Here is a 144179-nt window from a genome sequence, read left to right as displayed (position 1 = left end):
GGCAGGCCTGGAGTCAAGCATCCGCAGAGCCGGGGGTCTCTGCATAGTGAAGAGGGAAGGAATGGGGCAGGGAGTTGGGAGATGGCTCAGGTCTGGCCTGCTCTGACTTGCTGTGTGACCTCAGGCAAGTCATGCCCCTCTCTGGGCTTCGGTCTGCCCCGCTAAGAAAGGAGGGTTTGGTGTAGCTGTTTCTTGAAGGCCCTTCCACCCCAACCCCTGCGCTTCCCTGCCCTTCCCTGCTCTGCCCCACCCCTGCCCTGGGCCCAGATGACCTTGACTCTGCCTTCCCTGCCAGCCCCCACCTCCAGTTTCCCACCTCCAGAAGGACTCACCCAGACCCCCACGCCAATGACGAAGACGAAGTAGACGACCAGCACCCCGACGTCGCAGGCATGCAGGCCGACTCCGGGCCCCCGGGCTGCGCTCGGAGCTGGAGCTGTCGCCATCCTGGCCCCGCTTCCTGCAGCTCCGGCTCATCCGTGAGCGGCTCACAGCGGGGCCGGACTTGGAGGTGCTCCTGGCTCCATTCCTTTCCTTTAATGATTAAACAGCCCCAAGTGCCATTAGCTGCTGAGGAAGCCCTGAGCCTCGCAGGCGGGGAAAGGCCTGGCCACCCTTCCCTCCGACTGCCACCTTCAGCTTCTGCAGGACTCTCTCCCTGGCCCTGCCCACCACACCCACGCAGGCACACACAGGCACACGCACACCCTCACCCATCCAGGGGGGTGGAGAGGGAGGAGGAGGAGGAGGAGGGAAGGAGCAGAGTGTGAAATCCCATAGCTGAGAAGAACTTCAGAAGGTGTTCAAACTCGTGCTTGTGTGGAGGGGAAACTGAGGCCCAGGGAGGGAAGGGTCACACGGAGAAGTAAAGGCAGAGCTGAGCCTTGATCTAGGTTTTTCTGAAGTCACTTCTATGCACTTTCCTCCACCCGAGGGAGGAGACCAGGGAGGAGGGAGCCTGCTGTCACCCCTGCAAAGCACCCACCCCTCCCCTGCTCCCGCCTCCAGCCCACTAGGTGCTATCTTCCCTTTTCTACATGGCGGCAGAAACTGAAGCGCAGGAAGTCCAATCCAAGACCCAGGCGGCCTGCTTTCCAGTCTGGGCTGAGGTCTCAGCGAGCTGCAGGGTGACCCTGGGCAGGTGGCTGAGTGACTCTGAGCTTGGTGTCCTTGGTCGGCATGGCCTGCTCCCTGCCTGCCCCTCAGTGCCAGTGCGTGACTTTCCCCTGTGACCCCGCTCCCAAGGAGAGGCCCACCTGACCCTCGGGGTTCTAATGCCCACATACCCCACCCCCGACCCCCTCCGTCCGCACAGATGCTGCAGGCAGAGTCCCCCCACAGCCACCTCACCCTGAGCCAGCAGGTTGGGCCCACAGCAGCCACGCCTATGGGTTAGCTCGCCAGCGTTTTAGCATCCAGAGCCCAGACGTGCCAGGAGGGAGCAGAAAGGCTTTGGCATTGTTAGAATACATATTGTAAAGCCTGTGCCCCCAGCCTTGGCCTTCGCCGTATCAACAAGCCCCAAGCCGGCACGCAGGGCTTGTCTGTGGTTGAGTTACCGTCAGCTCTGGCGTTTACCCTGAGCTCCTGCCCACAGCAAACTAGAGACAGCTCAGCGGCAGGAAGGAGGCTGCCGGAGGCGGGCCTGGCTGTGCAGGGACAGCAGTTGGCCAGATGATGCACAAAATGTCATTGCACCAGGTAACACAGAAAGAATGACGCGAAGGACAGGCCGGATGGGGCGAATGGACCTGTAAGTCAGGCTCCCGCCATTCTCAGCAAAGGGCGTCTTGAACCGCAGCTGAGGATGCAAATGCACTGGCCCAGAGTCACTGAGGAAACACGACAGTGTTTCCACCATGGCGTTGCTACTGAGGAGGCGCAGAGTAGGAAGTCTGGGCAGACGAGTTTCACGCAGCATAGTCTAACATTTCAGGCAGGTGCTGGCCTCATCTACCCAGGAGACCCTCTCAGAAAACGCCTGAGACAGGAGGGTGCGGTCATGTTGTCATTGTCACCCGAGGTGAGCACCTGCTCCATGAGGCCGAGCTACCAGCACATGTGCAGTGGGGCCCTGCCCCGCGGGAAGCCAGCTGGTCACACAGGACAGGCACCTTCGGCACAAAGCAGATCAACGTTCACCCACTCCCTTCCCCTCAGCCAAGGAGCTGAGAGGAGGAAGCAACAAAGTCCCTTTGAGGAGAGTGGGCAGGGGCATTTGAGCCAGACCGTAAAGACCGGTATAACAGAAGCATAACAGGTCGGCAAGACAGAAGTTTCTACCAAGGCACAGCACACATAAAAATCACAAAATGAGGGGCAGAGATGCTCAGGAAAAGCTGAGCGCTGGACAGGCAATTCTAGGTTCTGTAAGGAGATAAAAGGGTTTTGTAAACATTTTGTTGGATAAATCCTTGTTGTGTTTTTCCCAGTGAAAAAGGGAAAGTGTCTGAGGACTGGTTGCCCAAGTGAGCTTTGCCTGGAGGGGCTTTGGAGAGCTGGCGCGCGTCCCCCTCAGCTGGGGTCATCGGCTGCCTCTGCCTGGAGCACCGAGGCGCGGGAGGCTGGGGCGGACTCTCGGCTTCCACCGTGGGGCAGGTGGATGGCGCCAGTTGGTTTGGGCTGCACCCTGGGTTGGGTGAAGACTGTGTGGGTGTTTTGGGGGGGGGTCTATCAGATGTGGGCCACATGCATGGAAAAGACAGCCTGGGGATCTTCTTAGATCCTGTCCAGTGGGCTGTGGAGAGGGGGCTCAGGGGTCAGAACTGGCGGTGAACCCCGGGATTCATGGAGGCTGTGGAAGAATAGATCAGGGGTGTGGCACCAAGGTGGGTGGGCTGGGGAGACTCCCTTGGCTGAGGGGACCCCCAGAACACCCACAGGGAAGGGTCAGCCCGAGGCTTGTGACACCAGAATGCCAGAGGGGCAGCCTGGTCAGGTCGGAACATTCCTGCCTGACTTCTCCACCTTCCTTGGCCCCCACAGCTCCCGGGCATCAGCCCGAGAAGGTGAGAGAGACTCAACAGGCTGACCACGTCCCCTTCGCCCGAGGCCGGCAGGCCTTGCAGCCAGCCCGCCGGAGGGCCGGCACACAGGGCGAGGGAGACTTAGCTTTAAACAAGGATAGAAACGTTGAATGATACGGCACTGGGAGATATAATTTGGAATAATATCTGAGTTGAGACTGCGCACTGAGACTTAAAGGGACAGCAGAGATCGTTATGGCTTAATTGTAACTAGCACACTTGCAGAACCGCCTGGTTCCGTCCAGGCCTGGAGGAAGAGCGTGTACCTCCCAGAGCGAGCTGCTTGGGTCGGGGGCTGAGGAAGTTGCCTGTGGGCTCTTGTTGCCGGCATCTTCTCTTCCACACGCAGTTCACAGGACATGAAGAGTAGGAGCCTTACCTCTGTCTCTGAAGCCTGTGCCCCCCTTTAGGATTCAGGCTGACCCTGCACTGAAGATTCTGGAAACTGGAGTTCTGCTTGAAATCTGGGGGCCAGCTAATTCCACTGGCCTCATGGCCTTATCCTCTGCTATCCCCACCCAACATGCCAGACCCCGAGGACGGCGCCCCTCTCGCATCCCCCGTCCTCAGGGTGCGTTTGCCTGCTCTTCTCCAGCCTCCCCCTGCTCTGCTCGCCCCCTGCCAAGCACAGGGTCCCTGGTGACCAAGCACCTCTCTGCCATCGCTGACAGACCCCGTGGTTGTGGTAGGGACCAGGCTGCCCCAGGGGCACCTTCCTCGTTGGCATCCTGCTCACTCCGAGCTCTTCCCTCCCCCACGACCTGCACTGAGAGGGTCAGAGCCCTCCTTGCCACACATCCTGCTACATTGTAACCGTGGGGCTCCAGAAGGGCCGCCCTCCCCCTCCCACCCAGGACTTTGTCTGGGCTGTGTCCTGCACCCGCTCCTTCCTCCGCAGCCTTCTCTGACCCCCTAACATCCGCCACCCCAACCTGCCCCCATTAATCTCTCTAAAGGTACCTGTTGATTTGGGGTGTGTCTTCCTTAGACCTGAGCCTCTCAAGAGCAGGGACCTGAGTACCTCATTCACTTTCATGTCTCCAGAGACTGGAGCAAAATCAGTGCTTAAACAACAGAGAGTGTTCTTAACAGACTGTGTGGGAGTGAGAAGGGTGAGTGGTGGGCGTGGCGGGTGCGTACTGGGAGAGGGAACAGGGGGAACTTGGCAGAGGTGTGAGAGCAGGCAGGACGTGTTCAGGAAATGGCCATCCGGTGGGGCTGGAGCTGAGGGTTGGGAGGGAGAGGGTGGAGGGAGAGGGTGGGGGTGTGAGCAGAGGGCATGGGGAGACTGGCATTGAGGGGAATCCCTCCTGGGCCAGCATGGGGGGCGTGGTGGACTGAGGAAGCTGATGCAGTCAGTAGTTTAGGTGGAGGCAGGCATCTAGCTGAGAAGGTGGGAGGAGAGGGTCCTGGCCACTCTTACTGAACTAGCAGCATGCAGATGCTCGGAGCTGCCTCTGCCCTGGGGTCCCTGCCCTGACCCTGGTGCAGTGGCTGGTCTAGGACCAGCCATGCTGCGTTTCCCACTCCTTCGGGGCCCTCCCAGCTCCCAGTGCCTGCAAGTGCCTGTCCCCTCACAGAGCTGTAGTGAGAAGCAGCCTTGGGTTCGCTCCAATCCCAGAGGGGCTGAAATTGTAACCAGGGTGGGAAGCCCTTGACTAAGGGAAGGAAGCACTGAGACCTTGAACATGAGGGATGAGATGCTGGTGATGCAGAGTGGGCCTCAGCCCCACAGCCCACCAATCCTCACAGTGGGTCGGAGTTTTCCACTGGGGAAGTCCACCTCCCACCCCCAACCTCATGCTGTGCCTGGGCAATTGTCCGCCCCCTGTGGCCTTCTGGAAGAATCCTGGGCAGGTTCTGCTGTACCTCTGGCTACTTGCAAGTTCTTCCTGAAAAACCACTCTACCAACCTCCCATGGAGAAATTCCTCTTCCAGAACAATGAAGGGTGAGGACTAACACTTACCAGTATGTGCCCGACGTCAAGTATTGAATAGGTCACATCCCAAATACAACTGCAATTCTTATATCGACTATGAGTTGGCCTCATTATTCCAATTTTGCAGGTGAGGAAGCTGAGACTCACGGGTGATATCACGTAACTGTGGCTTCTTTGGATTTCCAGCTCAAGCCTGACTCGCTCCCAGAGCTGTGCTTCACCTCCTGTCCCTTTCTCATTAGTCCTATGTCCACTGGGGACAGCATGGAAGGAGTGTCCTACTGCTGGTAGGGTCGAAATCAGCTCTGTTTTGCCCCTTCCAGTGGGGCACCAAGCTGGCTGGACTGGGGACAGGAACCCCACGGGGGCCTGGGTTCAGGCAGCAGAGACCTTGTAAGCCCTGTCTCTTGCTACCCCAGCCCTTGGCCGTCACTCCTTCCCTGGCCACTGCTCTAGCTCTCAGTCTGCATGGCCTGGTGACTGTTCTTTCCCACCTGCCTATGTTCCTTTCTACTCAGAACACACGCAGTTCAACGTAACTGATCACAGCCCCTCCCTGAGCTCGCGCTGTGCCAGGCCCTTTGTCAGGGCTGCCCCACTGCACGACCCCGGGGGGCGCTCTTCTCCTGGCATTGTGGAAGGTGGTGGCTGTGCTCTGGCACTGGGGAGAGAGGTAAGAAGACCTGGTCCTGGAGGAGGAGCTCTGCTGGAGAGAAAACCACATAACCCCTGGGGGCCAGGAAAGGCACTCACTTCTTCATGGTGCCGCCCCTCCCCCGGCCTCTCCCCAGCCACCAAAGGGCCAAGGCTCAGGAGTTCCCCCGGGTTCAGATCACACAACGGGGAAGGAGGAGGCTCCATGTGGACAGGCTGCACGCTTAATTCCAAGAGGGAGTGATTATTATGTAGGAGAATAAGTCTGAGACAGATGGTGACAGAGACCCAAGGGTGGAGAAAAGAAAGGAAAGAAAAGCAAGAAGAGTTGCACACTCTCATTACTGAAAACTTATCCCTGCAAACCCAGATGTCTCCTATCTGCACTGCCCGGCCTGGACAAAACCTCCTGGGCCCAGTCTCAGCCCCGGGCTCCCAGCCAGCTACTCCCCAGGCTGGTGTGGCTCAGGCTTGGCCTCTGACAGCTGGAGTCCAGGCCAAACAGGAGCCCTGGCTCCTCCCCTGGGTGAGAGTGTGGGAGGCCCCGAACCCCCACCCCAGCTGCTGGGCCTTGGGTTCTGAGGGACAGTGCTTGTCCTCTGGCCTGTCCTTGTCCTGGTGGGGAGAAGAGAGCCTGTTCTGGGTGCAGCTTTCTCCAGGGCCCTGGAAGGGTCAGACAAAGACCACAACTCGGAGCTGGCTGCCCTGACAACCCTGTCACCTGGGTGAACAGGTGTGTCAAGGCAGGACAAGGGGTGAGACTGACACTAGAAACTTAGCCATTGTCTATGGTTTAGAGAAAGGGCTTGGCGCTGGGCCACAGCTCCTGCACAGGCGTGACTGGCACATGTGTGCACACACATGTTCATATGTATGACTAGTACTTGTGTTGGAAATGCTGGGGAGTCGTGATGGAGACACAGAATTCGAGTCTGATGAGCCCAGGCTCACGTAGGCTCCTCTGCTCGCCAGCACCTGAGAGTCCGGCAGCTGCTGTCTTTGCAGATGTCCCTTTTAGGGAGGACCAGAGCTGAATCCCGGAGGAACAGCTGGGCCCACGGCCGCAGCAACAGAGCAGATCAGTCTGGCTGAGGAACGCTCAGCCTTAGGGACAGGGGAAGAACGATGGGTTTGAAGTAAGACAGACACACGTTTGAATGACAACACTTCAGCTTACTGAAGTCTCTTGAGCTCACTGTCTCCAGACACCAGGGCTGAAAGTTGTGAATATTAACAGAGAGAAAATAAAAGCTCCTGCTCACTGCTGGGTTTATGGAAAGTGCTCTATTGGTGGTAACTGTCAAATGCAGGGAAAACACATGCAGCTATTTAAAGCGAGGTAGGAATTCAGAGAAGAGAGTGATTGAGATACGAATTCTCTTATAAGACTTTGCCTTGTAGAGCAGGGAATTCAGATTCTTATATAGGTGTCCCAGGACTTGGAAAGGTTGCCCTTTTCAGTACTTGCAGTTCAAGAGATGGCCTCCAGGGGGAGGACTAGGACAAGTTTTAGCATCCTGGTCCCACCACCCCTCGGCAGAGACCGAGAGGTGACTCTCCTGTCTTCACTTCCTCCCTGCCCTTTTCATGTTGTATTCTAGCTAAACTTCCACATACAATATCTGTAGATAAGTGAGGGACTCACTGGGCCTTATATTTTGAAGCAAAATGTCAAACATTCTCACACATTCCTGGCATGCAGGAGCCGGTGCATCAGAAAAATCTGATTCCATTTCTCTCAAACTTGAATTTTTTAAAAAGTTCTCTGTGTTCCTTTCCTAATAGCTCTCTGAAAATATGCAAATGCCTATAGTTTTCTGTGTCTCGCTGAAACTTTTGCAGCTTTCTCTGGAACACTGTGATTGTCTCAAATATGCTGAAAGTCCTTGAAATGCTATGGCTTTCTATAAATCTCTGAAATTCTGAATCTCTACATAGATGGCTTTTTCTGAATTTATCTACTTTGTGAAACCACGCATTCTTTCTGAATCTCAGAGACTTGCTCCATCTGTCTGCCACAGCTTGTTCTCCTTTCACTGATGGGCGCTGGGCCAAGACAGGTGCTGTTTGCAACAGAAGTTCCCTCCCCACTCACCAGCCTCAGGATTTCACCCAACGCCTTGCACCGGGTGCCCCTCCCTTTCAGGAGAAAGTGGAGGTCAGATTCCTTCCCACAGGGAAGTTTCAGCTTGAACTGGATCAAGAGAAGAGAGCCAGCCCCCTTGGAGCCAGTCAAACCCAGGTTTGAGTTTTCTTCTCCTCATCCTACCTTTTGTGTGACGTTGAGCAAATCACTTCTCCCCCTCCTCGTCTCTCTTTCCCAATATAGTGAAACTAGTGTGAGATTGGAGGTCAGAGGCTGGAGAGATTTGTGTGTGTGTTTCTTGAGCCTGCGGCCTAGAGAGAAAGTAATTCAGAGAGCCCATTGAATTTAAGAAATTGCCATTAAAATTGCCCATAATGTTGCCTCCTCTGCAGATTCTGTGGGGCTGTGGACCTGCAAGAACTAGTCTTACTCCCTCCCCCAGCTTTACTGAGGTATAATTAACCAATAAAATTGTAATACGTCTAAAGTGTACTTAACATAATGATTTCATATACCTATACATTGTGAAATGATTCCCACAATCACATAATTAGCACATCTATCAACTCACATAATTAACTACCTTTTTCAGAAGAATGTTTAATATTTACTTTCTTAGCAAATTGCAAGTGCACAACACAGTATTATTAACTGTAGCCACCATGCTGTGCACTAGACACTCAGAACTCATTTAATGTATACTGAAAGATTGGACCCTTTGACAAATCTCTTCCCCATTTCTCCGTCCTCTGAAAATGACCTTGCTACTCAGTGTTGCTTTTGTTGTTGTTGTTACACTTGGCATAATGCTCTTCAGTTTCATCCATGTTGTTGCAAGTGAAAGTAGCAGGATTTCGATCTTCTTTAAGGCTAAATTAGATGTGTGTGATTTTATATATGTACACATTATATATGTGATTGTATATGTATTCTTTATTTTTTTGCCATTTATGTTTAGATAGAGGGGAAGGGAGGGAGAAAGAGGGTGATAGAAATGTCAGTGAGTATTTGCTTCTCCCACACCCCCTACTGGGGACCTGGCCCACAACCCAGGCATGTGACCTGACTGGGAATTGAACCAGTGACCCGTTGGTTTGCAGGCCAGCACTCAATCCACTGAGCCACACCAGCCAGAACTATATATATATATATATATATATATATATATATATATATATATATATATTCTTTATCCATTAATCCATCAACAAACTGATTGTTACATGTCTTGACTCTTGTGTGAATAATACTGCAGTGAACCTGGGAGTGCAGGTATCTTTGCAATATTGAGTTTTGTTTTCTTCTGTTATGCACCCAAAGTATAATTGCTAGATCACACTGTGATTCTAGTTTTAGGTTTTTGAGAGTCTGTATACCCCTTTCCATCAGGGCTGTATCAAGTTATGTTCCCAGCAACAATGTATGAGTGTTTCTTTTCCTCCACACTCTTGCTGACCCTTCCTTTCTTTTGTCTTTTGATAATGACCATCCTAACAAATGTGAGGTGACATCTGACTGGTTTCAATTCTCATTCCCCCAATGATTAGTGACGTTGAGCATCTTTTTAGGTACCTGTTGGTCATTTGTACACATAAATGTCTTCTTCGGGAAAATGAGTACTGGGGTGTTTTGCCCATTTATCAAATTAGGTTATTTGTTTTTTGCTTTTGAGTTGTGCAGATTCCTTGTGTATTTTGGATATTAACCTCTTCTTTGATATACAGTTTGCAAATATTTATCCCCATTCCATAGGTTGCCTTTTCATTGTGCTGTTTCTTTGCTGGGCAGAAACTTCTTTGTTTGATGTAGTTTCACTTGTTTATTTTTGCCCTTGTTGCCTGTGGTTTTGGTGTCAGATTAAAAAAATAATAATTGCCAAGAAAAATTTCAAGGAGTTTTTCTTATGTTTTATGGTTTGAGGTCTTACCTTTAAGTCTAATCAATTTTCAGTTGATTTTTAGGTATGGTATAAGAAAGGGGTCCATTTCACACTTTTGCATGTGAATATCCAGTTTTTCCAACACCATTTGTTGAAGAGACTATCTTTTCCTCCATTTTTATTCTTGGCATCATTTTAATAATTGCTTTACCATATATGTGTGAGTTTATTTCCAGTCTTTCTATTTGGTCCCACTGATGTGTCTGTTTTTATGCCAATGTTATACTGCTTGGATTACTGTAGTTTTGTAATATAGTTTGAAACCAGTAAGTGAGATGCCTCCAAATTTGTTCTTCTTTCTCAAGATTGCTCTAATTATTTGGGATCTTTTGTGGTTTCACGTGACTTTTAGTTTTTTTTTCTATTTCTGTAAAAAATGACATTAAAATTTTGATAGCAATTGCATTAAAACTATAGCTCACTTTGGGTAGTATGGCCATTTGAATAATATTAATATTTCAAACCCATGAACAAGGTATAGCTTTCCATTTGTTTCTGTCTTTTTCAAGTTCTTTAATCAATGTTTATAGTTTTCAGTGTACAGAACTTTTATCTCCTTGGTGAAATTTATTCCTAAGTATTTTTTGTTACTGCTATAAGTGAGATTGTTTTCCTAATTTTTTGAATTATTTGTTTTTAGTGTATAGAAGTGCAACTAATTTATGTGTGTTGATTTTGTGTCTTGAGTGTTTAGTGAAGTTTAAAGTGTTTATTTTAAAGGCACATTCCATATATACCTTATTTGTTGAGATTTTTTTAATTGTGAAAAGATAGTGAGTTTTGCCAAGTGCTTTTCTGCATCATTGAAATAATTAAAAGATTTTTATCCTTTTATTTTATTAAAGTGGTATACCACAGTTATTGATTTATGTATTGGATCATAATTGCACTCTAGGGATAAACATCACTTGATCATGATGTGTAATTATTCTTATATGCTGTTGGATTTGGTGTGTTAGTATTTTGTTGAGGATTTTTGCATCTGTGTTCATGAAGGATAGTGGCCTGTCATTTTTAATTTTATTTAAAACATTTTTTTGTGGTGTCCTTGTTTGGCTTCAGGATCAGAGTATGCAGGTATCACAAAACTGGATTAGAAGTATCCCTTCAATTTTTGGAAGAGTTTGAGAAGTATTGGTATTAATTTTTAAGTATTTGGTAGAATTCACTAGTGAAGCTATTTGGTACTGGGCTTTGATATTACTGGAGGTCTTGATAACTGATTCAACCTCCAATTTATTATTGATATTTTTAGATTTTTTAATTTCTTCTTGATTCAGGCTTGGTATGTGTTTGTTTCATACAATCTTTTAAATATATTTTATTAATTATGCCATTACAGTTGTCCTATTCCCCCCCTTTATTCCCCTCCACCCTGACCAACCCTCCCCATCATTCCCCCCCTTTAGTTCATGAACACGTCTCAAGTTCTTTAGATTCTATATTTCCCATACTATTCTTGCCCTCCCCCCATCTATTTTCTACCTACAGTCTATGCTACTTATTTTCTGTACCTTCTCCCCCCTTCTCCTTCTCCCACTTCCCTGTTGCTAACCCTCCATGTGATCTTCATTTCTATGGTTCACTCCTGATCTAGCTGTCCTCTTAGTTTGCTTTTGTTTTAGGCGTGGTTGTTAATAACTGTGAGTTTGCTGTCCTTTCACTGTTCATCTTTTTTATCTTCTTTTTCTTAGGAAAGTCCCTTTAACATTTCATATAATAATGGCTTGGTGATGATGAACTTCTTGAACTCGACCTTATCTGAGAAGCTCTTTATCTGTCCTTCCATTCTAAATGAAAGCTTTGCTGGGTAGAGCAATCTTGGTTGTAGGTCTTTGGATTTCATGAGTTGGAATACTTCTTTCCAGCCCCTTCTTGCCTGTAAGATCTCTTTTGAGAAATCTGCTGACAGTCTGATGGGAACTCCTTTGTAGGTGACTGTCCCCTTATCTCTTGCTGCTTCTAGGATGCTCTCCTTCATTTTAATCTTGGCTAATGTAATTCTGATGTGCCTTGGTGTGTTCCTTCTTGGGGTCCAACTTCTTTGGGACTCTCTGAGCTTCCTGGATTTCCTGGAAGTCTATTTCCTTTGCCAGATTGGGGAAGTTCTCCTTTATTATTTGTTCAAATAAGTTTTCCACTCATGGCTGTTCCTCTTCCCCTTCTGGTACCCCTATAATTTGGATGTTGGAGTGTTTAAAGATGTCCTGGAGGTTCCTAAGCCTCTCCTCATTTTTTTTAATTCTTATTTCTTCATCCTTTTCTGTTTGGTCATTTTTTTCCTCCTTCTGGTCCACTCCCTTGGTTTGAGTCCCAGTTTCCTTTCCATTACTATTGGTTTCCTGTGCATTTCCCTTCATTTCAATTAGTTTAGCCTTCATATGTTCCTCTAAATTTGTGACTAAAATCAACCAGTTCTGTGAGCATCTGATCACCAGTGTTTTGAACTGTGGCTCTGATAGGTTGGCTATTTCTTGGTCGCTTAGAGTTATGGGCTCTGGAGCCATGTTTTGGTCTGTTGGTGCTTATTATGTATGAGGAGGAGAGCCTTAAGTGTTCACCAGAGAGGGGCCACCCAGGTTGCTGAGTTGTGACATTGTATGTGGGGGCAGGGTCAGAAGGGGACATAGCAGTCCCCTCTGCTGCTTCCCGCTGCTGGGGCATGCACAGTCTGTCTCACTGCTTGCTCTTTCGCTGGTTATCTGCATGCGAATGTGTGACCACAGTCAGCCTGCCACCTTGCACCCTCAGTGAGTCCGCCCGTTGCTACCCCACACCTGGGATCTGCCCATGGCTGCCTGTGCAGCTGTGTCAGGGGATCTTTCCTTCTTGCCTGTAAGGTCTTTTTTGAGAAATCAGCTGACAGTCTGATGGGAACTCCTTTGTAGGTGACTTTAAACGTTCCAACATCCAAATTATAGGGGTACCAGAAGGGGGAAAGCAACAGCCACCAGTGGAAAACTTATTTGAACAAATAATAAAGGAGAATTTCCCCAATCTGGTAAAGGCAATAGACTTCCAGGAAATCCAGGAAGCTCAGAGAATCCCAAAGAAGTTGGACCCAAGGAGGAACACACCAAGGCACATCAGAATTACATTAGCCAAGATTAAAATGAAGGAGAGCATCCTAGAAGCAGCAAGAGCTAAGGGGACTGTCGCCTACAAAGGAGTTCCCATCAGACTGTCAGTGAAAGGTTTTAAACCAGCCCTTTTCATTGTTCTTGTGCATCCAGGCTAACACTCCTTTGAAATGAGGAAGTCGTACTCCTCCAAGGGGATACTGACCCTCAAGGGAGCGCATACTCTTATTAACTATCCTGTAATTCAAGCCGCACCTTGCTTTCTCCAATCTTTATGTCCCCACCTTCATTTCTTTTTTCCTTTATTTTTTATTGTGTATGTTCTTTCCCCTCATTAATTTCAAATGCATAAGCAAAGCTGCAGAACTGTTCTTCTCTGGAGCATTTGTGATCTTGCTCCCCAGCATATGTCCTCAGTTTGGCTTAAATAACTAAAGTTAGAGAATATAAAAATTCTCTACCAGTTTGGATGTTTCTTATATTGACAGTGGGTCTCTTAGCTCAAAACAATTATATCTCACTGAGGAGGGACTCACAGGAGGATACAACACATCACGTGTGTTGTTATCTGAAGGTCTTCTAAAGAAGGTTGGGTTTGAGCTGGCAGAAAAAAGACGTGTTTTACTAGGAAAGGAGAGAAGATGGAGTCCGAGCAGAACGCTAGTGTGAGCCGTCCTCAGTAGGACATTCTAGAGGCATGTTCCACCATTGACCTTGTAACTAACCACAATCCAGATCTAAGAAAAGAGGATTGGCCCCTGACTAGAGGAAGTCTGGACTTGTGGGAGAACAGAGAGGTTCTGGTCCAAGGAAGAGCATCACCTCATACCACTGGTGTAGGAGAGAGGCTACAGTGTCCCCATGGGGTGGGGCTGTGGAGCCCAGGGAGGAGAGGCAGGAGGAAGGGCTGCTCCCTTCCAAGTGCATTAACAGATAGCAAATATACACCATGTACACTTAAACATCAAAGGAGACTCACAGCTTCTTGAGGATGCACCACGTGCTGGAGGGCAAATGTGAGGAACAATGATCAAAATGGGTGAGACTTGCTGCCCTGCTTATTTATGTCTTCAAGATGAGTTGCCTGATAGGTATCAGAGAATTTATTAATGAAACGATTAGGTAGTTCTTTGGCACCAGTTATGTGATGGAATGAGCAAAGACAGTTTTCAAAATTGAGGTTTCAAAAGGATATTTTCCAAAATCTCCAGGAAACACGATGGAGAAATGTGTTTGGTGGGCTTTAAGAGTTGATGCCACCATGACAACCTGGAGACAGGTCTCTAGAGAGGTGACCATTGAGCTCGGTTCTTGGCCATGTTATTAGCAAATGTAGTGCATGGTCCAAATAAAGACATTGGCTGAAGGGCTATCATATTTGGCAAAGAGAATGAATGTGTTATTCAGAGAATCAAAAGAAAAAGGTTATTACCTATTAGAATTGATTTGACTCTATTGAAATTACACAGGATGGGGAAAAGTAGGTTCACAGTTTTGAGTACATGAAACAGTTTATTCCTGTATTATCATTTATTAATTATTGGGTTATTCTCTATATGAACAACAGTAAATTTACTTTTGCCCCACCCTGTCTTTAATTACAAAAACTACAAAGTTTAGCATCTACTTTCTGGGAAACCAAACTGAAAAGGGAAGAAATGTCTGCTTGGGTAATGTCATCTCTTAGCCACTTGCTTTGGAGAATGTATGGGGAAGGAGCCACTGGTCTCACTGTCTTAGATCCTTCTCATCAGGTCATCTTTAGAACCAGATAGAGTAATTTTTATACTCTCTACTTCAGTAGGGAACCACAAAAACTAGTGAAGAGTAGAGCCCTGGATGTGAATGAACCCAGTGATACCCTCACTTTACTGATGGAAAAAGAGAGTGTTTCTTTAAAAAACTGGTTTAGAATTTTTAAGTTAAAAAAAAAAAACATTGAAAGAGCCCTGGATGGTGTGGCTCAGTGGTTTAAGTTCTGGCCTATGAGCTGAAAGGTTACTTGTTTGATTCCCAATCAGGGCATATGCCTGGGTTACAGGCCAGGTCCCCAGCTGGGAACGTGCAAGAGGCAACATATTAATGTATCTCTCACAAATTGATGTTTCACTCTCTCTCTCTCTCCCCCTTCACTTCTCACTAAAAATAAATAAAATCTTTAAAAAAACATTGAAAGAAATGGGGAGGGGGAGAAGATAGTTTCTGTGTGCTACTTTTCCCCCTAAATATATATTTTGCCATATTCGTACGTCTGGTTATTTGGCTAGGAATAATTCCCAGAAGTATAAAATTACTGGGCTATTAATTCAAGGGAAGACTATGAAAGCCAGGATTTATTGATCAGGCTTCAGCTCCTAGCGGTATGAAGAAAGAATAGGGTATCTCCCCAAAGTAGCACTGGCCATGTAACATTGGAAAACTGTAATGGTACAATTTTTTTCCTCCACCTCCCACTTCTAATCTATCTCCCCAGCTTAAAGCTGGAGAGAAGGTTTCAATTGTCACTCTGAGGATCTCACTCCCAAATCCTACACTGTACATAATACCTTTTCAGAGGTTTTCTGATAATGTTAATAAAGTTGACTAGTCCCTGTGTGGTCTATCCAACAGGGTCGTTTGGCCTCAGGGCTCCCTCCTCTCTGCTCCCTGCACTCCCCTCACTGTGGTCTTCCATCCCTTGCAGTGCTCAGGGCTCCCTTGCACTGCGTGGCCTGTGCACATGCTGCTGCCTTGTCCCATGTCCTCCTGCACCCCACCTCTCGCCTTGTGGTCTCATATACTTATGTTCCTCCCATGAGCTTCAGAGATCAAGGATTGGCCTGATTGTTATCATCTTAGCATCACCACTGTTGATGTAAGAAATGTCCAAACCTGCAGAGTTCTTAAAAACCAACATAAGAAAGATCAACAGTGCAAAGGAGACTTAGAGGAAGGACATATGCAGACATTTGGAGAAAAAAATATATACTTTAAAAATATTCAATTTTACTCATTAGTAAAATGGTAAAATATAATCACTGAGAGATTTGTTTTTTATCTGTGGTTTTTAGAAAAGATGAAAAGCTCTGATACCTGTAACACCTGTAGTATCTGAAATAGTACTACTACCTGACAACTCACATATACTGGTGGTGAAAATGTATGTTGGTAACTATTTCAGAAAAACATCTGCAATATTATAATAAAATAGCACATAACCTTGACAAGCCATTCTACTCAGGAATATTTCCTACCTATGCGCTCATAGGTTTTGTCAAAACACATGTGTAAGATGTTTGTGGCAGTGTTATTTTTATCAGCCAGAGACCAGATACCAACATGTGTGCACCAGTAAGATTTCTGACATTAACAGATAAGATTTAATAGAAACTTTTATTTTTTATGCTAGTTGTTGTCTTAACTTTTATTTTATTTGTCTTTAAATAAGCTATATTGATATACCTGCTTTGTACAGATCGCTTTACAAAGGCAAATTTTATTATGTTTCAAGCTCCCACCAGCCTTTTTTGTCCTTCCTTATCAGATGTTTTACTGCGATGTGGATCCACATCTTGGCTGTTTTGTTACTGTGTAAGTAATACCGAAACTGTGTCTCTTCAATATGAATATTGGTTTTCAAGGGCAAGTATTAGTTCTTCTTCATTTGCTTCTTCTCCCAGGAATTTAACAAAATCTAGGTACATGATAAAGAAGACTTGCTGATTAAAAAAAATTTTTCCCAACCATAAGCTGGATCTTACACTACACATCCATATTACATCACTAGGTATGAAACTTGAGGAACAATGGTCAAAGGAACTTGACCCTTTTGTTTTGTTCTCACTCTTTCTGCACACTTGATATTTCTGTGACTCATACAGAGAGGAGAGACAGTCATGCTTTACCTTGGTGTTATCATCTGAAGGAGAAGCAGGATAACAAAGTGCAAAGAGCGAATCTTGTAAATTCCATTACACCTATGATAACAAGGGAGGAGGATTCAGAAACCTGATAACAGGAGCAAGAAATTCCAGAAATCACACATTTGCACGTCTTTTTTCTGCAGTAACAAGCTCTCAACTAGTGGGGCCAAAAAATGTTGTAAGAGCCCCAGTTAAATTTGAATATCAAATAAAGAGTTATTCATATAAAAATGTCCACACCTATAGGGAATTTTCAGAAGAATTTATTTGTGCTAAACTGAAGAAATGCTAGGGCACAAGATCTCAAACACTCTAGAGAATAACAGCTTTGTAGCTTGTTTTGTGCCTCTGCAATTAAGGAGGAAACATAAGAAAGATTACATGAAGGTGGGAGAAAGAAAGGCAGAGATTGGGTTACAGGGTAGTTAACAAGTTGCTTTCCTTGACAAGGAAGAACCTCGGGACATTTTGGGGACCTTGAGAACTTGATGAATTTACCCAAATCTGTAGGCATTGCAGGCAAAGCCTTATGGCAACTGTATGGCTTGGTTTCCCCACCCTGAGAGGCTAATCAAAACTCAACCTAAAAATTCCTTGTAACAAGGCAGCAAAGCAGATTTAAGAAAGCTCATACAGTCAATTGCTAGTCCCATTGTATTTATGCATGTAATCATGTTGAATCGAAACTGGACTTAATACAATAAATAAATTGGTCTTGATTTGGCTCTTTGATAAGAGTAAGGATAATTTTAGGGGAAAATTATATTTCAATAGAATCTATAGTACACAATTATAGAAATTAGACTAGTTCAGTTAATTCTCTGTCTCAGTTCATTTTATTTTTAACCTGTGAACTTGAAAAGATCCTGAATTTTTCTAGTTTTCTTAAGCGTTTTGGCGAACTTCCATGGAAATGGAAGAAAAATCAATAGTGAGGAATTGTGACAATAGGGAATCGTAATAGTGAAGTATTGTAACCCACCCTACTTTTTTTTTTTTCTTTTTGGCTATTCAGAATCTTAGGAATTAGCTTCAAAAGATACAGACTCCAACCTTCAGGCATCCAGCTCTGGGAGATTTGCTGACCTTCGACCATGGAGCCAGGATGATATAAAGTCAGGATGGCTAAACCAGGATAACACACACTGGACCATCACTTGCCTTCTTAAAATGAACTATACTCATCTGCACGTAGAGAATTTTTCACCCCATTTCCTTGATCTTTTTGTCTCTTTCCCTTCTCCCTCCTTATAAAAATTTCTATCTGTTCTGAGATGTGGAGATGGACTTTGAGACAAGAGTCCTCCATCTTCTTGTTTTCTGGCACCTGAATATAAACTTTACATCAGAAACTACTTCTTGAGTATTGGCTTTTCAAGTGGCAAGCAGTTGGACCTGTGTTTGGTTACAGTGTGAAAGTTTTTGTGATGCAACTGGGGGAGGGAGGAAACTTTCCAGGCTTCCATGAGGAGGCGTCTGCTATGCTAATGGCAGTGCTGTTCCTGAGTGGCCACCCTGGGCTCCAGGAATTGTATCTTAATGAATGGCTGATAAATAGATAAATATACACTCCCATAAAACCCTAAGGTAGCTGGAACTTTTCATAAGTGGGATTCTCATCTATACCTGTTCCTCTTATATCTCATGTGATTTCCAGCCATGACATTTTCTCTATAAATCTTTTTTCAAACCAACTGTGATTTAAAACCTGATGAGTGGAGTCAGACAAACCTAAATGTTTTGAGTGTCCCCTCAGCTACTTACCAGCTGCTACTTCAAGCAACTATTTTAACCTCTTTAATTCTGTTTTTGCCTCTATAAAGTAGGTAATAATAGTTTCCATTTCACTGGGCTGATGTAAGATTTAGCAATGTTTCTAAAGCAGTGAATACCATTCTTCTCTCACTGGTTTAACACAACAGAGGTTTACTCTGACTTTACTGCAGTACAATGTGGTGATGGGAGTATAAATCTCTGTACCTTTCTGGGAGACAATGGGATGTAGAAAAAGTCTTAAATTACCAGTGCAGTAATTTCACACTTCTAGGAATTATTCTTAGCCAAATAACCAGAGATGCAGAAATGAGTTGACATGCATGAATATCCATTGTCACCTATTTACAACAATGGACCACTAGAAATGAGTTAAGTGATTAACAATAGTGGATGGCAGGGGCGGGGGGGGGGAGACAAAATGTTGGTGGAGGTTGTGAGGTCTGTGTTTTTTCCAGCTGCTGAGGTTTACTTCCTTGTTAAAGGAGCTTTTGTTATCACTAGAGTAATACCCCTGGCCTCTTTCTAACTCCTCATAATGCCTCCATGGTATAAGTTTTGGATCAAAAACTGAGTTCTGTCTGTAAGAGGGCAGATTAATCAGCCTAATGTGGAGTTCATTATTAGATTGTTCACTCAGTCACACACTGAAACTAGCTTTATTTTATACCAATGATTTACAATGATAACATTTTAACCTACAATCTGCCTTAATTTTTTATATTATTTCTCAATCAATTTAGAACTTAGGCAATAAAAAAATAAGTTATTCATTGGGCAGGGGTTTAGGAACATGAACTTTCTGTGAGCAGTCTGTGATTTACCAGTTGTCCTAGATGAACACAGAAGTGAAGTGACCTGATATATGCTACTGTAGAACAGCCTAATGAAGTTGTGAGTAAAACTGTCCCAAAAGATTGCTTGTTTCCTATCCTTGATGAAGATAGCCATAAATCTCTCTCTTGGGAGTCCAACAGCCCACAAAGGACATGTGCTCTCAGTTGCTCTTGGTCATGTCCCATGGAGGTATTTGTCTCTAGTGGTGAAAAATCTTCCAGTGACTATACAAATAGATCTACCCAGTTTTGGGATTTAGTATTTGAAAGTTCACTTGTCTGTAGATATTAGGTGCGTTTTCCAATATCATGTTATTTTTCCTTTAATGAAGGTAATTTTTGGTCCCCTCTGAGCCCCAACAAAGTATAAAAACCTTAAAATAAATTATAGGACACAAATATACTGAAAATCTGTAAATCCATTAAAATTATGTTTTTGAAGAGTAACATAAAAATGTTCACAATACATTTTGTGGAACATTAAAAAAGAGTATAATTTGGTATTTATCAATCATTTTAAATGTGTAGTCTCAGTACTGATAGTATCAGCACTACCTGGAAACTTCTTAGAAAAACAAATTATTGGAGTCTATCTTTATCTTCTGAATCAGAAACTCTGTGGGTGGAGCCCAAGTGGTTTGTGTTTTAACAAGTTCTGTAATGATTACCATGCACACTGAAGTTTGAGAAGCACTCATTTTTAACACACACACTACTGGATGGAGTTTTACCAAAATTATCATAATAATTTTTTTGGGGGGGAGGCTACGGTTGTGTGAGTTTGGGCATGTTCCAGCATAAGTTAGTGTTAAAATAAATAACCCCATTTTCAGGTGTTTTTGTGGCCTTCTTGGTTTATGTCCTATCAATAAATCTCATTAAGTGGATCCTCAGTTCTTAATGTCATTTGGTGAATTATCAGCCTTTATCAAATTTGGGCAAGATTACAAATATTTATATTAAAGAGAGTAGATAAATTTTTCCATTTAAGAATTTTTATTTTAAAAAAATTGCATATTCACAGATAAATTGCAAATACAGAGCCAAAGGAAATGAACATTTGCATATTAACAATGTATCCTACAACCTTGCTATATAACTGCTTATCCATTCCAGGAGTTTGTTTTGTTTTGTTTTTGTGATTCCTTGGGATTTTCTTTACTGAGAATTTTTCCCTATATGAACAGCCTGTCATGTTTTACTGCTGCTCCTGGCCAACGCTGAAAGACAAAACTCTCTGTAGGTTTTCCCCTAGTCAATATTTTCTTGCCTATGGCAATAGTCAAGGATACTTTAATGTGGTGTAGACAGCTAAACACCCCACAGAAAGGAAAATTAGTGAGAGGTGGAAATTCCCACTCTGGGCCAACTGATTACCAACTAGTTTATTTCCCCCTAAAAAACAGATAATCAATAGAATCATTTCTTTGTTTATAGTCGAGGTATAATTTAATACAGTGAAATAAATAGGTACTAAGTGTACAGTTTAATGAATGAAAAATGCATATGCCTGTATAACCTGTGCATGTACAGCACATTTTCATTATCCTAGAGCATTCGTTCTCTCTTATCCCTTGTCAACCAATGGTCATTGGTGCCAATTTGATGCTAACAGGACTCACAGACTTGAATTGAGGTGAAAAAGGAAATTTTGTTCAGTGCAAAATAGCTCAGTTGTGATACAAAACAACTGTGAAAACAGCATGTTTCACAAAAAAAACTTAGGGTCAAAGCCTAGCCAAACTTACACATAAAATTAACCATCACAGATAAGCACAGAATTGTTGCTAATCCTGCTTCATTATATCCATAATCAATATTAATTCCAGGATAAATTCATTTTTAAAAACAGTCCAATCATCTTAAGAGGTTTGTTTCTAAAGAAATTTTACTTTTTACCTTTAATATTATTTATCAAAATTGATAATATATTTATAATGTTTTATCAGATGTGTTCTGATAGAAATTATAATAATAAGTCAGTAAAGGAGAATTTTTAACCTTATGATCACAAATATAAAACTAATTTATAATTGTATAGCAGAAATTTATGATAGGGTTATCAATAAACATTCTCAAGCTTATTATATTCATACTGATATAAAATCTGAGGAAGCTTTACTTTAAAGCATCAATACTTACAAAAGTCTGGAAATTATACCTTTCGCAACTACTTTAACTTGCATAAAAGTCTAGATATTAATATAAATATGTAAGGGAATATAGACTTGCTCAAATCCTGGTACAGAATACATGAGGAAAATATTGAAGACCACCAGGATAAAGTCCCAAAGTCTCTCCTCAAGGGACTCAGCATGTTCCTGTTAAAGAAAAAATTGTTTGATGACATCTGTTAAAGATGGTAAAGCAGACTTTATTCAGCATCACTGTAATAGGCACATGGACCTCTACAATGAGATTTTACAGGGGGAGAGAGAGATTGGGTTCAACTCCACGTGCAGCAGAGGCAAGTGAGAATTTATTATCAAAGAGCAAGGTGGAAATCAGTGAATGAAAAATTACTAAAAGGAAACATCAGAAGTAAGGGGGTTTTTAGCTAAACCCACCTGACAGGATTCTTTGCTGAACACAGGTCAGGGTGATTAGACATCACGTGGGAATGGTGGGGGAAGGCATTGGTCAGATGTGGAGGGTGATCACATGTTGCAGGTGGGGGATTCTGGTTAAACTGATTTAGCAGGGTTCTTGCTGCAACTGGATTTTACAAGGAAGTGCACCGATGGGCATAGAAGAAAGTTCAAAACCCTGAATGAATTATGATCAAGCAAAGAATCTTTGTTAGTACCAATAGGCAACATTTCTGTCAATAACTTTGGAGAGCAAGCACTTGTAATTTAACTATTAACTCTTTTAAAAGAGCTGTATTGAGGTATAATTGGTACATAAAGAACTGCACATGTTTAATGTGTACAATTTAATGAGTTTGGGCAAATGCAGACAGCTGTAATACTATCACAGCAATCAAGGTGATAGACGTGGCCAACATTATCATAGCTTCCTTGTGCCCCTTTGTTTTTTTTTAGTGTGTGTGTTGTCATATGAACACTTAACATGAGGCCTACACTTTTAATACATTTTGAGGTGCACAATTCCACATTGTTTTTTAAATTATTTTATTATTGTTCAATTCCAGTTAACCCCCATCACTCCCTCTCCACCCCATCTATCCCCACCTCCCTCCCCTGCTTCCACCTGCCTTGATTTTGTCCACGTGTCCTTGATAGATTCCACTGTTAAGTATAGGCACTATGTTGTACAACAGATCTCTAGAATTTACTTATTTATCAAAATTTAAACACAATGAATAAGACCCATTTCTCCCAGCCCCTCCCAAGCAGCCCCTGTCAACCACTAGGTATTTTCTGCTTCTATCAGTTAAACTGTTTTGGACACCTCATATAGGTGGAATCATGCAGTATTTGTCCTTCCACGACTAACTTTGTTCACTTAGAATAATGTCCTCCATATTCATCCATGTTGTTGGAAGTGGAAGTATTTCCATATGGGTCATGGAGAAGTTGAAACCTTTGTACACTGTTCGTGGGAATGTCAAATGTTGCAACAACTATGAAAAATATAGTTATCTTTCAAAACATTAAAAATAGGACTACCTATGGTTCACCAGTTTTATTTCAAGGTCTATATCTAAAAGAATTGAAGTCAGGATCTGGAAGAGATATCTCTACTCCCATGTTCATTGCAGCATCATTCACAACAACCATGATTTGCAAACAACCCAAGTTTCCATCAACAGATAAATGAATAAAGACAATGTGGTATATACACATTCAATGAAATATTAGTAACTCTAGTTACATCATATGGGTGGTACATTGTGGAATCATCTTGTGTTGCCGTATTTTTCTATTCTTGGGAATTGTTTATGTTTATCCATTGTCCTAGGGAATCTTGTTTACTGAGAAAATACTTCAGTGTCATGCACACAGTGAAGTATTTTCTGTAATATGTAATTATCTCTATATCTCTATTCTAGAGATTGTGAAACGGACTCAAAGATTTTGATTTGCTCTCTATCTCATGGTGGGATTCCAAAACAGATCCTCAGACTCGAAGCTTTGTACTTTCTCTTGGTCTGTGTAGACCTTAGATTCTTTTCCATCTGCTTGTTGATACTGTTTGTTGTGAATGACACTTTCTATATTTTTGTGTTGATAGGTTTTGCAACTGTGGACTTAGAGCCTGTTTAATAGGATGTATTGTTTTCTCAGTTGCTGGATTGGTTCATTAAAATGAAGGGGGAATTTTTTTTCTCCTTGGTAAATGAATAGTCTGAGGTCTCAATTTCAAAGGAAACTCCTACACAAAAGTTACACATACTAAGTGGGGAAATGTTTGCTGAGAGGTGTACATATATTTTGCATGATTACTTACTGATTACTGATGAACAGAAAATGAAAAGCCATGTGTACCACATGGAAAATGTATGCAACTTATGGAGAACTGGGGGAGAAATGTTTGTGTGATTTTTGAAAAAGAGGAAGTTGGGGACTGTGAAAATAGCACAGATTTGATAGTCACACAAATCTCAGTTTTTTAAAAAAATTTACAGGTGTATAAGCTTTCTTGTTTAATAGCAGTTAAAAGAGGAAAATGTACAGGAGGAAAAACATGCTCTTGCCACACCAGAGGTTTTCCAACAACCATGAGGCCCATCGGCCTCAGTAGCTCCACTAGCGAGTGTTGTAAAAGTTCCTTTTAGAGCTAAAAATGGACTCTCCTAAATTTCCTCAGTAAATGTGCAGCTATTTCTGCAGGACAAAAAGGCCATTTCCAACACATTATGGAAAAGTAATTGTAATTTGGGCAAAAAAATAAAAAGAAGGAAAAAAAGAGGCAAATGCAGCAGCCGGGAACAGAGCCCTGGGAGGAGGGAAGCCAAGGCGGGGGGTTCCTGCAGCTGGCCCCAGGGCGTGTGCTCACGGCCTCATGAGGAAGGCCGTGGCCAGTCCCAGTCTTGGGGGTACAAATCTTGGACCTTAATTCTGAGTCTGCCGTTTACAGGCTTTGGGACCTTGAACACAATACCTGGCAACAGGAGATACTGAGTACTTGTTGTATATTACTGTTTTTATTTTTTTCAAAGACCTTGTGGGATGTTTACAAAATAACTATAACATGGACTCTTCTATAATCTGAGTGTCCAGTAGCTTCTCAATGATATTACAGTACTAATCACCTTAAATAATCTCTCTGACTAAAAATTTTCAATTTCATCATCTAATCCAATATCTACACTGTGGCAAGTGAAATCTATCTAGTAATTCGTGATGATTATAGTTAACATTTATTGACTCCATTTCTGATTCTTTGTTAATCCAGGAATAAAAAAAAACTTTACTAAATTCTCTGAAGAAAACAATGATGAAAAATAAATTGGCTGATCAAATGTCATACAAAGGGAAACTGTTAACAAAAATAAAAATAGACATAAAAACTTGGGAAACTTAAAAAAAATCAAGCCTTTTCCTATGCAAATTTTGGTCCAAAGAGAAAGTAAATCAAATAAAGTATTAAAAATACCAAGTACTAAAGGCTTTGGATATTAATAACATACCCGAATTTATAGGGTAATTGATAAATTGGAGACTAACGAGGATGAGAACAATGTGGAAACAAAAGGAAAGGGAGGGTCGATCACATTGATCTGAGCATAAACTTGTGCTGTGTTAGAACTTTCCATCATACAAATTTTATTTATCCAACTAGAATTTTGATTTTATTATTAAAAGCAAAGTAACCTTTTGTTAGGCTAATACTGAAATTGACATATTATTCCACACACTGAATTAATTTAGGCTAAACTGAGGTCTTAGTCTCCATTTTTGAATGGAGTCATTTGTTGTTGCTGAGTTTTTGGAGTCTGCTGTGTAACTCTGGATATGAATCTTTATCAGTAAATGATTTGCAAATACTTTTTTTCTATTATAAAAGTTGCCTTTTCACTCTGTCAATTTTGTCCTTTGACTCAGTTTAATTTTGATGTGGTCAAATATATCTGTTTTGCTTTTTTTGCCTGTTACTTTGGCATCATAACCAAGAGATCATTACGAAGTCTAATATCATGGAATTTCCTCCCCCCATGTTTTCTTCTAAGAGACTTGTAATTTTGTCTATTATATTTAAGCCTTTAATCTATTTTGTTAATATTTTGTATATGGGGTAGAACAAGAGTCCAACTTCATTCTTTTGCATGTGAATATCCAGTTTTCACAGCACTGATAGTTCAAAAGACTCTTTTCACCATTGAATGATCTCTACACTCTTTCCAAGATCATCTGACCATATATATGAGAGTTTGTTTCTGGGGTCTATTCTATTCCATTGGCCCAAATATCTAACTTTATGCCCATCTCACTTTGCTTTGTCACTATAGATTTGTAGTAAGTTTTGAAATCATAAAGTGTGATTCTGATACAGGGTGCAGCCAAGGTGGGGGAGGGAGGGGCAAAAGAAATTTGGAATGATGTCCAGAACTCAAGGTGTATAGGAGTAATTGGAGAGACATATAAGATGTCCTCACCCTTTCCCCCACAGGTGTGAGTTGGGGGAAGGGACACATGGAGCAGGAACACTCAGGGCTGTTTTGTACAGCCACAGCCTTGTGGCTAATCCAAGGCATGGTCATTTAATGTACCTATAGCCTTTGGCAGGTCACTTGGATATGTGAAATGGCTGAGGCCAGGCTTGGGGCAAGGGGGATGAAGTCACTTCCCCCCACGATGTAACTGGGGGGCAGGTCCCCCAAATTACAGCGCCTGCATGGGAGCTTAGAGAAGATTGGCTCTAGGACATGGGGCCATATCTGCCCAGACTCATGATGGCAGCCCAGTAAACTTGTAATAATACAGAAATACTGGCAGGTGTAACTGATCATGGGAGGAGTTGGAAATAGGGGTACAGAGGAAAATTGGCATGGGGATTTAAACCCAGACACAGCAGCCATTTGGAGAGAGCCATGCAGTTTTGGACAGAGTGAGGACCCCCTCTTGGCCAGGTGAAGGAGAGCCATATGACTTTGCCAGAATGGGGACCCCTGCAGCCAGGTGAAGAAGAAAGCCACATGCTTTTGGTGGAGTGAAGACCCCTGCAGCTTTGATAGAAGAGGCTCATGTGGCTTTGGGGCGCCACCTTTGGCTGCATGGCCTGGAAAGCAGGAGAGACTTTGCCTGGAAAATTGGGTACAAAGAACTCTTGCCAGTGTACTGTGAGAAGGTGCCACATGACTTTGGATTAATTGGAGATCCTGCCTGGATGGCGACACAGCTGATGGTACCAGTGGCCTGGAAAAATGGACGTGTGCTCTTTTCCTGATTTACGGTACCCAGAGTTAGGACAGGAGGAGAAGGGAGTGCTGTGTGCATAGGTAGATATCCTAAAGGACTTTGATATTTTAATGAAGATGTTAGGTCTGTATAGCATTAAACATTTCCTTTCCTTTTCACAAATCTCTGGCATTGAGAGATGTCTTTCCAATTGGCAATGGACGATCTGGCCCAGTCTGGATTGTATTTGTATACCATCCTCTGGAGTCTGGGCCCCGTTGTATCTGTCCTGTAACAGTTTTTTTTGCATCCCTGGGTGGGCCAAATATTGCCCCCTTGGACTCCTGTTTGGTAACAATTGTTCCTATTTTGTTCTTTTTTCAATAATATTTTGGCTATTTGAGGTACTTTGATATTCTATGTTAATTTTGGGATGGGTTTTCCTATTGTTGTAAAAAAAATCATTAGGATTTTGATGCAACTGCGTTGAATCTATAGATTGCCTTGGGTATTATTGACATTTTAACAATATTAAGTCTTTTAATCCATGCTCACAGGACATGTTTCCATTTAGTTATGTCTTTTTTGATTTCTTTTGGAATTTAAAAAAAATTTTTATCATTATACAAGTTTTTTACTTCTTTGATTAATTCCTGAGTGTTTTATTCTTTTCAATGCTATTGTAAATAGAATGTTTTTTAAAATTTTCTTTTCATATTATTCATAGTGTGTAGAAGTGAGACTGATTTTTGTGTGTTGATTTTATATCCTACTACTTTTCTAAATTCATTTATTAGTTTAGACAGTTTTTTTGTGGAATCTGTAGAGTTTTCTACATTTAAGATTATATAATCTGTGAACAGAGATAATTTTTCTTTTTTCAATATGAATTCCTTTTATTTCTTCTGATTAGGGTTTCCAATATTATGTTTAATAGAAGTGGAAAAAGTGGTCATCTTTACCTTATTCTTGATCATAGAGAAAAGACTTTTCATCTTTTACCACTGAATATAATGTTTACTGTGGATTTTTCAGATATAGCTTTTATTATGTTGAAGTAGTTTCTTTTCATTCCTAGTTCTTGAGTATTTTGTCATGCAAGGGTATTTTGTTCTATCAAATGATTTTTCTCCATCAATTAAGATGATCATGTGTTTTTTTCTCCTTTGATTTTGTTAATGTGGTGTATTATTACTTGGATCAATTATTTTTATCCAGTTTTGCAGTCCAGGATTAACTCCCACTTCACCATGATATGTACTCCTTTTAATATGCTATGAATTCTGTTTAATAGTATTTTGCAGAGGACTTTTGGTTTATATGAGAATAATGCCTTATAGTTTCTTTTCTTCTCTTGTCTTTGTCTGGTGCTGGCATTAGGACGATGTTGATCATTTTTTGCCCAGTTTATCATTTTCACTTTACACATGTGCTGTTGAATAGTCAGAAAATTTTCAGGGGTTTTATTTGAAGATGTCCGGAACAGTCTGCTTCCTTCTGAAGCTCAGCTTTACATCTTCCTGCCGCCTTAGCTTCCTTGAAATGTATTGTCTTCTCAATTCAGTCAGGCCTTTTTGGGTTTTGTTTGTCATCTCTATTCCTCTCCCCACAACAAAAAATTACCCCTAAAAACTGAAGCAATTCTAGGACTTTCCTCATTGATTTTCTTGTCTCTGTTTTCTAAAATTAAAAAAATGGTTTTTCACATATTTTTCTTGATTTGTCATTGTTTATTGATATTAGGTTCCATCTTTGTTACTTTATCATAGCTGGAATAAGAAGTCTCATGTAGTGTTTGGGTTTCTAATGCTAAGAAAAAAGCAGTTAAGGAAAATTGGTAGCTGCTCCATTATCTTCATAGTGGTAATTGTTGCTTATCATCAGAAAGAGGTAGAACTATGAGTACCGAATGAAGGAAGGAGAGAATATGTTTGTTTGTAGCATTTGGTTAATTTCAACTGGTCTGGATCAACTGAATACTTATCTTCAGAGTTATTTACCCTTGATAAATTATATAGGATTTATTACCTAAAGATATATGGTGCTGTAAAACCATGTATCTATGAGTTGTTACAGATAAGAAGTATCAGCCTGTCTTCACTGCTTATTAATGATTATTTTACCTAAGATTACCATCATGTTTTGGTGGAAACTGGGAGTAGGGAATTTTAGGGTTCAAACATGAAGTCTGGTCACCTAGCTGGAATAGATTTATATGAACAGTTCAACCTGAGACCCCTACGGTGGGAAGATTTGCGAGTTCCTGCTACTGGGGCACTTCACAAAACACTGGTGGTGGCTTGAGATCTCGGGACAATGCATATCCTGTGTGATGTGACCCAGTGCTGGGCAGACCAAAAAGCTTGCTCCTGAGAATTCCAAATCCTGCTTAATGCATAATCTTCTGCTGTTACTGTTCTATGCTGTGTAATAAAGCTGTTCTGTGAATATAAACCATTAAGTTTTATGAGTGATTTCTACAAAGACTTAAATATAGTTGTGTATAATTCGCATAGTTTGACACCCAGATGATCTATTGGGGCCTCATTTCTCAATTAAAAAAATAAACTTTATTAAAATATTATTTACATACAGTAAAATGTGGCCATTTAAGGTAGTTTGAAGCATTTTTAAAAATGTATAACATGTAGCCACTGCTGCATTTAGATGTAGAACTTTTCCGTAACTTGGTTCCAAAAGCTCCCTCTTGCCTCTGTGAAATTCCCCTTGTCAAACAAATATTAACAACAAATGGGAAAATGTAACATCTATGGCCTGAGAAGGTCATGGTGATAAAGGTCTTTCACACTTCAGGAATGAGATCTCAGCCATTACACCAGTCGAGCTACAGAAGCTCACAGAGCAAACTTTGGTGTTGCTTCATTACAGGTCAACAACCCCTCCTACTAAATGCTACTTCTTTCACTTGACCACTGGTGTTGATTCCAAGCATATAACCTATAAATTCCCTGAATACAATCTTAGAGTCAGTTTCCCATAACCTAATCTAAGACAGCACTTAACCATGTGGTTTACAGAAAGGGGAACCTCCTAATGTCTAACAAAATGTTACTATAATTGCTAATAAGCTGATACATTAAAGATTAGCTAAGTAGATTAGTCAATACCTATAGTTATAGATTAGAAGTCTCAATAGATCAATGGTGTGGGGGGGTTCTGCCCTCAGGGCCCCCCTCCCAGCCACTGCGGATGAGAATAAGTCTACCAAGACATGATCTGCTTGGGGAGGAAAGGTGGCCGATCTCTCAAAGGAGAATGGCCAAGAGCTTTTTCCTCAGTGGGCTTTTATTAGGTTCATTTTGCACAGGAATACAGGTAAAGCTCATTAATCATTGTCAGGCAGTAAGGATCAAACAATGGATAACACACAAAGAACTCTGAGGGCCTATTCTGAGTAAGGGTCTGTTAGCTAAAGGGCTACAAAACTTTGGGAAATGAACCCTGACCCTTATCATTTAATTGAGAGCATTCTTAGCAAAGCAGGTTTCATAGGAGTTTATGTATTCTTTCTCAGGCCTGATCACCAAGGGGACCCACCCTTTCCAGCACAGGGATGCATCACCCACTGTCATTGTTTCAGGCTTAAATCAGGCAGGGGAAGTAAGGCAGCCAAGAGATTAGGAGAATTCTCACAGACAGAATGAGGACTCAAGCTATGTCAAAGCCAAGGGGCGAGGGTCCATCACCCCCTTTTGCTATAGCCCTCCAAGTCCTTCCCTGGGGACTCCGTGTGATCATGCCTGTCTTAGATCACACTCCGTGTGATCATTCCCCCCTTGGGGAATCTTACCTGTCTTTGGCTAACTGATCAAGCATTGGGGGCCAGTTATGGATGAAATAAAAGGAGCAGAAGTGGTGATCCTGACAGGGAGATAAGCTTTGTCTTCTTAGTGGCTTACGGTCAGAAGGTCACTCACTCAGCCTTAGCCATGGCGGGTTATAGCTTCTGAAACCAGACAGGATATTTCCCAACACAATGATGTTCAATCAAAATCCCAGCAAGTCTTTTTAAAACTACAAATTGTTAGGTAATTCTAAAGCTTATCTGAAGAAAGAATAGAAACTTCTGGATACCTATTCAAATTTCCAATCTGTCCAAGAATGGATTAGTTCTGCTAAATTCCAGGGAAGGGAGGAATAATTGACAGAATTTGGTTAGCTTTCAGTACTCCTATTTTTAGGGTGATTATGTGTCTTTTTCTTATTACAAATATAGAGGACTGCCCTCTAAACAGCCTTTTGCTATTCCTGCAGGCAGTGAATTACAATGAAAAGGAATATGCACTGAACCTTCAAGTGTCACAGAGGTACTGAGGAAATCTAGATGGCCCTGGGGGCTTACTTCCAACCCTCCCTTTCAGTAGTTCAGCAGAGAGATAGCTCAGTAGGTTTGAGTTAGCATAACAAACAGTGTAAGACTAATCATTCCTTTGATACTGGAGCCGCTTTTGTTTTAGAGTCACGTAAATGTTTCTTACTTTTATTTCCTTAAAAGTAGAGCATTACAACAGCAAGGAGTTCCTCTCCATGAAACACTGGCCCTGAACCTGCAGTCCAACCATGTCTGGCCTAAGCACAGCTTTTCCTGGAATACAGAGAATCCAGAGGTCTGCCTATAGTCTTCTACTTATCAGCTTGTAAACTCTGTCCTCAGTAGGCCTTGTTTTACATCTGTACTTTGTGGTAGTAGTGGTCTGTCAAAGCCTCTTTTCAGAGTTGATCATTTCCAGCACAGACTACCTAAACTTGATCCAGGTTCCTCTTGGTTTTAAAATTCCAGTGTTTGATTAATTTGAAAGAGCTTGGAATATTACTTCCCAGGTTCTTGTTTTGTGCTCTTCTCTAAATTGAATGGAATATGGTTTTCAGGAGGAAAACAGCACTGGTGTGCAACATAGAAAAGAGTGTTCATTTGGGGCAGATGGGTAAGATGAAACTAAATTGTGTTTACGAAGGTAACATGAAGGACATATCACTGTTAACAAGAGCAAGAATTCCCCTTAGGTTTGTCCCAGCATTCTCGTGACTCCGGGGAAAGATCCAGGGAAAATGCATATAGAAAGACTCCTGCACTCAGATATCATCTCAGACTAAGGCGTGTCTTGTTGGGACATGTCTCAGGCAAACACAGCACAGAATCCTTTTGGGTGATGCAAGGTGTAGCTGCAAATGAATTTTATAATACATGAAACAGATACCCTGTTGTTTTTTCCATGAAGGGATTTTGATTTCAGATCAGCCAGAGAAAATGTTCCACTGGCAGGCGATAGATGGAAGCCGTGGTTAACAGAGTGCCTACTTTGACTGTAGTTCGCCTGTGACTGACTGTTGGTGGAAGAACACTGCTAAATCATCTTCAGACATGGAAACAACTTTCTGAGAAACTGGAAGGACATTTTCTCTGGATCCTGGAGCTCAAGTAAGTGACCAAATTGTGAATGAAGGTTAAGGACAAGGCTATCTCCTGCCTCCTAAAGCCTGGTGTTTGTGCTCCTTTTAGTTCTAATTTCGTAAGGCCTCTGCAGTCTTTTCATCACAGAAAAGTGATGTCTGCAATGTAGACAGTTAACAGGCAGTGAGGTGTTTCCAAAGAGAAGATCTGCTTTCAAATTTTAGTATTAGATTGCTAAAAATTAAAAATAGGGCCTATCTGCTCTGAGTCCCAGAATTGGTGCCCCTGCCCCAGTCTCTTTCATAAAGAACTCAAAGAAAGCTTAGTGATGCCAGTGTTTCAGACCTGGTGTAAATGGTACAGTTGTTAAATATCACTGCCTCCCAAAAGGTTATTATTAAGATTTTAATGTGTTTTAAAAGTAGACTTTACAAAAAACAGATTTGTTAATGTATAATATACGTGCAACAAACTGCGTATGTTTAAGGTGAATAGTTTATCTATGTATATACCTGCAAAATTATCACTAGTCAATATAATATATCCATCACTTCTAAAAGTGATGAAAAATTCAAGTACTTTTGTAATTGTTGCCTTCTCTCCATTTTTCCTTCCTTAAGCAACCACTGATCTACTTTTATAGAGATTATTTGCAATTTCTAGAATTTTATATTCATGAAATCACACAGTATTGACTTTTTTTTCTGTCTGACTTTGTTAACACAGCACAATCCTTTTGAGAGTCACACATGTGTAAAAATAGCTTATTCCTTTTTATTGTTTTATATATTATATCATATAGATGTAGCACACCTCGTTTGTCCATTCATCATAAGTAAAATTTTGAATTATTTCCAGTTGTTGACAAATAAAGCTATTATTAACACTTGGATACAAGTTGTAATACAGACATGTCCTTTTATTTCTTATAGTTGGTCTTTAAAAACGAATATTTGTCTTTCCCAGATTCAAGGTCTGAGTTGCTGATTCTGAGTAGGAGTGGTAAAGGACGGAGATACCAGAGCAACCATAAATCATCTAGAGATCACTACATCTCTTTGGAAGTTGTGATCTTTTTTCTGGGTGCTGTGCCAACCCACCTCCGCAAATGTGAGTAGTCTATTGGGCCAGTGTTTCTGAGTACCATTTGTTTTATCTGTCAGATATGGAAAATATTAAACTATAAAGCACCATAACTTGAGTTTTTTTCACATTGGCTTTATATAGACTGCATAGACCTTGCTCTTTTTTTTCAATAGTAGATAGATTTAGTTAGTCTAGGACCATAGGACTTTCTTCCTTCAGATCTTGACTCTTTCTTTAGCACGTGGCTATAATTTTAATAAAGTCCTACATCTCCCTTTAAGATATATATTGCCTGAACCACTTTTTGGTTGTTGGTTTTATGTGTTTTTGTTTTACTTATTGACCCTGTGAATCAACTCATGTTTGTGACTATGAATTAGAGTAGGTTTCACATAAAACATGGGATGTTCAGTTAATATTTCAGCAACTTTTCTTTTTTAATAAATAATGTATAAAATTATTAACAAGCTTTTCCAGTTCCACCACAATTTGGTCTTGTCTTTATTGTTCAAAGAAATGAATTAAAAAAAATACTTTCCTTACTTTACCATACACATTTATGCATTTGTGTGTTTGTACTTGCCATTTTTTCCCTCCCCCAATTCATTCACTTGAATATTTTTTCTGCTCCATTTATTATGCCTCCTGGAGAAAATGGTCACTTAGTAGGTTAGGTTACAAAGTGAGGAATAAAAAGTGAAGTGTGACTCAGTGGGAGAAAGGGACCGAAAAGACCTTTTCTGATCAAACACTTCGGGGAGACATGTCATTTTTTTGAACACTGAGAGGTTGTCCCCTTTCATGTTCTTGATTTAATTTTATGTATCTTGACAATCCCTACTAGTATCTCATTGTCTGTGACTTTCTTCTTGTCTTTTTCCAGGCATGATGAAGCCTAAGTACTCCTATTTTTCTGGGTATTATGTGGGCTTTCTTTTCCTACAAGTGATGACATCAACACCAGGTGAGAACATCTCCTTTTTTCTTACTGAGTCACAACTATGGAAAGAACCTAGGGCAGACTTCCAGTGTCTAGTTCAGCATGGAAAGAGCTTGGAAGTCATCATTGCCTCCTAACATCAAGTTAAAAAGCTAGAAAAGCCACCCCCAAATCAACAAGTCTTTTCAGGTTCAATGGGGGAGTGAGGTCATAGGACAAATTGCTGTCTCCCAAATGGGCAAGTTAGACAAATGGCAGAGTTAGAAACTCACAGCTATCAGAGCAGAACTCTCTGTGGAAGCCAGAAGCAGGGAAGGAAGATCTAAGCTGTGATCACTGAATTCCTGGGGGCTCATTGTGGACAAGTCTGAGTTAGACTCTAAGAAGGCCCATTTTAGTAGGAGAACTCACTTTTGTGAATTTTACCTCCAGGATTTTTACTAGGATCTCACTGTGAATATCCCCTAATGTTTTAGGCAGAGAGAGGTGAAGAGTAACCATTTTTTGAAGTACGATCTTCTTAACAAGGCCTATCTTCAAGACAGACTACTTTACCAGAGACTAAACTATTAGTGTTTCATCAGTCTGACCGACTTGGAGGTAGAGAAATATCCAACTTCAGCCCAGCTAAGGGTGAGGAGGAGACTGAGATGCACTTATGAAGTTCACAGCCGAGGACATAGGCTCAATAAAAGACTGAGGTCTAATCACAGGATTAAAGGATACTATCCTCCTCCTACACTTATTCCATCACTAAAAGCCTTTAACCAGAGTTCCTTTTACCCATTCTATCATGTTTGGCTTTCAACAAAAATTTGCAAGGCCTACTAAAAGGCAAAAAATACAGTTTAAAGGGACAGGGCAAACATCAAAACCAGACTTTGATATAGTAACATTTTGGGATTTAATATAATAATTATATTTACTATGCTAAAGGCTCTAATGGAAAAAGCTGGCAGCATGCAAGATCAGATGGGAAATGCAAGCAGAAAAATGTAAATTCTAAGAAAGAATTTAAAAAATTATAGAGATCAAAAACATTGTAACAGAAATGAAGAATGCCTTTCACGGACTTCATTCGTATTTAGTGGACTAGATACGAATGAAGAAAGAATATCTTGAGTTAGAAGATATATCAATGGAAACTTTCAAAACTGAAAAACAAATAGAAAAAAAGGGAGTTTTAAGAGGAAGAAAAAATCCAATACCTGTGAGACAATATAAAAAGTGTGCTATACATATAGTGGAAATAACAGAAGAGAAGAAAAAGAGAAAGGAACAGAAGGAATATTTGAAACGATAATGGCAAGGAATTTCCTTAAGTTAATGTCAGGCACCAAACCATACATCCAGGAAGCTTAGAGTACACTAAGCAGGATGAATACTAAAAACCGACCAACCAACCAACTAACAACAATAACAACAAAGTTACATTAAGGCACATCATATTAAAACTGCAGAAAATGAAAGAAAAAGTCTCGAAAGAAGCAAGGGTAGGGACCCAGCTCATTTTCAGAGCTTACAAGAAATGTTAAAAGAAGTTCCATATCTCTGCCCCTCCTACCAGTCTGAAGGGATGTGGTTTCTTCAATTCTGTAGTTATTAGACTTCCATTCATCTTGATTTCTGACAGTTCTGAGTGATGGTCGTTCTAGTTTAGTTGTAGTTTTGATGTGGTTGTGTGAGGAGGCAAGCCATGTTTAGTTATGCCTTCTTCTTGACTGGAAGTCCTAAAAATTCTTGGTTATTATAAGGTATTTGCATTACCCATAAAACAGTATAGCGTGGTTTTTCAAAATACCTATTGAGAAACAATTCTCCAGTTTTCCCTCTTTTCAGCCACAAAAAAATCTATCATTCTACCCCCTGCTGCTGTGAGTTTGACTATGTTAGGCACCTCATATAAGTGCAATTATGCAGTATTTGTCCTTCTGTAACTGGCTTACTTAATTTAATATCTTCCAGGTTCATTCATGTCATAGCACAGGAACCAATTTTATTTTTTAAGTCCAAATAACATCCCACTTTTGTGTCTGTCACACTTTTTCCTCTTGTAAGCTGAAACTGTATATTAAAAGTGGGTTTCTTGTAGATGACATATCATTGGTTTATTTTTAATCACTCTGACAATCTCTTTTAATCAGTACAGAGACCACTGATATTTAAAGTGATTATTAATATAACTAGATTACTATCTAACATATTTGTTACTGTTTTCTGTTTGTTACCCCTTTTCTTGGCTGTTATTCTTTTTTGACATATGTGCTTTTATTTTCTATCAAGTATAAATTTTATGTGTATTTCATTTCATGAAATACACATAAAATTACATTAACTATCTTAACTAATTTTGATTATACTGTTCGCTAATATTAAATACATAACATTTTTGCAATCACCACCATGATTTCCTCTTGCGTGGATTATCTTTTTCTATCTCTTCACTTTCAATTCATTTGAGTCTGTGGATCTAAGTAAATCTTTTGCAGATAGCGTATGGTTGTATGTTGCGTTTTTGGAAATAATGAATTACTTTTGTCATTTTGTTATTTTTTTTTTGTATGCCATTTAGCTTTATTGTCTCTCATTTTCTTCACTACCTTCTTTTTTTTAAAAAAAGACTTTATTTATTTATTTTTGGAGAGGGGGAAAGGAGGGAGAAAGAGAGGGAGAAAACTGTTAAGAGATACATCGATCAGTTGGCTCTTGTGCACCCCCATCTGGGGACATGGCCCACAACCCAGGCATGTGTCCTGACTGGGAATCAAACTGGCAACCTTTTGGTTTGCAGTCTGGCACTCAATCCACTGAGCCACACCACCCAGGGCAACCTTCTTTTTTTTATGTTTAGTTGATTGTTTGTATTGAAACATTTAAATTCCTTCCTTATTTCCTCTTCTACATATTCTTTAGGTATTTTCGGGGGGTTATCATGGGGATTGCATTTAAAATTTTAAAATATTGATACTCTAATATGAATATATAACAGCTTAACTTTAATAACATAAAAACTTTTTTCTTTAACTGCTTTGTACCTAATCCTTTACTTGACAATACAAAAGTATATCTTCATATATTGTGTACCCTAAGACATAAACTAATAATTCTCTTAATTATATTAGTCTTTTATATTATATAATATAAAATGTGGACTTACAAACCAAAGTTACAATAATGCTAGCTTTTATACTAATAACTTAAAAAAATATATTAGTCTCTTAAATGACATTGGAAACAAAAAGTGGAGCTTGAAATTATTGTTACACCCTGGCCAGGTAGCTCAGCTGGTTAGAGTATTGTCCTTACACACCAAGGTTGTGGGTTCAATTCCTTGTTACATCTCTCTCTTTAAAAAAATCAATCAATAAAAAGAAACCATTGTTATAATAATAATAGCTCATATACTTGCTCATGTATTTAGCTTCATTGGGTACTTCACTTCTTTAATTTCAGGTCACTGTCAACTCCCTCAAGCATTGTTTTCATTGTTGTAGGGCAGACCCAATGTCGACAAACTCCCTCACATTTTTCTGGCAATAACTTAACTTATTCAATTCTGGACACTTTGCTGGACATGTGATTCTTGACTAACAGTGTTTTGTTTTGTTTTCCTTTCAGTATTTTGTATATATATTTTCCACTGCCTTCTGGTTTCCAAAGGTCTGGCGAGAAATCTGCTTATACGTCCTCATATGTGATGAGTTGCTTCTTCTTTGCAGCTCTCCAGATTCTTTGTCTTTTGAAAGTCTGATTTGAAAGGGTCTGCTTGTGATTGTCTTTGAGTTCTTCTTAGTTAGATTTTGTTGAACTTCATGGATATTTAGAGTCATGTCTTTTATTACATTTGGGGAGTTTTCAGCCATTATTGTACCAAATGTTCTTTCTGTCTCATTCTCTCTCTCTCCTCCTTTTGGGACTCCCACAATAAATATCTTGTTCTAGTCAATGATGTCCCACAAATCCATTAAGTTTTGTTCACTCTTTTTAATCTTTTTTCTTCCTGTTCCCCAGACTTAATAATTTCCATCATCCGGCTTTTGAGTACACTGATTCTTTTTTTTTTTTTCTGTTTAAATCTGCCTTTGAATCCCACCAGTGAATTTTTCATTTCAGTTTTGTTTTTTTTAGCTCCAGAATTCCTTTTTGTTTTCTTTTCAGGTTTTTAGGTCATTATTTATATTTCTGTTTTGTTCATACATTTTTTTCTTGACTTTATCATCTCTTCCTATGTTTTTCTTTTTAGCATCTTAAGATACTTCTTTTAAAGTCTTTAATTATAGATCTGCCTGCCATCAGGTTTTTTTTTTTCCTCAGAACAGTTTGTGTTTGATTTTATTGTTCTTGGAATGTGCCATATTTTCCTGTTTCTTTGTATATTTTGTGAATTGTTTAAATGGAAACTGGACATTGAAATTTAATGTGTTAACTCAAAACTTCACTCCTCTCTTTTTTCAGGTTTTGTTGGCTTTTTGTTATTGTTTTGTTTATCATTTTTATCTTGTTTTATTTTATTGTTGTAGGCTGTCTGTGTGCCAAGGATCACTATGAGGTGTTAACTTCAGGTCTCCTCAAGCTTTTATACGCCTGTCCCTTTTCTTGGACATGTGTGGTCACTTTCCAATTTCCCCCATATATGCATTTGCTTTTGAATATTCTAATCTTTAATGTCTTGTTCCCAAAATGGGAAAAAAGAAAAATGAATTGTTACCAAACAGCGAGTGGGGAACTGCTGCTGGCTGCTACCCTCTAGGCAAAATTCCAGAGGCAAAAGTTTGGTGAAAAAGGAAAGGAGTCTTTATTCAAAAGCTACACAATTTTGGAATAACATCTTTTGAGGGTAAAATCTTTAACTCTTTAGTTACAGCTTTAATCACTTAAACCTTTGAATTAAGGCTAAACTTTTTAACTCCCGAGTTCCCCTACCATTCCTCCTGTTAGTTTCTAATTATCTTATGTCTATAGAATTAGTTTATAAAAGCTAAAACAACATAAGATAACAAAAGCTACATGATTTTAGAAGAATGAGTCTTTTGCCTCAAAGCCCATCCCTTCTAGAGCACCCAAAGAAGAATAACCCTGCCACCCTCTGCTAGGCCAGCCTGATCCCAGGCTGAGCCTGTAGTTTCTCCTCCCACCCAAAATCTATCCAAATACAATCCTTTGGGAAATGCAGGCAACTACAGCATGATCATCCAGGCATCCTAAAGGAAGAGAGCCCAAGAGCCAGTCTCTACCCTCCTTTTATTTTAAATCTTCTGGTCCATGATACCACACACTCTGGAAATGTACAGCTTCTCAGTCAGCCTAGTCCTAGACTTTTACCATTGCAGCCTCCTCCTGTGGCCCCTCCCTAATCCTTCCCAGTGTTCTGATCAGAACTCTCTGTATCAGAAGGAGTGAATGAAAGGATGCTGGCCCTTTAAATTCCCTGGGTGTCACTTCAGTTAGAGAGGATAGGCTTGAAAAAAGAGAATGTACATCTCAATGGCCACTTGCCTCTTTGTCTTCCAATCTCTGTGGTTGGAAGCATCAATCAGTGATCACAGCACAGATGCCCAGTATTTGAATGACAGTTTTTTGTTTTATTTTCCTTTTTTGCCTACTCTGGCTCCCATGGTCTATGTGAGAGCTGCTCCAGGGAGAGTGCCCAGCTGCCTGCCATGAGGCTGAGGGTGGGCAATGGATAGATGCTACTGTGATAGAAACTGAAATTGACCAAAATTAATGCAATTTACCATCCAACGTTTCCCCTGGAAGTTGAAGACCTCCCATAGACCCCAAAGTTCTAAAACAGTTACCTCAGGCAGAGTCTGCCAGTGCAATCATTGTCTAAGTAGGGAGTCATGTTCCTGATGCTTTCTGTGCTGCCATCTCCCCAGAACCCAAGTGAGTATGTTTTAAAGAGAATAGTGTAGTAACATTGGTCTTTTCAATAAATAAAATGTTGATTTACACAGAAGGGAACATTTAAAATGGCCAGGTTAGATGGGAAGAATACAGTATGTCCTTGAATATATAGCAAGAGAGATGCTGTTGGCCTCAAACTTATCCTAGTTTTTTATCTTTCCCTACAGAAAAGTGGACAGTGATCACTTCCACGGGACACTTGGTGGCTACAGTAGGAGGACAGGCTGAGCTTAGCTGCCAGTTGTCCCCACCACAAAGTGCAGAACACATGGAGGTGTCTTGGTTCAAGGGTAATCATTCCAAGCTTGTTCACCTATACAGAGATGGCCATGAAGTGAATGAGAACACTGCCCCAGAATATATGGATCGCATAGAGTTTGTGAAAGAGGACATTGGGGATGGCAAAGTGACTCTCCGACTTCATAATATCAGCGTTTCTGATAATGGACCATATCAGTGTTCATTCAAGGACAGGGAATTCAGGGGTGTGGCTGGCATGAACCTGAGTGTCACAGGTAGGTAGGTGTATGGTGGAACATTGCATAACAATGGTCTCATGGCCCCATGAGCTGAAATATGTAGAAAATATATTATTTTTTCTTTTTATTTCTTGTCTTTTTTACTTTTACACAGTACTTCAAGTGTTTAAAATAGCGAGAAAACACCCTATATCTACTGCAAAAATGTACTATGCAGTAAATAAACAGAGCTGAGTGACCAAATATAGTCTAATTTGTAGCTTGGATGTGGATTTGAGGATTACCCCTTCTTATATTGCAGAATACAAGATTAATGAGACCCTTTTACTTTCAACTTTCTTTTTTTTAATAATAGTTTACTTTTATTATATTTTTCCAGTACCATTTATCCCTCTCATACCTTCTTCCCCCTCCACCCAACTGTCTCTGCCCCCAGAATTACTACACTGGTCATTGTCCATGTACACAAGTCCTTGTTCTTTTAAGCTTGATCCCTCCAATCCCAAACCCACCCCCACAGCTGTCAGCCTGTTCTCTATCTATGACTCAATCTCAATACGATAACCATCTTGATTTCTGTCTCATTTACCCAGCATTAGGCTTGGAGACACAGATCTATATTCAGGTTGTTAGCACTGGTGGACTTATGGTGGAGTGTAACTCAGGAGGCTGGTTCCCAGAGCCCCAGATGGAGTGGAGAGACAACAAGGGAGAGGTAGTTCCACATTTATCAAAATCCTATTCACGGGATGAAGCCGGATTATTCTACATGAAGATGATTGTTTTCCTCAGAAACAAATCACAGGGCAGTCTGCTTTGCTACATTCGAAACCCTCTGTCAGATGAAGGGAAGCAAATAAGTATCTTCTTGGCTGGTGAGTGTTTGGCAGGGTTTGGTTGTCAATAAAGCAAGATATAGAGAAAATAAATGAGATAATTCATATTTAAAAGCCTTGTACATTATCAAGCAGTATTTGAATGTGACTTTTTAAAATTGTTATGGGTTTTTGTACACAGATATTGTCAGGTGCTGAGAGGAGGACTTTCGAGGAAAAAATTAGAAGGGTAATAACAACCCATAACTGAAATACACATTGTAGCTTTAAAGGGAAGTTCATTATCTCATTAGACCCTCACAATATCATCAATGCAAGAATGTCCAAACCTGTAGAGAATTTTCAAGCCAAACTGATGCATGCCCAGAAGCAAGATTCCAAATGCTCACAAGAATGACAGCCTTGCAGTTTTTTTAAAAATACACTTTGAATTAAGGAGGAAACATGAGGAAATTACATGGAGGTGGGAGAAAGCCAGTAAGGGAGGGAATATTAGGTTACATGATATGTAACAAGATTGTGATCCACTGAGACTGGTTATGCCTCCCAGGAGTCTGAAAAAGAGTACTCTGGCATTTCAAAGGTCTGTTAATCTAGGGGCACCAGAACAATGGATATGGCTTGATTAAGGTGAAAATATACCTTTTGCTAAAGAAGTTATAAGCCTAAGGTATGATTACCTACCATGACCTGCCCAGTTAGGACTTTATGATCCAATCACCCTGTGAGGTTACTTTTGGCCACTGATTTATTACAGAGCCCCATTTTCATTCGCAGTATTCATGTGCCAGCTTAACAAGCTTTTAGCTCAGTGACTTAAAGGATGTCATTTACTTTCCTAACTATAGTTTTCTCATCTTAGAAAGAAGTATAATCATACTTCATGGATTTTTGTGACATGTTGTAATACAAATGTATTAGTAGAGGCAAAAATCTTTGCTTACCATTATCTAATATTCTGTACTAACACTAACTCGAAAACTTCCTGAAAATTCAGTAAGAAAAGATTATTGTGGCCATTTATAGGTAAATAGATGTTGAGAGAAGCCAGTCAAATCAACATCAAGTAAAATGTGGAACTAAAGCACAGGTTTCTGATTACTGGTTGATACATCACCTTCAGAAGCAGGGTGGCTGGACATCAAAGGCCAAAGAGGAAAAGGCTATGTCTTATGTGTGACAAAGGTACCCTCAGCTAACACCTATGCAGAGAAGTCTGGGCTGATTGTGGGAAGACAGTGGTGGGCCCTCACATGTCACTTCAGGGAGTCTCCTTCTAGTCAGAAGGCACAGCATTTTATCTTACATATCTTTTTCTAATCTTCTTAAAGGATTATAAAATGGACTGGAAAAAAAAAAGTGTTACCCTGACTAGATAGGAGTCCATAACAATGATCTGGGAAATAGATATGGCAGAAAAGGTGGTAACAGTAAGATTCTAAGAATATTTTAAATGCAGTGCTGATGGGACTTAGTGATGAATCAAATGCACGATGAGAGAACGAAAGGGGTGAAATACAATTCTAAAGTTCAGGGCTTGAGTCATGAAAGATAGGTTTTCACCTACTGAGATGGAGAAGTTTGTGAGATGAGCATATCTTGGAGACAAGACCATGCCTGTAAGACATAAAATGAAAATGTTAACTAGGAGGTAGATATGCATTAAAATTCTGTGGAAGAGATGAGGCTTGAGATATAATGTGAATGTCTTCAACCACAAAAAGAATTAGAACAGAAAAAAATAAAAAAAACAAATCCTAGAACTGAATTTTGGAGCATACCTTTTAGATGACCTTTAGGCAAATAAGAGAAACCTGCAAAGTATTTGAGAAAATAAGGAAAGAGGGAGGGGAAGAAAACAAACAGCACAGGCAAATAGCAATATTTGGAAGTATTTGTTTTGAACTCATCCTCTGGTCAATGAGAAAAATAATTTCCATTTTAACCTCTTTTTAATCTTCCTAATGTTTCTTACTATTTCACTAAAGACAGTTGTTTTCTATGTAAATTAATAAGAATTGTATATGATAGGTGAATTCAAATACTAGTTTCAGATAGAATTCAAACTGGAATAGGATTTAAAATAAGCATAATATTTGAAAAAAGAGCCCTATCTGTTGCAATTAAATGAATAATAAGCAAAGTCGAATTACATAATAATTAATAAATTTTGAAGAAAAGACTTTCATGAACTGTGTGAGCAATGTTGTTATCACTTTTTACATTCTGTGTACTAAGTAAAGATCTCACACCTTTATGTCATTTACAAGTATTAAACCAGTTAAAATTTAAACCAGACAAACATGAAATCTGCACAAACATTGCATGGTAAACTTTGCTTTTCCTGAAAAAATGTTATTGCTATCATTAAAAAGTACCAAATATATGGTACAGGCAAATATGCAACCAAAACACAAATATATATTTTCTTAATTATGCACTAGAACAAAAATAATAATAAAAGGCAAAAACACCCAATGAAAATCTTGGAAAAAAATAGCATGTGTTTAACATTAGCCATAAAATGCATAGAGTCACAAGCCAGATACAGAATCTACTTGCAAACAATACGTATTCTGTCTGAAAGGCCTCAGAAAAACATACATGTTTATGGAGGAATACTGTGTTTTGAGTGGGAATATTTATGTCTATACAGACAAACACAACCCAGAATCAATATAATCACTTCATTATAGTCAGTTTTTAAATTATGAATTTTATATTAAATTTCATGTTATATGGGTTTTATATTAAATCTCACATAAGATTATATAAAATTTATAATTTAATTATAAATTAAAATTTATAATTTTAATCTTATAATTAAAATTATAAATATATGAGTTTTGTTTTTCAATTATAATTAACATACAATATATTAGTTTCAGGTGAAAAACATAGTGATTGGAGATTTATATAACTTACAAAGTGATCACCCTGATAAATACAGTACCAATGTTGTACCGTACACAGTTATAATATTATTGACTGTATTTCCTATGCTGTGCTTTATATCTCCATGTATTATATTCAGTTTTTGTAATCTGATAAAATAAATTCTACCTCCTTATTTACTTAACCTTTTCTCTACCACTTACAGATATTCATTCTTCCATACTAACTTCAATATTACCTTACCCAACTTCATTTTAAAAAAAAGATCTCCAAAGAATTTCTATCTGAAATGTCTTTAAATGAAGAAAGTGATTTTGAACAATGAACAGTTAAATAATTTGTGGTCATTTATGACCACAGACTCTTGTTTACTGTCACAGGAAAAGACCATTGTACCAATAATAAAAAATAAGGAGGGTAGAATGAGATCCAGGTCATAAGGAAACAGTGTATACCAAACTGTAATGCATGAATTTTAATGCATTATTAAAAAGATGAAACAGTTCCTATGTAATGTTGCAATAATTAACAATACCGCAGGAAGAAAAAGACTCCTGCATATAGCTATACAAAAATAAATTTCAGAGGGGTTAGAAGTTAAATGCTGCAACTGAAATAACACTTTTGGAGGAAAATACCGTATTAGAGAGAACTTAAAAATGCAAACCATAAAAGAAAAGAAAGATCTATTTGTCTTCATTATACCTTAAGAGCTCCCTGGAGACAATTCTGAGGCTGTCTTAGGGCCACTGAGCTGCTCAGCTCCCAGCGTGAGTTATGGCATCCAGGGTTCTGCTTGATTGTTTCCTTTATAATCAGGAAACCTTTGCACAGGAATATGAGAAGAGACAAAGGAGAGACTTCATTCCATTGTAGCCTCAGTCTAAACTCCATCCCCAAAACACTCAATCCCAGGCTCTGTACTTGCCAGTAAAATAGTTCCACTGATCTTTAGCCCTGACTCAAATACAAAAGTAATAAAAATAAAAATAAAGAAAATGCAGGATCTGAAAGGTAATGTTCCTTATTAGCAGTAAAATCCCTAATTCAATAGTGGTGCATGTCATGGATTTATTGAACTTCTGATTGTTCTGCTCTTTCTTTCAGATGCCCTATTTTATCCAGTCTACATCTTGCTGATAGCTTTAATTTCAATTTTCTGTGTGATACTACTTTTTATTGGTGTGCTCCTACTCTGTCAACATTTCAGAAAAACAGGTAACTGCCGCAACAAGGGTGTAATCACTTAGGGCACCGCTTTCAGTGTGATGCTCAAGTCACATGGGGTGCTTAAGCAAAGCTGTCCGACATTTGTGAGAACGTTCCAAGCCTTGCATAGAATGGCTTAGGACTTGTTTCTCACCTTAGACCTGTTAGACTTCACACCTGTCATTTATGAGCTTCTCGGGACAAGGATTGTTTGAGGACTGAGGTCAGTATGTCTCCTGAGCTGCTCAGGCTCCCAGTTACTTCTGTGCCCACAAAGGAGTGTTTTCTCTCTTAGACAAGAGTGTATTCAACTGAAATGAAGTAGAGCCAACCTCTGCTTCAGTCAAAATAACTTAGTGAGGGCCAAATCCTGAGTTTTTTCTAGGATACTCTTCATTCGATAGCAGTCTTTCCTCCTACATGGATTGCCATTAATTTTTGAGATAGTACCTCCATTCAAGGACTTGAACAAAACTAACATGAAAAAGAAATAGGTCTCCAAACTAATAAATTCTTTCTAAGGATTTCTTAGGAATCCTTATGTTTCTTTGGGTTTTATGGCTAAACTAAATGACTATCACTTTTCTTTATGAATATATCGCTAAATACTATAGTGGATATTGTGGCCCATCAGCTACAAGAACATTAAGAACAATTTTTGCCCCAAAATATTACCAAGCAAAATAGCTCATATACTGCTGAGTAAATTGTGAGATATGGGATGTGAGTTTGGAGACTGAGTAGACGATTTAATGGACATGAGTCAAAGGAGAAGATACAATCCATTGTGCTCATTTTTCTACCAGATCCTTAAAACCTGCTACCATGTTTATTCAGTGTCTACCTTACGCTAGGCATTGTGATAGTCATTTTACAGAATTTACCTAAATTAACCCTAATAGGCAGTGCTATTACCATTAGCATTTTATAGATGAGATATGGTGGCTCACATAGCTTGCAAGTGGCAGAGCCGAGGTAGGAACACCTAGGATGTGCTTGGCTCCAGCTCTCAGGCTCCGATCACTGTGCTTCCTTCCAGGGTTTAGTGTCAGGTTTCTGCCTGCACAGCCTAGTGGCTGAGGAAGTTATCAACTCACGTGGCAGCCTGTTGCATAGTTATTGTGGGAATTTTCTTCATTTTGAAAATCTAATCTGCTGATACATGATATCTTCCAGTTAGCTTTCTCCCACTTCCCCACAAAAGTCTTTTAATGAACCGAGGTCATAACTTTACTACAATTGAGTTTCTTTAGAAAGTACCTGATTGTACCATACTTTCCTCTGGAAGGTGATATAAGCCAAAGAATAAATGGATACATATTTTAGTAATATATGGAAAAACATTTAATCATCTCTGTTTAGCTTGTAGAAATCAGCCCCTTGACAGTGGGATTCAAGCTGAAAGGTGTAAGTACATTCAGAGTCCATGAACAGGACAGTTTTTTTCTTTCAGCCAACTCAGTGTCGCCACAGTGACATCCGGTCAGTCTCACAACCCTCAGAAGCCCCACACATCTGATGACGTCTCCTAGGGCCTCTCCCCAGGCCCCCAGACAGATTAATGTTGTGCTAGGTCGGGTGCTGAGAACTAAGAAAGGAAACTGCTCTTAGCCCTGTTAGAGCTACAAATCCAGTCCTCCTAGGTCCTGACGTCACCCACAAAGTAAAAGCGCATCCTGAGCCTTATCTAGGTCAAGTGCATGCAGGACAATGACTATGTTTTTTCTGATAATGCTCCTTATGTCAGTTATGCCTCCGCGTGCCTGCAGCCCTCATTTTTTAATTCTAACTCTCTCTGTGTTCTAGAGTTCCAGTGTGACCTCATTCATTTGTTGAACACAAGTTATGCTCAATTACTGTGTTTTGGATGCTCTTGTATAATGCCCATTATGTATGTGCTATTTCGGAGAGGAGGTAAGTCAGCTCAGTAGTGGGGACTCTCTCTTTTCCTGAGAATCTGGGTTGTTTATCCAAAGCTGTGTGACTCTTTCATCATTGCCAAGAACAGTGGTTCGGGTGACGTTACAGAGGACCAAATTCCAACACTAGATTGTTGTGGGCGTCAAGGACTGAAGGTCCTATAACTGCTGCCCGTGTTCTCAACTGTGCTTTAGGACATAGCGCCTCCTGTTGCAAGGAGGGAAAACCATTCTGGCTCCAGAAAATATGCTTGGGGGCAACCACTCATTCGTTTTACTGGGGCCCCTGACGGTGCACATTCATGACTCTGGTCTCCGCTTCTTGTCTACTTGGGGCGGAGTGCCTACATTGAGTACACGATGCTAGACATCAATGTTTTTCCATCTGACAGTGATATTCATACATACCTCTTCAGCTTGCATGCAATTTCAGAAAGATTATGGAACATGGAAATCCTTCCTTGGACCTATTGCCTATGAAATGAGGCTATCACTTAGAGATAAAGTTGGTAGATTAATGTAATTAAATCATTCAAAAATGTAATTTTGACACTTGACAATTCTTTTTTTAAGCTGATATGTGTTTATATTTCTAACTTATTAACAACAAAAGTTTCCTCCATAAAAATTGATTTTCTAAGAGATATAAAATATTTAAAATAACAATTGCTTAAATCAGATTGTATTTAATTGTTATAATTCTTAATTGTCTAGAGGATTCTAAGGAAATGAATATACAGGATACTTACCATCAAACAAGGGGAAAATACCCTCTGTTTTATCTGAGGCATTGCTTTCGAATCACGGAGGAGAAGTATAGAGAGTTGGGTGGTCACCAGCAGGGCTCTCTCTGTGCCTCAGTTCCCATCCGCATCCTCATGCACAGTGGGCCTTGAACAGCAACTTACATGGGCCTTTTTTTCAATTCTTTCCACTGAAAATTGTGAAACCCTGCCTTCAAACTTACCAAATTGATGGATAAAAAGACCAATTTTTCAGTACTAAAGGAAAATTGGTGATAGTGTAAACAAATCAAGTACCTGGGTAAAATGTGGGGAAAAAACAGTAAATACAAGTCGCATTTCCCCAGGACGTCTTAATTTCAACTGTCAGTTGTCACTCCTGAAGAGAGCAGGACACAAGCCAACTCAACCACTGTAAGAGATGTCTGAGGCAAATTACATTATTCCTGATTGTAAAGGGATTTGCATGTTTAATGACCACATAGCTGTGATCAGCATTTTTAAAAATAAATATCTAGAAATTGAGCTGGACCATGTGTTATGTGTATGTTTAATTTTATAACGAACAGCTCAAGTGTCTGTATCATTTTACATATCACCAGCAATGGATAAGAGAACATTTATTCCCTCATGTATTCAATATTTGGTTCCTGTAGTCTCTCTAACTTTAGATCAATGTTTGTAGTGGTATTTCATCTTGGTTTTCATTTGCTTTTTCTAAGCATTTCATATAAATGGAATCAAATGATATTTATTTTTTGACTGATTTCTTTCATTTAGCATATTATTTTAAAAGTTTATTCATGTTTTAGTATGTATCAGTTCTTCATTCTTTTTTATTTCTGAATAATAGTCTATTATGTGAATACAGAACATTTTATTTATCCATTCTCCAATTAATGTAACTTGAGTTGTTTTCAGTTTTAGCTACTATTAATAATTCTGTTATAAACATTGAGTAAAAAGAATGTGGATATCATTCTATCTATTTAGATCTTATATAATTACTTTCAACAATGTTTCATGCTTTACAGTGTACAGCTCTATTTTGTCATTTTATCCCTAGGAATTCTATCTTTTTTTTTCATTCTTAAATACAGAGTTCTTTTTAATTATAGTTGACATACAATATTATATCAGTTTTAGGTGTACAAAATAGTGATTTGACATTTATATACCTTGGGAAGTGATCACCATGAGTCGTCTAGTAACCATTGATCCCTCAAGTTATTAATTAGATATTACTGACTGCATTCCCTATGTTGTACATTACATCTCAGTGACTTATTTATGTTATGAGTTCGTCCTCTCAGTCTCCTTCACCTTTTTGCCCATCTCCCCCATCATTCAACCCTCTGGCAACTATAAGTTTGTACTGTGTGTCTATGAGTCTGTTTGTTTTGTTGTGTTTGTTCATTAGTTTAATTATTTAGATTCCACATATAAGTGAAATACTTTGTCTTTACATCCTCTTCTCGTCTGTGTATAAAATAAACTGCTTCCCTCTTATAAGGGTACTAGTGATTGCAGTGGGCTCAGCCAGACTATTCAGAATCATCTCCCTGTCTAAGATCCTTAACTTAGTAACACCTACAAATACTCTTTTACCACACAAAGTACCATGCATTAGGTGTGGAGTATCTTTCAAGTCCATTATTCATCCTTTAGCCCATGACTCACAGAGAATTATCCTCAGGACTTGAGACCTAATGGAGTTTGCCCGAATTTTGAAATTGCTTGGGAGTAGAAAGTACTTTTTTCTTTTCATTTTCTCTGCCTTTTACTGGGAATGTCTACAACTGTTTTCTTATGCTTATTGCACCATGATATTTTAAGGCAGGTAATTTTTTTTTTTAGTTTCACAGTTCGTGATGAAAAGGAATTTTACACCAGGATAGATTATACTCAAAGCCTCACTCATGTGCCTCCAAATTGATTTAGTTCATTGGACAATATCAATTCCTTGCAGTTGTGGGACTTAAGTCCCATGTCCTTGCTGATTGTCAGCAGGGGGCCAGGAGGCTGCCTGGATCTCGTCATGCTCTGCCAGCAGCAACAGGTCAAGTCCCTGTCAGCATCTGAAATCTCTTCTTCTGCCTCATATTTCTGACTGCAGCCAGAGAAAGTCTCTGCTTTTCTGAGCTCACATGATTAATTTTCCTCACCTAAATATTCCTGAATAATGTCTTTATTTTAAGCTTCATAGCCTAATTTTATCTGCAAAGTCTTTTTTTCATATAATGTAACATATTTACAGGCCCAGGGATTGGAGAATAGGTCTTTTGGGGGGATGCCCATCCCGCCTATGACAGTCTGTTTTCTCCCCAAGTATTCACAGCTCTCCCAAAGTCAAGGTCCACTCTTCTCATTCACATGGCATCTTGTTATAACATCAACTCAAAATTAATAAGATAACAAAAGAATGTTAAAGGGTCTATTTTATATAGTTGTGATGGTTGATTGAATTAGTACATTTTTAGTACTCAAATGATAACTGCTAAAGAACAATACCATATGATCTCACTAATAAGTGGAATCTAATCAACAGAACAAACAAGCAAGCAAAATATAACCAGAGACATTAAAATCTTAAGACCAAACTGGCAGTAACCAGAGGGAAGGGGGAAGAGGGTAAAGAAGGGAAAGAGAGAACGGTTTTCAGAAACATGTATGAAGGACACATGGACAAAACCAAGGTGGGTGGGATCAGGGGTGGGAGGTGGGGATGGCTGGGATGGGGGGAGGGGGAGAAAATAGAGACAAGTGTACTTGAACAACAACAACAACAAAAAGAATAAGTTATCAGATCAAATAAGTTATATTAAATATTGGTTCCAGAATATTCTCTTCTCTTAGTTCTCACTTTAACTAATTTTCTAATTGGTATACCTTTCTCAGTGTCTCTTTCAGATCCTTTGTTTTTTTTATACAATGACTGGATATGGGATATTTCAAGCATAGGCGTTGTGCTGATGGTTTTTTATGGTGCACTTATTTCTTATTTGTACCTGTCAATAAAAGGTAAGTGGTCAGGGTTAGTCATAGCTCTAACCTATCATTTTTCCAGCACATATTTTTGTTCTATGTCTTGTAAGGCCCCACTTTCTGCCAGCTTAGTAGCCCAAGGTTCATCCTCTTTTCAGAGGAAAAACAACATAAGCCCCCAAATCTCTTTTGTCAAGTTACACATTTATATACTAAGGTAAAGTTGTCTCATCTCAAGTGCACAAAGAGTGACATCTTCTGTCCTGATCTCCAGACTTCTGCTCTGTACTTCAGCTACTAACACACAGAATCATAGCTGTTCTCCCGGGTTTACCCCTGTCCTCCTGCAGCATGCAGGCAGTTCTTATGTTGACATCTGGGTCCCTAGCACCCTAAAAAGATGTGGTGTAGGTCTCTCCAAGCTGGTGTTGGGACATTGCTGTACACATAGATTAAATTATCCACTGCTTGTGTTATTCTATCCACTTAAAATCACAAAGACTTTATTCAATTTTGACATTTTTAATTCTGCTCACTCTGCTTCCTTGAATGAATTTCACCATTTCTCTGCTTTTGTTCAACCAGGAATCTCAAGTAATAGGTAGGAAGCTAAAAATTCTTGATTTTTTATGCTAAAATTTTGAGATGTATGAGGGCCAACAAGTCTTCAGATATATAATTTTCCCACAAATCTTACTGTAAGTGAATTTAAATTCACAAAACCACGAGTAATTTTCATTGCTTTCTTGCTATAACTTAAATGAACAGAGTATTAAATGAACAGTGAATATCTATGTGTGTCACTAGATGTTAGAAGAAACAAAAACAATATATACGAGATTCTAATGGGTAAGTATGTTTTGAGCCCACAATTTTACCTATTCTAAATACTTTCTTATAAGTAAGAGCAAGTAATAGTTAAGAACATAAAAAATTCACCATTACTGTAAACTATATGAAAACTATCTAAGAAAAAATTCAAATGGAATGAGAATATGTTAAAAATTAGATGAATATATAAGAAATATAATTAATATATAAGAAATAAGTAAAACAATTTAATCAATAAAATATTAATTTAAAAATAAATACAGTATTGTAATAGTTGCCAATATAATTATTTAAATAATGTAACAATATATTAATAACCTAGTCACTGAACACCAATGACAGCTAATATTACAGACAAAAGAAAGGAATAACCTCAAATTCTAGTAAACCTCTACTTTAACCTCTAATTTGTAGGACATATCAAAAAAATAATACTTCGAAAAAATCGGCAGATACGGGAGCAGCAAAATGTAGAAATGGAAACACTACACAAGAAATGATCCACCCTGACCAGTGTGGCTCAGTTGGTTGAATGTCATCCTGCAGAGCAAAAGGTTGCCAGTTTGATTCTTCATCAAGACACATGCCTGGGTTGCAGGTGTGATCCCAGGTTGGGGCACATGAGGAAGCAACAATCAATACTTTTCTCATAAATCAATGTTTCTCTCCCTTTATTTCTCCCTCTTTTCCCCTCTCTCTAAAATTTAATAAATAAAATCTTTTCTTTTAAAGAGAAATGATCCAGGTTCTTCAATAAATGTTGCTGGAAAAATAGAATTAAAAAAACAGGTTAGCTCTATAGTTTCTTCAGTCAAAGGCTTATCAACCAATTGCAACTTGTACATTTGTTTGGATGTCTATTTAAACCAATACACTATTGAATATTGAACAAAAGTGACAAATTTTAGCCAAACTCACTGAGAAAAATATTGATAGCCCAAACAAATAAAATTAAAAATTAAAGAGGAAATTACAACCAACATCACAGAAAGACAAAGAATTATTAAATAATACTATGAGCAATTATTTGCCAACAAGTTGAACAACCTAGAAGAAATGGATACATTTCTGGAAGCATACAACTTTCTAAGACTGAACTATGACAAATTAGAAAATCTAAACAGACTGATTGCTAGCAATGAAATTGACGCAGTAATCAAAAGACTCCCAGTAACTATGAATAAATTTTACCATGGAGGTAAAATATGTGTACTCAGAAAAGTACAGGGCATTGAAGAAAGAAATTCAGGAAGGTACAAATAAGTGGAAGCATATGGTGTGTTGATAGGTTGGAAGAATTAACATCATTAAAATGTCTGTACTACTCAAAGTGATATATAGATTCAATGCAATTCTTATTAAAATATCAATGGCATATTTCACAGACCTAGAACAAATATGTATATGGAACCAAAAATGTATATGGAACCAAAATACCTTAATAGCCTCAGCAATTTCTTGAGAAAGAAGAACAAAGTTGGAGGTCTCACAACACCTGATATCAAATGATACTACTAGGCCACTGTCACCAAAACAGCCTGGTACTGGCATAAGAACAGACGCATAGGCCAATGGAAGAGAACAGAGGGTCCAGAAATCAACCCACACCTTTATTGTCAATTAGTCTTTGACAAATGAGGCAAAATCATACAATGGAGAAAAGATAGTCTCTTTAATAAATGATATTGGGGAGATTGGACCAGTGCATGCAAATAAATGAAACTACACCATACTTACACCATTCACAAAAATAAACTCAAAATGGATAAAAGACTTAGATAGATGTAAGTTGTGAATCAATAAAAATCCTAGAACAAAACACAGGCAGTAAAATCTCGGACATCCCTGGGAGCAATATCTTTACTGATGTCTCCTAAGGCAAAGGAAATAAAGAAAAAATATAAAGAAATGAGACTACAACAAATAAAAAGCTTCTGCACAGAAAAAGGAACCATCAACAAAATAAAAATGGAACCCACTGTATGGGAGAACATATCTGCCAATGATACATCTGTAAGAGGTTAATTTCCAAAATATATAAAGAACTTATACAACTCAACACCAGAAAAACAAACCATCCAATTTTAAAACATTAGCAAAGTACCTGAGTAGATGCTTCTCCAAAGAGGGCATACCAATGGCCAATAGATATATTAAACAAATGTTCAGGGTCACTAATTGCCAGAGTGTACAAGTTAAAACCACAATAGATATCACCTTATACCTGTCAGAATGGCCATCATCAATAAATCAACAAACAATAAGTGCTGGCCAGGATGTGGAGAAAAGGGAACCCTAGTGCACCACTGGTATGAATGCAGACTGAGCACCCACTGTGGAAACCAGTATGGAGTTTCCTGAAAAAACATTAAAAATGGAGTTACTTTTGACTGAGAGATTCCACTTCTTGGAAAATACCCTAAGAATCTCAAAACACCAAGAAAGAATATATGTGCCCCTGAAAATATTCATACAAGCATTATTTATAATAGCCAAGATCTAGAAGAAACAGACCAAATGCCCATCAGTAAATGAGTGGATCAAAAAGCTGTGGTATATTTATGCAAGGGAATACTATACAGCTGTAAAAAAGGAACTCTTACCCATTGTAGCAGCATGATGGTCCTGGAGATTATTGTGCTAAACAAAACAAGTCAGAGAAAGACACATACTATATGATCTTACTTACATGTGGAATCGAATGAAAAAAAAACTGATGAACAAAATAAAACAGACTGACAGATCTCAGAGGGAAGGGATACAGGGGCACTGGAAGAAATTGGCCAAAGAATATATATGTATAACCCATGGACATGGGTAACAATGTGGTGAAGGCCAGAAGGGGATCAGGGGCAAAGGAGGGGAAAATGTGGGACATCTGTAACAGTGCCAACAATTTTTTAAGAAGAAAAGAAAAATAGAGAAAACAAGAACACTAACAATAGTGTGATGATTGCCACGGGTGGGGGGTGCAGACAGCTATAGAGGGGATAAATGGTGAGGGGCAGAGACTTGATTTGGGGTGGTAAACACATACTGTAGTGTACAAATTGTGCACCTGAATTCTGTATAGTTTTGTTTACCAGTATCACCATTATAATTTCAATAAAAAGGAAAAAAGAAAAAGAAATCAGTGACCAAAGGAAAATTGGAAAACTAAAAAAATATGTGGAAATTAAACAACACATTCTTGAACAACCAAGGTGCCAAAGCTAAATATAAGTTAAAAAGTTTCTTGAAACAAGTGAAAATAAAAACACAACATACAAAAATGTGTAAGACACAGCAAAATCTGTATTAAGGAGAAAGTTTATAGGGATAAATGCCTACATTAAGAAAGATTTCAAATAAACAACTTACCTCATAGAACTAGAATAAATACAAACAGAGCTTAAAGTTAGCTGAAGGAAGGAAAGATAAAGTTTAGAGGAGAAGTAAATAAAATAGGGAATAGAAAAATAGAAAAACTAAAATCTGGTTTTAAGAAAGACTAACAATATTGTCAAAACTTTAGGTAGGCTGAGAAAGAGGGAAGACTCACATAAATAAAATTAAAAATGAAACAGGAGATACTACACCTGATGCCACAGACCTGTAAAGTATCCTAAGAGAATATAAGAACATTTGCTTTGCAAAAAATGAATAACCTGGAAGAAATGGATGCCTTTCTGAAAATATATAATATACCAAATCTAAATTATGCAAGATGTTAATAATCGAGGAAACTAGGGTAGGGTTTGAAGGGGCATTCGTCTATCTATGCTTTCCTATTTGTAGGTTCCTAAGTAATGGTGGAACAAGAATAAGGAAGGGAAGCATTAACCAATCAGAACACAGAGAAAAGAGTTAAGTAAAAATGAATAAATATCAGAAATGTATATGACCTATGGCCTAACATGCATATAATTGGAATTCTGAAAGCAGAGGAAACAGAATGGGACAAAATTATTTTTAACTCAGGAAAATACTTATACTTACAGATTTCAGAATCTCATAAACACCTAGCAGCAGAAATATGAAGGAAATCACACCTAGGAACATTATATCAAAATATTAAATACAAAGGGAACAATGAAAATAGACAAAGTGGAAAAAACACATTTCAAATGGATACACTGAATGACTACTGATTTGTCCTCAGAAATGAAGGATACCAGAAGACAAAGGAGCAAAATTTTTAGAGTGTTAAGGAAAACCTGTCAACCAATAATTGTATTTTTTCAGATAATTTTGGCTTTTGTTTAATTATTATCCAGTGATGTTTACTGTTTTTCTTTTTTGGCACAGTTATATCAAATTTAACACATGTATAAACTGTGTAACCGCCACCACAGGCAGAATATCGAGAAGTCCCATCAGTCCCCAAAACACCTTTATGCTGTCTCCTCACATGCCCCCTAAGTCCTAGCAACACTGTCTTGTTTTTGAGAGAGCACCTAATGGGATCATGTAGTATGTAGCCTTTGGAGAAAAGCTTCTTTCATTCAATATAAAGCTTTGATGTTCACCCATATTGTTGTGTACTGACGCGTGCACTGGCTCACAGTGCCTGCAGCGTCATGGATGAGACATGAGACAAATTCGCATGAACTACTGAGTCCCGTGGAGGCAAAGGGAGAGCATGGCTACTCTCTTAAGTGAGGAGAGGCTGAGAATGGACTGGCCACTCTCTCAAGGGGAGAGCGCACTGACCTTTGCCTAGACAGGCTTTTATTGGTTTTTCTGCACAGGAGTTTAGGTATAACTTATTAATCATTGTCAGGCAGTAAACAGTAGATAGCATACAAAGAACTATTAGGGCTTCTTCTGAATCAGGGTCTATTAGCTAAAGGGCTACAAGACTTTGGGAAAACAAACTCATTTTCTGTCTGGGCCTTTATCATTTAACTAAAAACATTCTTAGCAAAGCAGGCTTCATAGGATTGTTAAGAATTCTTTCTTATGCCAGATCACCCTGGATTCTTCTCTAGCTGGCAAGGGGCTGCTGCACCACATCCCCCATCAGAGGTTTTCATGCTGAAGTGTATTAGAGTCAGGAAGCACTTCTCCCAGAGGACATGGGGACTGGGCTATGTCAGAATAGCTGGGGGTGGGGGGGTAAGGGTCCGTCACTCCCTCTTTGTTACAGCCCCCCTAGTACTTCCATAATGGCCTCCCAGGTGATCATGTCTGGCTTAGGTTGCCCCTCCTCTGAGGAGTCTTACCCATCATCGACTATCGACCATGCACTGGGGACAGGGAAGTCAGTAGAGGCAGTGTTTGCTACCAGAGACAAGCTTTGTCTCTTTGTGACTTACATTCCAGAGGTTGCTCACTCATCCTTAGCCATGGAAGGCAGTTACAATTCCTGAAACCAGGTAGAGCAGTTCCCAACAGTGTACCAATAGTGCATTCCTTTTTATTGCTGAGTAGTTTTCCATTGCAAGAACCACATTTGTTTATTCATTCTCCCGCTGAAAGACATAGGAAAGGGTATCTCATTTCTACCATTTTGATTGATTGATTCCAGCATCATTGAGTATACTTGACAAGTAAAAATGGTATATATTTAAAATGTATAATGTGATGTCTTGATATGTGCATACATTGTGAAATGATTACCAAAATCAAGCTGATTGACATATCCATCACCTCACATAGTTACATTTGTGTGTGTGAAAATTTCAAGTGTACAGCACAGTATTATTAACTATACTCAACATGCTGTACATTGGGCCTCCAGAATGTGTTCATCCTGCACATCTGAACCTTTGTACCATTTGACAAGACCTGTTTCCCCTGCACTGTCAGCCCCCAGCAATGCCCCTTCCACTCCTCACTATGATGGGCTTGACTGTTTTAGATTTCACCTACTCATGAGATTGTACAGTATTTGTCTTTCTGTGTCTGGCTTAACTCAGTGCAATGTCCTCCAGGTATACCCACGTTACAAACTGTAGGATTTTGCTTGTAAGATTGTATAAATTGCTTGCTACAACTTGGAAAAGTGTTTGACAATATCTGTTCAAAGTGAACATATGTATAGCATATGAGCCAGTACTCCATGTCTAGGTATCTACTTAGTGTTTGTGTCCAGAAGACATGTACAAAAACATTCATAGCAGCATTATTTATGTATATAAAGAAATACATGTTATATATACTAGATATCTGAACACTTTTATTCCACAAGGGAGGAGGAGCTGGGCATAGCCAGCATCTGAACACTTTCATTCCATAAGAGAACAGTAACTGGGTGTAACCTCTGCCTCTCCCCAAAACAGGTGACTGCCCTCCCCTGTCTGATCACAGAATGGCTTTCTCCAGTCTCCTACCCTGCCTCTCTAGTCTTTCTCACGAATAACCACTGTGAAGAGCCAGCAGGTGGGTGCAAACTCCTTTTGTGTCTGCATCTCCGAGGGGCGTGTACTCTCACAGCAGCCCACACTCGGCCTTTGTCTGCTCTTTAGAAGTTTAGCTCCAATCTTCATACCGGTTTCAGCATTGGGTCATTGGTGTCTTCTCTTCTTCCTATGCTCTGCCCAGGTAAGTCCATTCTTGCATTTCTTCTGTTCTTGGAAGTTGCAGGCTACCTTTTTCCTTGCAAACTCAGGAGGGTTTAAGAAAGAGAAGTTATAATTTTATTGATGATTTAGTTTTTCTTTGTTGTTAGGCTTGGAGCAACACTGTACCTTTATGGATCCTAAGCAGAAGCCAGAAATCTTTAACATTATATTTGGATGAAAGGAAATTATACATTTTAATGAGGTTTTATTCATCATTCTTTTTCCTCTCTGGCTATTGCCTATGTGACAAATCTAATAAATAATTGAAGATCATACATACCCTCCTACGTTGCTGAGAGCAGAATTCTCCCTCCATCATGTTGAAACTCTGACTCTAAACAGAGAGTGAAAGCAAGTGTTCTCATTATCTTAGGCAACACTTAGATAACAACACATGAAGTCACTTCTCCTTTGCAGGACGCAGCTTGTTCTCCCAGAACAGTATAGTCCCACGCTCAGAGCAAGAGGATAAAGTTAGTCCCTGAACAGCAGAGCTAATAGGATTGGGAAGATTCCTACTACTCCCAGAAAACTTCATTACTCCGCCTCCCAAATGCTTCCTGTCAGAAACTGTGAAAAATTGTAAGGGCATGTCAGAAATATCCATTAGCTATAGAGGCATAGTTTCAACCTGGCTTGCCCAAGGCAGTCACCTGGGGGAACTTGACAAGTTACCAATGGCATCTACAAAAACAGAACTTGTAGAGAAATAGAATGGAATGGCAGTACCAGTGGCTGAGAGTTGGGGAACTGGGGAGGTGTTGTCGAAGGATACAAACTTACAAACTTGCAATGGTAGATAAGTAAGTTCTGAAGATCTAGTGCACAGCATAGCTGTCATGGTCAAGAACACTTTGGTGGAAACTCCAAAGTTTCTAAGAGACTGTATCTTAATTATTCTCACCACACACAAAAAAAGAAATAACAATTGTAAACAGATGAAGGTGTTAGCTAATGCTTTAATGGTAGCCATTTTGCAATATTTAAATGTATCAAATCAACATATTGTATGTTTTAAATGTATACAATGTTATATGTTAATTATATGTCAAATTTTATAAAAGAACATCACTATAATGAGGGATGCAGAGTTAAGATGAAAAAAGGTGAAAACAATAAAATCTGTAAACTAGTTAACTGTTTAAAAATGTATATTCATGAATGGAATATTACTCACCCATGAAAAGGAGTGAAGTACTGATACCTGCTGCATCATGGATGAACCCTGAAAACATTTTTGCTATGTAAGAGAAGCCAGTCATGAAAGCCACATATCATGTGATCCCATTTATATGAAGTGTCTAGAACAGGAAGATCAGCAGTGATTGAGTAGGTCAGTGATTGCCAGGGAATGGAATGAGGGGGAAATTAAAAGCATGGGTTTCTTTTTGGGGTGATGATTCTACAGCATTATGAGTATACTAAAATACATTGACTCATATACTTATAAATAGTAAATTTTCTGTTGTGTGACTTTATTCTCAATTAAAGGTAGATATGCAAAACCATAAATAAATAAATAAATAAATAAAGCAAGCAAGCCAATGGCATTCCCTCCTCCAAAGCAGTTCTAAAATATTCTCAGTTGATTCAAATGTGTCATCTGGGAGAGTTCAATATGTTAGATGTGCAAGGTAGGTGTTTTGGTGAGGCAAAGGAATTCCTGCCCTTTACCAAAGAGGGGAGCAAAGATAAGCCATGAGCTCTAGACTCCAACAACAAAGTGCCTCTTGAACTCAACTTCCTTAGGACTCCAAAAGTACTTTAAAATCAATCTGTTCCAGACCAGACTTATGCACAACCACCACATTTTGCCCTAATGTATTGCTCCCCTTCCCTTAAGCCATACTTCAAACAATATTCTCTCCACTCACCTAGTCAGTTAAATGCTGAATTCCCGGAGACATCCTGAAAGTCTTCATTTTCCTCAACGTCCTCATTCAATCAACTCTACCTTCCCATTCTATGTCCTAAACAGATCTCAAATCTTCTCAATTATGCATTGTCTGCTCTACAAGTACTTTAACTTCTCATTGTATTTGTCCCTGATTATTGATTTACATATGTATAATGTATGTTTTATTTAATGTATATCTGTATGCCCCATATAGCCCATATGCTTGTGTATGCATCAACATAGTCATGTGTGTTTGTATAGACACATATATGCAAATATCATCACAGATACATGCATTGTACATATATACACCATTACAGTAAGTATGTATATGCACAAAATACATAAATATGTATAATTCTATATAAATATATGCATATAATTGTGCACACATGTATATGCCTGTATATGTAGCTATATATGTAATACTCGTGTATGTATATTATCTATATTATATGAGAATTAAGTATGTACATGTGTGTATATATACTTAAGTATATATTACCTGATACTTCCTGAAATCCAAATCACAATTTTACCTTTGTTTCTCTGTATAGCTCATCCACATCATTCTCTGATCATATATCCCATTCTGTCAACAGTAAACTACTTGAAGTTTTCTGAATTGAACATTTTCTCTTGCAAATGCCTTTCAAGCCATCGCTCCTTCAGCGTGGAAAATCGGTTTTGTTCCTCCTGCTTCTCTTCTTAAATGGGCTAATTGTTCATTTTATTTTGAGACTCCTCTCAGCCATGATCACCTCGCAGCCTTCCTTGAATGCCTGATCTGAATTTAGTGCCTTTTATTTGTGCTTCCGCAGCTCCCTTCCTTTCCTTTCCAAGTGCAGTACAGCATTCAAAATAAATTTCTTTACCACAGTGCTCTTACTCAAAACAAGTTACTTATAATACATACATAGATCAGGTTGTGTGTCGCTTCCTTTGAGAACAAGGCACGTCAGTACTTGTGATGGGAGCTCCGCCGAGCCAGGTGCAGTCCCTGGAGCGGAACAGAGACTCCCACCCATGGCCTGGAGCAGCCAGTCTCCTTGGAATCCCCCCTGGTATCCCAGGATCAAGCTGGCAGAATCAGGTGTCCAGAGGTGGAGGACGGCAGTCAGAAGGAGCTTTGTTAAATAGTCTACCTGGTTCTGGCGCTGTCAGAACTTCAGGTGACTCACCTGGGATTCATATTCTAGGGACAACAGTGAGCTGCCTCGGGATCACTGGTAAGTGGGAAAAAAAAGATTTAGGACCAGTTCTCGCTTCATAAATGGTCATCACTTCTTCCACCCTCCTCTTCCTGTGCCTTCTGGGAGACCTTTTGTCCCTTCATTTCCAGGGACTTAGATCTGTTTACAGAGCAGTGACATGGTGTGAACAGAGAGGTCTCAGTCACCTGTAAGGAAAACCTTTTCTCAACGTTTCTTTATGGGTCATAAGCTCACTCTGCACTATTGTGGCACAGCGAACGTTGGGCTCAGTTTCTGGAGTTGCCTCGGTGAGGCAGGGGGAAGATGTTGTGCTTATACACGCTATTCTCCAGTCTCCTGGTAGTGCAGCCAGTCACAACGGCACGGTTTTCTTTGCAACCTGAGTCCTGTTCTTTGTTGTAGTTGGCTGAGGGTAACCAAAATAGATGCGGAGAAATGTCTCATTGTGGTATATTTATGAAGAGGTTTAAAATATTAGATATCTACACAATTATTGGCTATCAAAATATAACACGAATAAACTTCACAAACAATATTTTAACTCACTCTTAATAGGCTAGGAGAGTATATCAAAAGCACTTCAATTTTCCTTAAACTAAAAACAAAATTGGCAGAAAAAGGGTGAATTAGATATTACTGTTTCTATAAAAGGAAAATTGCTATGATAATACTGGTTTAAAGACAAGCATCTCTTTTTTTGAAGTTCATTCCTGAAGTTTAATTTTTATTTTTGAATTAAGTTAGCATATCAGATGAAATAATATGTTGAACTAGTTAAGATGATTGTTTTTCCTTTTGGTAAATCTTTTTATTATTGTTGACACTGTTACAGATGTCTTTCATTTCCCTCCTTTTCCTGCCTCCACCCAGCACCCTCCACCTCTGGCCTTAACCATATTATTGTCTGTATCCATGAATATATGCATATATGTTCTTTGGCTAATCTCTTCCGGTCCCTCCACACCCCTTCCCACTGAAATCTGTCAGTCTGTACCATGTTTCTATGCCTCTGGTTTTATTTTGTTCATCAGTTTATTCTGTTCATTAGATTCCACATATAAGTGAGATCACATGGTATGTGTCTTTCTCTGACTGGCTTATTTAGCTTAGCATGATATTCTCCAAGTCTATTCATTCTGTCACAAAGGGTAAGAGTTCTTTCTTTCTGCTGGGTAGTATTTCATTGTACCACATCTTTTTTTTTGTCCATTTATCTACTGATGGACACCTGGGCTGTTTCCAGATCTTGGCTATTGTAAATAATGCTGCTATGCCCATAGGGATGCCTATCTTCTTTTTGATATATATATATATATATATATATATATATGCATTTATATATCTTCTTTTGTGATAAGACTTACTTGGCTGTCAGATTGAATGTGATTTGTATTGACTTTTGTAGTTCCTTGCTGGAATATTTGTTTTTTGTTTAAATATTTAATTTTTTAAATATTTTGTTACAACATACATAACAAACTTTGTTATTTTAACCACATTAAGTATACATTCAGTGGCATTACAATCATACGGATGAGCAGCCAACTCCATCACCCATTTTCAGAACTGTTCCATCTTCCAAAACTGAAACTCTGTACCCAAGAAACACCAAGACTGCATTTTTCAGACATGTTTTAAAACTATTATGTATGTACACTGTATGAAATATGTACCTGACCAGGATTTTTATTTGAGAGAAATTAAAATTTGTGCCAAATTTCAAAGGACATTTCCTATTGCAAATTCACTCTTCTTAATCCCTGTTTCTCACGTCAGTATTAGCTTTCATCTCAATTTCCTTACAAATTCCCTTTGGAGAAGTACAGAGGATGGATGTGGATGGGCTAAAGGAGCTCCCCAATACAGTCCACCACTTTCATCTCTTAGCAAGAGCTGCAGCCACAACCTAGTCTTGTCCTTCAGCTCAGTGAGAAGTTCGCACCAGAGAGGAGCCCAGTCCTACGAGCTCCCATATAATGATACTGTTTTGGCCAGATTTCCTGCCTGGGACCCAGACCATCGCAGTTAATATTAGTCTTATAAAGTATCTGGGTTAATGGGCAAAAGTCATGGTCAATAAACATAAAACACTGCTGTTCAGACACAGGTGGTCATAAAAGGCCAAACGAGACCATTGTGACTGCCTCTCTGCACTGCTCATTCTGCATTCACCCTCCATTCAATCAGTACCTCAGCTACATGTGGTTCTTAACCTGACAGAGTCCTTCAGATTTTTGTTTCTATGGATCTTTGAGTTGTTTCAGTTTTCTATTTACCAGGACACCTCCCTGGCCCCTGTGTTCATCTCTCCAGCCCTCCAGTGGTCCACTTTCCTGATCTTTTCATTTATTTTTTTAAAGATTGTGCTGTCCTGTGAACCAAAGTGTCACTGGTTTGATTCCCAGTCAGGGCACATGCCTGGGTTGTGGGCCAGGACCCCAGTAGGGGGCACATGAAAGGCAACTATACATTGATGTTTCTCAGGCTGGCATTCAATTCACTGAGCCACACCAACCAGGGTTCACTTTCCTAATCTTGGTTCTGTGGTATAAGAAGCCCCAAAGCAGCCAAGGGATAGTCTTAGCTTCCAAGTCTGAGGAGCATTAAATAAAGAGATTATTTACAAACATACAAGCATGATGTAGAGAAACCTTTATGACTAGTGCAGTACCCTGGAACTGAAATAGAGGGGTTAGGGTACACCTAGGACTGAAGGAACAGAGGCAGAAAGCAGTAATTAAACCCTGAGGGCAACGAGAGCTGCACAGTAAGGCTGTGTGCATGTGTGTGCATATGTGTGTGTGTGTAAATGATGATTTTTAGTCAGGCACTCAGCTCACCACAGCAACCCAGAAAGAAAGAGAGCTGAGAGCACAAACAGTCCAGCCTCACTATTTCATTTCTGGAATCTCCTGCTTGTTATTAATTCTTACTAAACCCGCCCAGCACCCAGAACCCAGAGGGAAGGGAGTCTATTGTTCTAATCTTTACAGGTCAGCTCTCTGGAAAACAGAGCTGGGAGGAGCAGAATGCAGATCGGATCCCCAAGAGCCAACAGGAGATGTCCAGAGCAGCCAGTGTGTGTTCAACACAGTGCAGAATTCCATGACATACTTTGGGATGAGAAGATACACTTCCAATATGCAAACACTGAAAGACCTAATGGTGAAGTCATGTGTACATGACCTAAAAATTGTAATGCAGTATGATGTATGAAAAACTCAATATAGTAAATTAAAACAATTGCACAGAAAGCTAAAATTTGACCTCTTAAACGCTCAATTGATTTTTTTCCCACTTCCCGTCAGGGTGAATGACACCATTTATCCACACGATCACACATTCTGAAAAACCAGGAGGCATGAAAATACATTTCTCTCATTCCTTACATTTAGACTCATTGAGTCCTAGCAGCTGCACAATTGTTGTATCTCTTACTTTCTGATCTTTCATTCCTCACCCAACTTACCCACGTGGGCTGACATACTTGTTGCAGCTTGTCATGTGGCACTCCTCCTCTGGCTTCTCCCTATTCTCAGGAATCGCATTTCAAACATGTAATTCTGAATACACTGTCGCAAGTTTAAAATCTTCCTTAATAGCCAGAGGTGACATTTCGTTTGTTGTGGTCCACTTTTTAATCTGAATATTTAACTATTTTAACCTGATGGAATATGTACCTTTATTATCTGTGTCTTCCAGATAGTGAACTGAGGCACAGGTCAGTTCCATCAGTAACCTGGGGTCACAGGACCAGTGAGCAGCAGAGCCAGGACAAGTCTAGTTCCACATTCCCACTTTCATCACTCTAAAATACCAAACGTGCGTGTTACTAGAAGTGCTAAAAAAACACATATTATATGTTCCTTACATACTTTATGGTGCTTATGCTTTCATACTTATCAGGCAGAATTCTGACTACCTTAGATACTGTAATTCCATTAATTTTAATAATAAATACATTGAGCAAGAAATTATTGTCCCCTATTGACAGGTAAAAAAAAAAAAAACCCAAAAAACAGATCAGGGAGAGTTTTAGTGACTAGCCTAAGCTCATATAACTAAATAGTAAGGCCAATATTTAAACTGAGAACCTTGGTTGAACCACCATGCATACTGCCTCCAGCTTCTTAGGAGTTCCCTGGCCTGGAGAACAGAGTCTGAATTCATTCCCAAGGCACATAAACCCCATCACAATCAGCTCTCTGCCTTCCTCTTGAATCTTACTGCACATATATTTTCCTCAATCCCTTTGTTCAGTAGTGCTTCCCTGTGCTGAATCTGATGAGTATCCTCATTGCCTTTATACTTTAGGAAAAAGTCACCTCATTTCTTAAAATGTAGACACCACCTCACTAGTCAAGCCTTCATGGGTCTTCTTGCTGCCTTGTGGCTGCAGACTGAATTGCTCTCTCCAGGGTCCTAAGAGCTGCCACATGCATAGCATGGTATTTGCGTATTATTGTAACCATTCACCTGTTTGTCACTTCCTCATAACCTTAGCACTTTCCAAATCTTTTTATTTTGGGGGAGGGTGGGAGGAGGGATAGGAAAGGATGATGGCAACATTTGTGTGCTGAGTCAAAAGCCAACCATTATAGAAATGACAAAAAGCCTTCTTTGCCTTTGACCATGAAAGGCAATTTCATTCTTTCCTAGCTTTTCCTAGACATAGGGGTCAACCAATTCGTCTCTTATTATGATTTCTCCTGAAGCAGAAAATTCAGAGGGATTGTGCCCACTAAAGAAAGAAACTCAAATTTCCTTCTAAATGGTCATTAGGTTCATCCCTCCAGAAAAGTGAGGCTGTAACTCTGTCTTTAAACTCTTCTAACTCAATATAACTAACTGTGGCATATGTTTGAACTACTGAGGCTTGCAGGGTTGGGACCTATGTCCTAAATCTTCTGTCACTTTCCCTGGGGCAACAGCTCATCTGATGGAGTTTATACACCAGAAGACAATGAACATTTAGCCTGGAGGAAGCAATCTGTCAGTGGGAATGAAGCCGATGGCTAGACCCAGTCATGATCGTGGGTATTCTTTTTTTGTTGTTGTTTTTGTTTTTTTGTTTTTAATAAATTAATTTATTTTTTTTAATTGATTATGCTGTTACAGTTGTTCTATTCCCCCCTTCATTCCCCTCCACTCTGCCCCCCCAACCCCACCATTACCCCCCTTTAGTTTATGTCCATGTGTCTCAAGTCCTTTAGGTTCTATATTTCCCATACTATTCTTGCCCACCCATCTATTTTCTATCTACTGTCTATGCTACTTGTTTTCTGTACCTTCTCCCCCCGTCTCCTCCTCCTACTCCCCTGTTGCTAACCCTCCTTGAGATCTTCATTTCTATGTTTCCACTCCTGATCTAGCTGTCCTTTTAGTTTGCTTTTCGTTTTAGGTGTGGTTGTTAATAACTGTGAGTTTGTTGTCCTTTCACTGTTCATGTTTCTTTAACTTCTTTTTCTTAGATAAGTCCCTTTAACATTTCATATAATAAGGGCTTGGTGATGATGAACTCCTTGAATTTGGTCTTATCTGAGAAGCACCTTATCTGTCCTTCCATTCTAAATGAAAGTTTTGCTGGGTAGAGCAATCTTGGTTGTAGGTCTTTAGATTTCATGACTTGGAATATTTCTTTCCAGCCCCTTCTTGCCTGTAAGGTCTCTTTTGAGAAATCTGCTGACAGCCTGATGGGGACTCCTTTGTAGGTGATTGTCCCCTTACCTCTTGCTGCTTCCAGGATTCTTTCCTTCATTTTAATTTTGGCTAATGTAATTATGATATGCCTTGGTGTGTTTCTTCTTGAGTCCAACTTTTTTGGTACTCTCTGGGCTTCTTGGATTTCTTGGAAGTCTATTTCCTTTCCGGATTGGGGGAAATTTTCTTTTATTATTTGTTCAAATAGTTTTTCCACTGGTGGTTGTGTCTTTCCCCCCTTCTGGTACCCCTATAATTCGGATATTGGAGCGTTTATAGATGTCCTGGAGGTTCCTAAGCTTCTCCTCATTTTTCTGAATTCTTATTTCTTCATTCCTTTCTGTTTGATGATTTTTTTCTTCTTCCTTCGCGCTCCATTGATTTGAGTCCCAGTTTTTTTTTCATCTCTATGGTTTTCTTTTCCTGTGGAATTCCATTCATTTCCCTTAATTTAGCCTTCATATGTTTCTCTAATTTGTGGCTATAGTCCACCAGATCTATGAGGAAGCTGATGACCAGTGTTTTAAACTGTGCGTCTGAGAGATTTGCTATTTCTTCACTTAGATTTATCTCTGGGGCTTTGAGGTCTCCCTGCGACATTTTTGGTCTGTTCTGGCCCTTTAAGTGGGAGGAGCGGCGCCTTGGATTCCCAGGTTGCTGGGTTGTGACACTGTATGTGGGGGCGTGGTCAGAGCGGGGAAATGGCGGCGCCTCTCGCTGCTGCCACCGCCGCCGGTCCAAGCGCTCACTCCCTCACCCGCGTGCAACCAGGCAACCGCAGTCAACTCACTGCCACCGCCTCCCCACTGACTCCTCCGTAGTCGCTCACCCGGTGGGCCGGTCAGTCGCTCACTAGGTCCAATCCTGGGTTTGGAACCCGTGCGACTGGATTCGCGCGTCTGGATTCCGCGCCTGGGTCGATCGAGCCCTCCTTTGTATCTCCTCACCCGACGCTGGTTTCGCCCCTTACCGGTCGGGCCGAAGAATTTGTTGTTAGCGGACTTCCGAAAAGTTCAGTTTTCCGTGTTCTGGTTGTGTTTTCTGATGCTAATATTTAGTTGTCCCTAAACTTGGTTGTGTGAGGAGGCAGACACATCCACCTTAAACCTCCATCTTGGCGGAAGTCCTCTGCGATCGTGGGTATTCTTAAGGGTGGGTTGCCAGATCTAGCAAATTAAAGTTACAGGCTGCCAAATATCACATGGGAAATATGTGTACCAAAAAATTATATACACTGTGCAGACAAATAAAAGGGAGGTTCTATAGAAAGTAACCTCATAAGGTGATCTGATCATAAATTCTTAACTGGGTGGGTCATGGTGGGTAGTCACACTCCAGGCATATAACTTTTTAGTAAAAGGTTTATCTTTGCTCCAAGGAAGCTCTGTTCATTGTTTCTGTACATTTAGGTTAACACACTTGAAATATTCTGCAAACATCAAGAAAGCTGATATTCTCATTGGCTATCCTATAATCCATTCCACGCCTTGCTTTTGCCCACCTTCATGTAATCTTCCTCATATGTCCTCCTTAACTTCAAAGGCACAAGAGAAGCTGCAAAACTGTTATTCTGCAGAACATTTAAAATCTTGATCCCTGGCATATGTCATGAGTTTGGCTCAAATATACTCATAAGAATTCTCTACAGGTTTGGACATTTTTATATGAATAACTGTTTATTTGATATTCAAATTTAACTGGGATTCTTACAGTATTTTTTGGCAAAACCAGTTGATAGCTCATTCCTGCAGAAAAAAAAGATGCAGAAATATGTGGTTTCTGGAACTTTTTGCTCCTGTTATTGCTGTTTCTGAACCCTCCTCACTTGTTACCACAGGTGTAATGGGATCTGCAGGACTCCCTCTCCCCAGACACTTTGTTATCCTGCTCCTCCTTCAGATGACAGCACCAAGCTCAGGTATGACTGTCTCTCCTCTCTGTATGAACCAAGGTAACATCCAAGTGCAGACAGTGTGAGAACCACACAAGAGGGTCAAGCTCTTTCAACTATTGTTCTTCAGGTTTCATAGCTAGTAATGTAATGAGGATGTGTGGTGTGGGATCCAGCTATGATTGGGGAAAATTATTTCTACTCAGCAAGTCTTCTTTATCATGAACGTCGATTTGTGTTAAATTCCTGGGAGAAGAAACTAATGAAGAAGAACTAATACTTGCCATTGAGAACCTAATATTTGTATTGAGGAGACGAGACATAAGTTATGTGTCACTTAAACAGTGAGTAAATGGTTCAAGATATGAATCCACATTGGAATTCATGTGACTGATCAGTACAGTCAGTCATCTGATGAGCAGGGTGGAGTAGGCTGCTGGGAGCTTGACAGGTGATAAAATTTGCATGTGTAAAGGGATCTGTGTAAAGCAGGAATAAATAGAACATAGTTGCAGACAAATAAAAGAAAAGCCTGAGATAATAAATGGCATGAAAGCTAGAATTTTCTAGCAAAAGTAACTTGTTAAATGGCAGGACCTTATTGCTGCACATATTTTTTGTACCTGTCTCTGGTTGAGAAAAGTAACATAGCCACAAACATCTTGCACATGTATTTTGAGCAAACCTGTGAGCACATAGGCAGAAAATATCCCTATGAGTAGAACTGTTGGTCAAGGTTATGCGCTATTTTATTACATTGCAAACGTTATTCTGAACTAGTTACTAACATACATTTCCACCACCAGCATAGGTGAGTTTGTCAGGGGGCAGTACTATTTCAGATACTACAGGAATTACAGGTATCAGAGCTCTTTGTCTTTTCCAAAGTTACAGATGATAAATGAATCTCATAGTGATTATATTTTACCATTTTATTAATGAGTGAAAATTAATATCTTTCAAGAATGTATTTCTTTTTTTCAGAACTGCCCGCATATGTCTCTTTTGCACTGTTGATTTTGCTTTTGTTGGTTTTTAAAGATTTTTCAATATTAGGAATTAGTCTTTGATCTGTTGTTTTTGTTCCACCCAAAAAAACCAGAATAATTTTTTGGGGGGCAGGCCCCTTGTAGTACAGTCTTCCCCCACTAGATGAGTGTTCCAGAAACCCATCTGTACCAGATAGTGATGTTGTGAGAAGCTGTGTTCAGCTTCAGTGAATTTTTTTTAAAACTCTTTCAATGCATTTGCCCATTTCATGATGGGTGAGTTATGAGCACACCTGCCCACACTGTGCTGAGTGTTCAGTTTTTGTCCCAAATGGGCATGACCCCTGTGCCCCATCCTCCCTGTTCACCTGATCTTGCCCAAGATACTTTTTTTTGTTGTTGTTTTTCTGTGTGAGAAAGTCCTTAAAGGGAAGTATTTCACTGATGTGGAAGAAGTGAAACAAAAAACAGCAGAAGCATTACAAGGCATCAAAATTGACAAGTTCAAAACTGTTTTGAGCAGTGGGAAAAAGTCATGATAGGTTTATTACATCAAATGGAGAGTACTTTGAAGGTGATTGAAGTTTAAACATGTAAGAATAAATATTCAATTTTTAATCAATAAATTCCATGTTTTTTTGGTTTCCCCTCATACCAAACTAGTTTATAACTCAATTTATTGACTTGCTAATTATATTTTGGATATGCAGAATTTTGTTTCATTTTTAAACTCTTTACTTTACTTTATAGATTTAATATTCACCACCACCACCCCAAGTCCTCCTTTCTCTCCTCACTGACTTTTAAAATTTTACTAGACTTTATTTTCTAGAGCAGTTTTAGATTTATGGAAAAATTGTGCCGAAAGTACATTGTTTCCCTATAACCCTATTCTCTTTCCTCAGCCCCCAAATTTTCCCTCTTATTAACTTTTTACATTAGTGTGGTGCATTCATTGTAATTAATGAACCAAAGTTGATAGATTATTATTAATAAAGTCCAAGTTTACATTAGGGTTCACCTTTGTGTTTTACAGCTCTTTTGTTTTTAACAAATTGTCATATAAATGAACCCAAATGGCCTTTGGATATTGGCCCCATGCTGCTTACACCTTTACAGCAGTCTGAGATCCATCATTCTTAAACTCTGCCAGAACAAAATTCAAATATTTACACACCCAGTTGTTTTAAATATATCTCACATAAACATACTTTTAGCAACTTAATGACTCTGCTTTGTATATCCTATGAAGCTGCATCCAACATGCGCTAGCCATAGATAAGCAAAGCCCTGTAACTACTGGGTTGACCAAAGAGTCCATTTAATCTGTAAAATAAAAGACACGTTTTTCATTTTCAGCAATAACTTTATTGATTTAGATATTTTGGGTATGTTGGCCCTCTCCTGCTATTGGCTTCTAGTGGGTAGAAGCAAGGGGTGCTGCTAAACACCTTCCAATGCATAAGACAGCCCCACAGCAAAGAATTACTTGGCCACAATGTCAGTAGTACCAAGAAACTTCGCAAAGCACTTTTGACACATTCAATCAGTCACAGCACCTTCTCCATACACTGCACAAATACTTTTTTGCATTTCAGTTGCATTTTTACCTTTCTTGAAATAATAAAGCACAATACCATGAAAATGTTGCATATCTTCTTCCATCTTCAATATTAAAATGGCTGCATAAAATTCATCGATTTTGTTAAGATTTTTATAAATGATCACTTATATGATAGCTGTCACAATACGATCTAATAAAATGGTTTCCAACGAAGTTGAAGAGAACTAAGAGTTACTAGAGCCATCTTACAGAAAAAACTAAAGGAACTTTTCCGCCAGCCAATATGAAGGCCCCGAGCCACTCTGTTTCCTCAGAGCTCCCCACTCCCCACTGTGCTATGGATGATGCTACCTAGACACAGAGCCCCTCTCAGCTCACTTCTCCTCCGGCAGTTCCCTTATCCTACTCCATCTGCTCTGGTCTGGTGTTCCCAGTCCACTAGAGGTTCTCTGGCTGGGAGGACTGCCTGCACTTGTACAGCCCTGCGGGATTGCTCAAATTCAAGTTCACTATGTGCTACTGCCACCCTGTGGTTGTGTTTTTTTCTTTTATCAGCCCTGAAATTATCCAATTTACCACCTACATGCATGTTACATATCCACCATTATAGTATCATACAGAATTATTTACTATATTAAATGCCTTATGCTTCACCTACTCATCTCTTCCTCCTCCTGAAGCCCTGACAGACACTCCTGTCTTTACTGCCTGCATATTTTTGCTTTCTCCAGAATGTCATGTAGTTGGAATTGTATGTGGCTTTCTACTGTAGAAAACAAAAAGCTAACAAACTCATTTGGAAGAGATATACAATGACTTTGTAAACTTTTACCCTCCTTTGAGTCCTAAGATTAAAAAATTTTCCCCCAACTGTGGGGAATAACATAGTCTGGATGGTGCAGAAGTCTCCCCTGCACAGTCTATTAGAGTGAGGTATTGTCCTTGGAGAGATACACAGAAAATCTCTTTTTAATAAAAAAAAAACATACCTACTGGGCAATCTTTGTGTTCAAAAGAGTGAAAAAGGGTAATCTGTCAAGTGTCGAGGTCAGTGAAGATTTCTGCAGTCTAAGCAGGAATGGTTGCTGGTTGGCCCGAGGGTAAGAGAAAGAGCAAGAGTAATGACCACAAATATTTTCTGGAGAAGACTTCACTTGCCTCTGCTGGTTGGTCAGCCTACAGTATTTGATTAACCACTTAGTATACAGTCCTTTGATACGGACTGGTGGAACACCCCTTTTAACTGGTCTTTCTTTTTCTATTTTCTTGAAACTTTCATCTTAAGCTTAAGGAGAATTAAATTGGGGTCTCTGACAAGATACTAAAACAGTAAGGTGGTCCTACAGGTGGTATTTGTAGGGGGTGTTTAAAACCCATTGTTACTGAGAATGGTAGAAATGCAAATTGTCCTTACGAGTCAAGTTACAAAATTAATGTGGAATTATGAGGAACAGAAATGTGTAATGTGTATGTATATGCATATTTGTACAATATGTGAATGTGGTAGAATGGCCTCCAACACCTCACTGAAACATGTGGAATGCCATTTATGTGTGTGCGTGTGGTTACATACATGTATACAGTGATTCGAATACAAAGTATGACCTGGCTCATATTCTCACTGGTTGTCATCTGCCTTCCCAGAACAGTTTACAGTGACTGGCTCACAGGGGCGAATCTTGGCTCCACTGGGTGGAGTAGTTGAGCTCAGCTGTCAGCTGTCCCCACCACAAAGTGCAGAACACATGGAGATACGCTGGTTCCGGGACCGCTACACTCAACCTGTTCACCTGTACAAGAATGGTAAAGACCTGTATGGAGAAACTATCTCCAGGTATGTGGAGCGGACAGAGCTCCTGAAAGGAGCTATCCAAGAAGGTAAAGTGACCCTCAGGATCTTCAATGTCAGTGTTGATGACGATGGGCAGTACCACTGCTTCTTCAGGAATGGTGATTTCTATGAAGAAGCCATCAAAGAAGTGAAGGTTACAGGTGAGGGTGGAACCTTTTGAGGCTTCTATGCATCTGTGATTCTCAAAGCATCTGAGGCTGGATATTAGGAAAATTCTCAGTGTTTCTGCCTGTTTTTATATTACATGGTTAGCAAGTTCAAATCCATGCATTTCTTCTTAGAACTGAGGAGAGTGTAGAATTAAGAATGCAAATTGTGTCTGCACATATTGCATTTATCAGCCAGGACTGTTTTCCCATGTCTACATGCACTGTTAGATCTGTAAAGTATCAATAGAACCCTTACAGGATTTGGTACTATCCTTCTAATTATTCCTGACAACACTTTAGTGAAATCTGTCTTGGTAAACTTTCTATATCTTTACAACAGTATACCTAATAATAATTTTATTCCCATTTCTCCCTGACTCAACTCATTGACTAGTTTCAGACTGATTTTCTTAAATCTATTTCAAAAAGCCTTCATCTACTATCTTTAGTGTTCTCTAAAATATATATGCCATATATGTATTGTATGCAAAAATATTGTATTTAAATCAGCCACCTCACCCATGAAGTATTCTGAAAGACAAAGAAACAGTGGTGAGATGGAGGACTTGAAGTGAATTGAAAGGTTTCACAAATGTGAGGGCACTAGTGTAAGACATTAGGCACACTCAGACTTAAGGTTTTCATTGGCTAATATGACACTCAGTTCTATTGCTTACAGATGAGCTACCCAATATGACAGCCATTAGCCACAATGTGGCTATTTAAATTTATATTTAAATTAGGTAAGATTAAAAATCAATTCTCTGTCTCATTGACCAAATCTCAGGTGCTTAACAGTCTTGTGTAGCAAATAGCTATTTGTGGGGGTAGCTTTGCTCACAAAGTCCCCCTGTCTGCCACAGATGAACGTGAAACTACCAAGACGTGATCTGCTTGGGGAGGAAAGGTGGCCAATCTCTCAGAGGAGAAAGGCCAAGAGCCTTTTCCTCAATAAGCTTTTATTGGGTTTGTTTTGCACAAGAATACAGTTAAGGATCAAACAATAGATAGCATTCAAAGAACTATGAGGTCTTATTCTCAGTCAGGGTCAGGTAGCTAATGAGCCATAAAACTTTGAGGAACAAACTTCTTGCTTAGACCCTTATCATTTAAATGAGAGCATTCTAAACAAAGCAGGTTTCACAGGATTTTACATATTCTTTCTTAGGCCTGATCACCTGGATCCCGCTCTAGCCAGCAAAGGGCTGAACTGCCTTCTCCATCATAGGTTTTTAAGCTTAAGTGGATTACAGTCAGAAAGTGCTTCTCCCAGATGGAAATGGGGACTCAGGCTATGTCAGAATAGCCGGGGGGGGGGGGTGAGGGTCCATCACTCCCTCTTTATTGCAGCCCCCCAAGTCCTTCCACCATGGCCTCCCAAGTGATCATATCTGACTTAGGTTGCCCCCCTCTGAGGGGGTCCTACCTGTCATACACTAAGTGAGCGAGCACTGGGGGCAGGGGACAAGCTTTGTCTCCTTAGTGGCTCACATTCCAGAGGTCACTCACTAGGCCTTAGTCATGGGGAGCAGCTACAACTCCTGAAACCAGGCGGAGCGGTTCCCAACAGCTACTGGATCAAACAGCACATATATCGAGTATTCCCATCATTGCAGAAACTTTTATCGGGCAGAGCTACTGTTGCGTTACACTTTAAATCTTTATTATTCTTTTTTTGCCCACACATTTAGTCAAGTTCTTATGTCCCAGACAATGTCCTGAAATTTCTAAAACACTAGTTTATTTTCTCTAAACTAATATGTCCTGCTTTATTTTTATAACAGTAGTATATCACATATTTTTGAATTAATAAATGGAACTGACAGGCAGTTTCTCCCCTGAGTTTTTATTTGTACATCAGACCCATCAGTCTGACTCATCCCATTCCCCCTGTGATTAGTTTATAGGGACAACCAGAGCCCCAAAATGCTTGGCTATCAGTATGTCTACAGGAACTGGGATCAGAGTACGGATGGGGAGCTTTTCTTTCTCTGTTCTGTTTTCCCTTCTCTTCACCTAAAAATACTGTTTTCCCCCTTTTCTTTCCAACTAGCTACAAGCTTAGAAGTACAGATTCGTGTGCATCCTCCTAATATCAAAGGTCTTCTAGTGGAGTGTAATTCAAGAGGCTGGTTCCCACGGCCTCAAATGGAATGGAGAGACAGCAAAGGAGGGGTCATTCCAACTACATCCGAGTCCCATTCACAGGATGTGGACAAATTGTTCAACATGAAGATGGCCCTTCTCCTTACACAGAGGTCTCGGGAGAATATCACTTGCTACCTTCGAAACCCTGTAACTGGTCAAGAGGAAAGAACAAGCATTGTCCTGTCAGGTGAGATCTGTGTGTTTTTCAAAAATGACCATTGTTGTAAAGTTTATAAACTAAGAGAAAAAGTAATACACTTTCTTCACTTGGTTTCTGGAATATTACATTTCTTGGCTTTATCTACCATCTCTCATTTTCTCTCTTATTTTCTCCTGGTCCTTTACCTTCTATCTCTGCCTGTTTGATATAGGAGTTGCCCAAGGCTTCATTTTTTAGCATTTTCTCTTGTACCTTAGTCTCATGTCATGGCTTTTTGTGCCATCTATATGACAGTAGCTCTCCAGTGGTATCTCCTACTCAGACCTCTCTCCCATGTGTTAGAGAGGGAGGTAGATAAGGGGCAATGAAAATAATACATGTAAGAGTTATTATTTATTAACATTCATTGATAAACTAAATCAGCCTCCTAATGTGGAAGTCTAATAAATACTTCAGATCACATACTCAAACACTATACTCCTAGTCACCTTCTGACTTGTGTAATTTATTGCCTTTCCAATCATGCTTCATATTCTCAGTCTCAAAGAATAAAATCCTTGAAGTCATTCTTGACTTCCATGTTTTTCTTATATTCCATATCATATCTGTCAAAAATATAATACTAGTTCTACCTTTAAAATAAGTCCAGAGTCTCACCACTTCTCCCCACTTAATTTCTGCCATCCAAGTCCAAGATACCATCACCCATGGTCTGGATATTGGCAATAAAATCTGAAAAGTTCTCTTGATTTCTACTCATGTCCACTATGCTGTATTCTCAACATACAGATAGGAGAACCCACTTAAAACATGAGGCACAAAACATCACCTTTTGTTCAAAACCCTCGGATGATTCCCCATTTTATTCAGAGTAAAATGCCCCACAATGCCCTGCATTGTCTGTGCTGCCATTTTCTATCTAACCTCGTCCAAAAATATTCTCCTTTTCCACTCTAGTCTAGTCATGTCGACCTCCTTGCTGTCTCGCAGCCATGCCAGACTAGCTCCTGATTTGGGGGGTCTTTGCTGTAGCTGCTCCCTCTCCCCAGAGCACTGTAATTCCACTGAATCTCCTATCTCCAAGTCCATGCTCAACTCTCCCCTTTTTCATAAGGACAAGTTTGACGAGCCAATTTAAAAAATGCAACCTGCCTTACTATCTGGGGTTCCTTATCTTCTTACCCTGCTTTATTTTTGTAACCTGGTATTGTATTCTTTAATTTACCCTGTAACTTATTTATTATTTTTATTGTCCCTCATCTACCTCCCTCTCTAACACATGAAGATGGACATCTTTGTTGCTTTTATATACTTGATAAACTCCAACTGCCTCAGATATTGTGTGGCCTGTAGTAGGTAAGCAATATATGTTGCTTACCTATCTGGAACAAAACAAAATGAGTGCCTTATAAACCACCAAGTAAATATATATGTGTCAGTATTTGTGTATATCCATGAAATTAATGTTGGAGCCAGGTGTTGAAAGAAATCTTCTAATTCAAGAATATTATAATAGGAAAAAGTTCCCTTATAGGCTTCACAATTTACTACTTTTAGATTATTGTTGTGTTTATTACTCATTTGATTTTCCAGAAAACAGCTCGAGCTCCATAGTATGGGTATATCAGGAACAGAAAGATGCTTCTATAAGACAAGCAGTTACATGGGATAAAGAAAGACTGAACTACTTGCCCTCTGCTCCCAGAGTTCGTAGCAGGATGTATATGTAGAAAACAAAGAAAAGAAAATGAATAAAATCTTTGTTTAGTTATTCACAACTTCAGTAAATAACAAGAGGCCTATTTTCTGAGTTAATACATTCCTAACGTAGGATTTAACTTTTTAAAAACACGTATTAAAATAAATGTAATTAACACAAACTTTAGGGATCAAGTTAAAGTTCCGGGAGATAGAGACATCTGAGGGAGATCTTGTTTTCCATTCTCTGAACATCACAAAACATAAATAAGATTCAAAACTTATGATTAAAAAAAGGTCATAATTGAAATTGGGTCTCACTTAAACTCTGCCCCTGTCTGCCTTGTGAGCATCATGACAAAGCTCTTTCTCAGCTCACCAGGTTGCAGTGTAGGGAAGCTCATTCGGATAGAAGGGCGGCTCCAAAGTCATGGGGTCCTGAATCCCATAAATTGCACCAGCTTCACCCAGCTTCCTGTCCACCAAACATACCTAAAACTATGAGTGGCAGAATTTGTAATTAGCTCTCTAGTTACTAATTACTCTCAGGTTTGCTTCCTTGTACATAATGGGGTGTTGTAGGTAGACTAGAGAGTTTTCCCTGGGAAGAAAGAATTGATTACCAAACAGAACAACAAGGGCGCATGCCTAGTATGTGCAAGCCAGAGGGCCAAAGATATTTGTGCATGCAATAGAAAAGAAGAAAAGTTTATATAAACATATGTCTCTAAATGTATTCAGAAGCATAATGCCAGACCCAGTGAATATACTGGAGAATTCAGGGCTGCACTTATAATGATTTCTTAGACAAAAGGAATGAGGACTGAGTTAGGTCTGAGACTCTGTGGGGAAAAACTAGCCTCTTCAATTCCCCTTTAGTCAGGGAGAACATGAGAGAGAATGGATGGGAAGAAATGGGGTTGGTATCCAGGGGAGCATTCCTCCACTCACCTTTGCTCACACCTGGCTCAACCCCACTCCAGACCCTGTCTCACTTTTCAACTAGCCAGTTATAACTGTCTTCCCAAACTGGCTTAGGGCTGATATCCCTGGGCCATGGGGTCTTGAATAAAAACATGCTTTGGATAAATTATCATTCCTAGTTTGATGGGTCCAAAGGCTCCATGTTTCCTAAGTGGTAAGATTTGTGGCTCTGTGTTTCAGATCATTTGTTTCCATGGAACACTATTTGGATAACGATTCTGAGCATGATTCTGGTTCTGCTGCTGATTTTTGTCATGGTGCCTTGTGTTGATCTACATCGCAAGTTACAAAGTAAGTAAGTTTGAAGGGTGGAGGATACAAAAGGGGGTGGGAGAGTTAAAGCTGTAAGCAATTTAGTTAACATCCATCACTAGTTATATATATATTTTTGGTGAACAGAACTTCTAAGTTCTACTCTCTTACCAACTTTCAAGTGTGTAATACAGTATTATTAACTATAATTGCTATGCTAATTGCTATGCTGTATATTATATTCCCATGATGTTTATTTTCTAACTGAAATGGAAGTTGCTATCTTTTGACTCATTTCACCCATATTGCCCATCCCCAAATGCCCTGTCTCTGGCAATGAACACTCTATTCTCTGTATCTGTAAGCTTATTTCTTTAAACTATTGTGTTTTTTTTAGATTCCACATGTAAGTGACATCATACAGTATTTGTCTTTTTCTTCATGACTTCACTTAGCATAGTGCTTGTGTTGATGCAGTTGGCAAGATCCTTTTTTATTGTGTGTGTGTATGTGTGTGTGTGTGTTTATCTCACGTTTTCTTTATCCATTCATTCATTGATGGGCATTTAGGTTGTTTGGGGGCATTTATATCTTGGTTATCGTAAATAATCCTGCAGTGAACATGGGGATGCATATACTTTTAAGTTAGTGGTTTTGTTTTCTTTAGATATATCCAAAGTGCTACTTAACAACAGGGATACATTCTGAGCAATGCATCGTAGGCAATTTCATCACTGTGCACTTACACAAACTAGATGGTATAACCTTCTACACGCCTTGGCTATAAGGTATAGCTTATTGCTCTGTGGGGAAGAGAAAAATAATTTCCCCTTTACATTTCTGGGTTCTTATCTGAGACATCGTCACTGTAACAACAATAACAACAACAACAACAAAAAAAAACAGTTTAACAGGAGAAAAACAAACCAAAGGTAAATATCTTGTATTTTTCTGATATACACGAGTGAGACCCAGGAAAACTAAGTAACTCAACGAAATGGCTGAAGCCAGCACCTTAGACACCATCTTCAGCTGAAGACTAAGAAGATACTGTAATTGAGGGAGTCAATTATGTAGGATTACCAGAATAGCACAGCAAACAAGTGTAAAGTGGTCATGCATTTTAAGTCATTTTCTTCTGCATTGATAAGGGTTTGTAGAGGTAAGGCCATACCCCCCTTCTTGGTAAAACTAGGAAGACACCCTTACAAAGGTACATGCATTTTACAAAGGCTGACTTCTACTTGGTTTGCAGAGCTTCTCCCATAGCTGCTTGGTAAAGTTAATAAAACTAAAACAAGTCTTGTGCCACATAGACATATTTTGGGGGTGACAAAGTCCAGTCCCCTATAGCTCCTAGGCTAAAAATCTGCACAGCATGTCACTCTCCTGAGTACTGTTGGCAACCGTAACATGATGGCATGTGTCCATGTGAAGCATTGCACCACCACATTGTGATGGCTAAGACATTATTACCAGGAGGTAAAAGTTTTTCGGCTCCATTATAATCTCATGGGACCACAACCATACATGTGGTCTGTTGTTGACGTAAATGTCCATGGCACAGGCCTGTACCCAGAAGTTGAATTGCTGGACCATATGGCATTCCTAGTTTTCATATTGAGGAAGCTCCATACCGTTTTCAATAGTGGCTGTACCAGTTTACATTCCCACCAACAGTACACAAGCCATCCCTTTTCTCCACATTCTGGCCAATACTTTTTATTTCTTGTTTTAATAATAACCATTCTAACAGGTATGAGGTGATAACTCATTGTGATTTTGATTGTCATCTCCCTGTTGATCAGTGATGCTGAGCATATTTTCATGTACCCTTTGACTATTTGTATATCTTCTTTGGAAAAAATGTTTATTCAGATTCTCTGTCTGTTTTTTAAATTGAATTTTTATATTGACTTGTATAAATTCTTTATATACTTTTGATAGAAAAACCCCTTATTAGATACATGATTGTAACTGCTACAGATTCTCGGGCTTCGTATGGATATACCTGCCCCACACTCATACCCTTTGTGGCAGAATTCTTTAGCTTGTGTATCTTTTCTTGATTTTACAATACATAATGCTGGCTGCTCTCAGTCTCTTTTGTTTCCCTCAGTGAGAAACGAAACAGTTCTCCTTGTCCCCCACACCCTGGCCTGCTTTCTGCTTATGATCCTCATCTATCAGTGCTTGCTCTCACTGCTACCTAGCAGGAAGTGGGAGCCAGCCACAAAGTGAGGGAGGTATGGATTTGGCAGGTGGTGTGCTGGGTGTGCCAACAGGCCAATTTGGAAGATCCTTGGGTTAAATTTATTCCATACCCCACAGGAAGGCTTCTTCATGGAATTCAGAATGCAGTCAGCAAGAACCATATCCCATTAATGCCCTCCTTAAATCTTATATGTACTTTCTTGATCTGTTCCCTCCCCTGACTCATGGAGCTTCCAGTTGAATACGCTGGATACTCTGAGAGATGAATGAGTCTTTTGGAAGACTCCTGCACAGCCAGGGGAAGCCAGGCTCTCCCATCACCCACTGGCTCTCCCATCACCCAAAGGAGAAATCACAGCCATCTCATTTAGCCCCAAACTGTTCCTACTTGGGGAGGAATCAAGCTGATCCTCTTATGCACACCAATGCATCCACACTCTCCTCTCTCTCTCTCTATTGTTTTTTCTTTTCTTCCTCCTCTGAAGTGCAGGAACCTCTCCTTGAGAAATAAGAACTTGCACAGGATTCTCTTTTAGATAGTAGATAATTGCTTAAGTCAATGTTTTCATGTGTTTTAGATCAGCAGAAAGGAGCCAGGTGCACTTCACAGTCTTCCATATGTTCCAGAGTCTGCACCAGAGACTATCAGCCTGTTACCCGATGCACAGGTGGGCAAGACTCCTCCTAGGCTCTTCGGTATAGGGCCCAGTGCCCCACAACTCCCACAGAAACACAGCTGTTTGTAGATGGGTGACAAATTTTGTTGTTGATGGGGGGAAAATGAGGGACCTCTTATGCCACCATAATGCTCATGACCTTTGTATGCCATAGTTTAACCACTAAGTAAAACTGTGCTTATATTTCTTCAGCAAAAAAAAAAAAGGCACTACCTGTGGCAGTAAACCCCAACACCACAGAATATTTTCATGGAAAAACTAGGTAGCCACATGACAATATAATGACATGTGTTAAACAAGATTTTAAATAATATGTTATCTGATGACCCTTTGATACATGAGATTCTTAGGCAGTAAGAGGTCTCCAAAGCTATCTTTCTGGGCTCTTTTAAAACTCAACAAAATGATAATGACCAGTACAAACCCTTGTCTTATGCTCTCTAATAAGACACATTGATTGATGGGCTAGATGGAGGGAAAAAAAAATAAGATGAGTTACCTTTCTCCGGGTCTATTTAGCCTTGGCCAGAAACCTGTCTCATTCGAGAAACAGCTCTGCTTGCTGTCCTGGTCACCACCAGCTTTCAACCTAACACTTTAGAACCTTTAGGTCCTTTGGCTAACTCCTTTAGACTACACCTTAGTCCTATTCTTGTTTTTTTTTTTTATTCCTATTCTAAATTAATATAGAGGGATAGCATTATAATATAGCTCTTGCATGCTTGGTACATTTTCTCCCAATCCAAATCATCTGCAAGCCAATAACCAATGATTATTATATCTCTCTTCAGATTGCTGCAGCAAAATGAGAAGTCCTTTGACAACTGGCGCAGGAATAATACTATCTTCGATATGTGTAATCAGCTTGCTTATTTTGTATTTGCATCTCAGAAGCAGAGGTATGTGGGATCAAAAATGTCAACACTTCCTGAAAATATTTCCTTTCCCAATGTCCAATCCCCAGTAAAACATTTAGCCAAAGAAAAGTGATATTTGTTTAAATTACAGGACAAAAAAAATGGGACTCATGTCATAGGGTTTAGATTTCAGCCTCCTGAATATTTTGGGTTTCATGATATGAACTGCTAATGCTTCTGCCCCCTAGGAAAGGAAAATAATCGTTTAAGTTTTAATAGCTCCAGTCATCACTTCACCTAGTAAAATGTTCCAACTCTTTTCATACTTTTAGCTTAGAGGAGGTAATAATTCAGTATATCTTAAATTTTGGGGGTGTCACAGATTTCTGTTAGAGATGGAAGCAAAGCAAAGGACCTTCTTCTCTATATAATTCATATGTCCACACATATTTTGCTCAATTTCATAGTGTGCATGGACACCTGAAATTGATCCTTCTCCTCTTGGCTTTCTTTGAGAGTGAAATGATAATGATAATTGTGTAAGTGTTGGAATAATTGAAACTAACACATTTGAAATGTGCCCTCAGCTTTATCTTTGAGGTCCCCATGGAAATTATATATATAAGGTAATGAGCAGTCAGGTAAGGTAATTCTTTATTGTAAGCTGGAGGTACGGCTACAGTAAAAAAAAAAAAATTACAATATAGAAGTCAGAAAGTAGGACTGGGTTATTCAGAGGATTTTATTTACTAGTTTTCTCTTGTGAAATGAAGACACAAATGACCTTAAGTCAAACCTAGCCAAAATTGCTTTTTATATTACTCTAAGAAAGGGCATACCCAAGTCTGACATATTAATTGAGTTAGCAGATTCAGTGCGATATTCCTCAGTGTCAGAGGAAATAAGCAAGATGCTATAACAATAAGTAACATATATTATGTACTTATTAGGTGCTCTATGGATTTTATTTAGATTAATATACCATTGACCCTTAAACAACATGGGTTAACTGCGTGGAGCTACTTATATGAAAATATTTTTCAATAAATAATATTGAAAAGTTATTTGGAAATTTGTGACAACTTGCAAAACATGCAGATGAAACTTGTAGCCTGGAATATTGACAAAAAAATAAGAGAGTTATGTGTGTCATGAATGCATAAAATATGCATATGTATTTTCCTATGATTTCCTTAATAACATTTTCTTTTCTCTACCTTATTTTGTTGTAAGAATACAGTATATAATACATCTAACATACAAAGTATGTGCTAAGTTTTTATGTGATCAGTAAGTCTTCTAGTAAAACAGCATAGGCTGTTAATAGTTAACTTTGGGTGAGTCAAAAGTTGCACTCAGATTTTCGACGAGTCATTGGATTCACATCCCTAACCCCCAAGCTGTACAAGAGTTAACTGTCCTTACTCTCCAGTGACATAGATTTTATTGGTGATGAAATCTGGTGCACAAAGAAGTGAGATGGCTTATTTACAAAGCCAGCTGATGGTGGAGCCAGGACCCCAGCTCCGGCACTTAGATCACTTGGCCCCATGTGTCAACAACTGAACTGTTTCTCTATGAAAAGAAATTAAAAGGAAATAAAAAGAAAGAGATTTAGTCATAGCTATTTTATGAAAGGTAATAGATCACTGCAGGGAAATGTAGCCTGGGCACTTAGAGATTTATGGGGCTTCCAGGAGATAACCAAAAGCCCCAAGACAGGGTTTAGGTCACAGACATTGTCATAACTGACTTGAAATCTGTAAGATGATAACTTTATTTTTGCTTTTGCTACCCTGAGAACTTAAAACTTAGTCACCACCTCTACTTAACATCGCTGACAATTCCTGATAATAGGAAGATAACCCTGGCCCATCCACTAATCTCTTCTCTGCTTGTTACTGAGCCTGCTTCTCTTTACTTAAAATAAACTTTCTCTTGGGGGATATTGCTTCCTTTATAAACATCTTATTTAGCAACCTTCCTCCCTACCCAGGCAATGTTCTATTCGCTCCGCCTTTTCTGGACTAATTTTTCTTCCTGGTGCTTACCAATTAAAAAATCACCTATCAATTCATTGAACAAATATGAATTACCAGAAAGTTCCACAATCACTGAGTACTTTAATTCTGTAATCTTCTTATTATAATCTCTCTATCTTGAAGATGCAGATACAGAAGAACATAAAATTTGATTAACTTATATCAATTGATCTAGCAAGCAATAAGACTGATTATTCCTGGGATTCGAATCATGAGTCTCTTCTTCTCAATATTTTACAGTGAATCAGATTGCTTTCCTAAATGCAGTTAATTGTTTCTTCTAAAAAGAGATAGCCAGCATTGGCATCTCCAGCAGACACATTCTGCTGTGCCTGTTCTCTGTGGAGTTTATGCACAGAGAGACTTTCAAGAGATAGACACCATTGATTTCCAAGAATCAGTGCCAGATGAGAGCCAGACTTCCTTGGTTATACTATTAACTGTGTGAACTTGGGGAAGTTATTTAGTCTCTGAACTACAGTTTCCTCATCTGTGAAATATTGATAAAATATACATACTTTATAATGTTATTTTAGGTTAAATTTGTCAATATATCAAAATCATTCAGCCTGGCTTTGCACATGGTACAAGCAATATTATTGTTTGCTGTTAGTATCATTATCATTATTATTAGCATCAGTCAGGAATTCTGTCCTGAATCCCTTTCTGGTGACCTCATATGGTAGGAAAACTGGACTACATGTGTTTGCCATCCTCCTCCTCCCTTCCCTCCTGAGCTCATGCCATGTCTTTCTTCACTTGTTTCCCTCTGTGACCTTAACTTGCCTTCTAAGCATAAAATAGCTCTAGTCATGGGAGGAAGAGAAGAAATAAAAAACTCAGCTTAGACAAAATATAACCAGCGACATTGAAATAAAGAGCAAACAGACAGTGACCAGAGGGGAGGAGGTAGGGATAATGGGGAAAAGGGGGAATGGTCACCAAGAAACATAAATAAAGAACACATGGACAAAGCCAAAGGAGGGGTAGGCTTGAGGGTGGGAGGTAGGATGGGTGGGGTGCAGGGGAGTGGTGGGGAAAAATGGAGACAACTGTACTTGAATAATAATAATAAAAGAAACATAATCACAAAGTGAAAAAAACTCAGCTTAGCTTAAACACACACATACTCCTCTGAGTTAATATTCTAGCATCTTTGGACTATTTTATTTCCAAGTTTTGTCTTTGATTTGTTTTAAATTATTTTCTATGCCTTATGAGAAGAAGCTTGAAGTTCTTGTAAATGTTAATGCTTGGAAAATAGATACATGTGACTGGGAGGAAGACTTGATGACTCTTCACTCTAATTCCTTTTGCACACCTATCCAGAGCAATTTTGTTTATTTAAAAATTTACTCTATTAATATTGTAAAAGGAATCTCTGACCTCATCAAGGGAAAATTATTTATCTCAAATTATAGGGGGAAAGTAGATATTAATTAGTTGAATGCTTTACCCCCTCATTTGTACAGTCTAAGACCATCTGGAATATTTTGGATCCTCTCCATGATATGAGACTTGAGGCCAGCGATCATACTGCCTTATAAGTCTTCTCTTCTCTAATAACACTATCGTCAGATATTTCAATTGCTGTTTCAGTGACACGGATTTGGGACACCCTGACCGCACTTCCCCATCCTCACCATCTTGGTTGTCTTTCTCTACAAGATAGAAATGTCAGACTTCTGGCCAAGATGGAGGTGTAGATAGACACACTGTGCCTCCTCAAACAACCAAAATAAGGATAACAATTTAGAAACAAAATAACAACTAAAATTGAGAGAAAATTGAACTGTATGGAAGTCCGACAACCAAGAAGCTAAAATAGACACGTTCACCCAGATCGGTAGGCAGGGTGAACTCGAGCGCCCAAGCAGAGGGGGTTGTGGCACAGGAAGCGGTGACACTGGGCACGCAAGGCACCCCAAGTGCACAGGACAGCACTAGGCAGACCGTTGGTGCCCAGGAGGTGGCTGGCAGACCCTGGGTGTGGGGTGGCAATGGGCAGACCCAGCAAGGCAGTGATTGAGAAGTGGGGCACTGTGCACAAGGTGGCTGGCTGACCAGCCAGTGGTCCCACATTTGCACGCAGATAACTGGGGAGCAAGACAGATAGAGCAAACCAGGGTCCTAGCACCAGGAAATAAAGCCTCAAAACACTGATTGAAAATACCTGTGGGGGTTGAGGTGCAGAGAGAGACTCCCAGCCTCACAGGAGAGTTTGTTGGAGAGACCCACAGAGTCCTAGAACACACACAAGCACACCCACATGGGAATCCGCAACAGAAAGGCTCAGTTTGCTTGGGGGAAATGGTGGAAGGGACTGAGGTGCAACAGAGAGTGGAGCAAAGCACCATTGTTCCCTCTGGGACCCCACCCTCACATACAGTGTCACAACCCAACGACTTGGGTTGCCCCACTCTTGTTAACACCTAAGGTTCTGCCCCTCAGGCTTAACAGGTGTGAAAAGACCAAAATATTATGGCTCAAGCAGAAGAACAGCTCAAAGCCCCAGAGCCAACACTTCTAAGCGACAAAAAGATAGCCAACCTATGAGATGCGCAGTTCAAAACACTGGTGATCAGGATGCTCACAGAACTGGTTGATTTTAGTCACAAATTAGAGGAACAAATGAAGGCTACACTAAGTGAAATGAAGCAAAATGCACAGGGAACCAATAGTGATGGGAAGAAAATTGGGGCTCAAATCAATGGAGTGAACCAGAAGGAAGAAAGAAACATTCAACCAGAACAGAATGAAGAAACAAGAATTCGGAAAAATGAGCAGAGGCTTAGGAACCTCCAGGACATCTTTAAACACTCCAACACCTGAATTATAGGGGTACTAGAAGGGGAAGAGGAACAGCAACAAGTGGAAAACTTATTTGAATGAATAATAAAGGAGAACTTCCCCAATCTGGCAAAGAAAATAGACTTCCAAGAAGTCCAGGAAGCTCAGAGAGTCCCAAAGAAGTTGGATCCAAGGAGGAACGCACCAAAGCACATCATAATTATATTAGCCAAGATGAAAATGAAGGAGAGAATCCTAGAAGCAGCAAGAAATAAGGAGACAGTCACCTACAAAGGACTTCCCATCAGACTATCAGCTGATTTCTCAAAAGAGACCTTCCAGGCAAGAAGGGGCTGGAAAGAAGTATTCCGAGTCATGAAAGATAAGGACCTACATCCAAGATTGCTCTATCTAGCAAAGTTTCATTTAGAATGGAAGGACAGAGAAAGTGCTTCTCAGATAAGGTCAAGTTGAAGGAGTTCATCATCACCAAGCCCTTATTATATGAAATGTTAAAAGGACTTATCTAAGAAAAAGAAGATAAAACATGTATAGTAAAATGACAGCAAACTCACAATTATTAACAACTACACCTAAAATTAAAAACAAATTAAGAAAACAATCAGAACAGAAACAGAACCACAGAAATGGAGATCACATGGAGGGTTAGCAACAGGGGAGTGGGAGGAAGAGAAAGGTGGAGAAGGTACAGAGAATAAGTAGCATAGACGGTAGGTAGAAAATGGACAAGGGGAGGGCAAGAATAGTATGGGAAATGTAAAAGCTAAAGAACTTAAGACACATGGACATGAACTAAAGGGGGGAATGTGTGTGGGAAAGGGTGTGCAGGGTGGAGGGGAATGAAGGGGGGGAAATGGGACAACTGTAATAGCATAATCAATAAAATATATTTTTAAAAAAAGACATGTCAGAGGAGGAAGAAATTTTACTGTACCCTTCTAGGCTCTTTCAGCTGGTCTAACAAATCAACATGAGACAGATCAATGAAAGAAAATAACCAAATATAACACATGTGCATACAAGAAACCCACACACATGAGAGAGTCAGAGACTTCACATACATGAGAAGTTTAGAGACAGAATGGTAAAATGAGGTGTTTGTGACATGCTGAGCTAAGGAATAAGTTCATATGCCTGGGGCTTCAGAGAGAAGAAGGGCAATTCACAGAACAATAAGAAGAGCAAATGGTAAGGAACTAGACATTTGCCCTGCCCTATAGACAGGCCCTAAATCGTTATCTCTGATAATAACTCTTACAATGGGTAAGGCCTTACTTAAATTGCTTAAAGGAGAGGTAAAAATTTTTCTTGTGCTCCCACGGTCTTGATTGCCTTCAGCTCAAAGTAATCCACGTGCCAAAGCAGCACATCTTGGGGAGGCCTGTTCTGAACCCATTCAGTATGAATCAATGAACAATCTCTGTCAGTGAGGCAAACTACAGTTGATATAGGAAAGTAGGTACAGCTGCCCAGTAATAAAACAGATATCCTAACCATTGGCAATGGTGCTCCCATCACAAGATATATTAACCAATATTATGAGATGGGGATGTTTTCTACTTCATAATCACCTAAAAAAGACTATTTGAAGACTTCTGCTCCAGATAAAAGGGTGACTTTTGAAATTTTTAAGATCTCCTCCATCTCAGAGATTCTGCTCATTTTAGACTATTCTTGAAGGCCTACAACAACAAATTGAAACAACAGAGACATGAGTCTGTCTCTACTGCAAATACTGGCCAAACAGAAAGCAAGTGCCATGCTGCTCAAGTGGAAGAATGTGTATCTGCCTCTACACAGCCCTTCAGCAGACTCAGCCCTAACATACTCATCCCCATGATCATCTTCATAGCCCAACCCACTTCTTCCCTACCCTCCTATCAGCCCAGAAAGATAGAGGAATAAGAATTTGAAAAGTAAATCTCTTATAAATCTGTGACCCTCTTAATTCTTGCACCTCTTTCAGTTCCTGCTTCAGATCCACATTTCCAATTGGATACCATCTTGTTGGAGGACTTGACTATGGTCCTGTGTGTTCTAACTGTCTTCATCACCATGTTCATTTCCTTTATTTACTTTAGATTCAGAGGTAAGTGGAAGGGGAAGGGTGGTAACTCAGAAGGTATCAATCATCTGACGGATCTCCAGGTGTTCCAAGAGGTGACCTTTCTGGCCTTGTGGCTTAATAGCAAGGAAAAAGAAAAAACCTATGCCATATATAAGCGTTTCCTGATTGGAGACTTCTTGAGGCTCTTGGGGTTTCTACAAGTGCCAGTGTTACTGCCTCAGATTCCAATGGCAGTCTCAGTTCACTGAGACAACTCTTCAGTTCACTCAAGTGTACTTGGAAGGCCCAGGTTTTTTATCCACAAGCATTCACTAAAGCTTTCTGTATTCTGAACTCTTTGAAAGGCTTGTTTTCTTCTATTTTGATCTCAGAGGCAGAATTGAAAACTTAATATTATAGTTTCTCTCAGAAACTCTGTGTCCACAGATGCAAGACCAGAAACACTTCTAAACCTATATTCACAGGAGGACACATAAATCTGAAGTGCCCCTTAATTGTGCTAATATAATCTTTTTATGAAAATGGAAATAAATGCAGACTTATTCATCCAGGAAGAAAAAAAGTGAAATTCTTGATACCTGTGCTCCCCCAGTACTCTACAATCCTAAAAAGTTACATTTAAAAAGGTAGACAAAGTAATGTAAATATATACTCTTGATTACTAGCAGATTTCCCCCTCCCATATACAATGCAAAACCATGGTGAGTTATTATATACAATATAGAGTGTCGATAGTAAAAAAAAATTAGCTACCTGCAAGCTTCCAAATGAGGCTTGAAAACCACAGCATTATATTATGTTGTCTAAGTACCTCATGCTAAGCAATTGTACCACCAGAAAACTTCCTCTATAGGCCTTCCTGATTCTTGTCTAAGTTAAGGTCTGTGTCATAAATTTCAACATGAGAAATTATATTTACTTAAGAAAAATAAAGGCCCTAACCTAGAACCACCAAGAATGGGTATTTAAAAAAAAAATCTTTGCATCCATTGACTCTTGGTTTTCCTTATACTACCCATGGAAAGCTGCTACATGTTAAGGTGATCAGTTGGGACAAGACAAACTGATTGTTCACAGCCTAGCCTTTCTCAACTGTTGCGATAAAAGCCAAAAAGGAAGGTAGCGCTGGCTTCTCACAGTTCCATTTGCCCCATAGAATAGCACTGTGCCCAGGTCATGTGACATGCAAACTGGTGGAAACACCGTCTCATTACAAAGGAGCACTGAAATAGAAGGCTGTGCAGTTTTATGGCCTGAGGGATGGGTGGGACAAGTGAGAGAAAAAAGGCAGAGAAGGACTAGGAGGGGAAAAGTACTGAGTCAGAGTGAAGAAGGGTATTTTACTCAAGATAACTGCCACCTCCCTGCCCCCCACCTCCGCCCGCCAAAAAAGAGTCTCAGCAGAGGTGACCAGAAAGCATCTCAGTTGAGGCCCCCAACGAGAATGTCTCCAAAAGGAGGTTCTGGGCTATGGTTGTAGGTATGCAATCAGTATGGCCACATGGGGGTGGAGGACTCTGTCCTTGACAGTGACTCCCTCCAGAAACTTGAAGAGCACCAATCAGCTATGCACCAAGCTTGATTCAGAGAGGACCACTTTCCCACATGAGCTACTAGGCAAAGCCATAGCAATTTCTCATAGTCAGAAAAGGGATTGCACACAGGATTTTACCCTGGAGTCAGAGTCCTCATTAGCTCTGCAATGCTGAGAATCTGCCTTTCAGTTGAGATTAAACCAATGCAAGGGATGAGTGTGTGCTTCCTATGCAAAGCACTCACACACTCCTATGAGATGCCTCTCATTTCTAGTTTCTGACACCAAGAACAACCACCCAATCATTATCCCTATGTCCATAGGCAAAGATTACTGATGGGGGAAGTAGTGAGAAGCCTGGCCAATTTATTTGATTCAAGTCACATTTATCTGCTGACTCAGTGGGATTAAAAGCAGGGTTAGAGTCAAGAAGTTTTCACTGTCTTTCACAATAGAGGTGACCAGAGTTGCCCAAAACAGGCTCTGTTTTGAGGTTCACGGGGCCATTTCTTTCTTTCTTTTTTTAGATTTTATCTATTTAGACAGAGGGGAAGGGGGGGAGAGAAACATCAATATGTGGTTGCCTCTTGCACACCCCCTACTGGGGACCTGGCCTGAAACTCAGGCATGTGCTCTAGACCTAGAATTGAACTGGCAACCCTTTGATTCACAGGCCAGTGCTCAATCTGCTGAGCCACACCAGCCAGGGCTGCAAAGCCTTTTCTTGATGCTGCTCTTCAGATCCCATTGAGACCAATAAAAAATGTGCTTTAGCCACTCAATAATTTTACCAAATATCTTTTTTATTTTCCCCAGAATTTGATGGAAAAAAAATTCAAAAATTCAATACATTAATTGATTTAAACTAAAGATCATACAGTGCAGTAAACTGGAAAGACCCAATTTATTCCATTTACTATCATATGTTCACATTGCTAATTTTATAGACTTTTATAGCAGCAACCTCATGACAACATAGCCAAATAGAAGCTCAAACTTGAAATAGAAATGCTCCAAATTAGTGGCAAGATTTTTTTAATAAAAAATAATCAACCACTTCTCACAATGAAGTCAATTTTATTTTACAAAAACACAAAATGTCCCCAAATATATTTTCACATTTTTTAATGTTTAATTCTACCAAGTTGGGGTTGGGGTTTTATGATTATTTCCATTGCTTTTCTAGTAGCTGTTTTCTTTGTTCATTTATTGAATGAGTTCAGTATTTTTCATACATTGAAAGTCGATTATTCCAATTCCATGTCTCTTATGTTTCACAAATTTCCAAGTTCCAAGAGGTTAAGAGGATGCATAAGAGTATTTAAAAAAATGTAAAAAGCAAATCCACAGACCCACTGCAAGTTCCGATGTGTCTTGTGACATATACATCAGTTTTATTGTGCACAAGCCTTTTCCAAGCAAATACTAATTTATTGTTATCTGATTTATGAGAGAAAGGGAAAGACAGACAGATAGATATAGATTAGATATAGATATAGATACAGATATAGAAAGAGAGTTCTTGATTAAAGTTTCACCAAGGTATCATTTACTTCAGTTGTGTATTTACTTCAATACACAAATTATATCAGACTCTTTTCTAGAATGCCTTTATTCCTTGCAGGCTTCCACCCTGAAAAAACATCTCTCTCATTGATTTTAGCTAGAGAATTCAAATTCATGACTTCTAAATAACACTTACTTCTCATGGGTTTTCCAAAGATGCCTTTGGCATCTCAAAGATTAATATGTTCTTAAACACACTTTCATTTGAAGTACTTGTCTTTATTAAGATGTGGATTTAGAATGCCTTACAATTTTATTTACAATGTAAATGTTATTTCCTTGGCAGGTTTCCTACAAAGTTAAGGGATTAAAAAAGCATCAAACAACTTATCTGGAACTATGGGAAGAGAAGATAGTGGAACAAAAGGCTAAAAACTCAGAAGCAAATAACTGTGGCCCTACAATATTATGTATGACCAAGTAATTCTAGGTGGAGGGCAAATAAAATACATTTCTATATTCAAATTTGCATTTAATTTGTAGCTTTTGTACAAAGTGTGTTAATGCAAAAAAAGAATAAAAGAAAAAGAGTAAAAAGAAAGAAGAAAGAAAGACCATGAAAATGTAATCAGAAGATATCAAACTAAGGGAATAATTGGAATAAAACAATTCATCTACATGGCAAAATGGAAGTAACTTTCTGAAGGTAGAAATAAGTCTACCTCAGTAGTTAAATGTCATATCAAACATTAATTAAACAATTAAAAGAAAGCTACTCTCCAGGCTATAATATTTACAAGAGACTTAACCAAAGCATAATGACAGAGAGAAGTGGAAAATAAAAGGATGCAAAGACCAGAACTATGCAACTTCTACTAAAAAAACATGTGAAAATGATGCGGACTCTGGCTAGTGGTGTCTGAGGAGTTGTGGATGTGATGAACAAATTCACACGAACTGCAGAAGTCCTGTGGAGAAAAGGGATAACGAGGCCACTCTCTGAGTGAGAGAGCATGCTGACCCTTGCCTGGACAGGCTTTTGCTTTCTGGGAGCATTATATCAAAAAAGGTCATCATTCATTATTGTCAGGCGTTAATGATTAAACAATAGATAACATTAGAAGAGCTAGGAGGGCTTATTCTGAGTCAGGGTCAGTTAGCTAAAGGGCCATAAAACTTTGGGAATGAAAGTCATTTTATGCTTGGACCCTGGTCAGAAAGTTAAGAGCATTCTTAGCAAAGCAGTTTTTCACAGGATTTTGTACATTCTTTCTTAGGCCTGATTGCCTGGGGGAACTGCCCATTCCTACATGGGGCTGCATTCACCCACAGCATTGTTTCAGGCTTAAGTGAGGCAGGGGAAGTAAGGCAATCAAGAGATTAGGAGACTTTTTGCAGACAGAATGAGGACTCAGGCAATGTCAAAGCTGGGCGGTGAGGGTCCATCACCCCTTTTTTCTATAGCCCCCCAAGTCCTTCCACGAGGGCCCCTTTGCAACTGTGCCTGTCTTACATCATCCCTCCCTCGAGGAATCTTACCTATCATTGGCTAACCAGTCATCCTCCCAGGGCCAAGCCGGGTAAAATAAAAGGGGGCAGAGGCGGTGCCCCTGCCAGGAAGATAAGCTTTGTCTCCTTAGTTGCCAAGCTTCTTAGTTGCCTAAGGATCTTAGTTGCCAAGATCCTTACTCAGCTTTAGCCACAAGGGGGTTACAGCTTCTGAAACCAGGCAGGGTGGTTCCTGATATGGAAAGAAATATTAATATTGGGAAATATATAGTTAAAGAGAAATTAGTAAGAATAAATAGGTCACTCATAAAGATAAGACATTATACCAAAACTTTGTAAATATAATAGCATTATACATATATGCTAACTGTTGAGGACCACTTTGTGTGGTTTCAGAGACTGTAACCCCGTGCAAGTCAGGCCTTGAAAGAGGCCAGTAAGTCTCAACCAGAGCACCAGGAATGCAGGTGGCAGGCATGACCCAATACTAACACCAAGGGTTCCCATGGGAAATCAGGCCTAAAGAATACATTGTATCTTTTGAAGCTTGCTTTGCTTTGCTATAGCCCTGTTGGTGTAAACCAGATATTTAAGTTTAAAGCATAAGGAGTGAACTCCTTGTTTCATGAGATACGCCATAACAACCATCTGCTGTCAGCATGACTAACAGACTCTGACCTGAGGCAGATCTGTGTGTTTCTTCAATTGTTATCTATTGATGAAACATCAATATCTATCTATATCTGTTTTCTATAACTATAGCCTTTGGACATTGATTAACATATATGCTGTATACCCCTGCACAGACTGATCCCAATAAAAGCTATTTCAATGAAGGGCAAGGGGCATTCTCCACTAGAGGAAGTCACCACCCCTTTCCCACTGGAACAACAGATTGTGTCCTGGATGATGCATCCTCATCCAAGGCATCGGGAGGAACTCCGTGGGATGTTCCTACAACTAACAATGTACTCTTAAATCTATAAAGGAAATACGTAAAGAAATGCAAGTAAAAATATACGATTCTATAAATATTAAGATTCTAATGTGCCTCTGGGCTTGAGGAATCGGCAGATCAAATAATAGTACTTGCTTCATAGATTCCTAATGATGATAACCTGATTTAATATTTGTGTAGCACTTTTCTCAGGACCTGGCACTAAAGACACTTTATTTATAAAATGAAGTAAAATAAAACAATATGTGAAAAGACTTTTAAAAATCACCATTCAGGGTAATCAAATCAAATACAATGAGACTTCATCTCATCACTATCAGCCTAACATTTAAAAGCATCATGTTGTGATGATTATTTGTGGAAATGGGCTATCATACATTTCTGCTTTAAAAACAATTAGTAAAAACAACTGGGAGAAAAAAATAGTCAATGATTAATAAAAATTAGTATAGCATAAAAACAAATTTTTACATTCCCATGTGTTTGTTTTTTGAATGAAATTATAAAAAGAAAGAGAAAGAGAAAACATTTATTTTTTCAAGGTGGCAATAAAATTCAGCAAATAAATACATTTTCTTTCAATAACTTGAGTATATATTAAGCAGTTGCCATTGTCCAATCAGGCTGCTATAATAAAATACCATAGACTGGGTGGCTTATAAACAACAGAAATTTGTTTCCCCCAGTTCCAGAGGATGGGAAGTTCAAGATTAAGCCTCCAACAGGTTAAATGCTGAGGGCCCATTTCCTAGTTCATAGACAGCTGTCTTTTCACTGTGTCCTCCTGTGACTCACCTTTCTCAGATGGTGATATAATCATCTCTATTTAACCTACATTTTTAAGGACACTGTCACCTAAATAAATCTTAATTGGAATTTATTTCCTCCCAAAGTGTTTAATAGTTTTTTTTGTTTTGCACCTTTTGTATTGTATTGTATGTTGCAATGTCAGTAATCTGTTTTATTATTACTTATGTGAAGACAATATGTCTTTAGTAAATTGCTTTACATGTTTTTGCTTCAATTTGGTTTTCATAATCTATTTATAAATTTATATTTATCTTGCCTGAGTTTCACATTCCTCTTTGAATACATAAATTTAAAAATAAAATCCCTGGACTTCTGCCAAGATGGAGGCATAGGTGGGAACATTGTGCCTTCTCGCACAACCAAGTTTAGAAACAACAAAGTTTTAGCAACAAAAATGCAGCCAAACCACATAAAATTGAACTATATGGAAGTCCGACAACAACGAACTGTTCAGCCAGACAGGTAAGAGGGGTGGAGCCAGCAGCAGAGCCAGCAGCAGAGCAGGGTCAGGCAAGAAAGATCCCCTGACACAGGTGCGCAGGCAGCCTTGGGTGGATCCCAGGTGTGGGGTAGCAATGGACGGACTCAGTGAGGGCGCAAGGCAGCAAGCTGACTGCGATCACACATTCGCGTGCAGATAACCAGCGAAGGAGCAAGCAGTGAGACAGACTGCACAGGCCCCAGCAGTGGGAAGCAGCAGAGGAGACCACTATGGCCCATCTTTGACCCTGCGACCACATATAGCGTCACAACTCAGCAACCTGGGTGGCCCCTCCCTGGTGAACATCTAAGGCTCTCCTCCTCATACATAACAGGTGCGAACAGATCAAAACATGGCTCAAGAAGAACTCAAAGCCCCAGAGCCCATAAGTCTAAGTGACCAAGGAATAGCCAATCTATCAGAGGCACAGTTCAAAACACTGGTGATCAGGGTGCTCACAGAACTGGTTGATTTTAGTCACAAATTAGAGGAACAAATGAAGGCTACACTAATTGAAATGAGGGAAATGCATAGGAAACCAATAGTGATGGAAAGGAAACTGGGACTCAAACCAAGGGTGTGGACCAGAAGGAAGAAAAACTGACCAAACAGAAAAGGATGAAGAAATAAGAATTCAAAAAAATTAGGAGAGGCTAAGAACCTCCAGGATATCCTTAAACACTCCAACATCTGAAATATAGGGGTACTAGAAGGGGGAAAGGAACAGCCACCAATGGAAAACTTATTTGAACAAATAATAAAAGAGAATTTCCTCAATCTGGCAAAGGCAATAGACTTCCAGGAAATCCAGGAAGCACAGAGAGTCCCAAAGAAGTTGGACCCAAGAAGAAACACACCAAGGCACATCATAATTACATTAGCCAAGATGAAAATGAAGGAGAGAATCCTAGAAGCAGCAGGAGATAAGGAGACAGTTACCTACAAAGGAGTTCCCATCAGATTGTCAGCAGATTTCTCAGAAGAGACCTTACAGGCAAGAAGGGGCAGGAAAGAAGTATTCCAAGTCATGAAATCCAAAAACCTACATCCAAGATTGCTATATCTAGCAAAACTTTCATTTAGAATGGAAGGACAGATAAAGTGCTTCTCAGATAAGATCGAGTTCAAGGAGTTCATCATCACCAAGCCCTTATTATATGAAATGTTAAAGGGACTTATATAAGAAAAAGAAGATAAAAAAGATGAACAGTGACAAGACAGCAAACTCACAGTTATTAAGAACCACACCAAAAACAAAAGCAAACTAAGAGGACAGCTAGATCAGGAGCAGAACCATAGAAATGAAGATCACATAGAGGGTTAGCAACAGGGGAGTGGGAGGAGGAGAAGGGGGGAGAAGATACAGAAAATAAGTAGCATAGACAGTAGGTAGAAAATAGATAGGGGGGAGGGCAAGAATAGTAGGTGAAATATAGAATCCAAAGAACTTGAGACACGTGGTCATAAACTAAAGGGAGGAAATGGTGAAGGAGGGGGGTGCAGGGTGGAGGGGAATGAAGGGGGGAAATAGAACAACTGTAATGGCATAATCAATAAAATATATTAAATAAATAAATAAAATCCCAACCATTATTTCTTCAAGTATTACTTCTGCATTATGCTCTTTTTTTTGGATGTCTAATTACATGTATGTTAGATCTTTTCAGTATGTCTCTTATCTCCCTATGCTTTTTTCTTTATAGTCTATTCTTTCTTCTTTCTGTTCTTCAGTTTGGATATTTATAGTTATAGAGTCTCCCAGTTCAGAAATCCTGTGTTCTCCCTGCCTAGTATACTGCTAAGCTCTTTTAATGAGTCTTTCTTTATTTCAGAAGTTTTATTTTCTTCTTCTAGAAATCCCAAGTATTTTTCTTAGATTCCACTTCTAGGGTAATGCTATGTAACTCTTTCTCTACATCTTTGAACAAATCAATTATAGTTATTTTAAACTTATCAGCTAACTTTACTGTTTCAGTCAACTGTGGGACTGTTAGGTCTGTTTCTATTGTCTATTTTTTCTCTTAGTTTATATTCAGGTGATTTTGTCTTTCTCAGATATGAAAATTTTAATTTAAGGATCTTGTGTTTATTCGGTTTGTCTAGACTGAAGTATACTTTCCAGAATTCCCTTTCTTTTGTTTCCAGATTCAGTGAGTCACAAAGGAAAATGTGCAGATAGACCTGGAATTGCTCTACTTTCCAGAAGTTGAATTCTCCTTCAACTTCTGTGACTCCTAAGCCAAATGAGTGTGTTAACTCTGTGATGAAGGGCCCTAGATTCATTCATAGTCTCTTCAGCAAGGTCAGAAGCAATAGTCCTGAAGTAGTTAAAAGCAATAAGAATAGATATGAATTTTACTCCATCTTTGTGAGGTTCTAGCTCATGGTGGGTTCTAACCTATATGTATCTTTTTAAAATATTTTATTTATTTATTTTTAGAGAGAGGGGAAGGGAAGGAGAAAGAGTGGGAGAGAAATATCAATGTGTGATTACCTCTCATGTCCTCTACTGGAGACTTTGCCTGCAACCCAGGCATGTTCCCTGACTGGGAATCGAACCCTTTGCTTCACAGGCCCGTGCTCAATCCACTGAGCTACACCAGCCAGGGCCCTATGTGTATGTTTACTAATGAGGTCCATTTTACTCCCTCTTTCAATATTCACAAGGGACTATAGGCTGTTATTTGCAAGGTAACTACTGAGCTGAGAAAGAGAAAATAAGAGGTTAAGTTAAAATGTTGAAAAGCTAACTATTCTTACCTAAATTTGGCTCTTTTTTCTAATTATTGTTCCCTGGTTGTTGCAAGCTTTTGGTTAGTTTCCAGAGTCCTGAAAAAAAGTTTATTTCTGACATATTTATCCCAGTTTACTCATTGTTTTATAGAAGGAATGTATCAATTAGCTTGGAAAGCCATAACTGAGCCTTTACTTAGTGTCTCCCTGATTTATTTACTCTTATTTTCTCAGCCAAAAATATTGACTGTCTTAAAAGTCCAACCTAAACCTCACATTCTCCAAAAATCTTTCTCTGAGATATTAGGTCCACATCAAACTTTCCTCCTCTGACATTTTGTATTAAGGTATAATAATTCACTCTCCTAAATCTCATGTAGATACTTACACATTGCCTGGGATCCTTTTGCACTGAGGAAGACAAGTGCATCATATCTAAATGTACTGCTTTTCACTATACTTTATATTAGTTTAATATATATATATATATATAAAATGTCCTCAAAGAAATACAAATTAAGACCCCAGTATGATGATAGCACTGCTCACCAACCAGAATGGTTGAAAACACTGACATCTATTAGTATTATGTAGAAGCAGTTATGTTTTCTTTTTTTATTTTTATTTTATTGATTATGCCATTACAGTTGTTCTATCTCCCCCTTCATTCCCCTCCACCGTGCACCCCTCACTCCTATGATTCCCCCTCTTTAGTTTATGACCATGTGTCTCAAGTTCTTTGGATTCTATATTTCCCATATTATTCTTGCCCTCCCCCTGTCTATTTTCTACCTACCGTCTATGCTACTTATTTTCTGTACTTTCTCCTCCCACTCCCCTGTTGCTAACCCTCCATGTGATCTTCATCTCTATGGTTCTGCTCCTGATCTAGCTGTCCTTTTAGCTTGTTTTAGATGTGGTTGTTAATAACTGTGAGTTTGCTGTCCTTTCACCGTTCATCTTTTCTATCTTCTTTTTCTTATAAGTCCCTTTAACATTTCATATAATAAGGGCTTGGTGATGATGAACTCCTTGAATTTGATCTTATCTGAGAAGCACTTTATCTGTCCTTCCATTCTAAATGAAAGTTTTGCTGGATAGAGCAATCTTGGATGTAGGTTTTTGGATTTCATGACTTGGAATACTTCTTTCCTGCCCCTTCTTGCCTGTAAAGTCTCTTTTGAGAAATCTGCTGACAGTCTGATGGGAACTCCTTTGTAGGTGACTGTCCCCTTATCTCCTGCTGCTTTTAGGATTCTCTCCTTCATTTTCATCTTGGCTAGTATAATTATGATGTGCCTTGGTGTGTTCCTTCTTGGGTCCAACTTCTTTGGGACTCTCTGTGCTTCCTGGATTTCCTGGAAGTCTATTGCCTTTGCCAGATTGGGGAAATTCTCCTTTATTATTTGTTCAAATAAGTTTTCCATTGGTGGCTGTTCCTTTCCCCCTTCTAGTATCCCTATATTTTGGATGTTGAAGTGTTTAAAGATATCCTGGAGGTTCCTAGCCTCTCCTCATTTTTTTAAAATTCTTTTTTCTTCATTATTTTCTGGTTGGTCATTTTTATCCTCCTTCTGGTCCACTCCTTTGATTTAAGTCCCAGTTTCCTTTCCATCACTATTGGTTTCCTGTGCATTTCCCTTCATTTCAATTAGTTTAGCCTTCATATGTTCCTCTAATTTGTGACTAAAATCAACCAGTTCTGTGAGCATCTTGATCACCAGTGTTTTGAACTGTGAACTGTGCATCGGAAAGTTTTGCTATTTCTTCATTACTTAGATTTATGGGCTCTAGGGCTTTGAGATCTACTTGAGCCATTTTAGGTCTGTTCTCACCCATTAAGTATAAGGAGCAGAGCTTTAGGGGCAGGGTGGGGCCTCCAGGGCGGGGTCGCTAGGTTGTGACAGTGTATGTGGTGGCGGGGTCAGAATGGGAAAATGGTGTCCCCTTCTCCTGCTTCCCACCGCTGGGTGAGGAGCGAAACCTTAGGTGTTCACTAGGGTAGGGTTGCTCAGGACGCTGGATTGTGACGCTATATGTGGGGGCAGGATCAGAGCCAGGAAATGGCGGCCGTCTCTGCTGCCTCCCATCACTGGGACCCGCTCAGTCCCGTCTCACTGCCCACTCCCTCGCTGGTCTATCTGCGCAGAACCGTGCCAGCACAGTCAACCTGCCGCCCTTCACCCTCGCTGGATCCGCCGGTTGCTCACTGGGTCGCGTTCATTAGGTCATTCACTGGGTCGGCTCTTTGCAACCCCACGCCTGGGATCTGTGTGCCAGAGTCCGTCTGACCGAGTTTTCCTGTGCAATCCCGCTCCACCAGCTGCTGGTTTCGCCCCTCTTACGGTCAGGCTAAAGAATTCGTTGTTATTGGACTTCTGAAAAGTTCAATTTTATGTGTCTGGCTGTGTCTTCTGTTGCTAATATTTTGTTGTTTCTAAACTTGGTTGTGTGAGAAAGCACGGTATCTCCACCTATGCCTCCATCTTGGCAGAAGTCAGCAATTATGTTTTTTATAAAAATTACTAGTATAATGTAGGCATAGAGCTATTATTTTTCGAGTATTTATTTTTCCATGCCTTTACACTGAAACTGCCTTCCTAATATAGTAGAATAGATAGACAATAGATAGATGATAGATAGATAGATAGATAGATAGATAGATAGATAGATAGATAGATAGATAGATGATAGATAGATAGATAGATAGATAAAAATTCATGATAGAAACTGGTTTATATGGTTTTGGAGAACAATAAATCTCACAATCTGCCATCTTCAAGCTAGAGAACCAGGAGAGCTGGTGGTGCAGCTCAGTGCAAATCAGAAGGCCTGAGGAAAAGGAGAGCCAATGGTATAGCTTCCAGTTCAAGACTAATGGTTTGAGACCCATGAGCTCTAATGTTCAATCAAGGACGGGAGAATATGGACATCCCAATCCAAAAATAAAAAAAAGAATTTTCTCTTTCTTCACCTTTTTGTGTAATTTGGACCTTCAGTGGATTAGATGATGCCTGTCCACATGAGAGCCATCTGTTTCACTCAGTCTACTGATTCAAATGGTCATTTCTTCCCGTTACACACTCAGAGACACACCCAGAAATAATGGTTTACTAGTTATCTGAGCATTCTTTAGCTGAGTCAAGTTGATGCATAAAATTAACCATCACAGCATATGTTGTGAAAAGTCAAACATCCTCTATTTTGTAATTTTATCCACTATGAGTCTCAGTTTGAAAATCAGTGATTTTTAGTCTATTTCTATATCTGACTATGGTACATAGGGATTATTGCAGGAAAACATTTACATCTATGGTACATTTATTTGCTTCTTAGCTTATCAATTTTCTATGTATAGATATTCCCCTTGCTTATCATCTTAATTATGGTGCAATTGCATTTAGCTTAGGTAATTTCTCATGTACATTTTCAAGAAAGACACATATGTAACAAATATACTCCAAGACTAAAAAATATCTATAAGTAGTTTTATTTTGCTCTTACACATTGGCAATTATTTGGTTCAACACAAAAGTCCAGATTCTTGGTCCAAATTGCCTTTTCCTCAAAGTTTTATATCACCGTTCCACTGTCCTCAAGTGTCCTCTGTTTCAGACAAGTATTTGGATATCCATAATTGTTGATAATCTGTGAAGAAAGCAGTGAGTGTTCTTACAGAAGGCACATGGAAGGTGTGAGTCTAATTAAAGTTAAATTATGGTGGGAGTGTACAGCAGAGGCCAGGATGGTGCTCATTGACATTCACAGGACACTGAAGATCAAGCTCAAAATTTATATTTTCTAGACAGAACAAAATTGGGGAAAGAAAAAGCCTTTGATATTAATGTTTTGTAGAGTCAAATTCTAGATCAGAAACCAGTATCAACAATCATTTTTTGTAAAGTACATGTGTCATTTAAGAAGCTTTGGGTGGGTGAAAAGGACCATATAGAAAAGTAATGATATTGGCTTAAATATACAGCAAACCACAACATTTGAGAACTGCCTAAAATAAGCGTGGAGTATACTATGTAGAAAAGGGGGCTAGAGTCTGTCTCAAGACAGAAATAGTTCAAATTCACACTGGGGTATTTAGAATATATCTGTTCAGGAAGTTAAATAATATGGTTTAGAAGTAGAATGTTAACTCAGATATCCCAGCTATGACTCATTTATTGGGCAATCACAGTTCTAGAAAAGGAAGCCTGTACCTGTACAATTGCTTGATTTGGAAACAAGCCAAAACAAGACACACACTTTGGCCCCTCTCAAAAAAGAAAACCCCTGATTTAAGGGCTTAGGGCATTAGTAGATACTTGGACACCACCAAATTATGACCAATTTGGAATTTGATTCTTTTTCAGACAGAAGGGAAACCCCTGTCTAATAGCCTGTATTGGAATGAGTACAGCCCTTCTTTGGATGTTATGCTGTTATTTTGCTCTTTCCTGTTGGCATGCAACTATTACATAAAAATTGCTCAATGTTTGGATGGTACGCTACATGTCCCTGTACTTGTGTCTTTATTATCATCTCTGGCCAGAAGCAGAGCCTAAGTATAAACCTCTCTTGGGGCAAACACACATTTGTCCGACCTTTCGTTCCCTTGTTCTGATTTTCTTTCTGATAGCTTGCTTTATTTGAATGATTCTTCTTTCATAATAAGAATCATCAAGTCAATAGGGTAAGTCTCTGCTAGACTTACTGATCTAAGTTATTTGGTACCATTTTAGTTTATGAGCTGAAGCTTAACTTAAATTTAAATAGCAGTAAGACCAGTATTCACTTATTGAAGTTAACTTTTTTTGAAGAAAGTTTTTAATACTAAGAGGTGGTAATTTCCTTACTCATATCTAGAGTCATCATTTCCTTTGGGAATATTGTTGGTGTTATAAATGGATAGTAAATAATGACATGCAAGAATTCAGATTCTGTAACTCTGCCCAAATATCTTTACCTTTTGTTATTCCAAATATTTAGAATGGAAGTAAATGCTTACAAAAAAGATAAAAATTTAGGTATCTATGACCCACATGATAGGAAAACATCTCTGGAATGAAATATTAAACTTCAAGCAAAACGAGTAAAGTTACATTAAGTGGAATTTTCTTTAAAAATTGTATTCATAGGCATAGAAGAGCAGAGTATGAAGCTTAGATGTAGTCTCCATTTTTTCTCACTATGTAACCCCCCCATGTCCTTAAATGGACCACATCAATTTATTAGTCCCAGACAAGTACAGTGATTGATTATTAATTAGGGTTTAGAGTCACAGCATTCAGAAAGTATAAACTAAGTCAGCATGTGTTGCTCTAGCTCTTACGCTATTGTACCTGCTCTCTCTTGTTGCTCATATTGATTCTTACATGGGAGTTATTTATGATATAAATAGGATGGTACCCCACCCTATATACATGTACCTTTATTACCATATTACAAGTTTTATTTGAAGGAAAAGTTCAACTGAAATGTCAAAGGGAATCTTTCTTGTGAATCTGCAGCAAACTTCCAACATTTAATTACTAGTCAACAGCTGGGCATAGTTGGGCTGAGGTCTTTCTCTGGTGCCACTGAGTTTTTAATGTAAGTGGTAAAGCCTCTATTCCCATATTTGTGTTCATTTATCAGTGAAGAAAGATTTTGGAATTTAGTGCAATGAGCACTTAGCAAGGCATGAGGTAAATCCTGAAATGTCCTTGTTCTACTTGCTGATGGAGAATAGAAATGTGGGTAACCCAAGATGCCATATTTTCTAGAGCTTATTTGACCCCATAATAGAAATTTTAGATACAATGGGTTTAGGAGGAGGTTTGGGTGATAACGTTATTAGAATTCCTACCCTTGTTATCTCACTTACCTTTCAGGGTATAAAATAGGGAAAAAATGAGTATGGTGAAAAATATGATCAGTGTGGTCAGGATCACAAACATATCATACATCCAACTACTATAGAATGGGGCTAAGCCATCCAAAATAGAGACTGGAAAAGAGAGAGAAATTAAAAAAAATATATATATAATCATATATTTTATTCTTCATTATTAACTTTATTTTTATTTTTGTTTACACTATTACAGATGTCCTAGTTTTTTCTCCACTTGCCCACTTCCCGCCTTCCCTCACCCCAGAAATAATGCAAAAATAAAGAAGATGTATCCCAATTAACAGGGGGCAAAAGGAGGACTGACAAAGGGAAATCTGCCTCCTAGCCCTCATTTACTTGTTTTGTTTTGTTTTTATTCTGGGCCTACTTTGGAAAGCAACTCAGGTTTATGACTGGGTAAGACTTGGTAGTTTACATGAGCCAGAGGTGCATGGAATTTGGGTTGAGCCATGAGTGTGAGAACTGTGAGGCATCTACTCATGTGTCCATAGGCAACTGAGAGCACATTTTCATTCACTCTCATACCCTTGGTTATGAGCTGTACAGGCAAAATGTTCTAGAAGTGTCATAGAAAAAAAAGAAATTGCATCTCTGAGTATCTGGATAAAACAGCATTGTTTGTAATTGCAGCTCAGTGGAAGAGTACAAAATCTGAATATGCAGTGTGCACTGGATATGATCATGATATTGAAGGAGCTCAGATTCAATCCACTTAAGTAACGAATGGACAAACTGATTACTAAATTCAAATCTTTAAAGTGCTGTCATTGTGATGAGACCCCAGAAGGACCAATATGGAATTTAGAGACAGTAGTTTTCATTTCATTAATGCAAAACATTCTCACTAAATTGTAAGCTCCAGAAGGTAGTTACATTTTTTTTTTTTGCTCATTGTTAAATACCTAACATTCAGAAATGGACCTGGCACATGGTAGCCTCTTATTAAATATCCATGAAAAGAATTAGAGCTATACAGCAGAGAGAAAGAAGGAGCTCCTACCCTTCAAGACAGCATAAATGGAACTGGAGAGCATTATGCTAAGTGAAGTAAGCCAGGCAGTGAAAGACAAATACCACATAATCTCACCTGTAACTGGAACCTAATCAACAAAATAAGCAAGCAAAGTATAACCAGAGACATTGAAATAAAGAACAGACAGTAACAAGGGGGAGAGAGAATAATGGGGGAAAGAAAGGGAAAGGTCGCCAAGGAACATGTATAAAGGACCCATGGACAAAGCCAAAGGAGGCAGGATTCAAGGGTGGGGTGTAGGGAAGGGTGGGGTGGGCAGGAGAGGTGGCAGAAAAGTAGAGACAATTGTATTTGAACAAAAAAAAAAAAGAAAAGTACTTAAAAAATAAATAATTAGAACTACAAAGACAACATTAAGCAGAAGTCAGAAACAGTTAATAAGTAATTTTAGGTATTTCAAATATGAGACAGAATCTTATAAAATACATATGTATGTTTCAAAAATGAAAAGAGACAAGCTAGAAAATATCTGCAGGATAGAAAATAATTTTTTAAAAAAGTAACATTAGACATACAGCACATTTGAAAAAGTCTGACATGCCAGAAAGAAAAAAATTTTAAAATTATAAATATATAGATAAGTATAAATAAATAATACTATATAAAACAATAATTATAATAACCTCCTGTGAAGCTTCCATAACATAGAGTTAAAATCTTCAATGATCATAATATGTAACTCCATGGAACTAAACATTATTGAGGTATTTCAAGATACTTTAAAAAATTTTTCTGAGTATGTATTCATTTACTTTGCACTTAATAAGTTATACTTATGCTTTAATGTTTTTCTTGCCAAAAACACATAATTAGATTTTAATTTTTAACATATTCTGTCTGAAAATAATTGTATTTAATATTCAATAGATCATTTATTCCCTTTGTTTATTGATGTTTCAATTCTCTAACATTATTTTGTGCTTACTTGACCTTTCTGTTCTATCTACATATATCCGTTCTTCTTTCGTTTTAATTTTATTGTGTATTTTTAATAATTTCCTTTTTCTTTTTATAATTTTAGCCATTTTATCTCTTGTCATAATTGAGTCAGTTCTGCTGTTTATGTGCTATCCAATCTGTGGCTTTTGTTATGGTACCCTGAATGCACTAAGACACCCACTTTGCTGTTTTTTTTCCTATGTCTGTCCCTGTGTCCAGGGCCACATGATAGAACAACATGAAGAGAAATGGCCCACTTGGGGGTTTTAGGAACTTTAAGAGGAGAAGACTATTCTAATAGATTTAGTGAGACGTTTACCATTTCTCTTACTCTTCCTTAATTTCTAAAGTCCTCATTTCCTTCTGGTATTACTTTCCTCTGTCTGAAGATTTTCCTTTAGCAATGCTTCTCAGTAGCTCAAAAATAACTTGAAAATAATGGTTGGTAGATAATATAGATTGATGGTAGATAGATGATAGATAGATAGATAGATAGATAGATAGATAGATAGATAGATAGATGTTGCAGCACATATGTTGTTTTCAGAGAGCAGTTTATGGTATTCAGTCTTTTCCATACTTTTGGAAAAAGAATTCCATCGTATACATTCTTACTTATTCTTACTACTTTCTAGATAATCCTGAAGATTTGAGTCTTGGTTTTGTAACTGGAGGCTCAAATATAGGTAATGGACTTTGTTTGGGGCCAATTTAGAAATATATAGAGATTTGGAAAAGCCCTAACAAATAATAAAGTGGTCCTTTTGCTTACTTAGTCCTTTTCCTATATAAATACTTCTCAGTGGCCACAAATAAATAAAAGGTATTGCTAAATTTTCAGAGACTATCATAATAAGGTACATGATATAGTATAATCACACTTCTAAATGGCATCTAAATATATGGTCAAGAGGGTAAAATGATAGCTTTCAATAGCATTGAAATGGATAGAAAATAAAATAAGTAAAATTATGCTTTTGGATTTCTTCATTAAATTCTCGAAGATCTATAATTCAAAAATATTTTTGAATCACAGCTTTGGAGGCAACTTATAGGTTAGCAACATCATTAATTGTGTTTTGTAAATGAGTGTCTGGACTCATTCTGAATAAATTTGAATATTCATGATACCTGAAGAAATATATATTTTCCCTTGGTGAACAAATAACTATCACCATAAGTACTGATGGCAGATATACAGCCATCAGTACAGCCTAAAACTCTGGACCTTTATCAGTTCAGAAAAAAGAATATGAACACTCTGACATGTCACCTAAAGTCTGACTTTTTCACCTGTTGCTGCTACAAAAGCCACCCAGATTTATTTAATTACCTCCTAGTAAAGAGGGCACCAACCAGAGAAAAGATGACCTGAAAAACCCATTTTTCAAGTTCCACTTACCTCTATTCCATAATTTCCAGTAGACAGGCAGGATGCTAGCATGCATCAGGATTGGTAAACACTCAAACACAATTTCAAAAAGAATAGGATATTTATCTCGCACAACTGAAAAAGAGAAAGAGGACTTCAGGGTTACATTGGAATAACAACGAACATGCTGGAGGCATGGAACTTTTTTTTAAGGTCTCATTGCCATGTTTACCCAGAGCTATTCAACATATGTGTGAGTTCAGGGACAAAAAGCAGGTTTGTAGGTGAACATACAGCTGGGGATCAGGGCTCACAGTCATTCAGGCTGACAATAGAGCAGGGTCAGGGAGAATGATCTCTTCTTACTACTTCTCCCCACATTGTGTAGCATGTAATCAGGACATAAGATCTTGAAAGAACAGGGTTCTGGTCACTATAATTTATGAATATTTAAGGGTCTAAATTTGATAGGGCCAACAAAGTGGTAGTTTTTGGAAACTCTAAGTTAGCTAAGAAAACAAAAGTGCCTTGGAAGCCAGGAATTTTAAAGGTCTTACATTATAACACTACACTCTTCTCTACAGCATTTCTGCTATTTAGACAATCTTTGCTTGAATACTTACTTTCTGGGGAGCATACTGCAATGTGAGAAAGATCATTTCAAGGCTGGACAACTCTTCTTATTAAACCATGATTTCCTATGTTAGCTAGTTTAAAGAAAAGATTCAATTGCCAATTTATAACCTTCCTAGAGGAAAATCACAAGATTGTTGGATAATTCATGTAATGTGAGGAAAATAACTATGAATAGTTGGATTAGATGAAGAAGATGTAGAAGGGAACATGGGTTTTGTTTCTGTTCTGTTTTTGCTCTTTGTTTATTTGTTTGTTTTTATTTTTAAATTATAGTTGACATACAGCATTATAATAGTTTTAGGTATACAGCATAGTGATTAGACATTTACATACCTTACAAAGTGATTACTACAGTAAGTCTAGTGCCCATCTGGTACCATAAATATTACAATAAAAATAAATCCTACAACTAATATAGTAAAAAATGACTATATTTCCTATGCTGTTCTTTACATACCATGACTATTTTATAATTGGCAATTTGTACTGTTTAATTTCTTTCACCTTGTTTCTCCATTCCCCCATCTTCTTCCATCTGGTACCCATCAGTGTGTATTCTGTATCTATGAGTTTGTTTCTGTTTTGTTTTGTTTATTCATTTATGTTGTTTTTAGTTTCCACATGGATGTATCTAGAGTATTATGCTAAGTAAAACAAGTTAGATAGAAGAGATTCCAGTCAAGATGGTGGTGTAGGTAACTGCAGTGCCCAAATCCTCTCACAAACACATCAAGATCACAACTAAATTATAGAACAGCCATCATTCAAACCACCTGAAATCTAGCTGAATAGAAATCCTACAAGTAAGGGTATAAAGAAGAAGCCCTACAGAGACCGGTAGAGGGAGCAGAGACACAGAAGTGGCTGGTCCCATACTCACATGTGGTGGATAAATACTGGAGGGATATCTCAGCTGCAGAGGTCCCTCATGAGGAGCAAGGGGTCTCAGTCCACACCAGCCCCCATCCCAGCAAGAGAAGTCCCCATAACTTGTGGCTGTAAAAGCCATTGGGTACGAAGGCTGAGTGAAAAGGAGGGCTTGTGGAGTCCCAGGCATTTCTAGTAAAGGGCCCCCACACAGACTTATTCAGATTCACTCACTTTCAGTTCTAGCACTGAGGCATCAGACACATATGGAAAGAAACCAAGTTGTCTGGCAACCTGATCAGAGCTGGAAAGGCAACTTTTTCCCAGATAGAAGTGCTGGCAGAGGCCATTGTTCCTTTTCTGGGATCTCCCTTCACAGATCAGGAGGTGTGTACCATATCTGAATCTTCATCAACCTGTCTCACAGTTTATCCACCCTGTTGATTACCTGAGACTGCCTCACTCTAGCAGCTTTTCCCTTCAAGTGGCTTATCTTGGCTCATAGTTCAGACTTTACTAAAAACTCTCAAACATGCAGCATCTGGCTTTGGCATGCCACATACTTCTCACTAAGGGTCACCAGGACCAGCACTAGCACTAGCTGGCCTTTGGTTTACAGCATGACTTCATATCAGCACCTGCAAGCCCAGAACGAATAGCAGCCATCTGCAGATCTCTTTGTAGCTCAAATCGGGTGGCCCCGGGCAGGGCACAGGTAGCAACTGTCCTTGGCCTGTACCTCCTGGTACAAGTACATTTAGTAGAAATCTTCAGATCATATCAAAGCACCTCCACTAAGGACATACTCAAGGAGTAAATTCTGCAGGCACCATAGACATGCTTAAGTGAGTTCTCTTCTGTGAGGTTGGCCTCTGCACATCTGATCCACCATGGTGGTCACAGCCAATCCTTACAGCTAAATGGTGTGGGGGAAAATCTCTCCCACTGACATGCTAAGAGTAATGAAGGCTCAACTACAACAAGAGGGTTTATACAGTCCAATGGGTGAAGGGGTGAAGGGGTGAAGGGGTGAAAGGGCACCCCTGAAGTGCCCAGCTCAGGGGACGGGGAGGCTGTGCCACTGGACCCTACAAGACACTTGCTATATAAGACCTCTCTACCAAACTCAGGAGATGTAGCAGCTCTACCTAATACATAGAAACAAACATAGGGAGGCTGCCAAAATGAAAAGACAATGAAATGTGCCCTAAATGAAAGCACAGAACAAAATTTCAGAAAAAGACTAAAAAAAAGGAGACAAGCAATCTACTAGATGCAGAGTTAAAATGCTGGTTATAAGAATGCTCAAGGAACTTAGGGAAGAGTAGATGAACTTAGTGAGAACTTCAACAAAGAGATAGCGAACATAAAAATGGAGATTACAAACATAAAAAAGATCCAGTCAGAAATGAGGAATATACTAACTTAAATGAAGAATACAGTACAAGGAATAAACAATGAAGTAGATGAAACACGGGGTCAAATCAGAGGTTTGGAAGACAAGTAAGCAGAAAACACTATCAGAAGAGATAAAAGAAAAAAAATCAATAAATAAGAAAAATTAAAGAATGTTTGAAACAACTTAAGGAATACCAACATTCGCATAATGGAGGTACAGGAAATAGAACAGAGAGAGCAAGGGATTGAAAACCTATCTGAAGAAATAATAACAGAAAATTTCCCTAATATGGTTAAGGATATAGACATACAAGTCCAGGAAAAGCAGAAAGTCCCAAACAAGATAACCCAAAGAGGCCCACACCAAAACACATCATAATTAAAATGCAACATTGAAGTCAAAAAGAGAATCTTAAAATCAGCAAGAGAAAAGCAGTTCTCAGTAGAAACTTTTGCAGGCAGAAGGGATTGGCAAGACATATTAAAAGTAATGAAAAGCCAATCCTACAACTAAGATTACTCTATCCAGCAAAACTATCATTTAGAATCAAAGAACAGATAAAAAACTTCCTGGATAAGAAAAAGCTAAAGGAGTTCATCACCACCAAACCAGTATTAATTATGTAAAATGGTAAAAAAATACAAAAATCAGAAATATGAATAATAAAATGTCAATAAATGCATATATATCAACTAGTACTCTAAATGCAAATGGATTAAATATTCCAACCAAAAGACTTACGGAAGTTGAATGGATAACAAAACAAGATCCTTACATATGCTGCCTACAAGAGACTAACTTCAGATAGACAAACACACAGAGACTCAAAGTAAAGGGATGGAAAAGATATTTCATGAAAATGGAAAAAAATAAGCAAAAGCTGGGGTAGCAATACTTATACCAGACAAAATAGATCTAAGAAACAAATAAATAAGCTGCACAAAAATACAGTCATAGGTAAAGAGAATGCTTTGATGGTTGCCAGATCAGAGAGAGGTTTAGGGGGTTGAAAAGGTGAAGGGATTAAGAAGTACAAATTAGTAGTTACAGAATAGTCACAGAGATTTAAAGTGTGGCATATGAAATAGAGTTCATAATATTATAATAACTATGTTTGGTGTCAGATGGGTACTAGATTTATTGGGGTGATCACTTAGTAAGTTTATAATGTCTAATCATTTGGTTGTACATCTGAAAGTAATGTAATATTGTATGTCAACAGTAATTGAAAAATGGAAAACATTTTAAAGTCAAAAATAAGTCAGAGAAAGAAAACTACTGTATGTTTGTTAAGTAAAAAAAAAATACCAGCAATTACCAACAAGAAAATTCCAAAAAGAATTTTCTCCTGTTGCAATAGAAATAAGACCTATGAAGGCAAAGGCTTTTGGCTCCCTCCTTTATTAGTGCATTGCCATTATCTAGAACAGTGACTGGTATCTAGGAGATGCTCAATATAAATTTGTTGAATAAATGAATGAATAAGTTAAACTGTCTAATGAGTTAGTGACCTTTGCATCAGCAAGAATGTAAGGATGGTCTTGATATCCATACAACAGGAAGAAGAGCATGATGGTTGGTGCAAAGTGTTAAGCATCTGAAACATCTAGGTTCCAATTCTGGCTCTACCATTATAAGTGGTTTGAGCTTGAACAATGTGCCTCAAAATTCTAATCTTTAATTTCTTCATTTGAAGAAATGTTGAAAATAAGTACAATGTATCATATAGGGTGGTTTAGATAAGTTAGTAAGATATTTACTACGAATCATGTATCACATATGCTAATACATGGTAAGTATAATAATTCAAAATTATAGAGGTATTTATAAATTGGGTAGAGGGCTGAGCAAGTTGAATTTTCTGTTCTTTTTTAGACTTATGTTTCCTGAATCATATATAAATCTTACTGTCATGAGAGTTCTCAAAAGGCGCTTTGTCTTTTGAGCTGTAAATCTCCCAACCCTCCTCTTCCTCCATCCAGAAGAATCTAGGATGTATGACAGCTCTTTTCTTCCAGGAAATATTTTACATGCCAAGTATTTGATGTCATAATCTGCCACTTCGGTTATTTATATTGCATGATCTGAAGTTCCTAAAGTCAAGTACTTAAGGAGTTGTTTTCAAGGGTATCCGATAACCTGCACTGCCCTCTGCTCTCAGTTTCCTGAAGTTGAGGCTTCATTTCCTACCTCTGTTGGGAAAGAAAGAAAATATATTTAGGATAGTTTCATAGGAAGAGCAAAAGAGAATTGAGAGAAGATTCAGGAGGACTAATGATCTGGTTATTGATCCACGTATTTTCCTCTTTCTCTTGTTATCAAAATATTCTGAACAATTTGAGTGATACGCCTAACTGCCCATGGCTGCCTGTGAGTGAGGACACAATTATTATTATTAAGATTCCAAGTGCTGGGAAATGAGCATTGCCAGCTCTGAAGGGATCAGGAGATCTGGGTGGTGACAGACACTGTAGCAGCAACAGTGCTTGACCCCTGAAGAGCCACATAAGGAGGGAGGATGGCAGCTTAACCTGAGGCATAACTCAAGACATTGAGACACTCTTTGGCAAATATAGCTGTGTGATACATTAATATACAAGTTCACATAGTTTTGTATGAACCTTTTCTAAGCATTTAACATCTGAATGAAATACCTTTTGATCTGAAACACAGAAGAGCATGCACAATGATTAAATATACGAAGACCCATGAATTTATGCTGGATATTGTTGACCTATACTCCGATTTTAACAGGATATCTGAAAGAGAGAGCAGAAAGTCTTGATAAGTATGGCAGCAGGATCATAAAACTCCAGTGGGCATGGAATATTGCTGCGAAAAAATCAGGATCTCCAGTTATGGCCCCCATTACACTCTATACTATGTATTCCGAGCTCTGACAAGGGCTACTGGCCAGTGAAGATGGACTAGGGGAAAGCCCAGGACTTGGTAGTTATTGGATGAGAATGGAACAGGATTGAATGGAGAAATACCTTTCTACATTTTTCCTTATATTCCAGATGTAAATGGAATGTAAGGGGGCAAATCTATGAAATGAGGAAAATTATAGGACAGGGTCCTAAGCACTACAATATATGGGGGTTGAGGGAAGCCAATGGCTGTGGAACTGGATCAGATGTGCCCCTGGTAAATTCCAGAAAGTTTAAACAAAATGTAAGATCTCTGAAACTCCAGAAATAAAACTGAAAAAGTTTTCTGACAGCCAGTGTTTAATGCCCTGTAGGTTAGGACCAATGTGACAGAAAAATTCTCCCAGGAGTGAATATCCAATGTCCTGATAAAAATATACTTTTTAAAAAGTAACAAATTTCTGAGTGGTGATAAAGCAAAGAACTCCTCAAACTCCTCAAAGTTCAGAAAATAGGGGAAATGCAATGTCAGCATTTGTTCTATTGTTACTACCAATCCTTGGTGACCTGGGTTTAAAAAGCTTTGTGTATGACATACTGTGAAAAGAGAAAGCATTGTTCCTGAGGGAATTAAGAAGGTGAACTTGGCAATAAACAAAAACTGCAGAATAATATAGGCAATTTTCTTCATATATTGTAATTTTCAGATGCAAAACACAAAATAAACAATCTCAATGTAGCAAACAACAACAAAACAAATTGAAGTTAATCAGGCTACCCTAGGGGTTTGGCACCAAACTATTGGAATTTAATGGACACATGGATTTTAGGAACAACAAAAATTAACATGTAAAACTAACAGGTCCATTGTTAAAACATCTCAATTATCCCTTACTTGGCTATCACCAGGACAGAATTTGCTTTTTAATTTTAAGAAAGACTTCTATTCAAATAAAAAAAAACTAACAAGAAAAGGGCATGGGACCCAAGGTTCTTCATTTACACACCAGCTTCAACAACACTAATTAGGTTGGCCAGTCCAAGATTCATGAATGGCTCAGAATAGAAATGTAGGGTTGAGAGGGAAACCAAAAGTAAGTATCCAATGAAGTCAAAGAGAGGATTGAACTTGTGAGTTGAGTCAGGGAGTTAATTTTGAATTACAAAGAGACCTAAGCAAGAAAAGTGAGGTTTTGATGAACAGGAGAAAGGGGCTTTCAAGATTTATTTATCAAATTTCTAAATATTCTTCCATGACTATGAGGAAAGAGGACATTTTGTAATTCCCCAATGCTCAGTCTTCGTGAACTGGACCTAATTAAAGTTACTTAGCTTTGCCTCACCCCTCAACTTTGACAACGCCTGAGTCCTAAGTCTGTCTGTGAGAAGTCTCCAAGAATTCCTTGGCTATCTGCCTCCTCTGCCTGGCTTAAGCCTGAAACAATGACAGAGGGTAGTGCATCCCTGTACTGGAAAGGGTGGGCTCCCTGGGTGATCAGGCCTAAGAAAGGATATGCAAAATCCCGTAAAGCCTGCTTTGCTAAGAATGCTCTTAGTTACATGATAAAGGTCTGGGCAGGAAATGAGTTTGTTTCCCAAAGTCTTGTAGCTTTTTAGCTGATAGACCCTGACTCAGAAGAAGCCCTAATAGTTCTTTGTATGCTATCTGTTTGATCCTTACTGCCTGACAATAATTAATGAGCTGTACCTGTATTACTGCACAAGTTAAACCCAATAAAAGCCTGTCTAGGCAAGGGTCAGCATGCTCTCCCCTTGAGAGGGTGGCCAGGCCATTCTAAGGCTCTCCCCCACCTTGAGGGAGTAGCCGTGAGGTCCCTTTTCCTCCACAGGACTCGGTAGTCCATGTGAATTTGTCTCATATCTCATCCATGATGCCGCGGGCACTGCAAGCTGGTGCACACGCCAGTTTTCGCCTCTAAGCTCTCTGATCACAACCACCCTTGGTGGTTGCTATCTAATCTTGGATATACCACTTATTGGTTGTGAGATCTTTATAATTGGCTTCTTTGTCTATTTCTTCACAAGGTAGTGATAAAGTCCACTCTTGACATCCATAATTTTTAAATCAATCTTAATTCTGCATATTGTTATATGTCTTTTAAAGACATTTTACTTGTAAATATTTAATATAAAATTTAAAGAAAACATATATGTTACCATTTCCAAATGAGAAAAATCAATGGTCTTGAAGGTTAAGTGATGTCCAAGTTCACAAAGCTATAAATAGTGGATCTAGTACTCAAATGACACATAGCACTTTTGAAGCCTTGAGAAGCACACAGAATAAAAGATTTTCCCCTAATTATTGTGATAACTTCCATTCTTAAACACAGCCCCCTTAGCATCTGGTGTTTTCCTTGTTCCCAGACACTTAATACGGTTTAAATATTATATGTCCATAGCAGTTCACCATTTACAAAGCAATTTCACATTTATTGTTTCACTTAATTTAATCTTTAGTTTGTCACACTGAAGAAAACCATTCTTCCTTGATAGGACCAAGCCACAACACTCACCTGGTAAGAGAATACCTGCCCTTTTCTCTTGACCAGTAACTGGGTTAAGCAAGCAGCAAGTGACAGGACCATGGGTGCTGTTTTGGAGAAGAACACTCATCTTCAGGTGCAATAATCCGTCTCTATCCTCAGAGAAGATTTTTGATGAGGCTGGAATTACATTCCCTTTGCTGTCTCTCCACTCCATTTGGACTTGTGGGAACCACCCTCCTGAGTTACACTCCACAATGAGCTCTTTTGTGTCATAAACCTGAACATTAATCTGTATATCTAAGCCTAGAGCTGGAGGAAGAGAGAGAAATGACATTAATTATTGGTGTGGACTCAAGAATTAAGAAATAATTGTTCCTACTCATTCTTTGTGGCTGATAGAGTATACCATAAGTTTAATAGTGATGGCCACAATTAGGGTAGGGATAATTCTCCAATCCAACTCAAGCTAGCAAAGCACCAAAAGTATTAACCACAGAAGAAATGATTGATAAATTAGACTTTTTGAAAGTTAATAATTTTTATTCACCAAAAGACATGTAGGAAGTGAAAAAACAAGTTACAGACTGGAAGACATTTACAGTATATCCAAGAAAGGAGTTGAGTCCAAAATATATTTTTTAAAATATTAGAAATCAGTATGACAGAAAAACTTGGTTTTTAAAATAGGCAAAAAAAGTTGAAGAGGTGTTTGATTTAATATATCTATATATCGAAATGACCAACAAGTATATGGAATCCAAGCAAAAATGCTCAACATCACCAACTATCATGGAAATGATAGTATCAATGAGTGCTAGTGCCTACCAGAAAGTATGCCCAAGAATGTTCATGGTAGTGTTATTCGTAACAGCCCTAAACTGAAAGTAACTGAAATCTCCAGTCACAGCGTTGAATAGTACAAAAATTGCAAAAGGACAAACTTGCTATTTACAATAACATAAATGAATAATAATGAGCCATTGTGTTTTTAAATGTATGACCCCACTTACATCACACTCCAGAAGACCCAAAGCTAATCTATCATGATAGAAGTTAGAGTAATAGTTACTTTGGTAGGAGGAGAGTGGTATTGACTCTGAAAGAAAAGATGTACCCTTCTGGGTGCTGGAAATCATCAATATCTTGATCTGAAGGGTGAGTTAATGGATGTTCCCATGTGTAAAAATTCACTGAGCTATACATTTAACACTTTCACACTCTACTGATTATAAAGTACACTTCAACAAAACATTTTTAATCAAAATTAAAATCAAACTCCACTGGGTATCCCCATCTCTATATTGGCTATTCTGAAATTTGTATCATCTCTTTTTGAGCATGGGACCTGAACCAAGTTCTTTTGGGGAGTAGATAAGTATACAACTAATATATAAATATAATTTTTAAAACTAAAAATAATGTTTAGAGTTTTGGGCTGTCAGTCATGATGATAAGAAAATTTGAACCCATCTTCCCACTGAAGACAACCCAAATATGGATGAAATAAAAAAGCATCTCCTAAAATTCACTCAAAGCTCTAGTAAGATAAAGAGCAATTGCAGGACCTGAATAGGGACAGGATTGGAATTCAGGGAGGGCTTAGCCATTTCTGCCTCTGCACATTTGCTTACAGGGGAGGACAGCTAATGATCCTGAGTTTCTTTTAGAGAATTTCTTCAAGACAAAGTATTGGAACCCAGAGGCTCAAAAAAGTGAAGATCCTGATACATTAACCCCACCCTATACCAAATTTGTTCTATTGGTTCAATGAAGTCTAATTAAAAGCCTAAAGATGTGTGTGTGTGTGATTTAACAAACTGATGTTAAATTTTTCATACATAACTCTTGCACACATGTGAAATTACATATGTGTAGTTTACTTAAATTATTAGAGCACTGCACTGTTTGCACATCTTGGCTTGAAAGCAGTCTGCATAGTCTTTTTTATCTTTTAGAAAAAGAGGAAGAGAGAAGGAAACATCAATGTGAGAGGGAAAAATATTGATTAGTTGCCACCCACATGCACCCTGACGGAAGACTGAGCCTGTAACCTAGTTATGTTCCTTGGATTGAACCTGCAACATTTGGTACATGGAATGATGCTCCAATTCACTGAGCCACCCTGCTAGGGCCCTCATATTCTTTAATAAGGTTAGGTAAAATAATTTCTGAGACATCTACACAAGGGGAAACATTGCAACTAGAGAAGGAATAGAAAAAAATTATATAGTAGTAGTAATTTGTTTAGTTCATGTTATTAAGTAAAGAAAGCACATTGTAAAACAATGTATATGATATAATAGCATTTATTTAAAAATATATGGATATATATAAATATTATATATAGGTGTATATATATACTTATATGTCTGTGTGTTTAAATATGCATCTACATAAGCATGTTTATGCATATTATATATATAAATGTAAAATATCTAAGGAAGTAATATATAAGAAGCTAACTACATTAGCTGCCTGTGAGAGGTGAACTTCATAGCTATAAGATGAGAGCATATGGGAAACTTTTCATCATGCATCCTTTAAATTATAAAATTTTGAATCTCGATGTTTTTATTCAAAAAGTAAATAACATTTTAGAAAAACAAAAAAATTAAAAAACAAATCAGTTTTTGATGATCACGACCATAATCATTAAAATTTGTAACAATACCATCTCACTCATAATCCAAAAAAAAAAAAGACTAACGAATTTTGCAAGAAATCTATGGGTAAACATATCAAATTTAACTGAAATATAAATTGAAATAAAATAAAGAAGGCTGAGTAAATGCTCACTGATGTAATAAAGAAACATGGCAAATCTCTCTAAACTAGTTAATAAGTTCAATTCAATTTCAATCATATTTGCTAAGAAGATTTAATTTTGTTATAACAGTTTATACTACAAAGGGCTAAAGCAGTTTTGAAGAAGGATAGCAAGATTGGAAGATATGCCCTATCATATACCAAGGCACGCGTCTATAATAACTTAAAACAGTATTGTACAGGGTGGCTCAAAAGTAGGTTTGCAGTTGTTTGAATGGAAAATAAAACAATAATTAATAAATAATGACACAAGAATAAACTGTGTTTTGTGTACTCACAACTGTAAACCTACTTTGACCCACTCTGTACTAGATATAGATAATTAGATCACTGTGACATAAAACATTATCAAATTAAAAACTCATGAGAAGCTAGCAAAAATATAACCAGAGACATTGAAATAAAGAACAAACTGATGGTAACCAAAGGGGAAGAAGGGAGAGGGATAATGGGGAAAAAAAGGGGAGAGTCTCCAAGGAACATGTATAAAGGACCCATGGACAAAGCATAAGGGGGTAGGATTCAAGGATGGGAGGTGGGGGTGGGTGGGGTAGGGAAAAGTGGTGGGGTAAATTGGATCCAACTGTACTTGAACAACAAAAAATTTTTAAAAAACTCATGAGAAGATTCATGTAGAGGTATGGTCTTGGTAAATGACAGAAGTACCTTACAACTATTGGGAATAGTCTATATATTAACTCATAAAAAGCACAAAAGCAAAATCCATATAAGTCAGTAACCAAATGTGAAAAAAGACCTTTAAAATTTTAGAAGCAAATGTTTTTATAACATGAAGATAGGAAAGGATTTCTTAAGTGTGACACAAATGACAAATCATATTGGTAGACTGTAAATTTGATAGTATCAAAATTATATCTGTGTAACATGTCATAATAAAAAGGCTTTTAAAAAAAGCAATAGACAAGATAAATTAAAGAACTCAAATGTAAAGTGGGCAAAAATAATAAACAGACAAGAATCTAAAAGGAAAAATTTAGTCTCCAATATATAACAAAGAAAAATGTATTGCTAATAAGGGAAACCAAAACTAAAATAAAAATTGCTGAAGTTTAAAAGCATGATAATTCCACATATTGGTGTAGATGTAGCTTTTACATGACTTGAGTCCGTTATAAATTGATCTGATCATTTTAGTGGGCAATTGCCAAAGGAATCTAAAGATATTTGCACACAATGCCCTTGCAACTTAACTACCAGCTGTGTATCTTTTTAAAAATTGTTGTTCAAGTACAGTTGTCTCCATTTTCACCCTACCACACCCCTCCCCACCCCATTCTTCCCTGCCTTCCACACTCAGACCCACCCCCTTTGGCTTTGTCCATGTGGCTGCCATAAATGTTCCTTGATCTTAAAAGAACTCTTGCACACAAACATGACAGTTTAATGAAGAAACAGAAAATTGTCTGCTACCTTAATGTCTAATGACATGGGCATACGTAACCAATAGTCACATATTTATGACATGGAATACTCCAGTTAAAAAATGGATTGTATTTATTTAAATAAGTATAGACTAATAACAAAACTAAAATACTGAGAGTATAATCATATCAATAGAGTGTGTATAATGATATTATTGTGCAAAATTTAAAAACACACAAAACAATACTATCTATATTTATGAATAGATATGTAAACCAAATGAGACAATATGAGTTTAATGCTTAGTTTTTGGAAATGGAAAAAAGTGCATGGCACCATTGATGAATACAAACGAGATTTTACTTCATCTGAAGTAACTATGACCAATTGTTAACTAAGTATCTTTGTAATTATATTATTCTATGTATTTTTCTATAAATTATATTATTTCATTTTATTTAAAAGTTATAATTTTTTTTAAATGCAAAGAGATCTTTCCCTCACGGCCCAGCATTCCTGAATTCTGGATCCTGAGTCCAGAGCAGCACTGCCAAGGAAACCTGAAGATGACTCCTCTGTCATTACCTGCTACCTTCAGATCCACAGTGGCCTCTTCAGTGGTATCACCATCTTTAAAAAAACAGTGGTACTGTCCCCCATCAAAAACACTGACTTTGTAGATTCTGAGGGTCATTTTGCCCTCTCCCAAGGCCTCTTTCAGGATCACTGTGTGATTCTCATAGTTATGAATGTTTGCTCCGGAGAGTTCGTCCTCTTTCTTGTAAATGGAAACCGGTTGATAGTGATCTCGATACCAGCCCACCTGCATGTGGTCTGCACTCTGTGGGGGGAACAGCTGGCAGCTGAGCTCAGCATGTTCACCTACCATGACCACCTGGTGTCTGCTGGGGGTATTCACAGTGAATTGCTCTGTGGATAAAGTCAGAGACCGAAGTTTAATTTGAAGCTCACAGAAGAATGCTTCACTTACATCCTTCTGCCCTAGACCCATTGGCCTTCTCTCTGGTTCTTGACGCCAAGTCCTTTCTGACTTAGCTGCTCTCCGAGGTACCTTCCCTCTGAAAGCAGCACTCCAGTCTCTGCCTCATTGTCTCTCAAGTCCCAGCTTAAATGGCAACTCATTGGAGAAATTTGTTATGCTCACCCATTTAACATTTCCCCTAATCATACCTAAACATGTCTTCATATTACATATGACTACATGCTATTTTTATTTCTGTCTTTATTTTCTTTCCTGGGCCACTGATATATAAGTCATGCAACTGCAGACTTTTGTCTTATTCCATTTTTAACTTCTCTTTATTATTCCCAGTGTGTAAAACATTACCTGTACACATTAGACATTCTGTAAATACTTACTAAAGGGGTGAGAGAGACTTATGAAGCTACAGGTGACTGTCACACAACTCCTTCCCTACTCTGAGTTTTTGCTCCTTTCAACTCCACCAGAGTCATTCCTGTCTCTGCCGACCAGTTTATCCTTCTCACTGGAAGGATTCTGAATTATCAGACTTAAAGCTCAAAGAAAACTTTGTGGACAGATCCAGCTCACACCAACATCTTTATCTGAGGTCCTACTAAACTTATAATTCTAAACTAAACTTATAGTCACATAAATGATTATGTTTTTTCTTAAATATAAGGGATATATTCATTATGATTTTTGCCAGTGAGAATTTGAGCCTCCCAGGGGGAGGCAGTACATAGTTATCTGTCTCTTCTCCAAGGCACATCAGTGTAGTTCTGCAGCATGGACTCGTGGCTGAGAAAGACAGTCACTGAAATAGCATTTCTTAATCATAAGTTGTTTTGAGATTCATTTATACCCTCAAAACTTTAACATAAAAGGTGGAACCTGAGCAATGTCAGTGAGAAAACTTCATTTCCTTCAGTGTCATTTATCTCCGTTATCTTTCTTTATTGATGTGACACACCATGAAAAAGAAACAAGTGTCCCTACCTGAGGTGAGCACCATCTGTATGAGCAGAATGGCCACAAAGTATCCAGATGCATAGGAAAATGAAGGCTCCATCACAGCTGGAAAATGAGATAGCATTTCATTTGTGAGATCAGGCAGCAAGAATCATGGTAAAATACACACACACGAAGATAATTTTGAAATCCTGCCTTTTCGAGAGAACTTCTTTTGATATGCAACCAAATGACTTAGTCAAACCACAAATGTCAGACCCATGAGATGATCTCTTTTTATCTTTCCTTCCTGTGCTCTTACCATGGCTCTTTGCCTTAGACCAGAGAGCAAAGGAATCCAGCTATGCACATCCCCATATTCACTCGGTCCATTCTGTCCTTCAGCCTGGGCCAGTTGCTCAGTGGAGAGCCCTGGCTTCTGCCTTTGAAATTGCCTCATTTCCTAAAGCAAACACTTGCGTGTCTTCTATGGGGGATAGGCCAGCTTTAGCAAAACATTGACAAGCTCACTGTTATGGGCAGGGACAGACCAGCCTGAATCCATGGAATTTCTAGCCTCACCAACTACTTCCACATTCAGAGAAAATGTCACATCAGGGAGGTGGAATCTAGATTCCTCAGTGGCTTTCCAGAAGGCCTAATTAAAAACACTCATGTATGAAGGGATGCTAACAGGTAATAAGAATAAGCAAGCAGATAAATGCCACTCCTTTTTTTGTTTTATTTTGTAATTCCCCCCCCTCACTTTTGGTGCCTAAATTGCACCCCCCCAATAAACTCTTAGTAACAAGTTGGTTTTTTTTTTCTAGAAATCTTGGATACAAAAAAAAAAAAAAAGGACACTGCTAAGATATGGAGATAGGCGTTAGCATGGTGGATTGAGGGACATACAAATATATTTGGTTTCATATATTCAACAGTTAAGCAAAGTCAGATACATGAAGGATCTCAAATATGTCAATAAATAAAATATTAGAGTTTACCTACTAGAATATGGAGTGCCTACATGTAAATATCAACATTGATTCTGTTTTGATATTAGTGTTTTACCATACAAGAATATAAAATAATGTATTGAAGGAGAGAAAAGTTAAAGATTAGATGTCTCATGCAATGGTTTAATCTACCCATTAAAAAGAAAATGGAATTGGAAAAAATAATACAGATGAAAGCAATGACACAGATTGGGGGGTAGATATTTGTAAAACTTCAACTGATAAAAGAGCTCATATTTATATAAAATATGAATAAATATATATTAAATATATATTCAACTGAATATATATTTAAAAATTTTTGATTACACAAATGATTTTTAAGACAGATAAGCCAAAAGATAAATAGGCCAGAGACTTGAACAATTTCAATATAAAAAATATCTAAATATCAGTAAAGACAAGAAAAAATGTAGAACCTCATTAAGAATCAGGAAAATGTTTATTAAAATCACAATGTAATATTGCCACACCCACCAGAATGGGGAAAATGACAAAGGCTGACAATATCAGTTTTGATAAGAATGTGGTGTCATAGGGTATAAGGGCATTCCTGATGTTCATGGCTGGTTTGAATGCATTGGTAGGATAATAGAGCCATCCGCCCTTATCTGAGGGAGATGCATTCCAAGATCCTCGTCGATGCCTGAAACTGTAGATAGTACTGACCACTATATAGACTATTTTTTCCTATACATGCATACACTTTATGGCTTCCTTTTGGTGTATCTGAATAGCCAGCATCACTACTCTTACATTTTAGGGCCATTATTAAGCAAAATAAGGCTTACTTGAAACAAGCACTGTGATATCACAACTGTTGATCTATTAACCAAGAGTGCTACTGAATGACTAATGTGTGGGTAGCATATACAGTGTATATCTGCTGTACAAAAGGATAATTTATGTCCTGGGTGAGATGAAGCAGGTCAGTGCAAGATTTAATCATGTCGCTCAGAATGGCATTCATTCTAAAACTAACTTATTTCTGGAATTTTCCTTGTAATATTTTTGGACTGCAGTCGACCGTGGGTAACTGAAACTGCAGAAAGTGAAACCACAGGTAAGAGGATACTGCTGTTGTGGAAGCACTTTAGCATCTTCCACTAGAGTTGAAAATACGCATAGCCTATGATGCAGCAATTCTACATCTGGGTATATAATCAAAGAAATACATGACGTATGAGCAAGTGATATATGATAAGCTTCATGGTGACATTATTAGTAATGGCTAAATTAAGAAAAATACAAATATCCTAACAATAGGCCTACACATATAACCCAAAATAATATCAATATGTAACAAACAATTTCACAAACATAATGTTAATAACTGAGTCTTAATTAGTTTGTTAAAATCTCTTATCATTTATAATAATTTAGGTACATACTCTCTTGTGTTTTTTATATAGCAAATCATATTTTTCTAAATATGTTGTGTTTATTTAAAATTTACTTGCATTTCTGTTAACAGAGTTAGCACACATAGCTTTTCAAAACTATTGTTAATTAATAAAAGCAACAAAAATATAAAATCCTCAGGGATGAGTGTACCAAAATTTTTTTAAATATTATTAACAAAATTATGACACTATTATAATAGTACCTATCAGAAAATACTACATAATTATTCTGTATCCCAGAGACAAGTGTTTATGGACTGGAATATTCAGTATCACAAAGATAGCAAGTCTATACAAAATACTCTATAGAGTCAATGTACTTTCAGTCACAATTTTGACTTTTTGGGTTTTTTTTTGTTTTGTTTTATGAATCTTAAAACAATGACTCTATAACATACATAAAACAGTGATGGTCCAAAAAAGAGCCAAGATTCTTCTTATGAAGAAAAGAAAATGTGAGAAAATCTGAGTTAAGTGATATCAAGACTTATTATAAAACTATTATAATGATAAAGAATTGTAGTAGTAGTGTAGATATAGATAAATAGATAAATCAAAATGGAGATCCCAATAACAGATCCAAACACCAAAGGAGGCCTGGTCCACGACAGGACTAGCTTTGCAAATCAGTAAGGAAAGCACCACTGCTCCATGAATGGTGCTGAGACAATCACATGGGTGAAGTGGAGATTCTAAGTCTATAAATTCTGTAGAATCAAAGTCTATCAAAAGGTTACATCATTTTATAGGCATACATTTTCATGAAATTAAGAGACAGAAAAATATCTTAAGTTGTGAATAAAATGGCAATGGAAAATACTAAATTCAGCTCTTATAAATTTAATAGTATGTTTATCCATAGACAACATAGAGAAAGTAAAGATACAGAAGAATTTGAAAGACTGATACAGAAGAATTTGAAAGACCTAGAAATAACAAAAGATCAATATCTAAAATATATTAATTATTTCTTATCATAAAAATCACTAGTTTTCACTGAATAGGAACAATTCTGTTTTGTTCTTGGTAAAGAATATCCAGTGTATATGGAGAAACTCAGTCAAAACAGAGCACACTTTTCAGATTCCTTGCAGCTAGGGATGACTTTCTTCTGGCCAATGCTATGTAGGCAAGAACCGTAAACAACTTTCCTTAATCCCTAAAGGCAGGAGGCACACCTTCTTCTTCTCTTTCTCCTTGGGGCCAGACTGAATACCATCCTGATGGCTCTACCTCATATAGACCTTGAACCTTAAAGTGGAAGCTATAGGTTGAAGATGATGGACCACCAGGTAAAATAGAAGGAACTTGAGTCCTTAAATGTACAAAGTTGTCCCACCAAACTTTTTATATTGTTTAGTGGTGAAACTCATTGTCTATTTTTCTTAGATGGATTTGGATTGCACTTACACAGTTGTTCAGCTTCTTGTTATTCTTTAATGTAAATATATTATAAACACTACTTATACCAATTCAATATCTATTTTTATCTTTAAGGTTTTCTTAAAGGAGATCAGAGAAGACCAAGGACAAACATTTCAAGACTGGTAGGTCAACTTTTCAAGATTGTTAAAGACCTAGATTCCTACCAGATGTTCTGGAAGTACTCTCTCTACACTCTTAAACACCCACACACCCCAATGAATGCCTGTGTGCTATGGCTTATTTTCCCAGTCTAAGATGTATGTATATTCCCTCACAAAAGAAATCCAAAGGTGGCAACCCCACCCAGTGTGTGGGACTGTTTATTCAAACTCATTTTTGCTATTAATATTTAACAACAATTCTTAAGCAAGCACAAGTTTCAACTTGACTTGCCACTCCTTGAAAATAGAATGTGAAATGATGTTGTGTATGATGTATCATGTAACTTAAATCATTTACATTTTCTATTATGAAAAATTACAATAAAGTGTCTTAATATTATATCAGGGAAGATTGTGAATGATCATTACAGTCTGTGAAAATGGAAATAGAAAGGATAGTCTTTATCTTGATAAAGGCTACCTATAGACATCTCTATAGATCTAGTGGGGAAAGAAACCTTTGGAATCTTTCTTTTTAAGTCTAAAGTTTTTATCTAACACAATAATAAAATAAAATGTCAGTATAGTATAAGTATTAGAAAAGGACAAAATGAATAAATGTGGATGATATAACTTACATAGAAAGTGTTAAGAAAACACATAAATACAAATAAATTTTTAAAATAGTACTCCTTTTCTCCAGTTTAATAATGCATGAGATCTCTTTGGAGTTTTAAAAATATTTTTATATACCTGAATAATTGGACAACTACATAATGTTCAGGGAGGGGAAATATTAACATTTTAAAGACAAATCACCTCATATTAATAATAGACAATATAATTCTAATACAATGCTAGCAGATTAGGAAAAATAAAATTTTTTAATATCAAAATTATGTGAAAGAGTTAATGTTTATTAACAGCTAAGATAATTATAAAACAACAGAAAAATTTTCAGATTCACCCTACCAGATATTAATAAAGCCATAGTAAAAGAAAACACACACACACACACAGATTGTTCTTGGTGCAAGACAAATCCAAATAAAACATAATAGAGAGTCAAGAAAACTAACTGTGATCTTTGATATATGTGGTATAAATTGGTCTTCATCCAGTCTCCCCTCTGATCCATCCTCACCATTCTCCTTACTCTGTAGCTTGCAGAGCTAATCTCCACCAAATTAATCATCTGGGGCTCCTTCCTTTCTCCCCTATGGCTGGCATGGATGGGAGACTAAAGACCTGAAAGAGAAAGAGGCCAGGCTATCTCTTTCCAGCTCCTCTTGGTTTGGACCTGCATCTCAGTCAATAGGCTCGTTCTCAACAACTACAGCTCCTGCTCATGGCCCGTCACCATCGTTCTGGGTCACTCAGGCTGCAGCAACACCATTTCACCCTTTGCTGTTGATGATGATGAGCCAGAACAGATCATTACCCAGACCTGGAGGATCTTGTTAGCTCACTTAATCCCAGTTACTCTTGCATAAACATTTTCTTCATTCAATCACGTTCAAAATTTCATGTGAATGTGCCTTTTGTTCCCTATCACAACACTGAGACAAATAGAATCACATATTAATTGAAAAATGATAAATTCTTAAGGAAAATTGGCTCACTTCATGAAAAAATATAAATAAAACTCAGGATAATGTCTTTTTGACATTGAGGTGAAAAGGATTTCTTATTAAGTTACCAAAGTATAAACTATATGGGAGAATTAATTTTATAACTTCAAATTAACTATCTATGCTAAATTAAGGGCACTATAGACAAAACAGGTTTCTGACATTCTGGGAAGATATTTTCAAACACTAAGAGTGAAGGATTTATCTAGAGCTATAAAAAATGCCTGTAAGTTATACAGGAAAAAGAAAATCTAACAAATAAATTGTTAAATTGTGTGAATCTGAAATCCTTCAAAGGCTAAAACTGAATAGCTAAACCTGTATAAAGAAGTTCATAATTTCACTAGTAATTAGGTAAATGTAAAAGTATTTAAATAAGGAGATGCAATTTTTCACCCATTGAATGAGTAAAATAAGAAATTGAGTATTGAGTATTGATGAGGATTGAGAAAATGGGAGATAATGTTCACTGAGAGTAAGAGTAAACACAAACTCATTTATTTTGAAATGTAATCTATTAATTTAGTTAAATTAAAGATTCATATATGTGTGTGTATATATATATATATGATATATACGGATGAGATATTTGGATATATACATCAAGAAACCTTTTCACAGATACCCATGTAGACATTTCTCAGTTTCTCACAGTTCATTTTGTCACACTGGGTAAAAATGGGACATATTAAATATAAAGACACAAAAAGATGAAAAATAAAATGTTGGAGTAAATATACCATCTCAACAGCATGCATATTAATTAATATCTTACTATATTGCTATCAGACAACATAGACTTTAGGACAAAATATTAGCAACATAAAGAAAGAGCATTTCATAATAAAAATGGATCAATTGAGTGGATTTTTCTAATTAATGGGATTTAAAAGACATGAAGCAAAAACTGGCCAAACTAAAAAAAGAAAAAAATAAACAAATCTTCAACTATAGTTTCAGATTGTAAGTCTCTACTTCCAGTGATTGACAGGAAAAGTAAAAATAAACAAGATTTTCAAAAGTCTGTTAAAATTTAACACTATATTTATAGAAGGCCATATACCCAGAAATTAAACTACACTCAGAATACTTACCAAGATAAACCAAATACCAAAGCATAAAACAAATCACTATCAACTCCAAAGAAATAAAATCCTAGGGGATATGTTCTCTTAGCACAGGGAATTAAAGTTGAAACCATTTGTTTTAATCTAGAAAATAGCCAAATAATTGAAATTTAAGCAACACATGACCAAATAACACATTTGTCAAAGGAGAAATTAGAAGAGAAATTAGAAAATATTATCAACTGAATAAAAATTAAAACATAACACTTCAATATATGTGAGATGAAACTAAGGCAGAGTTTAGAGAGAAAACTGTAGCTTTAAATGCTTATGTAAAAAATCAAAACAACAAAAGGGTTAAATTCATGTCTAAGTTTCTTCCTTATGAAGCTGGAAAACAGAAGCAAAATAACCTTTAACAAGGTAGAAGAAATTAAATAAAGACAAAACTGGAAATCAATGAAATAGAAAACAAGCAATAGAGAAAATCAATTAAATGGAAAGATAGTTTCTTGTAAAGATAAACAAAACTAATAAATTTTTGGTAGGATAGCAAAAAAAGTGTGAGAAAGCAAGTTGCCAATATCATTTACAAAAAGAAAGCATTCCAACAAAAATTAAATAAATATTGTAAACATCTATATACCACTAAATTCACAATGTAGATTAAATGGGCAACTATTTTGAAATAAAACTGATACACAAATATGAAATATGAAGTGTATATTTATTGAATAATTTGTATTTATGATTACATTTTTTCTTTTTTATTGTTGTTCAATTTCAGTTGTCTCCATTTTTCCCCCATTACTTTCCTTCACCCTACCCACCCCCATTGCCCACCTTCAATTTTCCCTCCCAACCCTGTTTCTTTTGTCCGTGGGTCATATATACAGGTTTCTTAATGACCCTTTTCCTTCTTTTCCCCATTATCTCTCTCCCTCCTCCCCTCTGTTTACTGTGAGTTTGTTCTTTATTTCAATGTGTCTGGTTCTATTTTGCTTGTTTGGTTTGTTGATTAGGTTTCACTTACAGGTGAGATCATACAGTATTTGTCTTTCATCACCTGACTTATTTCGCTTAGCATAATGCTCTCTAGTTCCATCCATGCTTTCATGAAGGGTAGGAGGTCCTTCTTTCTTTTTACTGATGGTATTCCATTGTATAGATGTGCTACAGTTTTTTTGATTCACTCATTTACTGACAGGCACATAGGCTGTTTCTAGCAATTGGCTATTGTAAATTGCACTGCTATGAACATAAGGGTGCATATGTTCTTTTGAATTTATGTTTCAGGATTCTTAGGGTATAATCCCAGATTTTCTTACATAGAAAACAAACAGCCCACATAGCTTTATTAGTAAATTTATTCAAATCAAACATTTAAGGAATAAAATAATAAGAAAACGTACAACCTTCTAGAATAACTCATTTATTAGGCCATCATTACCCTCCCACTAAAATCAGTCAAGAACTTTATGACAACAAATAATGGAATAGCAGGAGCCAGGCCTTTTACAACCTTAAAAAGAAGCTACAGGTATAGAAAGAGAGAAGGCTAGAATAGATTGTGTGACATTGTGTTGGAGTCAGAGCAATTGATATATATAAAGTCATGGATTTTAATGTATATATGTATAGAGGGATGATAGAGAATAAATGTAGAGTATGTATGTATATGTATATCTGTCTGTATATAGGAAGCATTTATTTTAGGTTTAACATGAAATCATACAAATAATATTTGTAGAAACACAAGTCCAGATTGAGTCATAACATAGATAGCAAAGGACAAAGTAAAAATAAAGAAAATTATTGGTTGAACATAGTTGTTTACATAATCTCAGATAATATCCCCCACAAAATAGACATTCATAAAAATGAAGGAAATATGTAAAATATGTTTTTACAATGGAGAAATATGGCTGATGACACTTTAATCAAGTGATCAAATTTCCTACCAGAAATAAGATAATTCAACATCATGTTCTACCAGACATAATGCAATGAAAATAATACAGTATTTTAATTATGTTGTATTTCAACCTAAAATAATTAACCTGAGTCTAATAAAAAAAAAAAGAAAGAAAGACCACACAGCCATGGCTAGCTGGCTTAATTGGTTGAAGCATTGTCCCACGCACCAAAAAGTAGTGGGTTCAATCTCTAATCAGATCACATACCCAGGCTGTGGGTTTGATTCCTGGTCAGGGTGAATACACAGAAGGCAAATGATTGATGTTTCTATCTCACATCAATGTTTCTCTCCCCCCCCCTCTCTTCCTTCCTCCCTCCATTTATCCATCCCTCCCTCTCTCCTTTCCTCCTCCCATAGTCTCTCTCTCTCTTTGAATGAGGATTTAAAAAGAAGAAGAAAAAAAAGTCACATACTCAAATTGATGAGTGTTCTACAAAATGACTGTTCCATAATTATAAAAAATGTCCAGGTCATTAAAGTGAAGGAAAAACTGAGGAATTTTCCAGATTTAAAAAGACTAAAGAGCCATGAAAAGCAGGTATTATACATAATCTTGGATTGGATTCATTTTCTGTAAAGAACTTTATTGGGACAATAAAACTTTTATGGAGTCTCCGGGCATACTGGTTCTTGAAACACTGATGAAAGTTGGAAACTGTTTCAAGTTTTAGGTAATATGAAACTGTTACTTTCACCCTAAACCTAAGAGTGCTGATAAGTTATGAATGATAGCTTTTTAAAGCCCTCAAGAGAACTAAGGACTCATAGAAACCTAATGAACTAAATTTCAGACCAAAAAAGAAAAAACCTTACTAGGTGAAAAGAGACACATTTCTAGTTGTTTTTTTCCCCACCTCTGGTGGCATTTTTCAGAGGAGGAAAAATCTGCCATAGGTAATACTAAGCAAAGTAAGCTAAACTTTTGACAATCATATGTGAGCTGCACTGACACATTAAAATAGCTCTTGCCATAGAGCAAGTCTGTATACGTCTCCAGTTCTTTCCCATGGGAATTCAATCAGTGCATAACAATGTTATACCAAAGACTGGAGACAGGGCATAAATGGTGAGAGAGATCCACTAGGGCAGGTAGGATATCCCTCAAGTAGAAGACAGTGGCTGCTGACAATTGAGGGAAAGGTAGGAAATATGAGAGAAATTCTTCCTAGAGACTCCTTTATCAATAACATTACATTGGGCTTCTAATAGCTGGGTGCAGGGAAAGATGGTGTGAAATATCTCCTAAGAAACAGTACAGCTAAATTATGACAGGAGAGCAAAAAGATTTCTTAAATGAACCATAAAGCTGGCTATGGAATGTAAAGCAAAGAAAGATCTCAGATATCAGGAAGATGACAACTGGCTTGTAAAGCATAATGACATCTCATACAACTTGCTCTTAGGCTTCTGTTAAAGAAAATTCCTGACCCCATTCCCAAAGCACTTCAAGTAAGTAACAACTGAATTTAAAAAACAGGTTCAAATTGCAATGATGCACCTCAAATACAAATTAGATTAATTTAGCCCCCTGTATTAGAAGCCTGACTAAAGGAAAAACATGTCTTTTTATGATTAAAGGTAGCATACTGTTCTTAGAATTAGTATATCATTGTCTGATATACAATATATTTTCAAGACATGAAGAAGCAATAAAACATGACACATTTTCAAGAGAGGGAAAAAAACAGTAGAAGCAGACACCAAGATGGCTCAGGTGTTTGATTTACAACTCAAGAAGTTTACAACTCAAGAACTGATCAATATAATTAAATATCTAGTTAGAAAAATGACAATATGCATGAACAGAGGAAAAGTTCTTTGGAAATATGGACACTAAAAACCAAAATGGAAACGCTAAATATAAAACATATGATATTCAATAGAAAGAGTTCATTTCAGTGGATGGATAACAGACAGGACACCACATAAGAGAGGAGCAGTAAACCTGAAGAGAGATCACTGGAATTCACGCTGAACTTAAAAGATGAGAAAAAGTTTTTAAAAATGGAACAGAGCACTTACAGTAACAGAATAAAGGACAAAAATCATATGATCACCTCAAAAGATGCAGAAAAAATTATTTCACAAAACTTAACACATAACAAAAACTCTCAAAATATGAATAGAATAAAATACTCTCATTCTGACAAAAGGTATCTACAGAAGATCTACAACTAATGTCATAGTTAAAGGTGAAACATTAAACCCTTTTCCTTTATGATAGAGACAAGCAAGGATGCCTGTCCTTATTACTTCTATTTAACAACGTACTTATCCTGTTCAGTGAATAAGGCAAGAGTAAAGGCATAACAATCACTGATGACATAAATATACATATTGAAAAACCCATGAAATCTACAAAACCCCCTAAGGCTAATAAATAAATTTAGTAAGACTAAGGAACTAACATCAGTAAATAAAAATTTAAAAACTACAATTCGAAAATAAAATTAAAAAAATACAGTAGAGAGTGGAGGAATTCAGAAAAAAGGAAAAAGGACTCATGGACATGGGCAACAATGTGACGATTACAAGGGGGGGCATAAGGAGACTAAATGGTAATGAAAAATACAATTTTTTAATTTTTTTATTGTAAAGACCTTTTTTACTTTCACTCAATTATAGTTGTCCCAATTTTTTCCATTGTTCTTTCCTTTCCCACCCATCCCACCTCCCACAGTCAATCCCCACCCTGTTGTCCATGCCCATGGGTCATTTATACCTGTTCCTTCAATAGACCCTTCTTCTTCTTTTCCCCCTTATCTGACTCCCCCTAACTCTGGTTGCTCTCAGTCTGTTTCTTGCTTCCATGCCTCTGGTTGTATTTTGCTCCTGTGTTTGTCTTGCCAGTAGGTTCCACTTATAGATAAGGTCATATGGTATTTGTCTTTTGCTGCCTGGCTTATTTGAAACCAAAAAGAAAAAAAGAACACACAACTGACCTAAAATCTCTATATATTTAAAAATGTAAAACAAAACCACCTTCTAAATAACCCATGAGTCAAAGAAAAAAATCACAGTGGAGAAAAATATAGTTACAATAGCATAAAAATTAAACATAGAATACATCTAATAAAATAAGTATAGAATGTTCAGAATGAAAATTATAGAACATTGTTAAGCACAATTAAAGGAGACTCATTCGAGTAGACATTATATATTATGGTCAGAGATTGAAAGGCTCAGTATTGTTTAGAGTCCTTACTTTCAAATTTATCTATAAACTAAACTTAACCTAAAAATTTAAGCAAGTTTTTTTAAGAAAATTACATAGTGCATCAGAATTATATGGGAAAAGTCCAATAATTTTTAAAAGAACAAAGTTGGACACCTACCTCTATTTAATCTCAGGATGTTTCATAAAGCTATAATCAAAACAGCGTTATATTGACAGAGAGAAAAATACATATATTGATAACTGATTTTTGATAAAGTTTCAAGGTGCAGAAAAGTTGGGTCTGTTTCTGGGTTCTGTTCTATCTCGTTGATCTATTAGTGCATCTTTACATTAAAAAAGTGCATCTCTTTTTATTAATGTATACTGAGCTTTGAAATCAGATTGTCCAACTGAGTTCTTTGTTTTTAAGAATAACTATGTAAATATCTATGGATTTGAGGGAAAGTCAGACCATCTTCTACAAATACTATTCGCGTTTAGAAAACCAGCTTCTGGCTTGCTCCTGGGCTCTGGTAGAGACTAGAAGCCTCATAATGAGACACTGGGTGACCATAAAGATGAAGACTGGTTCATGAACACCAGCTGACAGATTGGCCAACTGGTCAGAATCTTGAGATGAACCAATAGGGAGATTAGTGACAGGCATTCCGGTAAATTTCATGTGCAAATGTACCTCTCATGACAAACACAAAGTATGAAAAAATTCATGAATTATTCTCATGGTTATTCAAAGTTGCTGATTACAGAGAAAGCCCTTAATAATGAAGTGGACAAGGTGCCCCATTCTGTGTATGTGAATCAGCCGTTGTTTGTGAGCAAAGCTGGTATTTGTTTAATGGGCTTATGTATGAAATAGCCACAGTGGTGGGATGAGGCCTATGCATGAGTTCAACAAGATGGATTTTCCCTCCAAAGTTTCTGCCTACTGACGCCACTGATTTCCTAACTGCCCACGGCAGGAATTAAACATTAAGCCCCTTGTTTTCAATTATTCCCCTGATGAGAAACTATTCTCCACTAATTGATTATATTGGACCTCTGCCACCATAGAAAAACAGCACTTTGTCCTCACAGCATTGGATCATTATCTTGTACATGTGTTTGCCTTCTTTGGCTGCAGTGCTTCTGCCAGCATCACCAAGAGTAAAATTGTAACAATGTCATGGTGTAAGAACTAATTTTACCATAAAAAGTACAGTAGTGAGCTCCCACTTTAGAAACTGACAGATCATACCATTTATTCCTTCACACAGAAGCAGCTGGTCTTATGGGCCATGTGAGTGTCCTACTGAAGACTCCAGGGTGATGCTAGCTGGAAAGCACCATCTGCAAGGCTGCAACCCCACCCCATAATAATCAGTCTATATTTGAATCAATGACTTATATGTGGTGCTATTTAATTTCATTGCCAAAACAGCCAAGTTCAAGACTCAAGAGTGGGAGAGGCTCTTATACTATCATACCCAATAATCCATTCATTGTACCCTTGCTTCCCATCTCCATAATTTTGAGCTCTGTCAGTTTAAAGGTCCTCTCAAGGGAGGAATAAATTCACAAATGTGAGCAGTAATTTGCCTGGCAACACGGAAGCTGAGACTACCACCTGCCCAATTTGAGCTCACTCATAGGTGAAACCTAAAGAAAAACAACAACAAAAAAAACTAAAATAGAGTCATTGACTCAGAGAAAAGACTGATGGTTGCCACAGAGGGATGTTGGGGGACTGGGTAAAAAATGTGAAGAGATTAAGAAGTACAAATTGGTAGTTACAAAATAGTCATAGGGATGCAAATTACAGCATAGAAAATACAATCCATAATATGGTAATAGCTCTATCTTGTGCCAAGTGGCTACTAGAAGTATTCAAGGGGATTACTTTATAAAGCTTATGATTATCTGTCAACTATGCTTCATATCTAAATACTAAATAGTAAATAATATTGAACGTAAACTATAATTGAAAAATAAAATTTAAAAAGAAGCTAAAAAATAAAAATAAGCAAAAAGCATGCCCTTATTTTATTGTATATATTTCTTACATATATGGCATGTATTTTATATACTATATATATTTCTTTACTATTCATTTATACATCCCCACTAGGAGAGCATGAATATATAGCCTGCCTCTAAATCATCACAATGTGGCACATTGACACCTGACCTTCTAAGTTTCTGAAGATGGCAGCACCTTAAATCTGAGGGAGACCCTCAGGAAAAATTCGAAAGAATCACTGTCTTAAAGAGGAATATGTATCCCTTGCTCTTATCCTGAACCTGGACACACTCCCCTGCACTTCCTGTTTCTATTAGTGTCTATAATCTATCTAACAACAGAGAAGGCAAAATTGTTTCCTCCATCTGCTTTTCCCAGAAACTATTTGCTTCTGAACTCATCATGGGAACCAAATAGTTTATTACTGTGAGCTTTCCCAAAATGGGCCAGTAGCAAATTTCCCTTCTTAGGGCAGAGCAGGAGCCAACATAGTAAGAAAAAATAGGGCTTTTTTATTTTTAATTATTGTAATTCTATTACAGTTGTCCCAATTTTCCCCTTTTCCCTTCTCCACCCAACCCCCATCCCCATAGTCAATTCCCACACTATTGTCCATGTCATGGGTCATTCATACATGCTCTTTGACTGATCCCTTCCCCTTCTTTCCACCATTATTCCCCTCATCCCTCTTCTCTGGCAGCTGTCAGTCTGTTCCATATTCCTGTGTAGCTTGTTCCCTTTTGCTCATTAGATACATCTTATAAGTGAGATCATATGGTATTTGTCTTTTACTGACTGGCTATGAAAAAGTTGATTAAAAAATATAGAATGAACCTGAGAATGGTCACTGCTAGGTTAAAAGAGGAGGAGTAGTCTACTCACCTCTAATCCATGAAAAATTTGAATAAATTCCTGCTCCCTTCATGTTCACTGCATGTGTTCCCTGCAACACTATAGCTGTTGCAGTTATGCGATGAGAACGAAGGAAGGCAGAACTGCACTGAAACCAGCTCGTTCACAGTGGTGATTCAAACACGCAGACTCAGGTCAAGCCAAGGCAAGTCACCACCAGCAATAGGAACAGCAGCATAAGTACGTCTAAGTATCAGCCAAGTTCCTAAATGAGGGAAATCCCCTGTTAAATATCACCTTACAGAATTCAATTTTGTATTTTTCTCTGTGATAATTCTTCTATAATTTCATATATCATCAATTGTCATTGTTTTCTGAAATCTTAAAGAAATTAAAATAATCCTCACATTTGGGTAAAAAGAAGGAATTACTCAGAGAAGAGACTTGAATCTGACCCGTTGGTAGTTATAATCAAGAGGTTAGCAGAGATTAGTATTTTGTAAGTTAGAGTCCTGAGTGAGGATGTGGCTCTTCATCAGCCACTGAGGGTGGGCACTATGCTTGCCCAGCAGGGACCCCAGTGATTCACACTTTAGAGCATCTCAGTGTATAACATGGTCACACTCAAACACACATTTTCCCCTTTTGCAGCTTGGACCAGTATCTTGCTCGTGTCCAAACAGGATGTCCCAGTCTTTTAATAATGAGTTATTAGAGATTTCTACTGCATAAAACCCATCAGACTCTAGACAACAGCCACCAGCAGTCCCTGCTCCACATATCGAGAACCCTGTTGGGAATGAGATCAATTCAGCACTCATTGTTATCATGACAAAGCAGAGGGAATTATGTTTCAATGAGATAAAAGACCAGTTATAGTAGAAAAGTGTGCGAGAAAGACTGAAAGTATAAAGATATGCTCAGACATAAATATTTTTTTTATTCTAAGATTTTACACATGTAGGGTGTTTGCTCACAGGAAGGGCACAAGTTCTGTGTCCTCCACACAATGACTCTGAGTTCTTGTTGGATGTGTTGTAAACTGAGTTATTCTAAGATTTTAAACAAGTGAAATAGTTTCTGGTGATGATGAGTGAGGTCTAACAGAGATAATAAATAACAACTGTTTATCACTGATAAAATTGCTGGCTTAGTTTAAGAACCTAATGGGCTTGTTAACACTCACTGGTCACCCTTTTTTTTCCACTCCTATTATCCTAGGACCACCTGAAAAGAAATTGGTGTTTGAAGAATAAGTATACTGTCTAGGATTTTATACTAGTCTGAATTTGGAAAAGGAATTAAATCCTTGTGGCCACTGACTTTTGACAAATTATCTCCAAACAAATTGAGAAAGATTTGGTCTACTGCTGTCACCAACCAACCATCACACCTTCACTTCTTTTGACCGGAGGAGTACAGTTGTGGAACAAGAGACCAGGAGTGTTTGGGTAAATTTTCTCTTTGTGGAAATCACAGGAATGGTTTCCTTAACTAAGTCTCTTTTTTTCTGGCTGAAATATGTACAATGAGTTTGTGGTAAGTGGCTGGGGAGTTTTACAGAACATGTTTTTCTCTTAAACTAACAGAATATAGGACATTGCTGTGGTATGAATGGCCAAAGAAGAGTTTGGGTGAAAGTTTTTGGAGTGAAGGTCAAAAAACTTTGAAACTAGAAGTGTTGGATGGATTTTCCTTATGGTCTTTGAAGCCTCATCTGGTTGTACAAGTAACTGTCCTGAAAAGAAACAGAATAATTGTTAATAATTCCTATGTATCAAGGGTGTACCATTGGTCTCAGAGTGTTAGGTATTTTATGTATATTGACTCTAGTTCTGACAACTCTCCTTCAAGATAAATATCACTGTCCCAAATGCATAGGCAGAGCCAGACATTGTTATCTTGAATGAATGAGAAGTGATGTGAAGGTTGGTAGATGAGCAAAGGTAGAAACATGAAAGTAGTACTGTCTTGTTTGGATAGCAACATTAACAAAGAAAGATGGGTTTTTACCTAATAAGAATATGACTTCTGAGGAAGTCTATGGGAGCCTTATAAAATGCTGCCTCCGCTTCCAGGCTCTATGGTCTATTGTGGGAGAGAAAAAGCAGTTAGTGACACCCACTTGGTGGGAGGTGGTTTCCATGAGGATGAGTCAAGTTATCTTTAAGGAAGTGTATTAAGATCCTCCAGAAAAACAAAACCAATAGAATTTATATATACAGAGAGAGATTTGTTTTACCTCATGCAAATGTGGGTCTTGTCAGGTCTGAGATGTGTAGGGCTGGACAGGAGTATGGAAACCCAGGGACGGCTTTAATTTTCAGTCTTGGCTCCAAAAAGTAGAATCCTTTCTTCTTTGGGGTACCTCAAACTTTTCTCTTAAGATGTTTAACTGGTTAAATGAGGTCCACTCACATTATTGAAGGTAATTTGTTTTATTCAAAGTCTACTAATTTTAATATTAATAAAAATTTTGAAATATCTTTGGAGCAACATCTAGTCTGGTGTTTGGCCAACAACTTGGAAACATGACTTATACAAGTTGACATAGAAAATTAACCAACAGAGGGAGGAAGGAAGGATTATATAAATAAGGTGAAGATATGGCTAAAGTAAATTTACATAGAATGAGTATCCAGGATCAATAGATAAAATGGGCAGAAAATAGAAATGAAAGAGTAATATACTTTGGACTTTTAGCCAAGATGGAGGCATAAGTAAATACACTGTGCCTCCTTGCACAACCAAAAGAAGTACAATGACAAATTTAAAAACAAAAAACAACCAGAACTGCCAGAAGATAGAACTGTATGGAGCATAGAACTGTATAGAATTTGACAACCAAGGAGTTAAAGAAGAAACATTTATTCAGACCAGTAGGAAGGGTGGGGATGGGCAGGTGGGGTGGTGAGGAGTCGCAGCAAGGTGGCAGAAGGAAGACCAGGGCAAGCAAGGCGGCAGGTGGTGGAGTGGATGGTTCCACATTTGTGTGCAGATAAACCAGGAGGAACAACTGGGGAATGAAATGGACTGAGCAACCTAGGGTTCCAGTGTGGGGAAATAAAGCCTCAAAACCTCTGACTGAAAAAACCTGTGGATGTTGTGGTAGTGGGAGAAACTCCCAGGCTCACAGGAGAGTTCTTTAGAGAGACCCACAGAGTCCCAGGATGTATAAAACCCACCCACTAGTAATCAGCACCACAAGAGCCCAATTTGCTTGTGGGTAGTGGAGGAAGTGACTGAAAGGCTCCAAGAGCTGAGAAAGTGGCACTGTCCTTTCTCAGACCCCTCCCCAACATACAGCACCACAGTACAGCAACATGGGTTGCCCTGTCCTGGTAAATACCTAACACTCTGCCCCTTACTAGGGTAAAAGGCATGCAGAGACAAAAAAAATATCCAAAATGAAAGAGCAGATCAAAGCTCCAGGAAAAATACAACTAAGTGATGAAGAGATAGCCAACCTATCAGATGAACAGTTGAAAACACTGGTAATCAGGATGCTCACAGAAATGGTTGCGTATGGTCACAAAATATAGGAAAAAAATGAAGGCTATGAAAAGTGAAATAACAAAAAATGTACAGGGAACCAACAGTGATGGGAAGGAATCTGAGACTCAAATCAATGGTTTGGACTAAAAGGAAGAAATAAACATGCAACCAGAACAGAATGAAGATACAAGAACTAAAAAAAAAAAAAAAAAAAGGAAAGGATAGGAACGTCTAGGACAACTTTAAATGTTCCAACATCTGAATCACAGAGGTGCCAGAAGAAAAAGAGGAAGAGCAAGATATTGAAAACTTATTTGAAAAAATAATAGGGAAAACTTCCCTAGTCTGGTGAAGGAAATAGACTTCCAGGAAGTTCAGGAAGCTCAGAGTACCAAAAATGTTGGACCCAAGGAAGCACACACCAAGGCACATCATAATTACATTACCCAAAATTAAAGATAAGGAGAGAAACTTAAAAGCAGTTAGAGAAAAGGAGACAGTTACCTACAAAGGAGTACCCATAAGACTATCAGCTGATTTATCAAAAGAAACTTTGCAGGCAAGAAGGGGCTGGAAAGAAGTACTTGATGTTATGAAAGGCAAGGACTTACATTCAAGAGGACTCTATCCAGCAAAGCTGTCATTTAGAATGGAAGGACAGATAAAGTGCTTCCCAGGTAAGGTCAAGTTAAAGGAGTCTGTCATTACCAAATCCTTGTTATATGAAATGTTAAAGGGACTTATCTAAGAAAAAGAAGATGATCAAAAATACAAAAATTCTTGAGAATGGTCCAGGCAAGTGTGGCCCAGTTTGTTGGGCATTGTCCCACAAAGTATAAGTTCACATGTTCAATTCCCAGTTAGGGCACATATGCAGGTTGCAGGTTTGGTCCCCAGTTGGGGCACATATGAGAGGCAACCAATTGATGTTTCTCTCTCACATTGATGTTTCTCTTCCTCTCTTTCTCCCTCTCTTCCTAAAATAAATAAATAAAGCATAAATAAATAAATAAATAAATAAATTCTTGAGAATGACACTCTAGCACTACTTCTTGCCTTGGCCCAACCCAACTTTTTTACAGAGAGCACTTCATGCAGCATCACAGCGAAGCATATTCTAGGCTCTCTCTGTGAGCATTGCTGACAATAGCTTCAGAGAGGAATGAACATACATAGGTAAACAAAATAAAATGAAACCCAGCAATAACAATTCCGCCCCTGTCCAATCTGCTCTTTGGGGCCATTTCAGCTGATTCTCTGGGATCCGAGATCCTACACCCTGCCAGACTGCCGAATAACTGCCTGCCAACCTACCTCATCTTAAGTAGATCCTGGACCCTTCTCTCACTGACTTCCTGGTTAGCCCAATGAAGAGGAACTCCAAAGTCTGATGCCCTCATGGCCTGTGTGATAACCCCCACCCCACACACATCTTGTGAAATAACTCTGAAGTAACAATCACACTGGCCTAGGTGATAATACTGCCTGTGTTTGCTGTGTGCGCCACAACCCATGGGAAGTCCTGACATGAGGGGAATATTAATTCTGATGTCAAGGTATACTGTATGCATTAAATGGAGCTAAGCCTCATGTATGTGAAACCAAACCAGTGCTAAGTCAATGAAATGTAAATATGATGAGTATGAAATGTAAATATGACAGATATGACTTTGACATCCCATTTGCATTCATCTGGGACAAGAGAAACTTCAGGACTTTGGTCCTGCTCAGCAATGAGCCAGAAAACTTGATTATCACAGCCTTGTGAGAAGTCGAACATGATAATTCTACACAAACATGGAGGCATAGACCATTCACTAGGCAAAAGATTTCTGAAAATGGCAAGTTCTTCCTCTTGTAATTATATCTTATAAGTTACTATAGAGCTTTGAAAAACAGTTGCATCCAGGGCATGTCAGAGAAACAGACTATTTTTAGTTCTGTTACTCCCCTAGCCACTCTACTACCCCAGCTGAGTTCTTGATCCTGAATCTTTGAGGAGAAAAGAAGAGGGAAGGGTGAGAAACATCATTCTCTTTCACTGCCTCAGCACATTTCCTTCCTTTGTAAGTACTATTTATATGGCAGACAATTCATAAACTGGAAACACAGGAGAAAAAATTTCCACAGGCTCTCTGCAGATATAGTATATATAGAATTATGTGTGTTATCTCTAGTAAGGCTTTTTCTAGCTGAAATATCATAAAAGATGGGATCGTAGATGGGGAGCCATGGCAGGTACCCACCTCCTGAAACATCAAGAACACCACTTTGTAAAGTAGATGATTGTCTTACAGCTGTGTTACACACCAGAAACTAATACAAAATAATGTTGAATGCAAATTGCACTTGAAAAATAATTTTTAAAAATAATAATAAATGGAATTGACTCACACACATGAAAAGGAAGCATGGCAGAAACTTTTTCACCAGTTAGGAGTTTGGACTGAAAAGAAGATTTAAACAGAAAGCCTAGGAGAGAATCCAGGTTGATCCTGGATTGTACTCTACTGACCAAACACAAAATAGAAAGAATAACTGACAATAGCATCTACCTTCCCTTGCATCTCCATTCCATTGTTTAGATGTGCTGTTTGATTCCTTCAGTTCAGATCTCTGCCCTGGCCCTGCCTGGAACTCTGTTTTCTCCAGTCTGGGCTACTGCCTGGTTTCAACAGATCCGGACAGAAAATGGAGGGCAGGAGGGGAGGAAGACTGGCCAAAATGAAAAGAAGGCTGGGTCTTCATTCAAATTTAAAAACTTTGCTTCTCTAAAGCACATAGAGCTGTGCATTATTTTAAGCAACTTTCTTACATGTTCTAAAGCCTTATTTACTTGTTACTAATATGGTAAGAAATAAAATAGCTTACCAACCTACCTTACAATCCTGAGGGTCCTGGAAGCAGGCTATGTGAGAGAGCTTTGACAGCAATGGACACCATCATTAAACAGATGACAGTACTCTTGTTTTTACATGGTATAATGTTCCAGAGAGCCCCTTCACCCCAGAGATTTGTCTCTCCTTCCCATATTCAACCAGAATGTCTGGGGGCTTGTAATCAGCAGCCAGGCAAATTCTGTCATATTGTGTTTTTTTTTTTTTTTTTTAACAAAGTGAAGGGCATCTGCTGAAGCCTGAATTCATAGGTAAAGAATGAAGGAATCCCAATGGAAACAGAAGTTGTTATTTGATATAAAGTCCCAGTCCCTGAATACAGCAAGCACAGAACAAAGGAAAGATGTGTAGACAAAGAGTTCATACAGGCCACTTGAACCTGCTTGGTCCCCAGAAGTCATGGTAACAAGTGGTAGTCACTATTGTTGGTGTCAAGAGGGCAGAATCTGGGATCAATTCTC

General features: G+C 38.5%; 3 protein-coding genes and 1 pseudogene across 3 annotated transcripts; 2 read left to right on the top strand and 2 right to left on the bottom strand.

Moving 5' to 3' along the window:
* The first annotated feature begins 33925 nt into the window (after positions 1-33925).
* LOC119040199 (selection and upkeep of intraepithelial T-cells protein 8-like) lies at positions 33926-52284 on the top strand. Its single transcript, XM_037133080.2, has 7 exons — positions 33926-34004; positions 40055-40402; positions 40960-41241; positions 45205-45315; positions 47113-47220; positions 50867-50989; positions 52199-52284. The coding sequence occupies exons 1-7, from the start codon at positions 33926-33928 to the stop codon at positions 52282-52284; spliced, it is 1137 nt and encodes a 378-aa protein (XP_036988975.2).
* A 16698-nt stretch (positions 52285-68982) lies between these two features.
* On the top strand, positions 68983-89744 carry LOC119040198 (selection and upkeep of intraepithelial T-cells protein 1-like). The gene is made up of 7 exons (XM_037133079.2): positions 68983-69058; positions 73229-73576; positions 75639-75920; positions 78756-78866; positions 81620-81709; positions 82510-82617; positions 89395-89744. Exons 1-7 carry the CDS (start codon positions 68983-68985, stop codon positions 89742-89744), a joined length of 1365 nt encoding a protein of 454 aa, XP_036988974.2.
* Positions 89745-104876: 15132 nt separating this feature from the next.
* Positions 104877-122800, bottom strand: LOC119039838 (putative selection and upkeep of intraepithelial T-cells protein 1 homolog). Its single transcript, XM_053655441.1, has 6 exons — positions 122728-122800; positions 121332-121676; positions 116565-116846; positions 113812-113916; positions 108286-108390; positions 104877-105007 (listed from the first exon to the last, which is right to left on the bottom strand). The coding sequence occupies exons 1-6, from the start codon at positions 122798-122800 to the stop codon at positions 104877-104879; spliced, it is 1041 nt and encodes a 346-aa protein (XP_053511416.1).
* Positions 122801-138282: 15482 nt separating this feature from the next.
* On the bottom strand, positions 138283-138394 carry LOC119039842 (uncharacterized; annotated as a pseudogene).
* Positions 138395-144179: the final 5785 nt, after the last annotated feature.

Source organism: Artibeus jamaicensis, unplaced genomic scaffold (assembly GCF_021234435.1).
Source record: "Artibeus jamaicensis isolate MK-2021 breed Jamaican fruit bat unplaced genomic scaffold, CSHL_Jam_final scaffold_1019, whole genome shotgun sequence".
In the NCBI taxonomy this organism is placed as follows: domain Eukaryota; kingdom Metazoa; phylum Chordata; class Mammalia; order Chiroptera; family Phyllostomidae; genus Artibeus; species Artibeus jamaicensis.
Note: the sequence above shows the minus strand (reverse complement) of the source record. Positions and strands in the feature narration are given on the sequence as shown.

What these genes read in the sequence shown, in the direction of transcription:
- LOC119040199 (XM_037133080.2), top strand. Translation starts at nt 33,926, where the DNA reads ATGATGAAGCCTAAGTACTCCTATTTTTCTGGGTATTATGTGGGCTTT. An exon ending in AATAAGTATCTTCTTGGCTG is followed by an intron (nt 41,242 to 45,204) that starts GTGAGTGTTTGG and finishes TCTTTCTTTCAG; the next exon opens with ATGCCCTATTTTATCCAGTC. An exon ending in TTTGTACCTGTCAATAAAAG is followed by an intron (nt 50,990 to 52,198) that starts GTAAGTGGTCAG and finishes TCTAATTTGTAG; the next exon opens with GACATATCAAAAAAATAATA.
- LOC119039838 (XM_053655441.1), bottom strand. Translation starts at nt 122,800, where the DNA reads ATGGAGCCTTCATTTTCCTATGCATCTGGATACTTTGTGGCCATTCTG. An exon ending in GGCAGGTATTCTCTTACCAG is followed by an intron (nt 113,917 to 116,564) that starts GTGAGTGTTGTG and finishes TCTCTCTTTCAG; the next exon opens with ATATCCTGTTAAAATCGGAG. An exon ending in CTGGAAATTATGGAATAGAG is followed by an intron (nt 105,008 to 108,285) that starts GTAAGTGGAACT and finishes TCTCTTTTCCAG; the next exon opens with TCTCTATTTTGGATGGCTTA.
- LOC119040198 (XM_037133079.2), top strand. Translation starts at nt 68,983, where the DNA reads ATGGGATCTGCAGGACTCCCTCTCCCCAGACACTTTGTTATCCTGCTC. An exon ending in GATGACAGCACCAAGCTCAG is followed by an intron (nt 69,059 to 73,228) that starts GTATGACTGTCT and finishes CTGCCTTCCCAG; the next exon opens with AACAGTTTACAGTGACTGGC. An exon ending in AACAAGCATTGTCCTGTCAG is followed by an intron (nt 75,921 to 78,755) that starts GTGAGATCTGTG and finishes TCTGTGTTTCAG; the next exon opens with ATCATTTGTTTCCATGGAAC.